General features: G+C 42.7%; 3 protein-coding genes across 10 annotated transcripts in view; 2 read left to right on the forward strand and 1 right to left on the reverse strand.

Annotated features, from left to right (window-relative positions):
* Nucleotides 1-35,192: 35,192 nt before the first annotated feature.
* galt (galactose-1-phosphate uridylyltransferase) lies at nt 35,193-110,388 on the reverse strand. Of its 2 annotated transcripts, XR_006758349.1 has the most exons (11): nt 109,902-110,388; nt 108,734-108,903; nt 89,978-90,102; nt 82,304-82,433; nt 77,002-77,058; nt 69,939-70,061; nt 59,160-59,292; nt 52,055-52,138; nt 45,599-45,705; nt 42,796-42,950; nt 35,700-35,737 (listed from the first exon to the last, which is right to left on the reverse strand). XR_006758349.1 is itself a non-coding variant. In NM_001140448.2 (10 exon segments), coding segments are annotated over 10 exon segments (1,116 nt in total). In that variant the 5' UTR covers nt 109,939-110,353; the 3' UTR covers nt 35,193-35,635.
* A 2,040-nt stretch (nt 110,389-112,428) lies between these two features.
* On the forward strand, nt 112,429-126,800 carry sigmar1 (sigma non-opioid intracellular receptor 1). The gene is made up of 4 exons (XM_014139042.2): nt 112,429-112,720; nt 115,502-115,702; nt 125,188-125,280; nt 126,488-126,800. Exons 1-4 carry the CDS (start codon nt 112,576-112,578, stop codon nt 126,715-126,717), a joined length of 669 nt encoding a protein of 222 aa, XP_013994517.1. The 5' UTR covers nt 112,429-112,575; the 3' UTR covers nt 126,718-126,800.
* A 16,633-nt stretch (nt 126,801-143,433) lies between these two features.
* The window catches only part of katnal2 (katanin p60 subunit A-like 2), an 18,955-nt gene continuing 18,209 nt past the window's right edge, over nt 143,434-144,179 (forward strand). For 2 of the 7 annotated variants that reach the window (XM_045692706.1, XM_045692711.1), the window contains exon 1: nt 143,498-144,179. This exon is cut by the window's right edge and continues 1,704 nt beyond it. The gene's annotated coding sequence lies outside the window, so the exon portion shown is untranslated. The other 5 variants (XM_045692709.1, XM_045692708.1, XM_045692712.1 and 2 more) reach the window with 4 other exon arrangements.

Below are 144,179 nucleotides of genomic sequence, written 5' to 3' on the forward strand. Positions count from 1 at the left end.
AGAAATTTCGGATTGTTCTTATTTTCCTCAATTAAGTTGGAAAAATAGGATGATCGAGCAGCAGTAAGGGCTCTTCGATACTGCACGGTACTGTCTTTCCAAGCTAGTCGGAAGACTTCCAGTTTGGTGTGGCGCCATTTCCGTTCCAATTTTCTGGAAGCTTGCTTCAGAGCTCGTGTATTTTCTGTATACCAGGGAGCTAGTTTCTTATGACAGATGTTTTTAGTTTTTAGGGGTGCAACTGCATCTAGGGTATTGCGCAAGGTTAAATTGAGTTCCTCGGTTAGGTGGTTAACTGATTTTTGTCCTCTGACGTCCTTGGGTAGGCAGAGGCAGTCTGGAAGGGCATCAAGGAATCTTTGGGTTGTCTGAGAATTTATAGCACGACTTTTAATGCTCCTTGGTTGGGGTCTGAGCAGATTATTTGTTGCAATTGCAAACGTAATAAAATGGTGGTCCGATAGTCCAGGATTATGAGGAAAAACATTTAGATCCACAACATTTATTCCATGGGACAAAACTAGGTCCAGAGTATGACTGTGGCAGTGAGTAGGTCCAGAGACATGTTGGACAAAACCCACTGAGTCGATGATGGCTCCGAAAGCCTTTTGGAGTGGGTCTGTGGACTTTTCCATGTGAATGTTAAAGTCACCAAAAATTAGAATATTATCTGCTATGACTACAAGATCCGATAGGAATTCAGGGAACTCAGTGAGGAACACTGCATATGGCCCAGGAGGCCTATAAACAGTAGCTATAAAAAGTGAGTGAGTAGGCTGCATAGATTTCATGACTAGAAGCTCAAAAGACGAAAACGTCATTGTTGGTTTTTTTTTGTAAATTGAAATTTGCTATCGTAAATGTTAGCAACACCTCCGCCTTTGCCGGATGCACGGGGGGTATGGTCACTAATGTAACCTGGGGGTGAGGCCTCATTTAACACAGTAAATTCATCAGGCTTAAGCCATGTTTCAGTCAGGCCAATCACATCAAGATTATTATCAGTGATTAGTTCATTGACTATAACTGCCTTGGAAGTGAGGGATCTAACATTAAGTAACCCAATTTTGAGATGTGAGGTATCACAATCTCTTTCAATAATGGCAGGAATGGAGGAGGTCTTTATACTAGTGAGATTGCTAAAGCGAACACCGCCATTTTTAATTTTGCCCAACCTAGATCGAGGCACAGACACGGTCTCAATGGGGAAAGCTGAGCTGACTACACTGACTGTGCTAGTGGCAGACTCCACTAAGCTGGCAGGCTGGCTAACAGCCTGCTGCCTGGCCTGCACCCTATTTCATTGTGGAGCTAGAGGAGTTAGAGCCCTGTCTATGTTCGTAGATAAGATGAGAGCACCCCTCCAGCTAGGATGGAGTCCGTCACTCCTCAACAGGCCAGGCTTGGTCCTGTTTGTGGGTGAGTCCCAGAAAGAGGGCCAATTATCTACAAATTCTATCTTTTGGGAGGGGCAGAAAACAGTTTTCAACCAGCGATTGAGTTGTGAGACTCTGCTGTAGAGCTCATCACTCCCCCTAACTGGGAGGGGGCCAGAGACAATTAATCGATGCCGACACATCTTTCTAGCTGATTTACACGCTGAAGCTATGTTGCGCTTGGTGACCTCTGACTGTTTCATCCTAACATCGTTGGTGCCGACGTGGATAACAATATCTCTATACTCTCTACACTCGCCAGTTTTAGCTTTAGCCAGCACCGTCTTTAGATTAGCCTTAACGTCGGTAGCCCTGCCCCCTGGTAAACAGTGTATGATCGCTGGATGATTAGTTTTAAGTCTAATACTGCGGGTAATGGAGTCGCCAATGACTAGGGTTTTCAATTTGTCAGAGCTAATGGTGGGAGCCGTCGGCGTCTCAGACCCCACAACGGGAGGAGTAGAGACCAGAGAAGTCTCGGCCTCCGACTCCGACTCGCTTAATGGGGAGAACCGGTTGAAAGTTTCTGTCGGCTGAATAAGCGACACCGGTTGAGCATTCCTACAGCGTTTCCCTCCAGAAGCCATGAGAAAGATGTCCGGCTGCGAGGACCGTGCGAGGGGGGTTTATACTAACGTTACTATCTGTACTTACTGGTGGCACAGACGCTGTTTCATCCTTTCCTACACTGAAATTACCCTTGCCTAACGATCGCGTCTGAAGCTGGGCTTGCAGCACAGCTATCCTTGCCGTAAGGCGATCGTTCTCCTGTATATTATAAGTACAACGACTGCAATTAGAAGGCATCATGTTAATGTTACTTAGCTTCGGCTGTTTGAAGTCCTGACGAACCATGTCCAGATAAAACCTCCGGGGTGAAAAAGTTGAATGAAAAAAGTTGAGTGAGGGAAAAAGTAAAAATATACGGTAATGAAAAAGTAAAAAACCGTCAGGTATCAAAGTAAGATCGGCAACAAAAACGCACAGCAGCGTAAACAAGTCTGCAAGTTGTGCCACTATACACTACCACTACACACCATCACTACCACCACACACTACCACTACACACTACCACCACACACTACCACCACACACTACCACTACACACTACCACTACACACTACCACTACACACCACCACTACACACTACCACTACACACTACCACTACACACTACCACCACACACTACCACCACACACTACCACCACACACTACCACTACACACTACCACTACACACTACCACTACACACTACCTCCACACACTACCACTATACACTACCACTACACACCATCACTACCACCACACACTACCACTACACACTACCACCACACACTACCACCACACACTACCACTACACACTACCACTACACACTACCACTACACACCACCACTACACACTACCACTACACACTACCACTACACACTACCACTACACACTACCACTACACACTACCACTACACACTACCTCCACACACTACCACTACACACTACCACTACACACCATCACTACCACCACACACTACCACTACACACTACCACCACACACTACCACCACACACTACCACTACACACTACCACTACACACTACCACTACACACTACCACTACACACTACCACCACACACTACCACCACACACTACCACTACACACTACCACTACACACTACCACTACACACTATCACTACACACCACACACTGCCACTACACACTACCACTACACACTACCACCACACACTACCACCACACACTACCACTACACACTACCACTACACACTACCACTACACACTATCACTACACACCACACACTGCCACTACACACTACCACTACACACCATCACTACACACCACCACTACCACTACCACTACACACTACCACCACACACTACCACCACAAACTACCACTACACACTACCACTACACACTACCACTACCACTACACACTACCACTACACACTACCACTACACACTACACACTCCCACTACACACTACCACTACACACGGAAAGAATGGTTCCCCATAAAACTCTCTAGTCAAATTATGCTGCCTTTTACAAAACTAATATTATTTCATGTCACTTTAATGTGTTTGTGTGAGAAGAGAATTCATTCTAATGGTGAAGTGAACATGGTCGCCTATCGTGTCCGCGGCTGGTGTTGACACGCTGGAGCCTTGGGGAGAAACAGAAATGAAATGCAAATGAGCCGAAAATAAGTAAAAAAAGAGAGTAGTTTGGTGTGGCTGTTATAAGAGCTGTACATCAGAAGGAGGGAGGGAGGGAGGGACAGAGAGAGAGGGACAGAGAGAGAGAGAGAGAGAGAGAGAGAGAGAGAGAGAGAGAGAGAGAGAGAGAGAGAGAGAGAGAGAGAGAGAGAGAGAGAGAGAGAGAGAGAGAGAGAGAGAGAGAGAGACGGGAGCTCCCACTGAAATGCAGATTTAAAGATCTATGTGAATCCTAACGATCCGCTAGCCACATTCATCATATATGTTCAGTTTATTAACTAAACTTGTCAACCTTTTGATTACCTATGTAATGTATGGGATCTCATACGCTGTTTTTACAGTAACGCAATCAAGGTCCAGCAGTATTTCCTGGAATTTAGGAAAATACTTCACTTGAATCATTTGATGAATTTTTTAGTCTTACCTAGAGCTGGCACATGCCATGCTCGAACGTTCCAAGTCCTCTTCATGCCAGGGGAGTCGTTTCCGGAGCATTGTCAGGCATTGCCAACAGGGAGGAAAGCTTGTTAAATAGGTTATAAATTCATAAAAATAACTAAATTACATTCACAGAATTTAAAAGCTACAACGAGAAAATGTAACCACTACAAAGCTGATGCTAGCTAGCTAGCTTCCTCCCTAGACTTCACTGGTTAGCTATCTAGCAATCTGAGATCTCATTGGTCCAATGTTTTGAAAACAGCTTGCTAACCTTGTCCAGCTAACACATGTATCTAATGGCTAATGTTATCCTATGTAATGTCATTTCTCTGCACTGTTTCTGTTGAAATTGATCGGCTCTATATTTACCTGCTTATTCCCTGGCATGGTCCATGTCTTTTAGGGATGTCTTCTGTTTTTACATCTCTCTGATCACTTATTGATCCTCCCTTACTCCAATGTATTCCATATTGCCCACTTCCTCATCTGACAGTAGCAAAATACTGTTAAAAACAGTGGACATTTCACTTTGAAAAGGGTAGTGGACATTTGTAGATCATAGTGTAAAGGGAAGTGGACATTTGTAGATCATAGTGTAAAGGGTAGTGGACATTTGTAGATTATAGTGTAAAGGGAAGTGGACATTTGTAGATTATAGTGTAAAGGGTAGTGGACATTTGTAGATTATAGTGTAAAGGGTAGTGGACATTTGTAGATTATAGTGTAAAGGGAAGTGGACATTTGTAGATTATAGTGTAAAGGGAAGTGGACATTTGTAGATTATAGTGTAAAGGGAAGTGGACATTTGTAGATTATAGTGTAAAGGGAAGTGGACATTTGTAGATTATAGTGTAATACGAATGAGACTGTATCAGCGTGTTAAAAGGCAACAAAATAATCCAAGTGACTTGTGACTGAATATATATTTAATAAACATTCCTAAACTATACTTTATAGATCCTATAAATTACTCTAGCATTAAAAAAGGTTAGAAAAGAATTGTGTATTTATTTCAGAAGATGTAACATTTGTTCGTGAAGAAAACATTGGATGACTTGGCGAAGGTGTGGTGGACAATTAAAATCAAATCAAATGTTATTGGTCACACACACATACACCCGTCGATGTGGATAGGGGGGTGCTCCCTCTGCTGTTTCCTGAAGTCCACGATCATCTCCTTTGTTTTGTTGACGTTGAATTCTGTTTCCTTCTGATCCTTCATCCGTGGTGCTCATTCCACACAGCATTAGGAGAGTCCTGTGAACATCAACAGTCATGAACATGACATTCTGGAAAGCACCATCTTCCTAATTGAGAACCTTGACATATTGGCACAATATGACATCTGATGGGCAACAGCATCACCCCCATAACCTCCATAAAGCCTAAAGACACGTTTAAAGATGTTCAGTCAATCACGTTGCCATGATCTGTAGAAGCTGTCATTTTTTAAATAGTAAATGTATCATAAATACATAGAAAACTTTGTTGATTCCTGTCCAACATACTAATTGAGGAGTGTTCATTATTTGGACCAGCAGCACAACCAGGGGCTCAGGTTGTCCAGAAGGGGAGAGACAGAGACACAGAGGGAGGGAGGGAGGGAGGGAGGGAGGGAGGGAGGGAGGGAGGGAGGGAGGGAGGGAGGGAGGGAGGGAGGGAGGGAGGGAGGGAGGGAGGGAGGGAGGGAAGAGAGGAGGGATCTCCCACTGCATAAAGATAAAAATATATATGTGAGGAGGGGGGTGATTAGTGGGAGAATGCTTAAGAACACACAGTACACCATATAAGTTAAGCTGACCCTAGCAAACGGAACATAAGTTATTGCAGCATAATTACTGAAAACTGAGACTGAGGGGTTGGGAGACAGTGTGGCGCTGTTCAACGGACAGGGCCAACCAGAAAGGAGATTACCTAACCACTCTGAGGCACAGTCCTCGTAGATCTGATATGGGAAAAACAATACTATGTGGTGCAATGAACAGCAGCAACAGCTAATGACAATAGTAAATTAGTTTAGCCATAGCAGCTAATGAAAAAAGTAAATTAGTTTAGCCGTAGCAGCTAATGACAATAAACAATAGTAAATGAGTTTAGCTATAGCAGCTAATGACCATAAAAAATAGTAAATGAGTTTAGCCATAGCAGCTAATGACAATAAACAATAGTAAATGAGTTTAGCTGTAGCAGCTAATGACAATAAACAATAGTAAATTAGTTTAGCCGTAGCAGCTAATGACAATAAACAATAGTAAATGAGTTTAAACGTAGCAGCTAATGACAATAAACAATAGTAAATTAGATTAGCTGTAGCAGCTAATGACAATAAACAACTGGGTAGGTTTCTAACATCATACGTTTTTGGACATATGCCACATGTAAAACAACTGGGAAGTCAGAAACTCTGGAAACTGGAACTGGAAACTCTGGAAACTGAAAATGCTGGAAACGGGAAACTCTGGGAATTGGAAACTCCCCAAAATAATTGCTCTAACTGGGAGAAATCGTTTTGAAAGGTTATCCAATTCGGAATTCCGAGTAGGAAACTCTGGCATCTTTCTTGAGCTCCGACTTTCCAACCTGAAGATCACTAACATCATGATTTAACCTCGTTTTCTCCTGAGTTCCCAGTTGTCCCAGTTGTCTTGAAAGCACTACTGTGTTCGCTGACAGGAAAAACTATTATTGGTAACATCAGCTAACAGAATAGCTTCTTTGCTCTGGGAGCTAGCTAGCTATCAATGTTAAAATGTTACCTAACCTAGCTAATTCTCTATCTAACGTAGCTAGCTAGGTGGCTAGCTAGTACCTATGTTCAACGTCTAGCGTTGTTAGACACAAACAGAACGATGTGCAGAATGATCTGCAGAAAAAGACACACAAGGAAACTGTGTGCTAAAGCTAACACCATCACTGCCCAGCGACAGTTTCAACAAAGAAACAGCTTTTACCTTAAATAATTCTAAACTTAACATAACATTTTGTTAGTTATTTCAGTTTGGACATACAACACTGGTACAATAATCCAGTCTGTTATGACAATGTCCCTATGCAAAGTCTCCTTCTATGTAATTATGGTGGTCTGCAAACAAGCATTAGATGTGCATTCCTCCATCTACTGTGTAGTCAATCACAGTTTACTTTTTTTGAAACATTTTTTTAAAACATTTTTTAGTCATTTAGCAGACATTCTTATCCAGAGCAACTTACAGTAGTGAATGCATACATTTCATAATTTTTTTTCCCCTGTACTAGTCCCCTGTGTGAATTGAACCCACAACCCTGGCATTGCAAACACCATGCTCTACCAACTGAGCCACACGGGAAATCAGTTTACAGACTAAATTAATAAACCACCTACTGTACTGGAGTGTGTAGTCAATCACAGTTTACAGACTAAATGAATTAACCACCTACTGTACTAGAGTGTGTAGTCAATCACAGTTTACAGGCTAAATGAATTAACCACCTACTGTCAACAGACCTTTCTTTGGAGGGTATAAACAGTCCACCTCTTCTGCCATACTTCTATCATAATGGCTCTAATCTTACCTCCCAGTCTTACTGTCTGAATGACACTACATGTTGTCAGCTGGTGATTGTCATGTAAATAACTGCTGGTCTCACGGTAATTGACAGTTCATTAACATAATACATTTAGCATCTCTTGGATTCCACACATCAAAAGGTCTAATAAATCAATTTAATATAGCCTACACTTTCACAATAAATACATTTTTGTAAACAGGTTTAAAGAAACATGATATGAAGAAAATGTAATCTATTTCAGAAGAACAGTATAGCAGTATAGCAGTATTCTGAATTGTCCTTATGTTAGGTCCTGGTCTGGCTAAGCCATATGGCTGTGTTCTGCACTAGTTCATTTAGCAGAATTACGTGGCATTATTTTATATTATTTTATAGTATGAAGAATACAACTGAACATAGAGAATATAAAATAGAAAGGATATTTTCTTCAAAAGATTTCTGAGGGAGTGTCACGGCTGTCGTAGGAATGAGCGGACCAAAGTGCAGCGTTAGAGACAACGATAACCAGCTGCCTCTAATTGGAGATCATCTCAAACAAAGCCCAACATAGAAATACAAAAACTAGAACAACCCAACGTAGAAATACAAAACTAGAACATAACAACATAGATAAACTAAACTAGAAAAAAAACTGTCACGCCCTGACCTACTCTACCATAGAAAATAACAACTTACCATGGTCAGCACATGACAGGCTAATCTGCGTTGAGCAGTTAACAAAGGAACAGGCCAACCTAAATGGTTTATTTACAGTTATTTATGCAACTTTAGCTGCAGTACAAACATTGGGTTATATGTTTAGATTTTCTTATACATTCTAAGGCTGCATGATGCAACTCTAATGATGATTAAAATAAAGTCTCATGAAAGGCATGAGCTCTGCTCTGTTTCTTGTGCAGGCTGCACACACTTCATCAGTCTCTCATTCACAATTTGACAAGCACTTGATAATATTCTCACCCATTAGACTATTCTTAATTTAATGTGGTCTATTTTTTATTTAGAATGGCCCACAAAAACAAAAACTTCATCTGTAGCTTGCACTTGAATAGCGAATGGAGGTTACATGTGGTTACGTTTTTAATACGCAACCATAAGTAGTGAGTCCATAAGGCTAGGGGAAGCTTTTCCTAAAGTTAATTAAATTACCCAAAATTAGACTATATAATCTAATTAGCCTACTCCTGTCTATACAGAAATAAATACAATCATTGAAAATAGGATACTAACACATGATTTAGCCACAGAGGATCATTAGCTTATTTTTTTTAAATTAAGTTGTGGATTGTTTTAAATCGTATTGCCTACAGTTAGAAGGAAAGGCAGCGTGTGCAATTTGGGAAGATTCTTTTTGAGTCTGTGTCTGTGAGAAGTGGAGATGCCAAGCAAGGCATATCATCATATTTCAAAATACAATCACAGGAAAACATAGTTTGGAAAGCAAATGGTTGTTGCTGAGAAGAGAAGACAATGAAAATACTGAAACTGTCTTTTAATTATCGACATTCTCAAGTTAATTGAGCTAACAACTTACAGCCTATCTTATTGGCACCAGCAGAGAGCATCGACCATATCCCCGGTGACTGCTCACTGCATATAGTGACTATTTATCATTGTTGGGTCAGTGCTATTTAAGTTTGTTTTTTTGCCAATCATTTCCTCCTCCAGTTTAGATGGACGTCAAATGATATTAGTGTCTCTCCTTCTCATTGGTCTATTATATGGACAACATCATATTATATTAGTGTCTCTCCTTCTCATTGGTATATTATATGGACAACATCAAATGATATTAGTGTCTCGCCTTCTCATTGGTCTATTATATGGACAACATCATATTATATTAGTGTCTCCCCTTCTCATTGGTTTATTATATGGACAACATCATAGTGTCGCCCCTTCTCATTGGTTTATTATATGGACAACATCATAGTGTCGCCCCTTCTCATTGGTTTATTATAGGGACAACATCATAGTGTCTCCCCTTCTCATTGGTCTATTATATGAACAACTTCATAGTGTCTCGCCTTCTCATTGGTCTATTATATGGACTACATCATATTATATTAGTGTCTCTCCTTCTCATAGGTCAATTATATGGACAACATGAGAATGCTATTCATTGGCTACAGCTCAGCGTTCAACACCAAAGTGCCCACAAAGCTCATCACTAAGCTAAGGACCCTGGGACTAAACACCTCCCTCTGCAACTGGATCCTGAACTTCCTGACGGGCCGCCCTCAGGTGGTGAGGGTAGGTAACAACACATGTGACACGCTGATCCTCAACACTGGAGCTACACAGGGGTGCGTGCTCAGTCCCCTTTTGTACTCCCTGTTCACCCACGACTGCATGGCCAGGCACGACTCCAACACCATCATTAAGTTTGCTGACAACACAACAGTGGTAGGCCTGATCACCGACAATGACGAGACAGCCTATAGGGAGGAGGTCAGAGACCTGGCCGGGTGGTGCCAGAATAACAACCTCTCCCTCAACGTAACCAAGACTAAGGACATTATTTTGGACTACAGGAAAAGGAGGACCGAGCACGTCCCCATTCTCATCGACGGGGCTGTAGTGGAGCAGGTTGACAGCTTCAAGTTCCTTGGTGTCCACGTCAACAACAAACTAGAATGGTCAAAACACACCAAGACGGTCGTGAAGAGGGCACGACAAAGCCTATTTCCCCTCAGGAAACTAAAAAGATTTGGCCTGGGTCCTCAGATCCTCAAAAGGTTCTACAGCTGCAACATCGGGAGCATCCTGACTGGTTGCATCACTGCCTGGTACGGCAACTGCTCGGCCTCTGACCGCAAAGCGCTACAGAGGGTAGTGCGTACGGCCCAGTACATCACTGGGAAGGCCCTAAAAATTGTCAAAGACCCCAGCCACCCCAGTCATAGACTGTTCTCTCTACTACTGCATGGCAAGCGGTACCAGAGTGCCAAGTCTAGGACAAAAAGGCTTCTCAAACAGTTTTTACCCCCAAGTCAAAAGACTCCTGAACAGGTAATCAAATGGCTACCCGGATTATTTCATTGTGTGACATCATATTATATTATAGTCTCTCCTTCTTATTGGTCTATTATATGGACAACATTATAATATATTAGTGTCTCTCCTTCTCATTGGTCTATTATATGGACAACATTATAATATATTAGTGTCTCTCCTTCTCATTGGTCTATTATATGGACAACATCATGTTATATTAGTGTCTCCCCTTCTCATTGGTCTATTATATGGACAACATCATATTAGTGTCTCTCCTTCTCATTGGTCTATCAACTGTGTAGGCTACACTGTAATTTGTCTTATTAAAACATCCTCTGCTAATGTCTCCAGTCATATAAAGTGTATTAGAAAAAATGTATTTGTAAAAGACCACATGCTGTGCCTGGTATATCCTAGGCTCTAACATGCTCAGCCATGCATTGAACGTTCTTTTTTTGTGAACAGTAATTATATTATGTTGATTAATATAATGAGCCTAAATCCTGACTATCCAATCTACTCATCACATTATTAACAGTAGCTTGTAAATGCACTGAAGCATGGAATGCTTTATTATAAAGGTGCATTTTAATGGTGAAAATTTGCTTCCCTAAACTTAAAACTCAAGTTCTGCCTACAGTGCCTTTGGAAAGTCTTCAGACCCCTTGACCTATTCCACATTTTGTTGTTAGGTTACAGACTTATTTTAAAAATGTTTTTTGTTTTTTTCACTGAGGAGTGGCTTCCGTCTGGCCACTCTACCATAAAGGACTGATTGGTGAAATGCTGCAGAGATGGTTCTCCCATCTCCAAATAGGAACTCCAGATCTCTGTCAGAGTGACCATCGGGTTCTTGGTCAGCTCCCTGACAAAGGCCCTTCTCCCACGGTTGCTCAGTTTGACTGGGCGGCCAGCTCTTGTAAGAGTCTCGGCAGTTCCAAACTTCTTTCATTTAAGAATGTGGAGGCCACAGTGTTCTTTAAAAATATATATATATATATATATATTGTGGCAGACCAGGGGGTTGGGTCAAGACGTTTACACAGATCAGACACGGACAAAGCATGATTAGCTCGGTTTCAAGGGTGTTTATTAAATAATAAATCAAAAGAAAATGATAGGTCTCCCCAATGAGACCCTCTCTGGGATGCCGTCTTCTGGGCTCCGTCTCCAACTACACGGAAGTCACCTTACTTTTACATTTTTTTTGTCATTTTGCAGATGCTCTTATCCAGAGCGACTGCATACATTTCATACATAAAAAAAAAAAAAAAAACTCCGTACTGGTTCCCCGTGGGAATCGAACCCACAACCCTGGCGTTGCAAACACCATGCTGTACCAACTGAGCCACACAGGAGTTGGTGAACAATCAGCCCTTGATTACTCACCAACTCCCCAATCAGCCCCAATTAGTCCTGGGTGGAGAGCCCGTCGAGACCTGGCACGCCCAGCGGATGGAGCCATTGCCTCGTAATGTATACTCCATCTGTCACCAGGCCTTGACGAGTCTCCCCCTGGTGGCTGACCTGCTGTACGCTACAATATATTTAACCTTTATTTAGCTAGGCAGGTCAGTTAAGAACAAATTCTTATTTAAAATGACAGCCTACCAAAAGGCAAAAGTCCTCCTGCGGGGACAGGGGCCTGGGATTAAAATAAAAATATAGGACAAAACACACATCACGACAAGAGAGACACCACAACACTACATAAAGAGAGACCTAGCCGACAACATAGCAAGGCAGCAACACATGACAACACAGCATGGCAGCATCACAACATGGCAGCAACACAACATGACAACACAGCATGGTAGCAACACATCATGACAACAACATGGTAGCAACACAACATGACAACAACATGGTAGCAACACAACATGACAACAACATGGTAGCAACACAACATGGCAGTAGCACAACATGGTAGCAGCACAACATGACAACAACATGGTAGCAACACAACAACAACATGGTAGCAACACAACATGACAACAACATGGTAGCAACACAACATGGCAGTAGCACAACATGGTAGCAGCACAAAACATGGTACAAACATTATTGGGCACAGACAACAGCACAAATGCAAGAAGGCAGAGATAACAATATGTCACGCGAAGCAGCCACAACTGTCAGTAAGAGTGTCCATGATTGAGTCTTTGAATGAAGAGATGGAGATAAAACTGTCTAGTTTGAGTGTTTGTTGCAGCTTGTTCCAGTCGCTGGCTGCAGCGAACTGAAAAGACGAGCGACCCAGGGATGCGTGTGCTTTGGGGACCTTTAACAGAATGTGACTGGCAGAACGGGTGTTGTATGTGGAGGATGAGGGCTGCAGTTGATATCTCAGATAGGGGAGAGTGAGGCCTAAGAGGGTTTATAAATAAGCATCTACCAGTGGGTCTTGCGACTGGTATACAGAGATTACCAGTTCTTGGGGACCTTCAATGCTGCAGACAATTTTTGGTACCCTTCCCCAGATCTGTGCCTCGACATAATCCTGTCTCAGAGTTCTACGGACAATTCTTTTGACCTCATGTCTTTGTTTTTGCTCTGACATTCACTGTCAACTATGGGACCTTGCATAGACAGGTGTGTGCCTTTCCAAATCATGTCCAATCAATTGAATTTACCACAGATGGACTCCAATCAAGTTGTAGAAACATCTCAAGGATGATCAATGGAAACAGGATGCACCTGAGCTCAATTTCTAGTTTCATAGCAAAGGGTCTGAATACTTATGTGTGAGGACAGACCCTGGGAGATGAGAAGCAAGTACAGGGAGTGAATATTTAGTAAATAATGGGCAGCGTCTGGACAAGGGGAACAAAACGACATTAGTGCTGACACGGGGATCAAACTGAGGAACAGACAGAAATAGAGGGTGCATTCAACAAAGTGAATGCAGGTGAGTCCAATGAAGCGCGTAATGATGGACAGCCTGGCGCCCTCGAGCCCCAGAGAGAGGGAGGGGAAGCGGGAGCAGGCGTGACACATATGTAAATAAGGTATTCATGTTTTTTATTTTTAATACATTTGCAAACATTACAAAAAAAATCTGTTTTCACTTTGTCATTATGGGTTATTGTGTGTAGATTGCTGAGGATTTTATTTATTTAATCCATATTAGAATAAGGCTGTAATGTAACAAAATGTGAAAAAAAAAGTCAAGGGGTCTGACTACTTTCAGAAGGCACTGTATGCATGCCCGTTTGTAAAGCAGATGAATGTGCTTCAATTTATGAATTGAACAATACATGTAGCAGCACGAGAAAGCTGGAATCCTCTTTTAAATAGTGGCCAGTCAAAATTCAGATTTCACATGCGATTGGTCAATGACATATTTCACTAGGCTCTGTAGGCTATGTGCTGTCTAACCGTGTTCCAGGGGTCCTATAGGCTATGTGCTGTCTAACCGTGTTCCAGGGGTCCTATAGGCTATGTGCTGTCTAACCGTGTTCCAGGGGTCCTATAGGCTATGTGCTGTCTAACCGTGTTCCAGGGTCCTGTAGGCTATGTGCTGTCTAACCGTGTTCCAGGGTCCTGTAGGCTATGTGCTGTCTAACCGTGTTCCAGGGTCCTATAGGCTATGTGCTGTCTAACCGTGTTCCAGGGGTCCTATAGGCTATGTGCTGTCTAACCGTGTTCCAGGGGTCCTGTAGGCTATGTGCTGTCTAACCGTGTTCCAGGGGTCCTATAGGCTATGTGCTGTCTAACCGTGTTCCAGGGGTCCTATAGGCTATGTGCTGTCTAACCGTGTTCCAGGGGTCCTATAGGCTATGTGCTGTCTAACCGTGTTCCAGGAGTCCTATAGGCTATGTGCTGTCTAACCGTGTTCCAGGGGTCCTATAGGCTATGTGCTGTCTAACCGTGTTCCAGGGTCCTATAGGCTATGTGCTGTCTAACCGTGTTCCAGGGTCCTATAGGCTATGTGCTGTCTAACCGTGTTCCAGGGGTCCTATAGGCTATGTGCTGTCTAACCGTGTTCCAGGGGTCCTATAGGCTATGTGCTGTCTAACCGTGTTCCAGGGGTCCTATAGGCTATGTGCTGTCTAACCGTGTTCCAGGGGTCCTATAGGCTATGTGCTGTCTAACCGTGTTCCAGGGGTCCTATAGGCTATGTGCTGTCTAACCGTGTTCCAGGGGTCCTATAGGCTATGTGCTGTCTAACCGTGTTCCAGGGGTCCTATAGGCTATGTGCTGTCTAACCGTGTTCCAGGGTCCTATAGGCTATGTGCTGTCTAACCGTGTTCCAGGGTCCTATAGGCTATGTGCTGTCTAACCGTGTTCCAGGGGTCCTATAGGCTATGTGCTGTCTAACCGTGTTCCAGGGTCCTATAGGCTATGTGCTGTCTAACCGTGTTCCAGGGGTCCTATAGGCTATGTGCTGTCTAACCGTGTTCCAGGGTCCTATAGGCTATGTGCTGTCTAACCGTGTTCCAGGGGTCCTATAGGCTATGTGCTGTCTAACCGTGTTCCAGGGTCCTATAGGCTATGTGCTGTCTAACCGTGTTCCAGGGTCCTATAGGCTATGTGCTGTCTAACCGTGTTCCAGGGGTCCTATAGGCTATGTGCTGTCTAACCGTGTTCCAGGGTCCTATAGGCTATGTGCTGTCTAACCGTGTTCCAGGGTCCTATAGGCTATGTGCTGTCTAACCGTGTTCCAGGGTCCTATAGGCTATGTGCTGTCTAACCGTGTTCCAGGGTCCTATAGGCTATGTGCTGTCTAACCGTGTTCCAGGGTCCTATAGGCTATGTGCTGTCTAACCGTGTTCCAGGGTCCTATAGGCTATGTGCTGTCTAACCGTGTTCCAGGGTCCTATAGGCTATGTGCTGTCTAACCGTGTTCCAGGGTCCTATAGGCTATGTGCTGTCTAACCGTGTTCCAGGGTCCTATAGGCTATGTGCTGTCTAACCGTGTTCCAGGGGTCCTATAGGCTATGTGCTGTCTAACCGTGTTCCAGGGGTCCTATAGGCTATGTGCTGTCTAACCGTGTTCCAGGGGTCCTATAGGCTATGTGCTGTCTAACCGTGTTCCAGGGGTCCTATAGGCTATGTGCTGTCTAACCGTGTTCCAGGGGTCCTATAGGCTATGTGCTGTCTAACCGTGTTCCAGGGTCCTATAGGCTATGTGCTGTCTAACCGTGTTCCAGGGTCCTATAGGCTATGTGCTGTCTAACCGTGTTCCAGGGGTCCTATAGGCTATGTGCTGTCTAACCGTGTTCCAGGGTCCTATAGGCTATGTGCTGTCTAACCGTGTTCCAGGGGTCCTATAGGCTATGTGCTGTCTAACCGTGTTCCAGGGGTCCTATAGGCTATGTGCTGTCTAACCGTGTTCCAGGGTCCTATAGGCTATGTGCTGTCTAACCGTGTTCCAGGGTCCTATAGGCTATGTGCTGTCTAACCGTGTTCCAGGGTCCTATAGGCTATGTGCTGTCTAACCGTGTTCCAGGGTCCTATAGGCTATGTGCTGTCTAACCGTGTTCCAGGGGTCCTATAGGCTATGTGCTGTCTAACCGTGTTCCAGGGTCCTATAGGCTATGTGCTGTCTAACCGTGTTCCAGGGGTCCTATAGGCTATGTGCTGTCTAACCGTGTTCCAGGGTCCTATAGGCTATGTGCTGTCTAACCGTGTTCCAGGGGTCCTATAGGCTATGTGCTGTCTAACCGTGTTCCAGGGTCCTATAGGCTATGTGCTGTCTAACCGTGTTCCAGGGGTCCTATAGGCTATGTGCTGTCTAACCGTGTTCCAGGGGTCCTATAGGCTATGTGCTGTCTAACCGTGTTCCAGGGTCCTATAGGCTATGTGCTGTCTAACCGTGTTCCAGGGGTCCTATAGGCTATGTGCTGTCTAACCGTGTTCCAGGGTCCTATAGGCTATGTGCTGTCTAACCGTGTTCCAGGGTCCTATAGGCTATGTGCTGTCTAACCGTGTTCCAGGGTCCTATAGGCTATGTGCTGTCTAACCGTGTTCCAGGGGTCCTATAGGCTATGTGCTGTCTAACCGTGTTCCAGGGTCCTATAGGCTATGTGCTGTCTAACCGTGTTCCAGGGTCCTATAGGCTATGTGCTGTCTAACCGTGTTCCAGGGTCCTATAGGCTATGTGCTGTCTAACCGTGTTCCAGGGGTCCTATAGGCTATGTGCTGTCTAACCGTGTTCCAGGGTCCTATAGGCTATGTGCTGTCTAACCGTGTTCCAGGGGTCCTATAGGCTATGTGCTGTCTAACCGTGTTCCAGGGGTCCTATAGGCTATGTGCTGTCTAACCGTGTTCCAGGGTCCTATAGGCTATGTGCTGTCTAACCGTGTTCCAGGGTCCTATAGGCTATGTGCTGTCTAACCGTGTTCCAGGGGTCCTATAGGCTATGTGCTGTCTAACCGTGTTCCAGGGTCCTATAGGCTATGTGCTGTCTAACCGTGTTCCAGGGTCCTATAGGCTATGTGCTGTCTAACCGTGTTCCAGGGGTCCTATAGGCTATGTGCTGTCTAACCGTGTTCCAGGGGTCCTATAGGCTATGTGCTGTCTAACCGTGTTCCAGGGTCCTATAGGCTATGTGCTGTCTAACCGTGTTCCAGGGGTCCTATAGGCTATGTGCTGTCTAACCGTGTTCCAGGGGTCCTATAGGCTATGTGCTGTCTAACCGTGTTCCAGGGTCCTATAGGCTATGTGCTGTCTAACCGTGTTCCAGGGGTCCTATAGGCTATGTGCTGTCTAACCGTGTTCCAGGGTCCTATAGGCTATGTGCTGTCTAACCGTGTTCCAGGGGTCCTATAGGCTATGTGCTGTCTAACCGTGTTCCAGGGTCCTATAGGCTATGTGCTGTCTAACCGTGTTCCAGGGTCCTATAGGCTATGTGCTGTCTAACCGTGTTCCAGGGTCCTATAGGCTATGTGCTGTCTAACCGTGTTCCAGGGTCCTATAGGCTATGTGCTGTCTAACCGTGTTCCAGGGGTCCTATAGGCTATGTGCTGTCTAACCGTGTTCCAGGGGTCCTATAGGCTATGTGCTGTCTAACCGTGTTCCAGGGGTCCTATAGGCTATGTGCTGTCTAACCGTGTTCCAGGGGTCCTATAGGCTATGTGCTGTCTAACCGTGTTCCAGGGGTCCTATAGGCTATGTGCTGTCTAACCGTGTTCCAGGGGTCCTATAGGCTATGTGCTGTCTAACCGTGTTCCAGGGTCCTATAGGCTATGTGCTGTCTAACCGTGTTCCAGGGGTCCTATAGGCTATGTGCTGTCTAACCGTGTTCCAGGGTCCTATAGGCTATGTGCTGTCTAACCGTGTTCCAGGGTCCTATAGGCTATGTGCTGTCTAACCGTGTTCCAGGGTCCTATAGGCTATGTGCTGTCTAACCGTGTTCCAGGGTCCTATAGGCTATGTGCTGTCTAACCGTGTTCCAGGGTCCTATAGGCTATGTGCTGTCTAACCGTGTTCCAGGGTCCTATAGGCTATGTGCTGTCTAACCGTGTTCCAGGGTCCTATAGGCTATGTGCTGTCTAACCGTGTTCCAGGGGTCCTATAGGCTATGTGCTGTCTAACCGTGTTCCAGGGTCCTATAGGCTATGTGCTGTCTAACCGTGTTCCAGGGTCCTATAGGCTATGTGCTGTCTAACCGTGTTCCAGGGTCCTATAGGCTATGTGCTGTCTAACCGTGTTCCAGGGGTCCTATAGGCTATGTGCTGTCTAACCGTGTTCCAGGGTCCTATAGGCTATGTGCTGTCTAACCGTGTTCCAGGGGTCCTATAGGCTATGTGCTGTCTAACCGTGTTCCAGGGTCCTATAGGCTATGTGCTGTCTAACCGTGTTCCAGGGGTCCTATAGGCTATGTGCTGTCTAACCGTGTTCCAGGGGTCCTATAGGCTATGTGCTGTCTAACCGTGTTCCAGGGTCCTATAGGCTATGTGCTGTCTAACCGTGTTCCAGGGTCCTATAGGCTATGTGCTGTCTAACCGTGTTCCAGGGTCCTATAGGCTATGTGCTGTCTAACCGTGTTCCAGGGGTCCTATAGGCTATGTGCTGTCTAACCGTGTTCCAGGGTCCTATAGGCTATGTGCTGTCTAACCGTGTTCCAGGGTCCTATAGGCTATGTGCTGTCTAACCGTGTTCCAGGGGTCCTATAGGCTATGTGCTGTCTAACCGTGTTCCAGGGGTCCTATAGGCTATGTGCTGTCTAACCGTGTTCCAGGGGTCCTATAGGCTATGTGCTGTCTAACCGTGTTCCAGGGGTCCTATAGGCTATGTGCTGTCTAACCGTGTTCCAGGGTCCTATAGGCTATGTGCTGTCTAACCGTGTTCCAGGGTCCTATAGGCTATGTGCAGTCTAACCGTGTTCCAGGGGTCCTATAGGCTATGTGCTGTCTAACCGTGTTCCAGGGATCCTAGGCCTATAGGCTATGTGCTGTCTAACCGTGTTCCAGGGTCCTATAGGCTATGTGCTGTCTAACCGTGTTCCAGGGTCCTATAGGCTATGTGCTGTCTAACCGTGTTCCAGGGTCCTATAGGCTATGTGCTGTCTAACCGTGTTCCAGGGTCCTATAGGCTATGTGCTGTCTAACCGTGTTCCAGGGGTCCTATAGGCTATGTGCTGTCTAACCGTCTTCCAGGGTCCTATAGGCTATGTGCTGTCTAACCGTGTTCCAGGGGTCCTATAGGCTATGTGCTGTCTAACCGTCTTCCAGGGTCCTATAGGCTATGTGCTGTCTAACCGTGTTCCAGGGGTCCTATAGGCTATGTGCTGTCTAACCGTGTTCCAGGGTCCTATAGGCTATGTGCTGTCTAACCGTGTTCCAGGGGTCCTATAGGCTATGTGCTGTCTAACCGTGTTCCAGGGGTCCTATAGGCTATGTGCTGTCTAACCGTGTTCCAGGGTCCTATAGGCTATGTGCTGTCTAACCGTGTTCCAGGGTCCTATAGGCTATGTGCTGTCTAACCGTGTTCCAGGGATCCTATAGGCTATGTGCTGTCTAACCGTGTTCCAGGGTCCTATAGGCTATGTGCTGTCTAACCGTGTTCCAGGGGTCCTATAGGCTATGTGCTGTCTAACCGTGTTCCAGGGGTCCTAGGCCTATAGGCCATGTTTGGAGTTACTTGGCCGCTTTAGTTGTGATACTAACCTTATTAAAACATATTAGGACTATGGGCTACTAACCTTATTAAACATATAGGACTTTGGGCTACTAACCTTATTAAACATATATGACTATGGGCTAGGCTCTTTGTGTACTACTATTCATATAGGACTATGGACTACTAACCTTATTAAAACATATAGGACTATGGGCTAGGCTACATTATGTGTGATACTAACCTTATTAAAACATATAGGACTATGGGCTAGGCTACATTATGTGTGATACTAACCTTATTAAAACATATAGGACTATGGGCTAGGCTACATGATGTGTGATACTATGATTTGAAGAAGTCGCAAAAAAAGGCATGTGCTGTTTCTTGCCTTATTACACACACTGGCTATCACTCACAAATGATTCAACATCACTCACAAATGATTCAACATCATCCACAAATGATTCAACATCACTCACAAATGATTCAACATCATCCACAAATGATTCAACATCATCCACAAATGGTTCAACATCACTCACAAGTGATTCAACATCACTCACAAATGATTCAACATCACCCACAAATGATTCAACATCACTCACAAGTGATTCTACATCACTCACAAGTGATTCTACATCACTCACAAGTGATTCTACAAGTGATTCTACATCATTCACAAGTGACAAGTTATAATACATCATTCACAAGTGACAAGTGATAATACATCATTCAGACTCCTTCCAGACTCACTTTAAACATCACCAATCCAAAATTAAATCTAGAATCGGCTTCCTATATCGCAACAAAGCATCCTTTACTCATGCTGCCAAACATACCCTCGTAAAACTGACCATCCTACCGATCCTCGACTTCGGTCATGGCATCTATAAAATAGCCTCTAACACTCTACTCAATAAACTGGATGCAGTCTATCACAGTGCCATCCGTTTTGTCACCAAAGCCCCATACACTACCCACCATTGCGACCTGTACGCTCTCGTTGGTTGGCCCTCGCTTCATACTCGTCGCCAAACCCACTGGCTACAGGTTATCTACAAGTCTCTGCTAGGTAAAGCCCCGCCTTATCTCAGCTCACTGGTCACCATAGCAGCACCCACTTGTAGCATGCGCTCCAGCAGGTATATCTCACTGGTCACCCCCAAAGCCAATTCCTCCTTTGGCCGCCTTTCCTTCCAGTTCTCTGCTGTCAATGACTGGAACGAACTGCAAAAATCTCTGAAGCTGGAGACTCATATCTCCCTCACTAGCTTTAAGCACCAGCTGTCAGAGCAGCTCACAGATCACTGCACCTGTACACAGCTCATCTGTATTTAGCCCATCTATCTACCTACCTCATCCCCATACTGTATTTATTTATTTATCTTGCTCCTTTGCACCCCAGTATCTCTACTTGCACATTCATCTTCTGCACATCTACCATTCCAGTGTTTAATTGCTATATTGTAATTACTTCGCCACCATGGCCTATTTATTGCCTTAACTTACCTCATTTGCACTCACTGTATATAGACTTTTTGTTTTCTTTTGTTCTACTGTATTATTGACTGTATGTTTTGTTTATTCCATGTGTAACTCTGTTGTTGTATGTGTCGAATTGCTACGCTTTATCTTGGCCAGGTCGCAGTTGCAAATGAGAACTTGTTCTCAACTGGCCTACCTGGATAAAGGTGAAATAAAATAAAAAATAAAAATTCACAAGTGATAATATTGTCACCCATCAGACCACTCTTGTCTTTACATATACTAAATAATATATGTGTGAAATTAGTTTTGATTTAGAATGGACCATTATCATGCACCTTTCGGGAACAGGGGAAGGTGGAAAAAATACATGCCATCTACGCACTTAAGTAGCAAATGGAGGACGCTTTTCCGTGTGTCATTTTCATGTCAGCCAGGTAGGATATACTCCTGTTGTAAAGAGAAGCAATGTGCTTAATATTAGGAAAGTTTAGAAATAAATATAGTAGGCCTAGCCTATAGAAAGCTGATGGGATCCTCCTCTTTTTAATAGAGGCCATCACATTGTTTTCTCACGCAATAGCATAGCCCAAAGAAATATTGCGCAACATGAGCTCACATGAAGTGTTTGATTTGATTTTTGATTACATTTGCATTGATGTCAGAGTGATTAGAGGGACAATAGAGATCTGAGTACCAGGCAGTTAGCAAGTTTGGCAGGCTACTAACGACCATCAGCAGCATCAGTGTACAGTCGTGGAGGAGCATAGTTACCATGACTAAATGGTCACGTGGAATTTGACCGGGTCACGAGTGCCGGTAATACGGTCACTGTGACAGCCGTAGTCTGAACTGATTTGACTGTGTATCAGGGTTCCCAACTGGCAGCTGAATTTGACTCGGGGTGGATTTATTTGCCCCTAAGTTTTCTGAGCAAAAATATCAACATTATATTTGTATTCCCCTGTAGCTCAGTTGGTAGAGCATGGCTGCTTGCAACGCCAGGCTTGTGGGTTCGATTCCCACGGGGGGCCAGTATTTAAAAACATAATAAAATGTATGCACTCTACTGTAAGTCGCTCTGGATAAGAGCGTCTGCTAAATGACTATAATGTAATGTAAATTTGGATCTTCATTGTTGGATATAAAAGACTGTAAAGGCCTATGTGATTGTTTCCCAAGGTGAGACATTATGTTTTTGTTTGGGCTGCTTATGGTCAATTTGCAGTGTACAAATGATTTAGAATTATAAAATGGGTTGTTAGGGCCCTCGATGCTGATTGGACTAGCAATGTTCGAAGCCATACTGTATTGTTCATCACAGACACCTATGCCTGCTAACAGTTCCATCTGAATCATCCCTGGTCCTCCATCAGAATATCATCATGCTGCTGTCTGAATCATCCCTGGTCCTCCATCAGAATATCATCATGCTGCTGTCTGAATCATCCCTGGTCCTCCTCCATCAGAATATCATCATGCTGCTGTCTGAATCATCCCTGGTCCTCCATCAGAATATCATCATGCTGCTGTCTGAATCATCCCTGGTCCTCCTCCATCAGAATATCATCATGCTGCTGTCTGAATCATCCCTGGTCCTCCTCCATCAGAATATCATCATGCTGCTGTCTGAATCATCCCTGGTCCTCCATCAGAATATCATCATGCTGCTGTCTGAATCATCCCTGGTCCTCCTCCATCAGAATATCATCATGCTGCTGTCTGAATCATCCCTGGTCCTCCATCAGAATATCATCATGCTGCTGTCTGAATCATCCCTGGTCCTCCATCAGAATATCATCATGCTGCTGTCTGAATCATCCCTGGTCCTCCTCCATCAGAATATCATCATGCTGCTGTCTGAATCATCCCTGGTCCTCCTCCATCAGAATATCATCATGCTGCTGTCTGAATCATCCCTGGTCCTCCATCAGAATATCATCATGCTGCTGTCTGAATCATCCCTGGTCCTCCTATCAGAATATCATCATGCTGCTGTCTGAATCATCCCTGGTCCTCCTCCATCAGAATATCATCATGCTGCTGTCTGAATCATCCCTGGTCCCTCCATCAGAATATCATCATGCTGCTGTCTGAATCATCCCTGGTCCTCCTCCATCAGAATATCATCATGCTGCTGTCTGAATCATCCCTGGTCCTCCTCCATCAGAATATCATCATGCTGCTGTCTGAATCATCCCTGGTCCTCCTCCATCAGAATATCATCATGCTGCTGTCTGAATCATCCCTGGTCCTCCTCCATCAGAATATCATCATGCTGCTGTCTGAATCATCCCTGGTCCTCCTCCATCAGAATATCATCATGCTGCTGTCTGAATCATCCCTGGTCCTCCTCCATCAGAATATCATCATGCTGCTGTCTGAATCATCCCTGGTCCTCCTCCATCAGAATATCATCATGCTGCTGTCTGAATCATCCCTGGTCCTCCTCCATCAGAATATCATCATGCTGCTGTCTGAATCATCCCTGGTCCTCCTCCATCAGAATATCATCATGCTGCTGTCTGAATCATCCCTGGTCCTCCTCCATCAGAATATCATCATGCTGCTGTCTGAATCATCCCTGGTCCTCCTCCATCAGAATATCATCATGCTGCTGTCTGAATCATCCCTGGTCCTCCTCCATCAGAATATCATCATGCTGCTGTCTGAATCATCCCTGGTCCTCCTCCATCAGAATATCATCATGCTGCTGTCTGAATCATCCCTGGTCCTCCTCCATCAGAATATCATCATGCTGCTGTCTGAATCATCCCTGGTCCTCCATCAGAATATCATCATGCTGCTGTCTGAATCATCCCTGGTCCTCCATCAGAATATCATCATGCTGCTGTCTGAATCATCCCTGGTCCTCCTCCATCAGAATATTATCATGCTGCTGTCTGAATCATCCCTGGTCCTCCATCAGAATATCATCATGCTGCTGTCTGAATCATCCCTGGTCCTCCTCCATCAGAATATCATCATGCTGCTGTCTGAATCATCCCTGGTCCTCCTCCATCAGAATATCATCATGCTGCTGTCTGAATCATCCCTGGTCCTCCTCCATCAGAATATCATCATGCTGCTGTCTGAAACATCCCTGGTCCTCCTCCATCAGAATATCATCATGCTGCTGTCTGAATCATCCCTGGTCCTCCTCCATCAGAATATCATCATGCTGCTGTCTGAATCATCCCTGGTCCTCCTCCATCAGAATATCATCATGCTGCTGTCTGAATCATCCCTGGTCCTCCTCCATCAGAATATCATCATGCTGCTGTCTGAATCATCCCTGGTCCTCCTCCATCAGAATATCATCATGCTGCTGTCTGAATCATCCCTGGTCCTCCTCCATCAGAATATCATCATGCTGCTGTCTGAATCATCCCTGGTCCTCCTCCATCAGAATATCATCATGCTGCTGTCTGAATCATCCCTGGTCCTCCTCCATCAGAATATCATCATGCTGCTGTCTGAATCATCCCTGGTCCTCCTCCATCAGAATATCATCATGCTGCTGTCTGAATCATCTCTTTTATTTATCTCAACTCACACATTATGTATCAGCTCGTTGTATCTTGTTATTGATACCATGTGAGAGACATCAGAGATTGTAACATTCTCTGTTTCACGGAAACATGGCTCTCTCGGGATATGTTGTCGGAATCGGTTCAGCCACCGGGCTTCTCCATGCATCGAGCCGACAGAGATAAACACCTCTCTGGGAAGAGGAAGGGTGGGGGGAGGGGGGGGTGTATGCTTCATGATTAACAACTCATGATGTAATCATAACAAACAAGAACTCAAGTCGTTCTGCTCAACCGACCAAGAATTCCTTACAATCAAATGTCAGCCATTTTACCTACTGTGGCAGACCTGGGGGTTTGGTCAAGACGTTTACACAGATCAGACACGGACAGAGTAGGATTAGCTCGGTTTCAAGTGTGTTTATTTAAATAATAAATAAAAAATAAAAGGATAAGTCTCCCCCATGAGACCCTCTCCGGGATACCATCTTCTGGGCTCCGGGTCTTGCAGTATCCTGTCGGAATCAAAACTGCACTCCCTCCTGTTACCTCTGTAACCGTCCCCAACTTTACGGGAGTTCTTTCTTCCCCCACTCTCTTCCTGTGTACTGCCCTTCTGGCAGCTTTATGGGCCTTGCACAGCTGGTGAGCAATCAGCCCTTGATTACTCACCAACTCCCAATCAGCCCCAATTAGTCCTGGCCGGAGAACCCGTCGAGACCTGGCATGTCCAGTAGATGGAGCCATCGCCTCGTGATGTATACACCGTCTGTCACCAGGCCTCGATGAGTCTCCCCCTGGTGGCTGACCTGCTATACGCCACACTACATAGAGAATTCTCGTCAGTTATAGTCGCAGCTCTGTACATTCCCCCTCAAGCAGACACCAAGATGGCCATCAAGGAACTTCACTGGACTATATGAAAACTGGAAATCATATATCCTGAGGCTGCATTTATTGAATAGTTATTAATAAACCAATTAGGCACATTTGGGCAGTCTTGATACAACAGTTAACAGAAATGCAATGGTTCATTGGATCAGTCTAAACCTTTGCACATACACTGCTGCCATCTAGTGGCCAAAATCTAAATTGCGCCTGGGCTGGAATAATACATTATGGCCTTTTTCTTGCAATTCAAAGATACTTTTTTTTACTATATTGTTTTTTTCTTTGTATTATATTTTACCAAATCTAATGTGTTATATTCTCCTACATTAATTTCACATTTCCATAAATTTCAAAGTGTTTCCTTTCAAATGGTATCAAGAATATGTATATCCTTGCTTCAGATCCTAAGCTACAGTCAATTAGATTTGGGTATTTCATTTTAGGCGAAAATTGAAAAAAAACTGTGATAAAACACAAATCTATCTTTGGACAAAGGAACTCAATGACATATTTAAGGAATCTGATCTACAGCTCATATTTAGAAACAAGTTATGATGCAATGTCAATATGATCAAACACAAGTTAACTCTTAGTTAAATGGTTAAAACTCAAAACTTCTAACCAGAGCAAAAACAGCTATGATCCAGAACCCTGTCACCTGTCACCGAACAAGAAATCAAAGATCCTAGTGTGACCATTAGAGAGCCGGGATGCTGCCTCTGGCTATTGAAGTAGGTAGGTTCAATGGCAGAGATGAAGAAAAGTGGCTATGTACAGTACAGTCTATGATTTAGGGGAGATAAAGAATGAACTGCACTTTTTATTTTACTGTACTTTATATGATGATTTAAGAGAAACCTTGTTTGAAAAAATACAAGACGAACTGGCAACAGATGGAGAACACAGGTATAAATGCACCAGGGACGTTGGGGAAGATGGATGACACCTGGAGGGGGTGGAGACAAAGACAGGTGAAACAGATCAGGGTGTGGCACCTGGAGGGGGTGGAGACAAAGACAGGTGAAACAGATCAGGGTGTGGCACCTGGAGGGGGTGGAGACAAAGACAGGTGAAACAGATCAGGGTGTGGCACCTGGAGGGGGTGGAGACAAAGACAGGTGAAACAGATCAGGGTGTGGCACCTGGAGGGGGTGGAGACAAAGACAGGTGAAACAGATCAGGGTGTGGCACCTGGAGGGGGTGGAGACAAAGACGACAGGTGAAACAGATCAGGGTGTGGCAGGTACAACTTTCTTTTTTTTTTTTTTTACAAATTCCTCTTTGATTCTCTAAAAATATGTTTCCTATTATTTAGTTACTAAGTCACGTAGATATCTAATTTTCAGTAGCTTTATATCCAGATGGTTTTAAAAATCTAACAGTGAAAAGACTTTTCAATATTGTACATATTTAATATAGTGGATATTAACGATCAATCAAGATAAAAGCCAGATGATGACCTTCAGAAAAAAGGATACAGTAAGAAGTATTGATTACTTTTCTTTTGGAGCAATGCCCCTAACCTACACTAGCTCATATAAATACCATGGTTTCCTTTTGATAAATATATGACCTTTGAGGAGGTTATAAAGTCCCTATCTGACTTTGCAGGGAGTGTTGTGGTCTGTTGGTAGTAAATAGAAAATCTTTAAAGACCTTGGCTATTGTACATATTCACAGCTTCATATGTTTGTCCTATACTAAACTATGCTGCTGGAATCTGGGGTTGTAAAGAAGCCAAAACAGGGCTAATTCTATTCAAAACAGAGCCATAAATTGTTTCCTTGGAGTGTATAAGCTTTACCCAAGCCTTGCTATTCAAGGAGATATGGGTTGGTGCCCAGTGAAATATGACAGAGAGGTGAAATGATTAGGTTATGGAACCGTGTTATCGATGTGCCAGGGGAAAGAATAACAAACAAGGTTTTAAAACACAAAGCAACCTTTGGACAAAGGAACTCAATGATCTACAGCTCATATTTAGAAACAAGTTATGATGCAATGTCAATATTATCAAACACAAGTTAACTCTTAGTTAAATAAAGGTTAAAAAAAAAAAGAATTTAAGAAAAAAAGAAACATGGGCACCTGATAAAATGGTTAAAACTCAAAACTTCTAACAAAAACAGCTATGATCCAGAACCCTGTCACCTGTCACCGAACAAGAAATCAAAGATCCTAGTGTGACCATTAGAGAGCCGGGATGCTGCCTCTGGCTATTGAAGTAGGTAGGTTCAATGGCAGAGATGAAGAAAAGTGGCTATGTACAGTACAGTCTATGATTTAGGGGAGATAAAGAATGAACTGCACTTTTTTATTTTACTGTACTTTATATGATGATTTAAGAGAAACCTTGTTTGAAAATATGCAACAACAAAAAACCAGAACTCTTCTGGTAAAAGTGCTGAAGATCAACTAGAATGGTTATTCAGAAAATAAAAGTGTTCCTGGTTGCATATTTTATTTCCAAAGCTTGGAAGACAAAACAAGTTGTATACTAAAATGTTTTTGTTTTGAGTTTCAATTGTTTCAATTTCAGTAGGAATGCAATTGATATGTGCGTATGTAGGTACAGTGCAATGGGAAAGTATTCAGACCCCTTAACTTTTTCCACATTTTGTTACATTACAGCCTTATTCTAAATGATATGAGCGTATGTAGGTACATGTGTGAAAATATAAGACACGATCCCGTCTCGACGCTCTACGGACAATTCCTTCATCCTCATGGCTTGGTTTTTACTCTGACATGCACATCCCACAGGTGACCTGTGGGACCTTATATAGACAGGTGTGTGCCTTTCCAAATCATGTCCAATCAATTGAATTTACCACAGGTGGACTCCAATCAAGTTGTAGAAACATCTCAAGGATGATCAATGGAAACAGGATGCACCTGAGCTCAATTTCGAGTCTCATAGCAAAGGGTCTGAATGCTTATATGTAAATAAGTTAAGTTTTAAAAAATGTCATACATTTGCAAAAAAATTCTAAAAGCCTGTTTTCTAAGGCACTGTAACTATGATCATTAGATACGGTGTCTGATAAGCCAATGTGGGCTGGTCATCATGAAGATGCTTAATAAAATCAATCAATTATATATTTCCTACCAAGGTCTTTATTGTACCAATTCTACCATAGCTTTTACATGTTTACTCTCTTGTGTAGTTGTAATATGCTTTAACTTCCAGTGATTTGCTTTAAAAAAGAAAATTGCCACTAAGTGGAGCCATTGACCACAGTACCTCTTACCCTCTTACCCTGTTGACCGATGTATTGACAGGCACACAGTACCTCTTACCCTGTTGACCGATGTATTGACAGGCATCACCTCGCTTTGCCAGCTGGAGTGTCCTTGCTAATTCACTTCCCTGACTACCGAAGTCAGCCTGCAGGCGCCCGGCCCCCACACGGAGTAGCTAGAGCGCAACGAGCCAAATAAAATCCCCCGGCCAACTCCTCGCCTAACGCAGACGACGCTGGGCCAGCCATATGGGAGAGCCGGTCACGGCTGTAACAATGCGATGCAGTGCCTTCGACTGTTGTGCCACTTGGGAGGTCCTGCATCATTGTTTTGAAGAAGGCCATTGATGAAGCCCGAAACGTAATTAAAAAAAAAAAAAAAATGTATTTTTTAATCGATGATCCAATTTTTTGTTGCAGCTTTTGTTTTTGAGACTTCCACTTCCTTTCCACATTTTAAAACAAACAATTAATAATTTAAGGTCAATATGGCCACTATGCAACATTGAATTCCTTCACCCCAAATAATGGCTTCCCTCTGCATGAAGTGAACTGACCCTATGTGGTAGGAATGTGGTATTACCCAACGGTCCTGGATGTAGCATATGATCCAGCGCTAGACCGTATGCCCAACGCACCTGTGGAGATCAGAGTGGATTCCACGGGTGTAAACAATACGGCAATAGCACTAACTACTTGCTCGAGTAGGTATAACAATTTAATTCAGTTACCTCTCCCCGTCTCCCTCGGGGATTGCACCCCACAATTTGGTAAACGATGACTCAACAGATAATGAGACAATTCAAAAGGTATGGAGACAAGGTGGTACAAAGTGTGCATATGTTTATTTCAACTTAAAAAGTACCAAATACACAATAACCTAACGATTTGGGAAATAAATAAATAAATATCAAATAATTGTGTCACACATTTGAAATTTAAAATCACCAAAAAATATCAATAATCGTACAAAAATGCCTTACAATGTCACATTAACAGTTGGGTGTAAGGCTAAGTCCTAATAAACATGTTACAAATTTAGCAATTGTAAAGAAAAAACCTATTAAACCTTTTACTGGGTTAAATCAGGTTCACAGAGTGTTTCTTGGTAGTCTTAAACTAATCTACTTGGAAACATGGTTATGGGTTTAAAATAAAGACACCTGGACCACGTCAGATATAGAGTTGACATGTATTACATTTTGAGTTTGCATCCCAATATTACACTTTATAAACATCACAGGCGACTGAAATAACAAAACTGTTTGACATAGAAACACCGGATTTTCTACGTCAAATAAATAAATAATTAAATATGAAATTGCACCCAAAAAATATTTTAATTCAGGAATATAGAATGCAAGGATGTTAATTACATATTGACGTTTAAATTACTTAAATTCACTAGGTAAGATTAATTTTGCTATACCATTGAAACTCACTCACTGTGAAATTGGAAAAACATGTTGATTGTAGTCTGTCATTTTCTAGCTCTCAATAAAAGTACAATTAATGGCTTTTCCATTGACAGTTCCAAAAAAAAGATATGACAGCGTTGGGGAAGCTACTTTGAAAATATAAATTCAGCAAAAAAAGAAACGTCCTCTCACAGTGCGTTTATTTTCAGCAAATCTAAGATGTTTAAATATTTGTATGAAAATAACAACATTCAACAACTGAGACATAAACTGAACAAGTTCCACAGACATGTGACTAACAGCAATGGAATCATGTGTCCCTGAACGAAGAGGGGGGTCAAAATCAAAAGTAACAGTCAGTATCTGGTGTGGCCACCAGCTGCATTAAATACTGCAGTGCATCTCCTCCTCATGGGCTGCACCAGATTTGCCAGTTCTGTCATCAAAGCAAAGAGTGGCTATTTTGAAGAATCTTACTACATGATTCCATATGTGTTATTTCATAGTTTTGATGACTTCACAATTATTCTACAATGTAGAAAATAGTAAAAATAAATAAAACTCTTTAATAGGTGTGTCCAAACTTTTGACTGGTACTGTGTATGGAATGTGGACGGGAAGCTACTGGAAAATTGATCTGTACATGAATTAATAACCACAGCTGTAATATATAAAATATTTTTACTAAATCAAAGTTGAGCAATTCAAAAATAATAAAAGGTGACAGATTAAAATCTAAAATGTCTGAAAAATGAAACATATATCTTGATGATAGCTTACAATACGTATTGTACCCCCTAAGACAATACATGTTAGTATCTTCTTTGGCAGTGATACTGAGAGTCTTTTTGGGTATGAGCTTTACACACCTGGATTGTAAAATATTTGCATTATTTGCATTATTCTTTAAAAAAATTCTTCAAGCTCTGTCAAATTGGTTTTTGATCGATGCAAGAAAGCCATTTTCAAGTCTTGCCATAGATTTTCAAGCTGATTTAAGTCAAAATTGTAACTAGGCCACTCAAGAATATTCAATGTTATCTTGGTAAGCAACTCCAGTGTGGATTTGGCTTTGTGTTTTAGGTTATAGTCCGGCTGAAAGGTGAATTCATCTCCCAGTGTCTGTTGGAAAGAAAATTTAACCAGATTTCCCTCTATAATTTTGCTTAGCTGTATTCCATTTCTTTGTATCCTAAAAAACTCCCTAGTCCTTGCTGATGACAAGCATACTCATAACATGACACAGTCACCACCATTCGGTTTTGCCCTTAAGACCCTCACAAACGTTTACAGATGCACAATTGAGAGCTGTATCACCACTTGGGTCAGCAACTGCACCGCAAGCAGCCGCAGGACTCTCCAGAGGGTGGTGAGGTCTACCCAACGCATCACCGGGGGCACACTACCTGCCCTCCAGGACACCTACACCACCCGATGTCACAGGAAGGCCAAAAAGATCCTCAAGGACATCAACCACCCGAGCCACTGCCTGTTCACCCCACTATCATCCAGAAGGCGAGGTCAGTACAGGTGCATCAAAGCTGGGACCGAGAGACTGAAAAACAGCTTCTATCTCAAGGCCATCAGACTGTTAAATAGCCATCACTAACCAGCTACCACCTGGTTACTCAACCCTGCACCTTAGAGGCTGCTGCCCTGTATACATAGACATGGAATCACTGGTCACTTTAATAATGTTTACATAATGCTTTAATAATCTCATAAGTATATACTGTATTCTATTCTACTTTATTTTAGTCAATGCCACTCCAACATTGCTCATCCTAATATTTACAGTTGAAGTCGGAAGTTTACATACACTTAGGTTGGAGTCATTAAAACTCGTTTTTCAACCACTCCACACGTCTTGTTAACAAACTATAGTTTTGGCAAGTCAGTTAGGACATCTACTTTGTGCATGACACAAGTCATTTTTCCAACAATTGATAACAGACAGTTATTTCACTTATAATTCACTGTTTCACAATTCCAGTGGGTCAGAAGTTTACATACACTAAGTTGACTGTGCCTTTAAACAGCTTGGAAAATTCCAGAAAATGATGTAATGTCTATTAGAAGCTTCTGATAGGCTCATTGACATAATTTGAGTCAATTGGAGGTGTACCTGTGGATGTATTTAAAGGCCTACCTTCAAACTCAGTGCCTCTTTGCTTGACATCATGGGAAAATCAAAAGAAATCAGCTAAGACCTCAGAAATAAAATTGTAGACCTCCACAAGTCTGGTTCATCCTTGGGAGCAATTTCCAAATGCCTGAAGGTACCACGTTCATCTGTACAAACAATAGTACGCAAGTATAAACACCATGGGACCACGCAGCCGTCATACCGCTCAGGAAGGAGAAGCGTTCTGTCTCCTAGAAATGAACGTACTTTGGTGCGAAAATTGAAAATCAATCCCAGAACAACAGCAAAAGACCTTGAAGATGCTGGAGGAAACAGGTACAAAAGTATCTATATCCACAGTAAAACGAGTCCTATATCGACATAACCTGAAAGGCCGCTCAGCAAGGAAGAAGCCACTGCTCCAAAACCGCCATTAAAAAGCCAGACTACGGTTTGCAACTGCACATGGGGACAAGGATCGTACTTTTTGGAGAAATGCCCTCTGGTCTGATGAAACAAAAATAGAACCGTTTGGCCATAATGACAATCGTTATGTTTGGAGGAAAAAGGGGGAGGCTTGCAAGTCGAAGAACACCATCTCAACCGTGAAGCACGGGGGTGGCAGCATCATGTTGTGGGGGTGCTTTGCTGCAGGAGGGACTGGTGCACTTCACAAAATAGATGGCATCATGAGGTGGGAAAATTACGTGGATATATTGAAGCAACATCTCAAGACATCAGTCAGGAAGTTCAAGCTTGGTCGCAAATGGGTCTTCCAAATGGACAATGACCCCAAGCATTCTTCCAAAGTTGTGGCACAATGGCTTAAGGACAACAAAGTCAAGGTATTGGAGAGGCCATCACAAAGCTCTGACCTCAATCCCATAGAAAATGTGTGGGCAGAACTGAAAAAAGCGAGTGCGAGCAAGGAGGCCTACAACCTGACTCAGTTACACCAGCTCTGTCAGGAGGAATGTGCCAAAACTCACCCAACTTATTGTGGGAAGCTTGTGGAAGGCTACCCGAAACGTTTGACCCAAGTTCAACAATTTAAAGGCAATGCTACCAAATACTAATTGAGTGTATTGACCCACTGGGAATGTGATGAAAGAAATAAAAGCTGAAATATATTATTCTTTCTACTATTATTCTGACATTTCACATTCTTAAAATATTTTGGTGATCCTAACTGACCTAAGACAGGGAATTTTTACTAGGATTAAATGTCAGGAATTGTGAAAAATTGAGTTTAAATGTATTTGGCTAAGGTGTATGTAAACTTCCGACTTCAACTGTATATATTTCTTAATTGCGTTCCTTTACTTTTAGATTTGTGTGTATTGTTAGATATTACTGCACTGTTGGAGCTAAGAACACAAGCATTTAGCTATACTGTAATAACATCTGCTAAACATGTGACCAATATGTTTTATTTATTTTATTTGACCATGCTTGAAAATATGAAGAGGGGTACTCAGTGATGTGTTGTGTTGGATTTGCCCCAAACATAACGCTTGGTATTCAGGACAAAAAGTTAATTTCTTTGCCACATTTTTTGCAGTTTTAATTTAGTGACTTGTTTCTATCACAGCTATTAATCTCTGTAACTGTTTTAAAGTCAACATTGGCCTCATAGTGAAATCCCTGAGCGGTTTTCTTCCTCTTCGGCAACTGAGTTAGGAAGGACACCTGTACCTGTCACGACTTTCACCGAAGTCGGCTCCTCTCCTTGTTCGGGCGGCATTCCGCGGTCGACGTCACCGACCTTCTAGCCATCGCCACTCCATTTGTTTTGTCTTGTTCCCTGCACACCTGGTTTACATTCCCCAATCACACATGTATTTATTCCTCTGTCCCCCCCCCATGTCTTTGTGTTAAATTGTTTTTGTTACGTGTTTCGTGTTACGCGCCAGGCTGGTTTTTCCCCTGTATTCCGTGGTATTTCACGAGGATGTTTAATTGTTAAACATTTGCTTATTTTTGTGACTGTTTCGCGCCTTGCACTTTTTACCTTTGGCTGGAGGTTTTGACGCAGTGGCGTCTGTCTGTTTTATTGCCTCTGCCTAAATAAAGTGTTCGCCTGTTCACAACTCTCTGCTCTCCTGCGCCTGACTCATCCTGCACCTGACTCATCCTGCACCTGACTCATCCTGCACCTGACTCATCCTGCACCTGACTCATCCTGCACCTGACTTCTCCTGCACCTGACTTAACCTGCACCTGACTTATCCTGCACCTGACTTCTCCTGCACCTGACTTAACCTGCACCTGACTTCTCCTGCACCTGACTTCTCCTGCACCTGACTTAACCTGCACCTGACTTAACCTGCACCTGACTTAACCTGCACCTGACTTCTCCTGCACCTGACTTAACCTGCACCTGACTTCTCCTGCACCTGACTCCTCCACCAGTAGCACACAACATGGACAGTATCTTTGTAGTGACTGGGTGTATTGATACACCATCCAAAGTGTAATTAATAACTTCACCATGCTCAAAGGGATATTCAATGTCTTTTTTTTACCCATCTACCAATAGGTGCCCTTCTTTGTTAGGCATTGAAAAACCTCCTTGGTATTTGTGGTTGAATCTGTGCTTGAAATGCACTACTCGATTGAGGGATCTTACAGATAATTGTATGTGTTGAGGTACAGAGATGAGGTAGTCATTCAAACATAATGTTAAACACTATTATTGCACACAGAGTGAGTACATGCAACTAATTATGTGACTTATTAAGCACATGTTTACTCCTGAACTTATTTAGGCCATAAATACTTACTGACTCAAGATATTTTAGCTTTTTATTTTTTATAAATTTACAAACAGTATTCCAATTTAACATTATGGGGTATTGTGTGTAGGACAGTGACACAAAATCTTAATTTAATAAATGTTTACTTCAGGCTGTAACACAAAGTGTGGAAAAACTCAAGGGGTGTGAAAACTCTATGAAGGCACTGTCAGCAATATTATATATTTCCCTTCTCGCCAAATCATCCCAAAAAGTGATCTAGTAGTATTTGTATCAAACTGTTTTGATTTCCTGTTATTCATACTTTAATATCTAATGTCAATGTGATAGACCAGGGTTCACCAACTGGTGGTATGCTGCTGAATCTAGTTGGTGATCCGGTGGTAGGCTCAGAGGTGTGGTAGGATCAGAGGTGTGGTAGGATCAGAGGTGTGGTAGGATCAGAGGTGTGGTAGGATCAGAGGTGTGGTAGGATCAGAGGTGTGGTAGAGTCATTGGTGTCTCTCCACCAATATCTCCTCCCATCTCAATGGTCTTGTAGTGTTCTTCTGGAAGGTTCCTCAGCCGTTCAGCAGCCTGAGGATGGAACACACACAGAGAGTAGAGTCACAGTAAAGTACAACAGAGACAGTTGAAACTGAACTAAGGTGATAATGTAATGTGGCAGACCAGGGGTTTGGTCAAGACGTTTACACAGATCAGACACGGACAGAGTAGGATTATCTTGGTTTCAAGGGTGTTTATTTAAATAGTAAATCAAAAAGAAAATGATAGGTCTCCCCCATGAGACCCTCTCCGGGATACCATCTTCTGGGCTCCGGGTCTTGCTGTATCCTGTCGGACACACAAACTCCCTCGTCTTAGCTCGGGCCCCGTCTCCAACTACACGGAAGTCACCTTACTTCCCCCAGTCCTCTCCTATGTGCTGCCCTTCTGGCAGCTTTATGGGTCTTGTACAGCTGGTGAGCAATCAGCCCTTGATTACTCACCAACTCCCCAATCAGCCACAATTAGTCCTGGGTGGAGAGCCTGTCGAGACCTGGCACGCCCAGCAGATGGAGCCATCGCCTCGTGATGTATACTCCGTCTGCCACCAGGCCTTGACGAGTCTCCCCCTGGTGGCTGACCTGCTGTACGCCACCCCCCCTTTAGCTCTGTCGGGGAGGGGACTGTCGTCAGTGCGACGAACGTCTCCCTTCTCGATAGGGCATCAGCGTTTCCATGCTTCGCCCCTGACCTGTGCACAACAGAAAAAGAGAAGCGTTGAGGGGACAAGAACCACCTGGTAACCCAATAGTTTGTGTCCTTCCCCCTGGCCATCCAGACCAGGGGAGCATGGTCCGTGACCAGGGTGAAGTGGGTACCCAGCAGGTAATACTTCGCCGCTAGACACTCTTTCTCAACAATAGAGTACTTTTTCTCTCAATGAACCAGCTTTCTGCTGATGTACATGATGAGATGCTCCTCCCCATCGTGTATCTGGGACAGAACGGCGCCTAGTCCCATATCACACGCATCCGTCTGGACCCCATCGGCACCTGGAAATCGGGCTTTACGGAATCGGATGGGAGCACAGCGCTTCCTTCAGACGTCTGAACACCGCTTCTGTCTCGTCCGTCCATTTCACTGTTTTCAGGAGGCGGGCCCTGGTTAGATCGGTGAGGGGGGAAGCTATAGCCGCAAAGTTGGGGATAAATCGGCTATAGTATCCTGCCAGTCCCAGGAAGGACTTGACCTGTGTCTTGGTGCGTGGAACGGGCCAGTCACGTACCGCGTGAACCTTCCTCTCCTGGGGCTTGACGTTCCCCCGTCCGATCAAATACCCCAGGTACTCCACCTCCTCGAACACTAGTTTGCACTTACTGGGGTTCGCGTTCAACCTGGCTAGTCTGAGCGCGTCCAGCACCGCCTGGAGGCGCGTCAAGTGCTTTTCCCAACCTTGGCTGTGGATGATGATGTCATCCAAATAGGCTGCTGCATACCGCTGGCAGGGTTGAAGTACTTTGTTCATCAGCCGTTGGAATGTGGGTGGGGCTCCGTGGAGACCGAACGGGAGCACCCGGTACTGATACAACCCGTCTGGTGTCGAAAACGCCGTCTTTTCCCGGGAGGACGCTGCCAACGGTACCTGCAAATATCCTTTGGTCAGGTCAAGGGTGCTGATGTACCGGGCCTTTCCCAATCGGTCGATGAGCTCGTCCACCCTCGGCATGGGATATGCATCAAACAAGCTGATGTCGTTCACCCCCCCGGAAATCGTTACAGAAGCGGAGGCTACCGTCCGGTTTGGGCACCACCACGATGGGGCTGCACCATGCACTGTGGGACTCTTCAACGACCCCCATCCTCAGCATAGCCTCCACTTCTTGTTTCCCGGCCTTCCTTCGGGCCTCCGGAATCCGATATGGCCTCTTTCTTACCATTTTGCCGGGCCGGGTACGGATGTGGTGTTCAATGAGGGTCGTGTGGCCCGGCTTCTTGGAGAACACCGCCGTGTTCCAATCGATAAGCTCCCTGAGCTCTTGCTTCTGGGCCGGGTCGAGGTCCTCATTGCTCGGGACCAGTTGGCGTCCTGGGTCCCGACCATAACAAAGCCAAGGATGTCCTCTCGTGCCACTTCTTCAACAGGTTCACGTGGTAAATCTGTTGAAGTTTCCCTCTCCCCGGTTGCCGTATGCGGTAATTGACAGGTCCCATCTTCTCGACCACCTCGTATGGTCCGTGCCATGTTGTCAGGAACTTACTTTCGGCCATGGGGATTAAGACCAGCACCCTGTCTCCCACCTGGAATTCTCGGGGCTGGGCTCCCCGATTGTAGACCTGGGCTTGGGCGCGTTGGGCCTTCTCCATATGTTCCCTCACGACTGGCCATATGGCTGTCATCCGCTCCCTCATCGTCTCCAAGTGCTCTACCACGCTGCGTAATGCGGTCGGTTGGACTTCCCACACCTCCTTTGCGAGGTCCAGTAGGCCGCGTGGCCTCCTCCTGTAGAGGAGTTTGAACAGGGAAAACCCAGTGGAGGATTGGGGTACTTCTCGGATTGAGAACATTAGGTGGGGTAGTAGCTGGTCCCAGTTCTTCCCGTCCTGCTCGATTACCTTCTGCAGAATCTGTTTGAGCGTTTTTTAAAGGGCTCGACGTGCCCATCCGTCTGCAGGTGAAAAAAAGAGGTCCGGATCTGCTTGATCTGCAGGAGGGCACACAACTCTTTCATGAGGCGGGACATAAACTCCGTACCTTGGTCTGTCAAGATCTCGTTCGGAATGCCCACCCGGCTAAAGAGGTGGAACAGCTCCCGGGCGATTCCCTTGGATACCTCCGCCCGTAGGGGAATGGCTTCGGGATACCGGGTGGCATAATCTACTATCACCAGGATGTACCGGTGTCCTCGTGCTGTTTATACCAGGGTCCCCACTATGTCCATGGCGATGCGTTCAAAGGGTACCCCGATTATTGGTAGGGGGACCAATGGGCTTCGGAAGTGGGCTTTCTGGGCCTTGAGTTGACACCCGGGCAGCTGCGACAGTAGTCTTCCACGGCCCTCCTCATCCCGGGCCAGTGGAACCGGGCAGCGATCCGTTCCCGGGTCTTCTCCATTCCCAGGTGCGCCCCCAACAGGTGGGTGTGGGCGAGCTGAAGAACGGTTCCCACGTACCGTCGGGGCAGCAACAATACCTCTCGAAGTTCCCCCTGTTGACGTGACACCTGATACAAAAGGTTATTCTACATTTGGAAATGGGGGCATCGCCAGTCACTCCCCCCCGGAAGTAGCTGTCCATCCACCGCTATCACTTGGGCTGCGGCAGCTTTCAAGTTCGGATCCTCCCACTGGGCAGTCCCGAATTGTCCCCTCAGTTGGCCCCCAGCGGGGGTCTCGACTGGCCCCTCGAAATCAAGGAGGGGGAGGATGGGCTCCTCCTCCAGGGATTCAGGGATCCGGCGCCCCCTCCGACTCCGGCGCCATAGACCAATGCTGGTTAACCGGTTGCTTCCGGGCCGCACAGGCTATTGGTCATCCCCGCTCTTTTTCTTGGTTTGTAATCGCTGTTCCTCCAGCGTTCGTTCCTGAACCGCCTGTTGTGCTTGTTGGGCCCGGACAAACTGAGCTATCAACTCGTCCATGCTGATGCTGTGTAAACGTCAACCCTGATCTGACCACGTTATCAGATTGCCCGCATTCTCCACCACTTGTGGCAGACCAGGGGATTGGGTCAAGATGTTTACACAGATCAGAGACGGACAAAGCATGATTAGCTCGGTTTCAAAGGTGTTTATTAAATAATGAATCAAAAGAAAATGATAGGTCTCCCCAATGAGACCCTCTCCGGGATACCATCTTCTGGGCTCCGGGTCTTCCTGTATCCTGTCGGACACACAAACTCCCTCGTCTTAGCTCGGGCCCCGTCTCCAACTACACGGAAGTCACCTTACTTCCCCCAGTCACCTCCTATGTGCTGCCCTTCTGGCAGCTTTATGGGTCTTGTACAGCTGGTGAGCAATCAGCCCTTGATTACTCACCAACTCCCCAATCAGCCACAATTAGTCCTGAGTGGAGAGCCCGTCAAGACCTGGCACGTCCAGCAGATGGAGCCATTGCCTCGTAATGTATACTCCGTCTGTAACCAGGCCTTGACGAGTCTCCCCCTGGTGGCTGACCTGCTGTACGCCACAGTACATTATGTCATCAGCGACGGTCATGTGGGAAACAACAAGGGAATCCCTCCAATGTTTCATGACAGATTGGGCCTCATTCTGACAACCCAGAAGAAACCTTTTACAGTGTGAATAGCGTATGTCTGCTGCATTCCAAGCTAACCCTGGGTTGTAGAGTAGTGAACTACATACTATATGTCTGTTGCATTCCAAGCTAACCCTGGGTTGTAGAGTTGTGAACTACATACTGTATGTCTGCGTCATCTGTGGATATTTTGGGGCGGTATGCGAATTGGAGTGGGTATAGGGTTTCTGGCAGGATGGTGTTGATGTTAGCCATGACCAACCTTTCAAAGCACTTCATGGCTACCAACGTGAGTGCTTCGTGGCGGTAATCAATTAGACAGGTTAACTTTGCTTTCTTGGGTACAAGGATGGTGGTCTGTTTGAAACATGTAGGAATTACAGACTTGGTCAGGGAGAGGTTGAAAATGTCAGTGAATACACTTGTCAGTTGGTCAGTGCACGCTCTGAGTACACGTCCTGGTAATCTGTCTGACCCCGTGGCTTTGTGAATGTTGACCTGTTTAAAAGGTCTTGCTCACATAGGCTACGGAGAGCGTTATCACACAGTCGTCCGGAACAGCTGGTGCTCTCATGCATGCTTTAGTGTTGCTTGCCTCGAAGTGAGTATAAAAGACATTTAGCTCGTCTGGTAGGCTCGCGTCACTGGGCAGCTAGAGGCTGGGTTTCCCCTTGTAGTCCGTAATAGTTTACAATTACGGACTACATTAGAGACACCTATTAGAGACACGTATTTCCCTCAGATTACACAGACCCACAAAGAATTTGAAAACAAATCCAATTTTGAAAAACTCCCATATCTTTTGGTTGAAATAACAGTGTGCGATGACAGCAGCAAAATTTGAGACCTGAAAAGGGACACCAGAGGATTGGAACAACGCTGTCCATGTTTAATGACCAGATAGGAAGGCTCATAATGCCGAAAGAGGAGTCTATCAGAGTTACAGCCTGAACCCTCCTTCAGAGTTACAGACTGGACCCTCCTTCAGAGTTACAGACTGGACCCTCCCTCAGAGTTACAGCCTGGACCCTCCTTCAGAGATACAGACTGGACCCTCCTTCAGAGTTACAGACTGGACCCTCCTTCAGAGTTACAGACTGGACCCTCCCTCAGTTACAGACTGGGCCCTCCCTCAGTTACAGACTGGGCCCTCCTTCAGAGTTACAGACTGGACCCTCCAGAGTTACAGACTGGACCCTCCTTCAGAGTTACAGACTGGACCCTCCTTCAGAGTTACAGACTGGACCCTCCCTCAGAGTTACAGACTGGACCCTCCCTCAGAGTTACAGACTGGACCCTCCCTCAGAGTTACAGCCTGGACCCTCCTTCAGAGTTACAGCCTGGACCCTCCCTCAGTTACAGACTGGACCCTCCCTCAGAGTTACAGACTGGACCCTCCCTCAGTTACAGACTGGACCCTCCTTCAGAGTTACAGCCTGGACCCTCCTTCAGAGTTACAGACTGGACCCTCCCTCAGAGTTACAGCCTGGACCCTCCTTCAGAGATACAGACTGGACCCTCCTTCAGAGTTACAGACTGGACCCTCCTTCAGAGTTACAGACTGGACCCTCCCTCAGTTACAGACTGGACCCTCCTTCAGAGTTACAGCCTGGACCCTCCTTCAGAGTTACAGACTGGACCCTCCCTCAGTTACAGACTGGGCCCTCCCTCAGTTACAGACTGGGCCCTCCTTCAGAGTTACAGACTGGACCCTCCTTCAGAGTTACAGACTGGACCCTCCTTCAGAGTTACAGACTGGACCCTCCTTCAGAGTTACAGACTGGACCCTCCTTCAGAGTTACAGACTGGACCATCCTTCAGAGTTACAGACTGGACCCTCCTTCAGAGTTACAGACTGGACCCTCCCTCAGAGTTACAGACTGGACCCTCCCTCAGAGTTACAGCCTGGACCCTCCTTCAGAGTTACAGCCTGGACCCTCCCTCAGTTACAGACTGGACCCTCCCTCAGAGTTACAGACTGGACCCTCCCTCAGTTACAGACTGGGCCCTCCTTCAGAGTTACAGACTGGACCCTCCTTCAGAGTTACAGACTGGACCCTCCTTCAGAGTTACAGACTGGACCCTCCTTCAGAGTTACAGACTGGACCCTCCCTCAGTTACAGACTGGACCCTCCTTCAGAGTTACAGACTGGACCCTCCCTCAGTTACAGACTGGGCCCTCCCTCAGTTACAGACTGGGCCCTCCTTCAGAGTTACAGACTGGACCCTCCAGAGTTACAGACTGGACCCTCCTTCAGAGTTACAGACTGGACCCTCCTTCAGAGTTACAGACTGGACCATCCTTCAGAGTTACAGACTGGACCCTCCCTCAGAGTTACAGACTGGACCCTCCCTCAGAGTTACAGACTGGACCCTCCCTCAGATTACAGCCTGGGCCCTCCTTCAGAGTTACAGACTGGACCCTCCCTCAGGTTACAGACTGGACCCTCCCTCAGAGTTACAGACTGGACCCTCCCTCAGAGTTACAGACTGGGCCCTCCTTCAGAGTTACAGACTGGACCCTCCTTCAGAGTTACAGACTGGACCCTCCCTCAGAGTTACAGACTGGACCCTCCTTCAGAGTTACAGACTGGACCCTCCTTCAGAGTTACAGACTGGACCCTCCCTCAGTTACAGACTGGACCCTCCTTCAGAGTTACAGACTGGACCCTCCTTCAGAGTTACAGACTGGACCCTCCTTCAGAGTTACAGCCTGGACCCTCCCTCAGAGTAATACAGTTGAGTTAGCCTGATAACTTTATTAGGAGCTGTGGTAAATAACATGGACACATAGGAATACTTTAGCTAATTACCAAATGTTTTAGACCAATGAAGATCTGTGCTTATATATACTGTAGCATATGTTGCAGTAATACTGTTTCCCAAATGTATTACCTGTTCAGGTGTAAGGTCTCTCTGCTCCTGCGCCAGCATTTCATATCCCACCATGAACTTGCGTACGCTGGCGGATCGGAGCAGGGGCGGGTAGTAGTGAGCATGGAGCTGCCAGTGGAACTGGTCCTCTTTAAGATAGGGGCCGGTAGGGGCGCCTGGGAGGAGGAGAGAGAGGAGGAGAGAGTGAGAGGACAGTCTCTACTGGCTTAGAGAAGACTAGCAGGTCTCTACTGTAGACTACAGGCTTAGTGAAGACTAGCAGGTCTAGGTCTCTACTGTAGACTACAGGCTTAGTGAAGACTAGCAGGTCTCTACTGTAGACTACAGGCTTAGTGAAGACTAGCAGGTCTAGGTCTCTACTGTAGACTACAGGCTTAGTGACCATGTTGACCATGTTCTGTTATAATATCCACCCTGCACAGCCAGAAGAGGACTGGCCACCCCTCATAGCCTGGTTCCTCTCTAGGTTTCTTCCTAGGTTTTTGAAGACTAGCAGTTCTAGGTCTCTACTGTAGACTACAGGCTTAGTGAAGACTAGCAGGTCTCTACTGTAGACTACAGGCTTAGTGAAGACTAGCAGGTCTCTACTGTAGACTACAGGCTTAGTGAAGACTAGCAGGTCTCTACTGTAGACTACAGGCTTAGTGAAGACTAGCAGGTCTCTACTATAGACTACAGGCTTAGTGAAAACTAGCAGGTCTCTACTGTAGACTACAGGCTTAGTGAAGACTAGCAGGTCTCTACTGTAGACTACAGGCTTAGTGAAGACTAGCAGGTCTCTACTGTAGACTACAGGCTTAGTGAAGACTAGCAGGTCTCTACTGTAGACTACAGGCTTAGTGAAGACTAGCAGGTCTCTACTGTAGACTACAGGCTTAGTGAAGACTAGCAGGTCTCTACTATAGACTACAGGCTTAGTGAAGACTAGCAGGTCTCTACTATAGACTACAGGCTTAGTGAAGACTAGCAGGTCTCTACTGTAGACTACTGGCTTAGTGAAGACTAGCAGGTCTCTACTGTAGACTACAGGCTTAGTGAAGACTAGCAGGTCTCTACTATAGACTACAGGCTTAGTGAAGACTAGCAGGTCTCTACTGTAGACTACAGGCTTAGTGAAGACTAGCAGGTCTCTACTGTAGACTACAGGCTTAGTGAAGACTAGCAGGTCTCTACTATAGACTACAGGCTTAGAGGAGACTAGCAGGTCTCTACTGTAGACTACAGGCTTAGTGAAGACTAGCAGGTCTCTACTGTAGACTACTGGCTTAGTGATGACTAGCAGGTCTCTACTGTAGACTACAGGCTTAGTGAAGACTAGCAGGTCTCTACTATAGACTACAGGCTTAGTGAAGACTAGCAGGTCTCTACTGTAGACTACAGGCTTAGTGAAGACTAGCAGGTCTCTACTATAGACTACAGGCTTAGTGAAGACTAGCAGGTCTCTACTGTAGACTACAGGCTTAGTGAAGACTAGCAGGTCTCTACTGTAGACTACAGGCTTAGTGAAGACTAGCAAGTCTCTACTGTAGACTACAGGCTTAGTGAAGACTAGCAGGTCTCTACTGTAGACTACAGGCTTAGTGAAGACTAGCAGGACGTGTAGTGTGGACGTATGGACCCGTTAGCCTCTCTCCCTCCATAAAAGCGCCTGCTGGAAGGAAGGTTTCGTCATGGTAAATATGAACATATTAAGTTCTAAAAGGCTGTGAGAACCAGAGGTTTGGCTACGCTCCCAATCCCTATAAGCTCCTCTCCTATCCCCATATAATGAATGAATGAACAGCGTATCATGCTAGTTAAATCACATTCATCCCGTCTCCTCCTCTCCTCTCCTCTCCTCTCCTCTCCTCTCCTCTCCTCTCCTCTCCTCCCTCCCTCCCTCCTCTCCCTCTCTCCTCCTCCTCTCCTCCTCTCCTCCTCCCTCCTCCCCTCCCCTCCTCCCCCTCCTCTCCTCCTCCCCTCCCCTCCCCCCTCCCCTCCCCCTCCCCTCCCTCCTCTCCTCTCCTCTCCTCTATTCTACACTGCTATTAATTTCCTCTGTTACATTCAGGACATTCATGCTAAACTCTATTAAGCTCTACTCTGGAAATGTCAACTCTCTAGATGTTTTAGGGTTTAAGACTATCTATACATGCTGTTGGTCCTGTTAGACTATGGGTTTGGGCCAGACATCCCCTTATCCTCGTCCTCAGAGTAGCTCAAGCGTCTCTTCCCATGTAACTCTCCCCTCTATCTCAGTGTAATAATGACAGCCCTGTCAAATAAAGGTAATGACAGCCCTGACAAATAAAGGTAATGACAGCCCTGGTAAATAAAGGTAATGACAGCCCTGGTAAATAAAGGTAATGACAGCCCTGGTAAATAAAGGTAATGACAGCCCTGGTAAATAAAGGTAATGACAGCCCTGGTAAATAAAGGTAATGACAGCCCTGGTAAATAAAGGTAATGACAGCCCTGGTAAATAGGTGACAGCCATGTGGAGGTGACAGCCATGTGAAGGTGACAGCCCTGTGGAGGTGACTTCACTATCTCTCCTTTAAACAAAACTAATTAAGGACTGGAGACCCCGCCCCTAACGAGCCGCCTGGCCGTAGCCACGGTAACGACACCCTGCTCGTTAAGCAGTTAAGCCACAGGCGAGAAATGAACCAACAACTCAATGCTGTTGACAACATCACCAATACACACACACACACACACACACACACACACACACACACACCACCATTACTGACTCACCTTACCAGTGAGGAAACAACGATACAATCTGAAATGTGTCCTCTGATGTGACCAGATCAATTACCATCTACATGAATATGAGCTGACCAGTTGACCTGTGGATAGGAGTTCTGACCTCCCGCCTTGTGGATTGGAGTTCTGACCTCCCGCCTTGTGGATTGGAGTTCTGACCTGTGGATTGGAGTTCTGAGATGTGGATAGGAGTTCTGACCTGTGGATAGGAGTTCTGACCTGTGGATAGGAGTTCTGACCTGTGGATAGGAGTTCTGACCTGTGGATAGGAGTTCTGGCAGGTTAGAGCCGTGGATACTGATACTCAGCTTAGATCAGAAACATCGTTCTCCATCACTCTGGTGAGGGATCTCTCATATCTTAGATCAGAAACATCGTTCTCCATCACTCTGGTGAGGGATCTCTCATATCTTAGATCAGAAACATCGTTCTCCATCACTCTGGCCTCTAAACTCTCATATGTGACCGACCGGCTCCAATCGGTCTTATGTCGCAAAATATTAAATTGTGTTTTTTTACCTTGGATAAAAGTAGAGACTCAGAGCCACAAAATGGTATATCACACACTGCATTTGAGGAACAATGGGAAAGTAATTCTGCTTTGAAAGTTGATCAACTTGTAAACTCACTTTTGAGAAAATCCCCTTTGAATGTTTTGGTATCTAGTGAAGAGCTCTTTGTCTACACCCATTCGGCATCGTTCACACTCTTTTAAGCTTTAGCCCCACCCATCTCGTTTCACTCTCGGAGTGCACACTTGACGCTCTGGCCGTTGATTTGTTTACCTCTGGATTACATGAAAACAGCCGAACCAGCTCTGCTGGCAACAATTACATGACTCTTTTTTGCAGACGTTTACTGACACCGGCCATATTAAACGGGTGTTGTACACACGTCACGTAACATTAGCTAACGAGCCAGCCAGCTAACGTTAGCTACTTAAAAAACAATGAACAGTGCCAACAATGCCACAGTGCTGGGAGCTAACCAATCAGGTTCAATGTTATCTAGCTAACATTAGGCTCTAACTAGAAAAGCAAACGGATCTGGGAAAAAAATAATGACGTCCGCTAGGGAGCCAGCCAGTTAACATTAGCTAGCTAGCTAACAGTACACTTTAGCTTAAGACATATAGCTAGCTAGCTAGGTAAATAATGAACCTAGCTAGGTAAACAACGTTTAAGATCACACACGTCACGTAACATTAGCTAACGAGCCAGCCAGCTAACGTTAGATAGTTAAACAACAATGAACAAAGTGCCAACAATGCCACAGTGCTGGGAGCTAACCAACCAGGTTAAATGTTAGCTAGCTAACATTAGGCTCTAACTAGAAAAGCAAATGGCTCTGGGAAACAAATAATAACGTCCGCTAGGGAGCCAGCCAGCTAATCGTAGCTAGCTAGCTAACAGTACACTTTAGCTTGAAATGAAACCCCTTTCTGTCAAAATTAGAAATGTGTAATATTTGAAAATGTAGCGAGCTAGACTATCTTACCTGTATACATCATCATGCATGATGGACGCATCTCCGTGTCAGGAATGCCATACCACGGTTGCCCTTAGTTTGAAGATGTAATCCAGGGACAGGTGTTTTCTCCATCTCTTTAGCTATTCCACTGATTTCAAAACTTGATCCTCCAGAAAGTAGAGAGCAACACTTATGCAGCTCCACTACACAATACATTTAAAAAAAAAAAACGTTTTTGACAGGATTACCAACATAGACTGACCGGCTCAAATAGACAGAAGCCTTCTATATGGCAGACCAATCCGAACTCCTCTCTCGGCATGTCCAGCCCACTCATTATCTCAGCCATTCATGGCTAGTGGGAAGGTTGCTGACTTTTTCTGTGGCTTAACCAACACGGCTCGTAATTTAACAATTTTTTTCATATTTACAGATGGCATACAACTTTGTTATTAAGGCACATGAAAAGTTCACATGTTCGAGAAGGCATTTCTGTTAAAAAAAAATGCATTTTGCTAAAAAACAAATGTACGTTCAAACGACTCGGAAGTCGTGACTTGCGCCATATGCCGAGTTTCCTGAATCGGGTCACAAATAGACAGCTAAGAAAAATATAGATGAAAACTCTCTTGGTAAATATTATGGTCTGCAGCTTATCTTGAGCTATTCTCTCAGGCGAAACTAGAGACTTCCTTAACATTAGAGATCACGCACCAGAAGTTGCTAACAAAGAGACACACCCCTCTTCCCTTCGTCTCACCCAAGTCTGCCATCCAGTGTTGATGATGCATAGAAAAACCCCAAGTCTGCCGTCCAGTGTTGATGATGCATAGAAAAACCAGCGAGATGTATATCCAACTGGATATCGCCTTGAACGGAGCTGATCCGGTTTGATCTGCAGTTATTGCACATTCTCCAATAGGACAGAGGACAATGGCAGTCTATTTGCTCACCAACATAGTCTCGTTAAGTTGCCTGCCTCTGTTTCGCCACCACTTCCTCTTTAGAGTCCCAGGGCTCAGGGCCTGGTCCGGAGTAAGCAGAATGTCCAGAGCTGCCGACTAGTTGTAGTAGAAATGTTCATCCAAATGGAAGTTAGTGATCGCCTGTTCTGATGTCCACAAGCTACGATTAGGGTAAAAAAAAGAGAGTGTCTGCTATCAACTGTAGCGCCCTCTTATATACTCATCAAACAGGCAAAGCATCAATACAGGATTAAGATAGAATCCTACTACACCGAATATGACGATCGTCGGATGTGGCAGGGCTCGCAAACTATCTCAGATTACAAAGGGAAACCCAGCTGCGAGCTGCCCAGTGACGCAAACCTACCAGACGAGCTAAATGCCTTCTATGCTCTCTTCGAGGCAGGCACCAGTGAACCATGCATGAGGGCACCAGCTGTTTCGGATGACTGTGTGAACTCGCTCTCCGTAGCCGATGTGAGTAAGACCTTTAAACAGGTTAAAATTTGCAACCGGAAAACTCAGACAAAGTACTCAGAGCATGGGCTGACCATCTGTCAAGTGTTGTCACTGACAATTAAAACTTGCTTCAAGCAGACCACCATAGTCCCTGTGCCCAAGAATGCCAAGGTAACCTGCCTAAAAGACTATCGCCTAACAGCACACATCTGTAGCCATGAAATGCTTTGAAAGGCTGGTGATGGCTCACATCAACACCATCATCCCAGACACCATGGACCACTCCAACTCGCATGCCGCGCCAACAGATCCACAGATGACGCAATCTCTATTGCACTCCACACTGCCCTCACCCTCCTGGACAAAAGGAATACCTATTTAAAAATTCTGTTAATTGACTACAGCTCAGCTGAAACGCATGCAGTGCTGTAGGAAAGAGTTACGCATCAAGTCTGCTCTGGCATACAGTACAAGAAGGTACCAACACACGTTGCCCAGGGTGGAAGAGTGGAGTAGGTCGGCGACGCCGGTCAGCGAACCGTTTCTGGGAGAGGGACGCTTGATGGAGGTGCCGATGTGTGACCTCCCAAACCTCCTCGCTCCATCAAATCCACTTATCGACGGCAGGCACAGTTCCTGGCTCGGTCTCCCATGGGAACATGGGGGTTGGTACCAGAGGACACACTGAAAAGGAGTGAGGAAATCACCAAGGAATTCTGTGCATATTTGGCCCAGGCTAGATAGCGACTCCACTCGTGTGGTTGGTGGGTGTAGTGTTGGCGAAGGTACTTCCCTATTTCCTGACTCAGATGTTCCGTCTGCCCATTGGTTTGGGGATGGTATCCGGAGGATAGGCTGATGGAGACTCGGCCATATCTATAAACCAGGCCAACACCAGTAAGGGTCTGAATACTTTCTGAATGGACTGTATATCTATGAACCAGGCCAACACCAGTAAGGGTCTGAATACTTTCTGAATGGACTGTATATCTATGAACCAGGCCAACACCAGTAAGGGTCTGAATACTTTCTGAATGGATGTTCCCTCTGTGGCTGTGGATGCCCCTCCAGCTACCTCTCCCTGTCCTAGTCAATCAACTGCCTGGGCACAGCCTGGACCACCGTGGGCCCTCTCCGCTGGGCTGTGCTCTCTTGATCAGAGCTCTGTCCCTTTGGTTGTTGTGTCCTGCACACAGCCGGTGTCTCAGTAGCCCTCTTCTCTGCTGTTCTGTGGCTCTGGCCTCGCAATCTGCTTCAAGACACGACAGAGGCCGGATCATTCTGGCTATTGTGACAGGGAGTTCAATGGTGAGGCATATATCTGTACCTGGGGCAAAGACTTTGTGTTTTCCTGGGGAAAAAGTTCACGATATCAGCAGGTTGCTTCCCGAGGCTGTGAGTCAGTCACCAGGGGCTGATACTGTCATGGTTCATGTGGGGTCAAAGTTCAGGATATCACCAGGTTGCTTCCTGAGGCTGTGAGTCAGTCACCTGGGGGGCTGATAGTGTCATGGTTCATGTGGGGTCGAAGGGCATTATGAAGGGCAGCTCAGAACAGCTGGAGATGGATTTTAAAGAACTGATTGGGTCTCTACTTGACACCAACAGACGCCCCATAATATCTGGCCCTCTGCCCTCCCTAAATCGTGACATTGAACGGTTCAGCAGACTTTTATCCCTCCATAACTGGCTACGAGACTACTGCAGCTCTGTGGGTGTAATATTTATTGACACATTTGATACCTTCTGGAAACAAAGCTTGTATTATAAGGATGGAATCCACACAAATCATGTGGGTTCCTGGATCCTTTCACAGCATTATATGTCTGCGTTGAGACAATGACTTATCAATGACCCAAGTCCAGCTCAGTTAATCCCTACCATTGCGTTGCTGAGTTGTCATAATGCTAATTGGCAAGATTAGTAAATTTAGGCATGATAGCATACAGTAGGATGATATTAGATAGATGGTCTACAGTAGGATGATAGTAGATATATATCCTACAGTAGGATGATAGTTTATATATAGCCTACAGTAGGATGATATTAGATAGATGGTCTACAGTAGGATGATAGTAGATATATATCCTACAGTAGGATGATAGTTTATATATAGCCTACAGTAGGATGATATTAGATAGATGGTCTACAGTAGGATGATAGTAGATATATATCCTACAGTAGGATGATATTAGATAGATGGTCTACAGTAGGATGATAGTAGATATATAGCCTTACAGTAGGATGATAGTTTATATATAGCCTTACAGTAGGATGATATTAGATAGATGGTCTACAGTAGGATGATAGTAGATATATATCCTACAGTAGGATGATAGCAGATATATATCCTACAGTAGGATTATATTAGATAGATGGTCTACAGTAGGATGATAGTTGATATATATCCTACAGTAAGATTATATTATATAGCTATCCAACAGTAGGATTATATTAGATAGATGGTCTACAGTAGGATGATAGTTGATATATAGCCTACAGTAAGATTATATTATATAGCTATCTAACAGTAGGATGACAGTATATAGATATCCTACAGTAGGATGATAGTATATATATATCCTACAGTAGGATGATAGTATATAGATATCTAACAGTAGGATGACAGTATATAGATATCCTACAGTAGGATGATAGTATATATATATCCTACAGTAGGATGATAGTATATAGGTATCCTACAGTAGGATGATAGTATATAGATATCCTACAGTAGGATGATAGTATATAGATATCCTACAGTAGGATGATAGTATATAGGTATCCTACAGTAGGATGATAGTATATAGGTATCCTACAGTAGGATGATAGTATATAGGTATCCTACAGTAGGATGATAGTATATAGGTATCCTACAGTAGGATGATAGTATATATGTATCCTACAGTAGGATGATAGTATATATATATCTAACAGTAGGATGATAGTATATATATATCCTACAGTAGGATGATAGTATATAGATATCTAACAGTAGGATGATAGTATATATATATATATCCTAAAGTAGGATGATAGTATATATATATATATATATCTAACAGTAGGATGATAGTATATATATATATCCTAAAGTAGGATGATAGTATATAGATATCTAACAGTAGGAAGACAGTATATAGATAGTATATAGATACTATCATCCTACTGTAGATATCTATATACTATCATCCTACTGTTAGATCAAAATAAATAACACATATGGAATCTAGTAGTAGCGAAACAAAGTGTTAAACAAATCAAAATATAGTTTATATTTGAGATTCTTCAAATAGCCACACTTTGCCTTGATGACAGCTTTGCACACTCTTGGCAAAAGCTGTATTTGTCAATACAAAATTGCTTTTTAATTCTGTCATGGAAATAAATGTATTTCCTGTTAACAAGCAATTTATGGTTTCTATGTCTTTAGTTTTCCATGCGGTCCAATTTATCGGTGAATTTTGAAAACACTTTTGATGAACACATTTTTCAAGAAGCAAGACAATTCCCTCCAAGCAATTTGACAGCTGTTATAATCTATAATAAATAATAGCTGTCTTTGGCAGTATAATCTTTTTTCATATTGTTTCTGAGAGTTGTTTCTCTCTTACCGTGCCAGCCCATGGAGTAGGGGAAGGAGATCTGAAACAGGTTATCATATTTAGTCAAGAGTCTCTTCATAATGGAGGCCAGTCCTGGAATAGAAAGAGTTAGAAAGAGAGAGTTCAGACTAATATACCTGGAGCAATCTAGAACACATTCATATACATATTAGCACTAACTACACTTCCTGGAGCATCTACATTACTTTCAGTACTACACTTCCTGGAGCTATCTAGAACACATTCATATACATATTAGCACTTACTACACTTCCTGGAGCTATCTAGAACACATTCATATACATATTAGCACTAACTACACTTCCTGGAGCAATCTAGAACATATACATATTAACACTTACTACACTTCCTGGAGCAATCTAGAACACATTCATATACATATTAGCACTTACTACACTTCCTGGAGCTATCTAGAACACATTCATATACATATTAGCACTAACTACACTTCCTGGAGCTATCTAGAACACATTCATATACATATTAGCACTAACTACACTTCCTGGAGCAATCTAGAACACATTCATATACATATTAGCACTAACTACACTTCCTGGAGCTATCTAGAACACATTCATATACATATTAGCACTAACTACACTTCCTGGAGCTATCTAGAACACATTCATATACATATTAGCACTTACTACACTTCCTGGAGCTATCTAGAACATATACATATTAGCACTAACTACACTTCCTGGAGCAATCTAGAACACATTCATATACATATTAGCACTTACTACACTTCCTGGAGCTATCTAGAACATATACATATTAGCACTAACTACACTTCCTGGAGCAATCTAGTACACATTCATATACATATTAGCACTTACTACACTTCCTGGAGCAATCTAGTACACATTCATATACATATTAGCACTTACTACACTTCCTGGAGCTATCTAGAACACATACATATTAGCACTTACTACACTTCCTGGAGCTATCTAGAACACATTCATATACATATTAGCCATTTCTACACTTCCTGGAGCTATCTAGTACACATTCATCTGCATATTAGCACTTACTACACTAGATATTAGCACTAACTACTTCCTGGAGCTATCTAGTACACATTCATATACATAGTAGCACTAACTACACTTCCTAGAGCTATCTAGAACACATTCATATACATATTAGCACTTACTACACTTCCTGGAGCTATCTAGTACACATTCATATTAGCACTTACTACACTCCCTGGAGCTATCTAGAACATATACATATTAGCACTTACTACACTTCCTGGAGCTATCTAGAACACATTCATATACATATTAGCACTTACTACACTTCCAGGAGCAATCTAGAACATATACATATTAACACTTACTACACTTCCTGGAGCAATCTAGAACACATTCATATACATATTAGCACTTACTACACTTCCTGGAGCTATCTAGAACACATTCATATACATATTAGCACTTACTACACTTCCTGGAGCTATCTAGAACACATTCATATACATATTAGCACTTACTACACTTCCTGGAGCTATCTAGAACACATTCATATACATATTAGCACTTACTACACTTCCTGGAGCTATCTAGAACATATACATATTAGCACTTACTACACATCCTGGAGCTATCTAGAACACATTCATATACATATTAGCACTTACTACACTTCCTGGAGCTATCTAGAACACATACATATTAGCACTTACTACACTTCCTGGAGCAATCTAGAACACATTCATATACATATTAGCACTAACTACACTTCCTGGAGCTATCTAGAACACATTCATATACATATTAGCACTAACTACACTTCCTGGAGCAATCTAGAACACATTCATATACATATTAGCATTACCTACACTTCCTGGAGCTATCTAGAACACATTCATATACATATTAGCACTAACTACACTTCCTGGCGCTCAATCTCTCTCTCTCTCTTAGACGGTGTCACAGCCGCACGTACACACACACACACACACACACACACACACACACACACACACACACACACACACACACACACACACACACACAGAGTCTGCTGGGGGAGGACGTCTCGTAGTTATGGTTGGAATGTTTGATACCATTCCCTTCACGCCAATCCAGTCATTATTATGAGTCCTCCTCTCCTCAGCAACCTCCACTGACACACATATACACACACACACAAACACTCCAAACAAACCACACTCCAGGCTGCATAGTTTATTATTTCCCAGAATTAACCTTCTGCTGATATTTGGATCAAATGAAATATGTCCTTCAAGGGCACCATACTGCTGGGAAAACAAACTAACCCACCAAGATAATTTTATGACAACACAACAGCTGCCTGTCATTTAAAAACAATGACAATAAAACAGGACAGAGGAATCTGTGTGAAAACACCTGATTTCTTTTCAAGCAACAGATTATAGAATGAGTCACATTCATGCTCCAATAATCCCCAGTCTGTCCATGATAACACCATTACTGATGCAAAGATTAAATTGTGTTTCTCGCTTTACAATACAGATAAGCGGATTATATTATTACGGACTACAAAGGGAAACACAGACGTGAGCTGCCCAGTGACACGAGCCTACCAGACGAGCTAAATGCTTTTTACGCTCGCTTCGAGTCAAGCAACACTGAAGCATGCACGTGAGCACCAGCTGTTCTGGACGACTGTGTGATAACGCTCTCGGTAGCCGATGTGAGCAAGACCTTTAAACAGGTCAACATTCACAAAGCCACGGGGCCAGACAGATTACCAGGACGTGTACTCAGAGCATGCACGGACCAACTGGCAAGTTTCTTCATTGACATTTTCAACCTCACCCTGTCTGAGTCTGTAATACCAACATGTTTCAAGCAGACCACCATAGTCCCTGTGCCCAAGAACACTAAGGTAACCTGCCTAAATGACTACTGACCCATAGCACTCACATCTGTAGCCATGAAGTGCTTTGAAAGGCTGGTCATGGCTCACAACACCATTATCCCAGAAACCCTACACCCACTCCAATTTACATACCTCCTTAACAGATCCACAGATGATGCAATCTCTATTGCACTCCACACTGCCCTTTCCCATCTGGACAAAAGGAACACCGACATGAGAATACTATTCATTGACTACAGCTCAGCGTTCAACACCATAGTACCCTCAAAGCTCATCACGAAGCTAAGGACCCTGGGACTAAACACCTCCCTCTGCAACTGGATCCTGGACTTCCTGACGAGCCGACCCCAGGTGGTAAGGGTAGGTAATAACACATCTGCCACGCTAATCCTCAACACCGGGGCCCCTCACAACAGTGGTAGGCCTGATCACCGACAATGATGAGACAGCCTATAAGGAGGAGGTCAGAGACCTGGCAGTGTGGTGCAAGGACAACAACCTCTCTCTCAACGTGATCAAGACAAAGGAGATGATTGTGGACTACAGGAAAAGGAGGACCGAGCACGTCCCCATTCTCATCGACGGGGCTGTAGTGGAGCAGGTTGAGAGCTTCATGTTCCTTAGTGTCCACATCACCAACAATCTATCATGATCCAAACACACCAAGACAGACGTGAAGAAGGCACGACAATGCCTATTCCCCCGCAGGAGACAAAGGATTTGGCATGGGTCCCCAGTGTCACGACGTGGCCCTTTTGGGTGTATATCGTGGCTCCACCCCTCTCTCATTCTCTCCCCACATCAGGTTTTACAACAGTCATAAATTCCTGGTTAGAACTGCCATGCCGTATTGAGGGAGAGAGTCTATGGATAACAAAGAGCTTCTCTTGTAAAAACTCCTAATCCCCAAAATGGGAGAATTAAACAATATTTCTATTTTTGAGAATGTGGACACTTAAGGGACAGTCACGTCGAGTATGTTTCATTTGGTGATCTCATGAAGGACAGGAAACCCACATAACTGTATCTGTTAAAGTGTACATTTCCCAGCTGTCAGGTTTACATCTGAATGTTGTATAAGATGGATGAATAAGTATAAGAATACTTTTGAAAAGATAACAATGTGATTTAGTCTTCTAAATGAGAATTGGTTGTTTTATGGTAACTTATGCACAGTCAGTGGCCACGCCCCTGTGAGTCAGACATTACGTCAGGCGTCATGGCACCGCCCTTTTCTACTCCAGAATAAAAGGACACATGACATAATGTACATTTAGTCAAGATAACGCAGGGACAGGGAGTTCCCATGCTGAAATGGCTGGAACTCTGAAACTTTCAAAAGAGAAGAAATACTACTCGATGCCAAAGAGACCCACGGTAAGCCGGACGTCTCAAATGGTTAAGAAGACCAGAAAATATGGAGCCGATGCTACATGTTGAAATGGTTAAGAACTGCAACTCTACCAATGGACAAGACCAGAGAACGTGGAGACCATTCCCATGTTGAAATTAGTTAAGAACTGCAACGCAACCAGAGACTTTTCTGTCGATTCGCTTTAGCAGATGGACCGGCGACCACAGAGAGAGACAACAGGACATACGCTCGTAAATATGTAAATTGCAATTTCTTTTCACATAAGCGGTTGTTCGTATTCAAAGTATTAGCATTTTCTATGAGTGTAGTTATCAGCTATGAGTGTCCTGCTCTTGAGCGGTCCCTACCCCATTTCCTTTGTCTACCAAGCCGTCATATCAGTTTCGTCTACTAGGCACTTTTTCTTTGTATCATGTAGCACCCAATGTATAACTAATTGTAGGAATTGCTCCAGCAAACTGTCCAATGCCCGGTCATGGCGTTCAGCCAACATTTGGACCCCTTCCATAAGGCCACGAAGCAGTTCCTCGTGCCTCCCGATGGTGACTCCTTGGGAGGAGATGACGTTGTGCAGCTGGCCCGGGTCTGCTGGGTCAGTCATTGGCAGTTCGTACAATCAGGATAAAGGTAAGACCCGGATGCAGACTGTGTCGAAGTAACAATGTTTATTACAGCAACTGGGGCAAAGGTACCGGACGGCAGGCAGGCTCAGGGTCAGAACAGGCAAGGGTCAAACCATGAGGATGAGAAAAGAGAGACTGGGGAAAAGCAAGAGCTGATACAAAAAAACACTGGTTGACTTGACAAACAAGACGACCTGGCAAAGGACAAACAGAGAACACAGGCATAAATACACAGGGGATAATGGGGAAGATGGGCGACACCGGAGGGAGGTGGAGACAATCAAAGATGGCCACCATTGCTCCTGTATACAAGAAGGCAAAGGTAACTGAACGACTATCAGTTACCTTTGCACTCACTTCTGTCATCATGAATCACTTTGAGAGACTAGTCAAGGATCATATCACCCCCATCCTACCTGTCACCCTAGACCCACTGCAAGTTGTATACCGCTCCAAAAGGTCCATAGACAATGAAATTGCCATCACACTGCACACTGCCCTATCCCATCTGGACAAGAGGAATACCTATGTAAGAATGCTGTTCATTGACTACAGCTCAGCATTCAACACCATAGTACCCTCCAAGCTCATCATTAAGCTTGAGGCCCTGGGTCTCAACTCCGCCCTGTGCGATTTGGTCCTGGACTTCCTGACGGGCTGACCCCAGGTGGTGAAGGTAGGAAACAACATCTCCACTTCGCTGATCCTCAACAATGGGGCCCCACAAGGGTGCGTGCTCAGCCCCCTCCTGTACTCCCTGTTCACCATGACTGCGTGGCCATGCACGCCTCCAACTCAATCATGAAGTTTGCAGACGACACTACAGTGGTAGGCTTGATTACCAACAACGACGACGAGACAGCCTGTAGGGAGGAGGTGAGGGCACTCGGAGTGTGGTGTCAGGAAAACAACCTCTCACTCAACGTGAACAATACAAAGGAGATGATCGTGGACTTCAGGAAACAGCAGAGGGAGCACCCCCCCATCCACATCGACGGGTCAGCAGTGGAGAAGGTGGAAAGTTTCAAGTTCCTCGGCGTACAAATCACGGACAATGGTCCACCCTATCTCTAACCCTAACCCTAACCTCAGGAGGCTGAAGAAATTTGGCTTGTCACCTAAAACCCTCACAAACGTCTAGAGATGCACAATTGAGAGCATCCTGTCGGGCTGTATCACCGCCTGGTACGGCAACTGCACCATCCACAACCGAAGGCTCTCCAGAGGGTGGAGCGGTTTGCACAACGCAACACCGGGGGCAAACTACCTGCCCTCCAGGACACCTACAGCACCTGATGTCACAGGAAGGCCAAAAAGATCATCAAGGACAACAACCACCTGAGCCACTGCCTGTTCACCCCACTATCATCCAGAAGGCGAGGTCAGTACAGGTGCATCAAAGCTAGGACCGAGAGACTGAAAAATAGCTTCTATCTCAAGGCCATCAAAACTGTTAAACAGCCATCACTAGCACCGAGAGACTGCTGCCTACATACAGACTTGAATTAATTGGCCACTTTAATAAATGGATCACTAGTCACTTTAATAATGATGTTTACATATTTTGCATTACTCATCCCAGATGTATATACTGTATCTTATACCATCTATTGTATCTATTCTATGCCGGTCGGTCATGGCCCATCCATATATTTATATGTATATATTGTTATTCCTTCCCTTTACTTAGATGTGTGTGTTAAAGGGAGTTGTTGTGGAATTGTTAGATTACTTGTTAGATATTATATATATTAGCTGCACTATTGGAACTAGAAAAACAAGCACTTCGCTACACAAAATTATTATATTTATATATTGACCATTGTTACAGTGTTAATATGTATAGATTTTATTTATATTATTTATTATGACATGTATCGTTTGTCCTACATTGTTGGAGCTCAGAGCTGCACTCTGTAATAATTACACCTGCAACCCTGTACATGTGATTATTCAGCTTCTCATCTAATAAAAACACTGTCCTGGTTACCCAGATTACATCACTACTACACAGCTAGGACATGCTGTTTCAGAGGAGGAGGTTTCACCAGGGATGGTAGAATGAGTGGTTTGTGTTAGTAGTGAGGTTAAAGGTCACGGTGACATAGTGAACTGTAAGAGAGTTGAGTTGTGAGGGTCAAGGGTTAAGGGTTTAATACAGTAGGTTACAGTGATGTCAGGGGTTAAAGGTAATGGGTTAGAGTGAGATCAGAGGTCGTACCCTCTCTCTCCTGGGCGGTGAGGTTAGTCAGTCTCTGGACATGTCTCCGTGGCAACAGCAACGTCTGGAACGGCCAGGTGGCCCAGTATGGAACCACAGCCAGCCAATCAGCATTCTGCACCACTACACGCTCCTAGAGAGAGAGACATAAGGAGGGGGAGATTGAGGGATAAAGATAGAAAAAGAGGGAGAGAGGGTGAGGAATAGAGAGAGACAGAGAAAAATAGAGAAAAGGAGAGAGAGGGAGAAAAATAGAGAAAAGGAGAGAGAGGGAGAGAGATCGAAGTAGAGAGGGAAAGAGAGAGAGAGAGAGAGAGAAAGGGAGTGTGAGAGAGAGAAAGGGAGTGTGAGAGAGAGAAAGGGAGTGAGAGAGAGAGAAAGGGGAGAGAGAAGGAGAGAAGGAGAGAGAAAGGGAGAGAGAAGGAGAGAGAGAGAGAGAGAGAGAGAGAGAGAGAGAGAGAGAGAGAGAGAGAGAGAGAGAGAGAGAGAGAGAGAGAGAGAGAGAGAGAGAGAGAGAGAGAGAGAGAGAGAGAGAGAGAGAGAGAGAGGGAGGGAGTGAGTGAGTGAGTGAGTGAGTGAGTGAGAGAGAGAGAGAGAGGGAGGGAGAGAGAGAGAGAAGACACAGTCAATCAGTATTCCAGCACTTCTGTGGTAAATAGAACAAACAGTGAGACTCAACAAGCAGCAACAGTCCAGAGGAGAAACACAACCACTCTGCAACATAACAATCTGCACTGTTGCTACTTCAGCATGGCTAACGGGTGAGTGCTTTTCAGAACAGTGTTACAATGACGAAAAGAAAGGAAACATTCATATTAACATATCTTCCTGAGGTCCACAATGCTTCCTCCGATCAACCAAGCAGCAAACACCTGATTAGAAACACCACAGCAACAACACAGGACAGAGAGTAAAGACAACAACAAAAAACACAATAAAAATATGCATTGTCACACACTGGGTACGTTGTTGTATGTTTAGTAGTATGATAGGTGCAGTGTAATGTGTTGTTTTACAGGGTCAGCCATACAGTAGTAGTACGATAGGTGAAAAGAACGGACTGCATAATACTACAATACACTATAATACTGTACTACTATTATACCACTATAATACTGAACTACTATTATACCACTATAATACTGTACTACTATTATACCACTATAATACTGTACTACTATTATACCACTATAATACTGTGCTACTATTATACCACTATAATACTGTACTACTATTATACCACTATAATACTGTACTACTATTATACCACTATAATACTGTACTACTATTATACCACTATAATACTGTACTACTATTATACCACTATAATACTGTACCACTATACTACCACTATAATACTGTACTACTATTATACCACTATAATACTGTACCACTATACTACCACTATAATACTGTACTACTATTATACCACTATAATACTGTACTACTATTATACCACTATAATACTGTACTACTATTATACCACTATAATACTGTACCACTATACTACCACTATAATACTGTACTACTATTAAACCACTATAATACTGTACTACTATTATACCACTATAATACTGTACTACTATTATACCACTATAATACTGTACTACTATTAAACCACTATAATACTGTACTACTATTATACCACTATAATACTGTACTACTATTATACCACTATAATACTGTACCACTATACTACCACTATAATACTGTACTACTATTAAACCACTATAATACTGAACCACTATACAACCACTATAATACTGTACCACTATACTACCACTATAATACTGTACCACTATTAAACCATTAAACCATAGTATTATAACACTACTATTATACCACTATAATAACATTTTTACATTTTACATTTTAGTCATTTAGCAGACGCTCTTATCCAAGGCGACTTACAGTAGAGTGCATACATTTTATTACATTTTAAATACCCGTCCCCCGTGGGAATCGAACCCATAACCCTGGCGTTGCAAGCGCCATGCTCAACCAACTGAGCTACAGTGTACTACTATTATACCACTATAATACTGTACTACCATTATACCACTATAATACTGAACTACTATTATACCACTATAATACTGTACTACTATTATACCACAATAATACTGCACTACTATTAAACCACAATAATACTGCACTACTATTAAACCACAATAATACTGCACTACTATTATACCACAATAATACTGCACTACTATTAAACCACTATAATACTGTACTACTATTAAACCACTATAATACTGTACTACTATTATACCACTATAATACTGTACTACTATTATACCACTATAATAATGTACTACTATTAAACCACTATAATACTGTACTACTATTAAACCACTATAATACTGTACTACTATTATACCACTATAATACTGAACCGCTATACAACCACTATAATACTGGACTACTATTATACATTTACATTTAAGTCATTTAGCAGACGCTCTTATCCAGAGCGACTTACAAATTGGTGCATTCACCTTATAATATCCAGTGGAACACCCACTTTACAATAGTGCATCTAAATCTTTTAAGGGGGGGGGGGGGGTTGGAAGGATTACTTTATCCTATCCTAGGTATTCCTTAAAGAGGTGGGGTTTCAGGTGTCTCCGGAAGGTGGTGATTGACTCCGCTGTCCTGGCGTCGTGAGGGAGCTTGTTCCACCATTGGGGTGCCAGAGCAGCGAACAGTTTTGACTGGGCTGAGCGGGAACTGTGCTTCCTCAGAGGTAGGGAGGCGAGCAGGCCAGAGGTGGATGAACGCAGTGCCCTTGTTTGGGTGTAGGGCCTGATCAGAGCCTGAAGGTACGGAGGTGCCGTTCCCCTCACAGCTCCGTAGGCAAGCACCATGGTCTTGTAGCGGATGCGAGCTTCAACTGGAAGCCAGTGGAGAGAGCGGAGGAGCGGGGTGACGTGAGAGAACTTGGGAAGGTTGAACACCAGACGGGCTGCGGCGTTCTGGATGAGTTGTAGGGGTTTAATGGCACAGGCAGGGAGCCCAGCCAACAGCGAGTTGCAGTAATCCAGACGGGAGATGACAAGTGCCTGGATTAGGACCTGCGCCGCTTCCTGTGTGAGGCAGGGTCGTACTCTGCGAATGTTGTAGAGCATGAACCTACAGGATCGGGTCACCGCCTTGATGTTAGTGGAGAACGACAGGGTGTTGTCCAGGGTCACGCCGAGGCTCTTAGCACTCTGGGAGGAGGACACAAGGGAGTTGTCAACCGTGATGGCGAGATCATGGAACGGGCAGTCCTTCCCCGGGAGGAAGAGCAGTTCCGTCTTGCCGAGGTTCAGCTTGAGGTGGTGATCCGTCATCCACACTGATATGTCTGCCAGACATGCAGAGATGCGATTCGCCACCTGGTTGTCAGAAGGGGGAAAGGAGAAGATTAATTGTGTGTCGTCTGCATAGCAATGATATGAGAGACCATGTGAGGATATGACAGAGCCAAGTGACTTGGTGTATAGCGAGAATAGGAGAGGGCCTAGAACAGAGCCCTGGGGGACACCAGTGGTGAGAGCACGTGGTGCGGAGACAGATTCTCGCCACGCCACCTGGTAGGAGCGACCTGTCAGGTAGGACGCAATCCAAGCGTGGGCCGCGCCGGAGATGCCCAGCTCGGAGAGGGTGGAGAGGAGGATCTGATGGTTCACAGTATCAAAGGCAGCAGATAGGTCTAGAAGGATGAGAGCAGAGGAGAGAGAGTTAGCTTTAGCAGTGCGGAGAGCCTCCGTGACACAGAGAAGAGCAGTCTCAGTTGAATGCCCAGTCTTGAAACCTGCCTGATTAGGATCAAGAAGGTCATTCTGAGAGAGATAGCAAGAGAGCTGGCCAAGGACGGCACGTTCAAGAGTTTTGGAGAGAAAAGAAAGAAGGGATACTGGTCTGTAGTTGTTGACATCGGAGGGATCGAGTGTAGGTTTTTTCAGAAGGGGTGCAACTCTCGCTCTCTTGAAGACGGAAGGGACGTAGCCAGCGGTCAAGGATGAGTCGATGAGCGAGGATGAGGTAGGGGAGAAGGTCTCCGGAAATGGTCTGGAGAAGAGAGGAGGGGATAGGGTCAAGTGGGCAGGTTGTCACAAGACGCGAGATTTCATCTGGAGAGAGAGGGGAGAAAGAGGTCAAAGCGCAGGGTAGGGCAGTGTGAGCAGGACCAGCGGTGTCGTTTGACTTAGCAAACGAGGATCGGATGTCGTCAACCTTCTTTTCAAAATGGTTGACGAAGTCATCCGCAGAGAGGGAGGAGGGGGAGGAGGATTCAGGAGGGAGGAGAAGGTAGCAAAGAGCTTCCTAGGGTTAGAGGCAGATGCTTGGAATTTAGAGCGGTAGAAAGTGGCTTTAGCAGCAGAGACAGAAGAGGAGAATGTAGAGAGGAGGGAGTGAAAGGATGCCAGGTCCGCAGGGAGGCGAGTTTTCCTCCATTTCCGCTCGGCTGCCCGGAGCCCTGTTCTGTGAGCTCGCAGTGAGTCGTCGAGCCACGGAGCAGGAGGGGAGGACCGAGCCGGCCTGGAGGATAGGGGACAGAGGAAATCAAAGGATGCAGAGAGGGAGGAGAGGAGGGTTGAGGAGGCAAAATCAGGAGATAGGTTGGAGAAGGTTTGAGCAGAGGGAAGAGATGATAGGATGGAAGAGGAGAGAGTAGCGGGAGAGAGAGAGCGAAGGTTGGGACGGCACAATACCATCCGAGTAGGGGCAGAGTGAGAAGTGTTGGATGAGAGCGAGAGGGAAAAGGATACAAGGTAGTGGTCGGAGACTTGGAGGGGAGTTGCAATGAGATTAGTGGAAGAACAGCATCTAGTAAAGATGAGGTCAAGCGTATTGCCTGCCTTGTGAGTAGGGGGGGAAGGTGAGAGGGTGAGGTCAAAAGAGGAGAGGAGTGGAAAGAAGGAGGCAGAGAGGAATGAGTCAAAGGTAGACGTGGGGAGGTTAAAGTCACCCAGAACTGTGAGAGGTGAGCCATCCTCAGGAAAGGAACTTATCAAGGCGTCAAGCTCATTGATGAACTCTCCAAGGGAACCTGGAGGGCGATAAATGATAAGGATGTTAAGCTTGAAAGGGCTGGTAACTGTGACAGCATGGAATTCAAATGAGGAGATAGACAGATGGGTCAGGGGAGAAAGAGAGAATGTCCACTTGGGAGAGATGAGGATTCCAGTGCCACCACCCTGCTGGCTCGATGCTCTAGGGGTATGCGAGAACACGTGGGCAGACGAGGAGAGAGCAGTAGGAGTAGCAGTGTTATCTGTGGTAACTCAGCCTTGTTGGCCGCAGACCGGCAGTTCCAGAGGCTGCCGGAGACCTGGAACTCCACGTGGGTCGTGCGCGCTGGGACCACCAGGTTAGAGTGGCAGCAGCCACGCGGTGTGGAGCGTTTGTATGGCCTGTGCAGAGGGGAGAGAACAGGGATAGACAGACACATAGTTGACAAGCTACAGAAGAGGCTACGCTAATGCAAAGGAGATTGGAATGACAAGTGGACTACACGTCTCGAATGTTCAGAAAGTTAAGGTTACGTTGCAAAAATCTTATTGACTAAAATGACGAAAATGACACAGTACTGCTGACTGGTGGAGTAGGCTAGCTAGCAGTGGCTGCGTTGTTGACTTTGAACGTGTAGCTGGCTAGGTAACCTCGATAGTTTCAGTACTACACCTTGTCATGATACAAAGCAACTTTGTAGCTAGCTAGCTAACATAACACTAATCAAGACGTTCCTTTGTAATGTATTTAGTTTCTACAATGCTGCTCGTCGGTAATAGTTGGCTAGGTTTGGAAAAATGGCGTCGCGGGGGACGGAAATAGCTGGCTAGCTAACCTCGATAATTACTAAACTACACAATTATCAAGCTATGACAAAGACAACTATGTAGCTAGCTAGCTAACACTGCACATGTTAAATCGTTCCGTTGTAAAGTATTAGTATCTACAGCGCTGCTAGTCGGTAACGGTTGGCTAGCTAGCAGTGGGTTAATGATGACTAGGTGTGTTGACTAAGTCTGGCATCGCGGCTGGCTAGCTCACCTCGATAATTACTCTAAACTACACAATTATCTTAGATACAGAGACAGCAAAGACAGCTATGTAGCTAGCTAACACTACACTAATCAAGTCGTTACGTTGTAATGTAATAGTTTCTACAGTGCTGCTAGTCGGTAGAAGTTGGCTAGCTAGCAGTGTTGACTAGCTAGCTAGCAGTGTTGACTACGTTAGGAGGACGAAGATAGCTAGCCTCGATAATTACTCTAATTACTCTAAACTACACAATTATCTTTGATACAAAGACGGCTATGTAGCTAGCTAAGAAGAATTGCTCAGATCAAACAAATCAAACCGTTGTAATGTAGTGAAGTGTAATATTACCTGTGGAGCGAAGCGTAGTGCGACTGCTCGCTCCAAACCGGAAGTACCACACTTGTACTATTATACCACTATAATACTGTACTACTGTTACACCACTATAATACTGTACTACTATTAAACCACTATAATACTGTACCACTATACAACCACTATAATACTGTACCACTATACAACCACTATAATACTGTACCACTATACAACCACTATAATACTGTACTACTATTAAACCACTATAACACTGTACTACTATTAAACCACTATAACACTGTACCACTATACTACCACTATAATACTGTACCACTATACTACCACTATAATACTGTACCACTATACTACCACTATAATACTGTACCACTATACTACCACTATAATACTGTACCACTATACTACCACTATAATACTGTACTACTATTAAACCACTATAATACTGTACTACTATTATACCACTATAATACTGTACTACTATTAAACCACTATAATACTGTACTACTATTATACCACTATAATAATGTACTACTATTATACAACTATTATACTGTACTACTATTACACCACTATAATACTGTACTACTATTATACCACTATAATAATGTACTACTATTATACAACTATTATACTGTACTACTATTACAAAACTATAATAATGTACTACTATTATACAACTATAATAATGTACTACTATTACACCACTATAATACTGTACTACTATTAAACCACTATAATACTGTACTACTATTACACCACTATAATACTGTACTACTATTAAACCACTATAATACTGTACTACTATTATACCACTATAATACTGTACTACTGTACTACTATTATACCACTATAATATTGTACCACTGTACTACTATTTTACCACTATAATACTCTACCACTGTACTACCATTATACCACTATAATACTGTACTACTATTATACCACTATAATACTGTACTACCAATTAACCACTATAATACTGTACTACTATTAAACCACTATAATACTGTACTACTATTATACCACTATAATACTGTACTACTATTATACCACTATAATACTGTACTACCATTATACCACTATAATACTGTACTACCATTATACCACTATAATACTGTACTACTATTATACCACTATAATACTGTACTACCATTATACCACTATAATACTGTACTACTATTATACCACTATAATACTGTACTACTATTATAACACTATAATACTGAACCACTATACAACCACTATAATACTGTACTACTATTATACCACTATAATACTGTACCACTGTACTATCATTATATTATCCCATAGTGAAGGCTCTAACCACTTGGCCTGGTCTAGTCCAGGCTGAAGGCTCTAACCCCGGCCTGGTCTAGTCCAGGCTGAAGGCTCTAACCCAGGCCTGGTCTAGTCCAGGGTGAAGGCTCTAACCCAGGCCTGGTCTAGTCCAGGCTGAAGGCTCCTAACCCAGGCCTGGTCTAGTCCAGGCTGAAGGCTCTAACCCAGGCCTGGTCTAGTCCAGGCTGAAGGCTCTAACCCAGGCCTGGTCTAGTCCAGGGTGAAGGCTCTAACCCAGGCCTGGTCTAGTCCAGGCTGAAGGCTCTAACCCAGGCCTGGTCTAGTCCAGGCTGAAGGCTCTAACCCAGGCCTGGTCTAGTCCAGGCTGAAGGCTCTAACCCAGGCCTGGTCTAGTCCAGGGTGAAGGCTCTAACCCAGGCCTGGTCTAGTCCAGGGTGAAGGCTCTAACCCAGGCCTGGTCTAGTCCAGGGTGAAGGCTCTAACCCAGGCCTGGTCTAGTCCAGGGTGAAGGCTCTAACCACTAGGCTACCTGCCTCCCTGTGTGTGTGAAACAGGTAGAGCTGAAGGATTTGTATTTATTTAATTATATGAACCTTTATTTAACTAGGCAAGTCAGTCAAGAACAAATTCTTATTTACCATGACGGCCTACCCCGGCCAAACCCGGACGCTGGGCCAATTGTGTGCCGCCCTATGGGGTCTCCCAATCAAGGCCGGCAAAAACCATCAAGCGCTAAGATGAAACTGGCTCTAATGAGGACCGCCACATGAAAGGAAGACCCAGAGTTACCTCTACTGCAGGACAAGTTCATTAGAGTTACCAGCCTCAGAAATTGCACCCCAAAAAAATGCTTCACAGAGTTCAAGTAACAGACACATCTCAACATCAACTGTTCAGAGGAGACTGCTTGAATCAGGCCTTCATGGTCAAATTGCTGCAAAGAAACCACTACTAAAGGACACCAATAATAAGAAGAGACCTGCTTAGGCCAATAAACACGAGCAGTGGACATTAGACTGGTGGAAATCTGTCCTTTGGTCTGAGGAGTACAAATGTGAGATCTTTGGATCCAACCGCCGTGTCTTTGTGAGACGCAGAGTAGGTGAATGGATGATCTCCGTATGTGTAGTTCCCACCGTGAAGCATGGAGGAGGAGGTGTGATGGTGCTTTGCTGGTGACACTGTCAGTGATTTATTTAGAATTCAAGGCACACTTAACCAGAATGGCTACCACAGCATTCTGCAGTGATACACCATCCCATCTGGTTTGCGCTTAGTGGGACTATCATTTGTTTTTCAACAGGACAATGACCCAACACACCTCCAGGCTGTGTAAGGGCTGTTTGACCAAGAAGGAGAGTGATGGAGTGCTGCATCAGATGACCAGGCCTCCACAATTACCCGACCTCACCCCAATTGAGATAGTTTTGGATGAGTTGGATCGCAGAGTGAAGGAAAAGCAGCCAACAAGTGCTCGGCATATGTGGGAACTCCTTCAAGACTTTTCGAAAAGCATTCCAGGTGAAGATCGTTTAGAGAATGCCAAGTGTGTGCACAGCTGTCATCAAGGCAACTTGATTGTTTACTAAATGATTCCATATGTGTTATTTAATAGTTTTGATGTCTTCACTATTATTCTACAATGTAGAAAACAGTAAAAATATTGAAAAACCCTTGAATGAGTAGGTGTGTCCAAACTGTTGACTGGTAGTTGACTGGTAGTACTGTAGTTGAACAGCTGGTTTATAACACGGCTTAATACTACCACAGTTCAGCAAACATTACTATTAGTATTAGTACTACCACAGTCCATCCTAATCTACTAGTAGTACTACCAAAGCTCAGTAGACATTACTATTACTATTAGTACAATCACAGATCAGTCTACTTTACTATTATAATTAGTACTTTCCACAGTTCAGCAAACATTACTATTAGTATTAGTACTACCACAGCTCAGCCTACTCTGCTATTAGTATTAGTACTACCACAGTCCATCCAACTCTACTATTAGTACTACCACATCACAGCCTACTTAACTATTAGTACTACCGCAGTTCAGCAGACAGTACTATTAGTACTACCACACACAGCCTACTTAACTATTAGTACTACCGCAGTTCAGCCTACATTATTATTAGTAGTAGTACTATCACAGTTCAGCAGACATTACTATTAGTAGTAGTACTACCACAGTTCAGCCTACATTACTATTAGTAGTAGTACTACCACAGTTCAGCCTACATTACTATTAGTAGTAATACTACCACAGCTCAGCCTACATTACTATTAGAACTACCACAGTTCAGCCTACATTACTATTAGTAGTAGTACTACCACAGTTCAGCCTACATTACTATTAGTAGTAGTACTACCACAGCTCAGCCTACATTACTATTAGTAGTAGTACTACCACAGCTCAGTCTACATTACTATTAGTAGTAGTACTACCGCAGCTCAGCCTACATTACTATTAGTACTACCACAGTTCAGCCTACATTACTATTAGTACTACCACAGCTCAGCCTACATTACTATTAGTAGTAGTACTACCACAGTTCAGCCTACATTACTATTAGTACTACCACAGTTCAGCCTACATTACTATTAGTAGTAGTACTACCACAGTTCAGCCTACATTACTATTAGTAGTAGTACTACCACAGCTCAACCTACATTACTATTAGTAGTAGTACTATTAGATCAACATGTATGACGGTGTACTTTGTACTTCAATCTGAGAATAATGTATTTTTGTTGTTATATCTTAACTCTGCATTGTTGGAAAAGGACCCGTAAGTCTACACTTGTTGTTTACGAAGCAGGTGGTTTGTGCGCGTCATAGACCTCTGGTGGATCACACATCTAACCCACTGGGGAAATGGTCATCAGGCTTAACACAGATGGACTGGAGATAAACACCAACAGAAGTCCTTCCTGTCTGGCATACAGCGGCATTAGAGGTTTATGGGTAGTGTAGTCCTACATGTCTCTCTACCTCCATCTTAGCATACTGCAGCAATAGATATATATTGGTAATGTAGTCTCACCTGTTTGCCTCCATCTTAGCGTACTGCAGCAGTAGAGGTATTATGGGTAGTGTAGTCCTACCTGTCTCTCTGCCTCCATCTTAGCGTACTGCAGCAGTAGAGGTTCTCCATGGGTCTTCAGGTATTCTCTCTGACAGCGGTCCGACAGGGTGGCTTCATTAGGCAGGAAGTTACTGGCCCACACCTATGACATCACAGGAAGAGGACAACACTGGGTGAGAGCACAGAAGTAAGGGCAGGGATCAGAGGAGACAGTGGAGAGGAGAGAGGGATTAGAAGGAGGGAGGAGAGAGGAGGAGCGGAGACAGCAGCACACACACTGGGAGAGAGAGTTTATCATGTCTGTCTGTCCCCTCTGGACAATAATAACACACTAACTCTAACCCAGCAGAATTGGCTCTTTAAATAACCCACCACAACGCAGGGCTGTACTCTCATATGTAAATACCAGGATATCATGGGTGATACTAGGCATTTAAACACGGTCCAGTTATTTATCCTCAGACCCATTGGATTTAAGAAGCACTTTGATCATCCCCATCATTCCACGTACCCGATAGCAACGGCCTCACTGGGGAGACTACAGGGACTATAGGAGAAAATGTTCTGTTTTTCCCCCAAACCACAGAAAGCAGCATGAGGCAACATGAAGATGGATGGACAGCAGCGCAGCAACAACATGGACCTCCCGAGTGGTGCAGCGGACTAAGGCACTGCAGACCCAAGCGTCACTACAGACCCAGGTTCGAGCCCAGGCTGTGTTACAGCCGGCCGTGACTGGGAGACCCATGAGGCGGCGCACAATTGCCCCAGTGTCATCCGGGTTAGGGGAGGGTTTGACTGACTGGGATTTCCTTGTCCCATCGTGCTAAGCGACTCCTTTTGGCGGGCCGGGCACCTGCAAGCTGGACGGTGTTTCTTCGACACATTGGTTCGGCTGGCTTACGGGTTAAGCGAGCAGTGCGGCTTGGCAGGGTGGTGTTTCGGAGGACAGATGGCTCTCGACCATCGCCTCACCCGAGTCCGTAGGGGAGTTTCAGCCAAAGGACAAGACAGTAACTACCAATTGAATATCACGAAATTGGGGAGAAAAATGGGTAAAAAGTACCAAAGCACTGTAATAATAGAGCAGCAGCAACAACATGAAGATGGATGGACAGCGGCGCAGCAACAACATGAGGCAGAGCGGCTCTTGGCTCGAGAGTCCTTGGCCACCAATCATTTAAACACACTGCCTTTAAAGGGAGAAGCAGAGTGGAGGGAGAGGCTGTCGACTTTGTGTTGGAGAGGTAGAGTGGAAGAGAGCGAGAGGAAGAGAGGAAGAGGAAGAGAGCGAGAGACACATCCCTCTGTCTTTTCATTCCCATCTCCAACTTCCCCATCAATCCATCTCTCCGTCCTTTCATCCCTCTTATCCTCCTGCCCTATCCATCCATCTTTCCCTCCATCCATCTCGCCTTTCATCCCCATCTATCCATCTCTCCCTCCCTCCTTCCAACCCTCCCTCCCTCACCGAGGGGTGGCTCGCAGGCTGCATCAAACCAATCTTACCTGCAGCACAGAGAGACAGAGAGGATTATATATTCCGTTTTTAAAGTTTTCAGATTTCATAACTATTTAATGGTTTACAATATCAGATGACTTGATACATTCAGGTATATTTATTCTAGATCGATCATATATACACTGAACAAAAATAGAAATGCAACATGCAACAATTTCAAGAATGTTACTGAGTTACAGTTCATATAAGAGAATCAGTCAATTGAAATAAATGAATCAGGCCTAATCTATGGATTTCACAGGGCAAGGACACAGCTATTGGTGGGCCTGGGTGGGCATAGGACCAACCACTGGGAGACAGGCCCCCGACAAAAGGGCATTATTACAGACAGAAATAGTCCTCAGCACTTCAATGTGCAAATAGTGAGGCTGGGGGGAGTAAAGGAAAGGTAGTAAAGGGGATGGGTGGGGCAAAAGCTTAAGAAGAAGAAGGGCTCTCCAGTAGTAGTACCAAAACATTCAAAGGCCATTATGTCAAAAGTGAATTTACATGCTTATCAACTTTCAAAGCAGAATTACTTTCCCCATTGTCCCTCACCTGTAGTGTATGATATACCATTTTGTAGCTCTGAGTCTCTACATTTATCCAATGTCAAAAAACACAATTTCGGACTGTGCCTCGACACAATCCTGTCTCGGAGCTCTACGGACAATTCCTTCGACCTCATAGCTTGGTTTTTGCTCTGACATGAACTGTCAACTGTGGGACCTTGTGTAGACAGTTGTGTGCCTTTCCAAATGATGTCAAATCAATTGAATTTACCACAGGTGGACTCCAATCAAGTTGTAGAAACATCTCAAGGATGATCAATTTCGAGTCTCAAAAACATTTTTGCCTTGTCACTATGGGGTATTGTGATGTCACTATGGGGTATTGTGATGTCACTATGGGGTAATGTGATGTCACTATGGGGTAATGTGATGTCACTATGGGGTAATGTGATGTCACTATGGGGTATTGTGATGTCACTATGGGGTATTGTGATGTCACTATGGGGTATTGTGATGTCACTATGGGGTATTGTGATGTCACTATGGGGTAATGTGATGTCATTATGGGGTATTGTGATGTCATTATGGGGTATTGTGATGTCACTATGGGGTAATGTGATGTCATTATGGGGTATTGTGATGTCATTATGTGATGAGGGGGAAAATGATTTAATCCATTTTAGAATAAAGCTGTAACGTAACAAAATGCAGAATAAGGGATGGGGCCTGAATACTTTCTGAATTCACTGTAAATGTCTTGATGTATCAGCTTTCAGATTTGAAAAATAATACGCTTAAATCAAAGGATTAGATAGAAAATAAATTCTCAGGTAGGGAGCTTCAGATGACTGCTCACTAGCACTGCATTCTGCCCACGGTCCCGTGTGGCTCAGTTGGTAGAGCATGGCGTTTGCAACGCCAGGGTTGTGGGTTCGATTCCCACGGGGGACCAGTACGGGGGGAAAAAAAATAATAAAATGAAATGTATATATTCACTACTGTAAGTCGCTCTGGATAAGAGCGTCTGCTAAATGACTAAAATGTAAATGTAAATTCTGGGACGTCAATGATTATAGTTTCTACACTTGGCCACTATACCAGTATGCAGCTACTTTATAGATGGGCCTCTTCTTTACAAGATGTTAAACATGTCTCCTGCCTCAACCATGGAACCAGTTTTATACTAAACACTGAAGTATACCGAAGTCTTGAAATGTCTGTGGTGTCCCTTCTTAACACATTGTAATAGACAGGCATTATTACTGAGACTATTGACAAAGCTTCAGAAGCAAAGGACGAAACTATCTCTATTTCTGTAGCTGTACGTATAGAATGGGAGGCAGTTGATATCATTCCATTATTGTACATTTTCCCTTTAGATATTTCAGATTCATACTGAGGAGATGATATCTCATTAAGAGCTGTTGACTCATCATATAATCTACCTGCTGAAATTTAAATTAAATGTCTGATGTCCTGACAACATCCTAGCTGTCAACAGAGTTTTCAACCTTTAAATTACATATTTGTCATGACATGAAAGCAATTTTATTATGAGTTGTGAAAACAACACATTGTGGATGTTGGTAGAGTAAATTTAAGTGACATTTGCTCTCAGAAGTCCCTAGTGGTGTCAGTCTGTCTATCAGCATGCAGAGGGGTGGAGACGGAAGTAAGAGTTGATGAGATTAGAATACTAATTACTGTTTAGGTCGTGTGTAATCAACTTTCAATCCCCATTGTTAATACAAAGAAAGGCATGCTGTGCAGTCATATAGAGGATATACAGCAATAGGTTGCTGTAACTGAGAAAATAAGTTGTGGATTATGTCTCAAAAGACGGTAAAACTCAAAACCTATAACTAGCCTAGTCAGGGTCCTCTGTTAAGGAGAGCTGGAACTAGCGGGAGATAGTTATTAACTACATAACTCTACTTTACAGCACCTCAAAGGTCTCTAACTCCCTAACCCCCGACAAGAAGAGCTGGAACTAGCCTTCTAGAGGGAGATAGTTACTAACTACATAACTGTGCTCTCTCTCCTTTCTCTTTGTCCATCTCGCTGTAATACTAGTGATAGATAGCATGCCAGTAAACTGCATAGTTTTCTGATGTCTTCATCAGAGGAATGTTCTTTAATGAGAGCTCCTTACACGACTTATAAAAACTATCTTCACTAGACGACGGACTAATCCATTCCTCTTTGTACTTTGGTACAGCCCAGTCTGCTCCGTTTCCATATTAAATGTCCCTGGCCACAGAGAAACTAGTAAAAACCCTGCGCTCATCCAGAGAGGCTGAACAGTTGAGTCCTTGATGCTATAAAACCATCACACACAGAGAAGGAGACAGGGGAGTTGAGGGGGACAGGGAGGGAGTGAGAGAGCGAGAGAGAGAGAGAGAGAGCGAGAGAGAGAGCGAGAGAGAGAGCGAGAGAGAGATGCTGGTTGGGTAACAGTTTTCAAAGTGCCTTTACAGTCCAGAGAGCCAACAATGATACAAAAAAAATGGTGTTTTAGAAAAACAAGACAAGGCGTATCATTTTACGTTTAAAACTGTCAGCTATGCAGCTCAATTTAGGACGCTCAATAAAGTGTTTTTACTGACCTGTTTTTACACACAATGAACATCTAATAACAGTTGGAATAATCAAGGACTTGTTTTACGAGCTGGAGACCAGAGTAAAGTGTCCAACGAACATCTGGAAGTGAGCACAGCTTTGCATTAGTGTGTATTCATGGATGCCAAGGGAAGCAAGGCAAAACATTTACCATGAAAAAATTTTAAAACATACAATTATTTATCCTTTGTCTCTCTGTGTTTCATAATTTTCCTTCAATTCACAAGGGATTGAATGTACACTACATATCCAAAAGTATGTGGACATCTGCTCGTTGAACATCTCATTCCAAAATCCTGGGCATTAATATGGAGTTGGTCCCCCCTTTGCTGCTATAAAAGCCTCCACTCTTCTGGGAAGGCTTTCCACTAGATGTTGGAACATTGCTGTGGGGACTGGCTTCCACTCAGCCACAGGAGCATTAGTGAGGTCGGGCACTGATGTTGAGAGATTATGCCCGGCTTGCAGTTTGGATTCTAATTCATCCCAAAGGTGTTCGATGGGGTTGAGGTTAGGGCTCTGTGCAGGCCAGTCAAGTTCTTCCACACTGATATCAACAAACCATTTCTGTATGGACCTCGCTTTGTGCACGGGGGCATTGTCATGCTGAAACAGGAAAGGGTCTTCCCAAAACTGTTGCCACAAAGTTGGAAGCTCAGAATCATCTAGAATGTTATTGTATAATGTAGCGTTAAGATTTCCCTTCACTGGAATTAAGGGGCCCGAAACATAAAAAATAGCCCAAAACCATCATTCCTCTTACACCAAACTTTACAGTTGGCACTATGCATTGGGGCAGGTAGCGTTCTCCTGGCATCCGCCAAACCCAGATTCGTCTGTCAGACTGCCAGATGGTGAAGCGTGATTCATCACTCCAGAGAACACATTTCCACTGCTCCAGAGTCCAATGGCGGTGAGCTTTACACAACTCTAGCCGACGCTTGGCATTGGGCATGGTGACCTTAGGCTTGTGTGCGGCTGCTCGGCCATGGAAACCAATTTCATGAAGCTCCCAACGAACAGTTCTTGTGCTGATGTTGCTTCCAGAGGCAGTTTGGAACCCGGTAGTGAGTGTTGCAACCGAGGACAGACAATTTTTACGTGCTTCAGCACTCGATGGTCCCGTTCTGTGAGCAACACATCCTGAGCAGCTCATGTTATTGGCTGAAGTATGCTGCATGGCAGACCAATCTGAACTCTCGGAATGTCCAGCCCAGCCATTATCTCAGCCAATTACGGCTAGTGGGAAGGTCCCTGGCTTTTTCTGTGGCTAGACCAACTATGCATGTAATTTAACCATTTTATTCGTATTTACAGATTGCATACAATTTTGTTATTAAGGCGAAGTTCACATGTTCCAGAAAGCACTACTGCCCCAAAAAAAAACATTTTGCAAAAAACCCCCCCCAAAAAAACATTCAAATGCCTTTCCTGTGAAGTAGTGACGCATATATCTAATTTCCTGAGACTAGTCACAGATGTAGTTCACCAGAGAAAGCATCCTAGTGAGCAAAACAGTGCCCCTCATCCTCTGTCTGTGGAGGCCATCTATCTGATGCTGTCTGGTCATAAAGAGTATGACATTGTTGCCGCCCATAGCATTGAATGCAAGGGAAGCCAGCGAGCATCTGGCCCCCCTTGATAAAAAAACACACACACAGTTACAAGCTAATGTAGCAGGCTGTATAACAGTAATGTATGGTCCAACAACATGAACATTATTACTGCTGGAGGGCAATGTACTGGACCGGTCTGCCTTGTTGTTCAACAGAGTCTAATGAAACCTCTCTTTCAGGAGTGGGGACCAGAAAAGAAAGAGGATAGAGGTTGGAACAGGCTGGCTTACCTGGCTGGCTTACCTGGCAGTGAGGATAGAGGATGGGAACAGGCTGGCTTACCTGGCAGTGAGGATGGGAACAGGCTGGCTTACCTGGCAGTGAGGATGGGGATTGGGACAGGCTGGCTTACCTGGCAGTGAGGATTGGGTTTGGGACAGGCTGGCTTACCTGGCAGTGAGGATGGGTTTGGGACAGGCTGGCTTACCTGGCAGTGAGGATGGGTTTGGGACAGGCTGGCTTACCTGGCAGTGAGGATGGGTTTGGGACAGGCTGGCTTACCTGGTAGTGAGGATGGGAACAGGCTGGCTTACCTGGCTGGCTTACCTGGCAGTGAGGATGGGAACAGGCTGGCTTACCTGGCAGTGAGGATGGGTTTGGGACAGGCTGCTTACCTGGCAGTGAGGATGGGTTTGGGACAGGCTGCTTACCTGGCAGTGAGGATGGGGATTGGGACAGGCTGCTTACCTGGCAGTGAGGATGGGTTTGGGACAGGCTGCTTACCTGGCAGTGAGGATGGGGATTGGGACAGGCTGCTTACCTGGCAGTGAGGATGGGTTTGGGACAGGCTGCTTACCTGGCAGTGAGGATGGGGATTGGGACAGGCTGGCTTACCTGGCAGTGAGGATGGGGGTTGGAACAGCCCATCATGGCTCCTTTATTCTCAAAGATCTGAAACACAGTTAAAGATAGGTCTTAGTCTAGTATGGTAGTCACGGATGGTTAAAGCCAGGTGGTGAACATACGATTGTGATTACATTTCAGAGTCCCTGAAAAGACACAAGGATTCCCCCACCACACACACCCTGACCCCACCAACTACACCCTGTGAGGAAGCATCCTGTTGGAGGGAGGTTAAAGACTTCCCCTGTCCGTCCCCAGAGGGTGACAGAAGACAGGAGGTTAAAGACTTCCCCTGTCCGTCCCCAGAGGGTGATAGAAGACAGGAGGTTAATCCCCTGTCCGTCCCCAGAGGGTGATAGAAGACAGGAGGTTAATCCCCTGTCCGTCCCCAGAGGGTGATAGAAGACAGGAGGTTAATCCCCTGTCCGTCCCCAGAGGGTGATAGAAGACAGGAGGTTAATCCCCTGTCCGTCCCCAGAGGGTGATAGAAGACAGGAGGTTAATCCCCTGTCCGTCCCCAGAGGGTGATAGAAGACAGGAGGTTAAAGACTTCCCCTGTCCTTCCCCAGAGGGTGATAGAAGACAGGAGGTTAAAGACTTCCCCTGTCCGTCCCCAGAGGGTAATAGTAGTAGTAAACTACGTGAATAAAGGTACCTTAACTAAAAATAATAGAGCCTCCATATCACTTATAAGCAGGCGAGTAGCATGCAGGTCAATTTGACCCGTCCCCCAATAACATCCAATGGTTTTTAGGAGCATATACCCACGTGGGTGACTGAAAGATGAACGAGGTTTACACTCCAGTTCAGTTGGTGGCGGAAGGTAGCCAAGCGGTTAAGACGAGGCCAAGCGGTTAAAAGTGTTGGGCCAGTAATTTAAAGGTCGCTGGTTCGAATCCCTGAGCTGACTAATAAAAAAATCTGTTGATGAGCCCTTGAGCCCTAATTGATTATTTAAGTCGCTCTGGATAAGAGAGTCTGCTAAATAACTAAAATGTAAAAATGTGAGGCCTTAAAGTTGGTTACCAACTGCCATATAAAATCCACAGAAGAAGATTTTGTATGACTCAAAATTATACAGATCCAGCTACAAAAAAGGACTATATGCAGTTCAGGTAAAATAACAACCCAGTGTTTACTTCCCAGGACAGGCATATGTTGCACGAAACTAAAGTTTTTTTTATTAGTACCAAAATGTGTTTTTTTGGCTGAAATGCCTTCTGGAACATGTGAACTTTCATGTGCCTTAATAACAAACTTGTACGGCATCTGTAAATAACAATACAATGGTTAAATTACCAGCCTAGTTGGTTTAGCCACAGAAAAAGGCAGGAACCTTCCCGCTAGCCATGATTGGCTGAGATATCTGATTGGTCTGCCATGTAGCATGTTTCTGTCTATAACATGAGCTGCTCAGTATGTGTAGATATGTCTTGCTACCGGGGTATGTAGCTTGTTGTTGTTCACAGGTCCAGGAATGGCTGAAGAATTGCAATATTTACCTGGAGCTAAACCCTGCAGATAGCACTACTGGGTGATCTGATAACCCTGCAGATAGCACTACTGGGTGATCTGATAACCCTGCAGATAGCACTACTGGGTGATCTGATAACCCTGCAGATAGCACTACTGGGTGATCTGATAACCCTGCAGATAGCACTACTGGGTGATCTGATAACCCTGCAGACAGCACTACTAGGTGATCTGATAACCCTGCAGACAGCACTACTAGGTGATCTGATAACCCTGCAGATAGCACTACTGGGTGATCTGATAACCCTGCAGATAGCACTACTGGGTGATCTGATAACCCTGCAGATAGCACTACTGGGGGATCTGATAACCCTGCAGATAGCACTACTGGCTGATCTGATAACCCTGCAGATAGCACTGCTGGGTGATCTGATAACCCTGCAGACTGGGTGATCTGATAACCCTGCAGACTGGGGGATCTGATAACCCTGCAGATAGCACTACTGGCTGATCTGATAACCCTGCAGATAGCACTACTAGGTGATCTGATAACCCTGCAGACTGGGGGATCTGATAACCCTGCAGATAGCACTACTGGGTGATCTGATAACCCTGCAGATAGCACTACTGGCTGATCTGATAACCCTGCAGATAGCACTGCTGGGTGATCTGATAACCCTGCAGACTGGGTGATCTGATAACCCTGCAGACTGGGGGATCTGATAACCCTGCAGACTGGGGGATCTGATAACCCTGCAGACTGGGGGATCTGATAACCCTGCAGATAGCACTACTGGGTGATCTGATAACCCTGCAGACAGCACTACTGGGGGATCTGATAACCCTGCAGACAGCACTACTGGGGGATCTGATAACCCTGCAGATAGCACTACTGGGTGATCTGATAACCCTGCAGATAGCACTACTGGGTGATCTGATAACCCTGCAGATAGCACTACTGGGGGATCTGATAACCCTGCAGACTGGGGGATCTGATAACCCTGCAGACAGCACCACTGGGGGATCTGATAACCCTGCAGACTGGGGGATCTGATAACCCTGCAGACAGCACCACTGGGGGATCTGATAACCCTGCAGACTGGGGGATCTGATAACCCTGCAGACAGCACCACTGGGGGATCTGATAACCCTGCAGACTGGGGGATCTGATAACCCTGCAGACTGGGGGATCTGATAACCCTGCAGACTGGGGGATCTGATAACCCTGCAGACTGGGGGATCTGATAACCCTGCAGACTGGGGGATCTGATAACCCTGCAGACTGGGGGATCTGATAACCCTGCAGACTGGGGGATCTGATAACCCTGCAGACTGGGGGATCTGATAACCCTGCAGACTGGGGGATCTGATAACCCTGCAGACTGGGGGATCTGATAACCCTGCAGACTGGGGGATCTGATAACCCTGCAGACTGGGGGATCTGATAACCCTGCAGATAGCACTACTGGAGGATCTAAAAAGTCATAGTCAATCGATCAATAATATAATAATACTTTTAGCAACACATTTTTTTTTATATATCTGTAGAAACAATGAGAATAGAAAGGTTGAGAGCTTTTGTGAAACATCACTTCACAGTTGAAAAATATATGGCAAATAGAAATCCAATATGGATGGTGTTAAGAGATAGATGGGAGGGGTTGAATGGAGCTGAAGGTTGGGAATAATAACCCTAATAAAACCCTAATAACAACGAAATAACTAGTGTAAAACTGTGGCCGTAAAACGTAATTACCGTAATTTCCGGACTATTAAGCGCACCTGAATATAAGCCGCACCCACTGAATTATTTTTTTATTTTATTTTGAACATAAATAAGCCGTACATGTCTATAAGCCGCAGGTGCCTACCGGTACATTGAAACAAATTAACTTTACACAGGCTTTAACGAAACACGGCTTGTAACAAAAAATAAAAAATTAGCAGTAAGCTTTAGTTGTCTTTTTGCACCGAGTCAATTCCTAACGCTGCTGTTTCCAACGTCTTATCATCGACTCATTAAGACCAAGCTCCCGTGCAGCAGCTCTATTTCCTTTTCCAACAGCCAGATCAATCGCCTTCAACTTGAAAGCTGCATCATATGCATTTCTCCATGTCTTTGCCATGATGAGGGTGACAAAATGGCTACCGTAATCAGAATGATGGGAAGTTTGAGAGCGCTCGATTTAATCTAAACAGTAAACAAAAAAGTTGTTTGACCTTAATAACCCGTTTGGCAATTTCATTGGTCTAATGAAAGCTTCATGCCGCCAAAAAACTGAGCACGTCACAGAATGTGTGTTTTTTTTTTTTTTTAATTGAAAGCGGGAAACATCCATATATTAGCCGCGTCATTGTTTAAGCCGCGAGGTTCAAAGCCTGGGAAAAAAAGTTGCGGCTTATAGTCCGGAATTTACGGTAGTTTCAGAACTTTTTTGAAAGAGCACAGTTTGAAAGATATGGCAAATAGAAATAAAACTGGATGGACATCAGAAATAGATGGGAGGGTAGAGGAAGGACAGGAGTAAAAACAAACAAAATAAAACTATTGTAAAAAAGACTGTGTCCACAAAATGTATAAGCTGGAAATACAGGCCTAAGCGTTGTTCACTAGTTTGCTTCAATTGGGAGAGGGGTGGTAGGGTTGGAGGGTAATAAAGGAAATATATATACATTTTTTAAGATCTGTAAATACAGTTGAAGTCGGAAGTTTACATACACTTCCTCCAGCATCTTCACAAGGTCCTTTGCTGTTGTTCTGGGATTGATTTGCACTTTTTGCACCAAAGTACGTTCATTTCTAAGAGAAATGTGGTACCTTCAGGTGTTTGGAAATTGCTCCCAAGGATGAACTAGACTTGTGGAGTCCTTGGCTGATTTCTTTACATTCTGCCATGATGTCAAGCAAAGAGGCACTGAGTTTGAAGGTAGGCCTTGAAATACATCCACAGGTACACCTCCAATTGACTCAAATGATGTCAATTAGCCTATCAGAAGCTTCTAAAGCCATGACATCATTTTCTGGAATTCTCCAAGCTGTTTAAAGGCACTGTCAACTTAGTGTATGTAAACTTCTGACCCACTGGAATTGTGATACAGGGAATTATAAGTGAAATAATCTGTCTGTAAACAATTGTTGGAAAAATTACTTGTGTCATGCACAAAGTAGATGTCCTAACCGACTTGCCAAAACTATAGTTTGTTAACAAGAAATTTGTGGAGTGGTTGAAAAACGAGTTTTAATGACTCCAACCTAAGTGTATGTAAACGACTTCACCTGTATATACTGTATTCTAGTCATGGTTAAACTTACATAACTACTGCTGTACAGACCTTTTCTATTCATACACTGTCTATACATACCATCCTATATAACTACTGTCTATAAATATGGTGCATGTACAGTATGTATGTATGTTATTCCGGAATCATTCTGATATTACTTCATTTTTATTTTGAGTATTTGTGTGTATTGTTTTGTATTGTTAGCTATCCTGCCCTCTTGGGGATAGAAACATACGCATTTCACCTGCGATAACATCTGCAAAATGTGTACGACTAATCAATTGGATATAACAGCCGATGGTCTGTGAATCTCCTGGCTGAAGGCCTTCTCTATGCATCAGTCCATGTTGACAGCAACCCTCCTCTGCCCTCGTGCTTCCCAGGGTGAGACAGCCATAAAGGGAATAACAGGATTAACACCAGAGTAGGAGTGCTGATCTCTGATCCGTTCTCCCTTTAAATCATAATGAATAAGATGATATGAACAGGGGGGACCTGATCCTAGACCAGCACTCCTGCTCAGACCGGACCTTACCTGGACCCAGGGGTAGGTGGAGCCTAGATCCACCATCAGGTCCGCCCACTTGTCAATCACTTTGATGATGTCAGGAAGCGTCATGAGAGGCAGTGTGACGTCAGACCAGGGGTGGAAACACATCACCTTGCTGACAAACAAACAACAACAATAAACATCACCTTGCTGACAAACAACGACACATCAACTTGTAAACAACAACAACAGTAATAAACAACACCACATCACCTCAGCCCCCAGGTACCTAACCAACTATTTTTTATTTGTTAGATATGTCCACCAGCATAACACCACAGGCAGATACAGTAATATTCACTGAACTACAATAGTCTATCTGGTAAGAAGACCTTGTCATATACCGGTGCTGTTGAGTGGAACAAACTACCACATCAGCTCAAAGCCATACCAACCATCACCACTTTTAAAATGATGTCAAAGCTGGTTGAAGAGTGAACAGTAAAACCAAAAAATATATGAGCCACAATGGAAATAAGCACCCCGACTTTATTGCGCAATCCCGGTTACATTTAAACAAATCTTGGTACAGTATATATATATATATATATATATATATATATATATATATATATATATATATATATATATATATATATATATATATATATATATATATACATATATATATACACATACATATATATATATATATATATATATATACACATACATATATATATATACACATACATATATACACATACACATACATATATACACATACATATATATATATATATATATATATATATATATATATATATATATATATATATATATATATATATATATATATATATATATATACACATATATATACACATATATATATACACATATATACATATATATATATACACATATATATATATACACATATATACACATACATATATATATATATATATACACATATATATATATATACATATATATATATATATACACATATATATATATATATATACATATATATGTATATATATACATATATATGTATATATATACATATATATATATATATACATATATATATATATATATATATATATATGTATATATATACATATATATATATATATATATATATATATATATATATATATATATATACACATATATACACATACATACATATATATATTTTTTAAAATAAAGTGGTGATCCTAACTGACTTAAGACAGGGAATTTTAATAGGATTAAATCTCAGGAATTGTATAAAACTGAGTTTAAATGTATTTAGCTAAGGTGTATGTAAACTTCCGACTTCAACTGTGTGTATATATATACATACATACATACATACATACATACATACATACATACATACATACATACATACATACATACATACATACATACATACATACATACATACATACATACATACATACATACATATATATATATATATACACACAGTTGAAGTCGGAAGTTTACATACACCTTAGCCAAATACATTTAAACTCAGTTTTATACAATTCCTGAGATTTAATCCTATTAAAATTCCCTGTCTTAAGTCAGTTAGGATCACCACTTTATTTTAAAAATGTGAAATGTCAGAATAATAGTAGAGAGAATCTTTTATTTCTTTCATCACATTCCCAGTGGGTCAGAGGTTTACATCCACTCAATTAGTATTTGGTAGCATTGCCTTTAAATTGTTTAACTTGGGTCAAACGTTTTGGGTAGCCTTCCACAAGCTTCCCACAATAAGTTGGGTGACTTTTGGCCCATTCCTCCTGACTGAGCTCGTGTAACAGGGTCAGGTTTGTAGGCCTCCTTGCTCGCACACGCTTTTTCAGTTCTGCCCACACATCGATCATAATCACAGACTAGTACATTCCCCCCCCCAAGCAGACACATCGACGGCCATGAAAGAACTTCACTGGACTCTATGTAAACTGGAAACCATATATCCTGAGGCTGCATTTATTGTAGCTGGGGATTTTAACAAAGCTAATCTGAAAACAAGGCTCGCCTATTCTATCAGCATATCGGTTGTGCTACCAGGGCTGGCAAAACCCTAGACCACTGTTATTCTAACTTCCGCGACGCATATAAGGCCTCCCCCCGCCCTCCTTTCGGAAAATCTGACCACGACTCCATTTTGTTACTTCCAGCCTATAGACAGAAACTAAAACAGGAAGCTCCCGCCCTCAGGTCTGTTCAACGCTGGTCCGACCAATCGGATTCCACGCTTCAAGATTGCTACGATCACGTGGACTGGGATATGTTCCGCATAACGTCGAACAACAACATTGACGAATACGCTGATTCGGTGAGCGAGTTCATTAGCAAGTGCATCAGTGATGTTGTACCCACAGCGTCTATTAAAACATTCCCCAACCAGAAACCGTGGATTGATGGCAGCATTCGCGCAAAACTGAAAGCACGAACCGCTGCTTTTAATCAGGGCAAGGTGACCGGAAACATGACCGAATACAAACAGTGTAGCTATTCCCTCCGCAAGGCAATCAAACATGCTAAGCATCAGTATAGAGACAAAGTGGAGTCGCAATTCAACGGCTCAGACACGAGAGGTATGTGGCAGGGTCTACAGACAATCACAGATTACAAAAAGAAAACCAGCCCCGTCGCGGACACCGACGTCTTGCTCCCAGACAGACTGAACAACTTCTTTGCTCGCCTTGAGGACAATACAGTGCCACTGACAAGGCCCGCTCCCAAAACCTGCAGGCTCTCCTTCACTGCAGCCAACGTGAGTAAAACATTTAAACGTGTTAACCCTCGCAGGCCCAGACGGCATCCCCGGCCGCGTCCTCAGAGCATGCGCAGACCAGCTGGCTGGTGTGTTTACAGACATATTCAATCAATCCTTATCCCAGTCTGCTGTTCAGACATGCTTCAAGAGGGCCACCATTGTTCCTGTTCCCAAGAAAGCTAAGGTAACTGAGCTAAATGACTACCGCCCTGTAGCACTCACTTCCGTCATCTGAAGTGCTTTGAGAGACTAGTCAAGGACCATATCACCTCCACCCTACCTGACACCCTAGACCCAATCCAATTTGCTTACCGCCCCAATAGGTCCACAGATGACGCAATCGCCATCACACTGCACACTGCCCTAACCCATCAGGACAAGAGGAATGCCTACGTAAGAATGCTGTTCATCGATTACAGCTCAGCATTTAACACCATAGTACCCTCCAAACTCGTCATTAAGCTCGAGACCCTGGGTCTCGACCCCACCCTGTGCAACTGGATCCTGGACTTCCTGACGGGCCGCCCCCAGGTGGTGAGGGTAGGTAACAACATCTCCACCCCGCTGATCCTCAACACTGGGGCCCCACAAGGGTGCGTTCTCAGCCCTCTCCTGTACTCTCTGTTCACCCACGACTAGGTGGCCATGCACGCCTCCAATTCACTCATCAAGTTTGCAGACGACACTACAGTGGTAGGCTTGATTACCAACAACGACGAGACAGCCTACAGGGAGGAGGTGAGGGCTCTCGGAGTGTGGTGTCTGCATCTTCAACCTCAGGGGGCTGAAGAAATTCAGCTTGTCACCAAAAACACTCAAACTTTTACAGACTTGAGAGCATCCAGTCGGGCTGTATCACCGCCTGGTACGGCAACTGCTCCGCCAACCGTAAGGCTCTCCAGAGGGTAGTGAGGTCAGACTGTTAAACAGCCATCACTAACATTGAGTGGCTGCTGCCAACAAACTGACTCAACTCCAGCCACTTTAATAATGGAAAGATTTATGTAATTATGTATAACTAGCCACTTTAAACAACGCCACTAATGTTTACATACCCTACATTACTCATCTCATATGTATATACTGTACTCTATACCATCTACTGCATCTTGATGTGTATAAGGTAGTTGTTGTGAAATTGTTAGGTTAAATTACTTGTTAGATATTACTGCATGATCGGAACTAGAAACACAAGCATTTCGCTACACTCGCATTAACATCTGCTAACCATGTGTATGTGACAAATACAATTTGATTTGATTTTCTATAGGATTGAGGTCAAGGCTTTGTGATGGCCACTCCAATACCTTGACTTTGTTGTCCTTTAGCCATTGTGCCACAACTTTGGAAGTATGCTTGGGGTCATTGTCCATTTGGAAGACCCATTTGCAACCAAGCTTTTAACTTCCTGACTGATGTCTTGAGATGTTGCTTCAATATATCCACATAATTTTCCTACCTCATGATGCCATCTATTTTGTGAAGTACACCAGTCCCTCCTGCAGCAAAGCACCCTCACAACATGATGCTGCCACCCCCATGCTTCACGGTTGGGATGGTGTTCTTCGGCTTGCAAGCATCCCCCTTTTTTCCTCCAAACATAACGATGGTCATTACGGCCAAACAGTTACATTTTTGTTTCGTCAGACCAGAGGACATTTCTCCAAAAAATGTACGATCTTTGTCCCCATGTGCAGTTGCAAACCGCAGTCTGGCTTTTTTATGGCTGTTTTAGAGCAGTGTCTTCTTCCTTGCTGAGCGGCCTTTCAGGTTATGTCGTTATAGGACTCGTTTTACTGTGGATATAGATACTTTTGTACCTGTTTCCTCCAGCATCTTCACAAGGTCCTTTGCTGTTGTTCTGGGATTGATTTGCACTTTTTGCACCAAAGCACGTTCATCTCTAGGAGACAGAACGCGTCTCCTTCCTGAGCGGTGTGACGGCTGCATGGTCCCATGGTGTTTATACTTGCGTACTATTGTTTGTACAGATGAACGTGGTACCTTCAGGCGTTTGGAAATTGCTCCCAAGGATGAACCAGACTTGTGGGGGTCTACACATTTTTTTCTGAGGTCTTAGCTTATTTCTTTTGATTTTCCCATGATGTCAAGCAAAGAGGCACTGAGTTTGAAGGTAGGCCTTGAAACACATCCACAGGTACACCTCCAATTGACTCAAATTATGTAAATTAGCCTATCAGAAGCTTCTAAAGCCACATCATTTTCTGGAATTTTCCAAGCTGTTTAAAGGCAGAGTCAACTTAGTGTATGTAAACTTCTGACCCACTGGAATTGTGATACAGTGAATTATAAGTGAAATAATCTGTCTGTAAACAATTGTTGGAAAAATGACCTGTCTCATTCACAAAGTAGATGTCCTAACCGTCCTAACCGAAACTATAGTGTGTTAACCAGAAATGTGTGAAGTGGTTGAAAAACAAGTTTTAATGACTCCAACCTAAGTGTATGTAAACTTCCGACTTCAACACGATAGATAGATAGATAGATAGATAGATAGATAGATAGATAGATAGATAGATAGATAGATAGATAGATAGATAGATAGATAGATAGATAGATAGATAGATAGATAGATATAAATTCTTCTCTCTATCTATATATATATATATAGAATATATATATATATATATATATTATATATATATAGAGATATAATATATATATTAGTGGATATACATATATATATATATATATATATATATATATATATATATAGATATCGATATACATATATATAGAGATATACATATATATATATATATTAGATATCGATATACATATATATAGAGATATATATATAGAGAGATATACACTACCATTGAAAAGTTTGGGGTCACTTAGAAATGTACTCGTTTTTGAAAGAAAAGCACATTGATCAGAAATTCAGTGTAGACATTGTTAATGTTCTAGATGACTATTGTAGCTGGAAATGGCTGATTTTTAATGGAACATCTACATAGGTGTACAGAGGCCCATTATCAGCAACCATCACTCCTGTGTTCCAATGGCACGTTGTGTTAGCTAATCCAAGTTTATCATTCTAAAAGGCTAATTGATCATTAGAAAACCCTTTTGCAATTATGTTAGCACAGCTGAAAACTGTTGTTCTGATTAAAGAAGCAATAAAACTGGGCTTCTTTAGTCTAGTTGAGTATCTGGAGCATCAGCATTTGTGGGTTTGATTACAGGCTCCAAATGGCCAGAAACAAATAACCTTCTTCTGAAACTCATCAGTTTATTCTTGTTCTGAGAAATGAAGGCTATTCCTTGCGAGAAATTGCCAAGAAACTGAAGATCTGGTACAACGCTGTGTACTACTCCCTTCACAGAACAGCGTAAACTGGCTCTAACCAGAATAGACAGAGGAGTGTGAGGCCCCGGTGCACAACTGATCAGGAGACAAGTACATTAGAGTGTCTAGTTTGAGAAACAGACGCCTCACAAGTCCTCAACTGGCAGCTTCATTAAATAGGACCCGCAAAACACCAGTCTCAACGTCAACAGTGAAGAGGCGACTCCGGGATGCTGGCCTTCTAGGCAGTCCTCAACTGGCAGCTTCCTACCCTACCCTAACATAAAATATCCTACTCTACCATAAAATATCCTACTCTTTCAACCCTACCCTAACATTAAATATCCTACCCCACCCTACCCTAACATAAAATATCCTACTCTACCATTAAATATCCTACTCTTTCAACCCTACCCTAACATAAAATATCCTACTCTACCATAAAATATCCTACCCTACCCTAACATAAAATATCCTACTCTACCAACCCTACCATAACATAAAATATCCTACTCTACCATAAAATATCCTACTCTACCATAAAATATCCTACCCCACCCTACCATAACATAAAATATCCTACTCTACCATAAAATATCCTACCCTACCGTAACATAAAATATCCTACTCTACCAACCCTACCATAACATAAAATATCCTACTCTACCATAAAATATCCTACCCTACCAAAACATAAAATATCCTACTCTACCAACCCTACCATAACATAAAATATTCTACCCTACCATAACATATACTACCCTACCAACCCTACCCTACCATAACATAAAATATCCTACCCTACCATACATACCATAATATAAAATATTCTACCCTACTATAACCTATACTACCCTACCAACCCTACCCTACCATAACATAAAATATCCTACCCTACCATACATACCATAATATAAAATATTCTACCCTGGGACCGGGAGACCCAAGGTGCGGAGCTCAATTGGCCCAGTGTCCGGGTTTGGCCGGCAGGGATGACCTTGTCACGCACTAGTAACTCTGTGGTGGGCCGGGCGCAGTGCACGCTGACACGATCGCCAGGTGCACGGTGTTTCCTCCGACACATCGGTGCGGCTGGCGTCCGGGTTAAGTGGGCATTGTGTCAAGAAGCAGTTCGGCTTGATTGGGTTGTGTTGCGGAGGACGCATGGCTCTCGACCTTCGCCTCTCCCGAGTCCGTAAGGGATTTGCAGCGATGAGACAAGACTGTAAATACCAATTGGATACCATGAAATTGGGGAGAAAACAGGGTAATAAAAAAAGTCCTGGGCTCAGAGAATGCAGTGTGAAAAAGCCTCGTTGTTTCTTTAATAATTCAGCATGTTAAACTGCTGTCAGTAGGCAGTAGGTCGGCACCTTGTGTCTGGGCTACATGTCAATATATCCTCAGCCTTGAGATCCTCAAGGTCTGGTCTTGGATTCTTTAGACAGCGTCGCCACCTAGTGGTCATAGCTGATTAGAAACTAAAGCAGGAATAATGCTGTCTTCAATTTGCCTCCCAAGAGCTGTTTAAAACAGCATCTAGTTATATTTGTCTTGTCTGAGTTGTTATTAATATCACACCAAGATGAATTGATTTATCTGGAGATGTTCTCCTCACCAGACGCCCCTGGCTGCTTTGGACTGGAACAGAGGATGTTGGTTAAGTCCTGGGTCAGGAGCATCAGGCTGCAGGGCTGGGAAGTCATTCTCAAACACAAATGTGTTGTTGTAGTCTGGGTTCACCTGGGAGGGACAAACAGACAGTTAGACACACAGACAGTTAGACAGACAGACAGACAGACAGTTAGACAGACAGACAGACAGACAGACAGACAGACAGACAGACAGACAGACAGACAGACAGACAGACAGACAGACAGACAGACAGACAGACAGACAGACAGACAGACAGACAGACAGAGTTCACCTGGAAGGGACAAACAGACAGGCAGACAGACAGACAGACAGACAGACAGACAGACAGACAGACAGACAGACAGACAGACAGACAGACAGAGTTCAACTGGGAGGGACAAACAGACAGACAGACAGACAGACAGACAGGGTTCACCTGGAAGGGACAGACAGACAGACAGACAGACAGACAGACAGACAGACAGACAGACAGACAGACAGACAGACAGACAGACAGACAGACAGACAGACAGACAGACAGACCAAGTTGATCATTCTTGGTTCATCTATTGAAGCACATTTCTAGAGATTATACTGAAACATCTGCAGCTATTCATACTATTTAGAATGACCTGCTGTAGAACAGGGGGTTTTCAGATGCCTGATAAAACCTGTGTGTGTGAATGAACTAAATAAGATTTTTCTGTCAAATCACCAGTTGGCAACCCATCTCTGACACAAACAGACATTACACTGATTCCCAGTGATGATTTATTTACCAGGTCAGTTGACTGAGAACACATTCTCATTTACAGCAACAACCTGCAGAATAGTTACAGGGGAGAGGAGGGGGATGAATGAGCCAGTTAGAAGCTGGGGATGATTAGGTGGCCGTGATGGTATGAGGGCCAGATTGGGAGTTTAGCCAGGACACCAGGGGTTAACACCCCTACTCTCACGATAAGTACCATGGGATCTTTAATGACCTCAGAGAGTCAGGACACCCGTTTAACATCCCATCTGAAAGACGGAACCCCACAAAGGGAAATAACCCCAATCACTGCCCGGGGTATTGGGATATTTCTTTAGACCAGAGAAAGAGTGCCTCCTACTGGCCCTCCAACACCACTTCCAGCATCTGGTCTCCCATCCAGGGACCAACCCTGCTTAGCTTCAGAAGAAAGGGTTATATGCTGCTGATAATTCCCAGTGATAGATCTGTGCCGGTAGAATAAAACATACATCAATACGTAAGAGTAGGTTATCGTATAGTATTATAGTTATATTATATCTTATATTATATTATTATTGTTATATTATATGATAATATGTTATAGTATTAATAACCCTAGAGCAGTCAAAAAAATACAGAAATAAATACAGAAAAATTTAACGGAAGGAGTTTGAACCTGGTCTAGCACAAAGAGAAGATTCAAGTGGGAGATATATTGGTCTACTCACAATCTATAGGATAAGTGTACCTATTAAGTTCACTTCCATCTTTAGATTTTTTAAAATGTATATATAATCTGCTGATAAATTTTTCAACTAATTAATCTGGTTGTTATATACATTGGGGCCCCACAAGGGTGCGTTCTCAGCCCTCTCCTGTACTCCCTGTTCACCCATGACTGCGTGGCCATGCACGCCTCCAACTCAATCATCAAGTTTGCAGACGACACTACAGTGGTAGGCTTGATAACCAACAACGACGAGACGGCCTACCGGGAGGAGGTGAGGGCCCACGGAGTGTGGTGTCTGGAAAATAACCTCACACTCAATGTCAACAAAACAAAGGAGATGATTGTGGACTTCAGGAAACAGCAGAGGGAGCAGCCCCCTATCCACATCGACGGGACAGTAGTGGACAAGGTGGAAAGTTTAAAGTTCCTCGGTATACAAATCACCGACAAACAGAAATGGTCCACGCACAAAGACAGTGTGGTGAAGAAGTCGCAACAGCGCCTCTTCAACCTCAGGAGGCTGAAAAAATGTGGCTTGTCACCCAAAACCCATACTAACTTTTACAGATGCACAATCGAGAGCATCCTGTTGGGCTGTATCACCACCTGGTACGGCAACTGCACCGCCCGCAGCTGCAGGGCTCTCCAGAGGGTAGTGAGGTCTGCCCAACGCATCACCGGGGGCAAACTACCTGCCCTCCAGGACACCTACACCACCCGATGTCACAGGAAGGCCAGAAACATCATCAAGGACATCAACCACCCGAGCCACTGCCTGTTCACCCCACTATCATCCAGAAGGCGAGGTCAGTACAGGTGCATCAAAGCTGGGACCGAGAGACTGAAAAACAGCTTCTATCTCAAGGCCATCAGATTGTTAAATAGCCATCACTAGCCGGCTTCCACCTGGTTACTCAACCCTGAACCTTACAGGCTGCTGCACTAAATACATAGAATCACTGGTCACTTTAATAATGGAACACTGGTCACTTTAATAATGTTTACATTCTGCTTTACTCATCTCATATGTTGTCAAAGGAATTTTCTATCCTAATGATAATAATTAACAATCAATAAGCCTTGACTAATCCCCTGGGTTTGTAAGACACTGGGTTAATAATTACGCAAGGACTCAGCTTTCTGCAAAAGGTCTTGTACAGTTTATTCAGAGAACGTTCTGAGGTCCAAATAACAAAGATGTTCATTTTATCCTCTCTCTCCGCTTACGCACACCCCTCCACACCAACAGTAGGTAACCTACGCACACACCTCCACACCAACAGTAGGTAACCTACGCACACACCTCCACACCAACAGCAGGTAACCTACGCACACACCTCCACACCAACAGTAGATAACCTACACACACACCTCCACACCAACAGTAGATAACCTACGCACACACCTCCACACCAACAGTAGATAACCTACGCACACACCTCCACACCAACAGTAGATAACCTACGCACACACCTCCACACCAACAGTAGATAACCTACGCACACACCTCCACACCAACAGTAGGTAACCTACGCACCTCCACACCAACAGTAGATAACCTACGCACACACCTCCACACCAACAGTAGATAACCTACGCACACACCTCCACACCAACAGTAGGTAACCTACGCACACACCTCCACACACAGACAGTAGGTAACCTACGCACACACCTCCACAACAACAGCAGGTAACCTACGCACACACCTCCACACCAACAGCAGGTGAACAGTATCTCCTCCTTGACCTCCCACCACTGTTCCAGCACTGCCTGTTCCTTTCCTCATAGATTAGGAGAACCTTGAAGGCTCCTCCCGGTATCTCACACACCCATGTCTAGACTTGATGGGACTAACGTTCAGTACATTGACTTACAGTTTATTATCCATGCTACATAACTACTAATTCATAATGGATTATTGATTCATTTACCATCATTAGATAATTCTCTTATCATATGTATATAGTGTATTCTAATGTATTTTAGTCATAGCCACTCCGACATTGCTTGTCCTAATATCTCTTAATTCCATTATTTTACTTTTAGATGTGTGTGTATTGTTGTGAATTGTTAGATACTACTGCACTGTTGAAGCTAGGAACACAAGCCTTTTGCTACACCCACAATAACATCTGCTAAATTTGTGAATGTGACCAATAAAATTTGACTTGATTTGACTAGTTAGGATTGAGGCAAAAATGAACGGAGCAAAGTACAGAGATCCATGATGAAAACCTGCTCCAGAGCACTCAGGACTTCAGTCTGGGGCGAAGGTTCGCCTTCCAACAGGACAACTAGTTCCTCTGTCCACTGTCTGTGTTCTTTTCCCCATCTTAATCTTGTCTTTTTATTGGCCAGTCTGAGATATGGCTTTTTCTTTGCAACTCTGAATAGAAGGCCAGCATCCCGGAGTCCCCTCTTCACTGTTGACGTTGAGACTGGTGTTTTGTGGGTACTATTTAATGAAGCTGCCAGTTGAGGACTTGTGAGGCGTCTGTTTCTCAAACTAGACACTCTAATGTACTTGTCCTCCTGATCAGTTGTGCACCGGGGCCTCCCACTCCTCTTTCTATTCTGGTTAGAGTCAGTTTGCACTGTTCTGTGAAGGGAGTAGTACACAGCATTGTACCAGATCTTCAGTTTCTTGGCAATTTTTCACATGGAATGGCCTTCATTTCTCAGAACAAGAATAGACTGATGAGTTACAGAAGAAAGTTATTTGTTTCTGGCCATTTGGAGCCTGTAATCAAACCCACAAATGCTGATGCTCCAGATACTCAACTAGTCTAAAGGCCAGGTTTATTGCTTCTTTAAATCAGCACATCAGTTTTCAGCTGTGCTAACATTATTGCAAAAGGGTTTTCTAATGATCAATTAGCCTTTTAAAATGATAAACTTGGATTAGCTAACACAACGTGCCATTGGAACACAGGAGTGATGGTTGCTGATAATGAGCCTCTGTACACCTATGTAGATATTCCATTAAAAATCAGCCATTTCCAGCTACAATAGTCATTTAGAACATTAACAATGTTTTCACTGAATTTCTGATCAATTTGATGTTGTTTTAATGAATACAAAAATGTGCTTTTCTTTCAAAAACAAGGACATTTTTAAGTGACCCCAAACGTTTGAACAGTAGTGAATATCTACTGTATCTACTTATATCTACTGTATCTACTGTATCTACCTGTATCTACCTATATCTACCTATATCTACCTATATCTACCTATATCTACCAATATCTACAGTATCTACATATATCTACTGTATCTACCTATATCTACCGTATCTACTGTATCTGCTGTATCTACATATATCTACTGTATCTACTTATATCTACCTATATGTACTTATATCTATCTATATCTACTGTATTTACTTAATCTACATCCATCTATCTATATCTACATCTATCTGTATTTACCTATATCTACCTACTTATATCTACTATATCTACCGTATCTACTATATCTACCTACTTATATCTACCTATATCTACAGTATCTATCTACTTATATCTACTATACCTACCTATATCTACCTGTAAAGACCTATATCTACTTATATCTACCTATATCTACAGTATCTATCTACCTATATCTACTATATCTACCTATATCTACCGTATCTATCAACTTATATCTATCTACTTATATCTACTGTATCTATCTACTTATATCTACTGTATCTATCTACTTATATCTACTGTATCTATCTACTTATATCTACTGTATCTATCAACTTATATCTACTGTATCTATCAACTTATATCTACTATATCTACCTATATCTACTGTATCTATCTACTTATATCTACTATATCTACCTATATCTATCTACTTATATCTACCTATATCTACCGTATCTATCTACTTATATCTACTATATCTACCTGTAAATACCTATATCTATCTATATCTACTTGTATCTACCTATATCTACTGTATCTATCTACCTATATCTACTGTATCTATCTACTTATATCTACCTGTAAATACCTATATCTATCTATATCTACTTGTATCTACCTATATCTAATGTATCTATCTACCGATATCTACCGTATCTATCTACCTATATCTACCTGTAAATACCTATATCTATATCTACATAATCTACCTATATCTACTGTATCTATCTATATCTACTGTATCTACTTATATCTAATATCTACTGTATCTACCTAATTACTACTGTATCTAACTATATCTACTGTGTCTAACTATATCTACTGTGTCTACCAATATCTACTGTATCTACCAATATCTACTGTATCTACTTATAATCTACTGTATCTACCTATATCTACTTATTCTACCTAAATCTACTGTATCTATCTACTTATATCTACTATATCTACCTGTAAATACCTATATCTATCTATATCTACTTGTATCTACCTATATCTAATGTATCTATCTACCTATATCTACCGTATCTATCTACCTATATCTACCTGTAAATACCTATACCTATAGCTACTGTATCTACTTATATCTACTTATATCTACTTAATCTACCGCATCTACTTATATCTACTATATCTACCTATATATCTATATCTACTGTAGCTACCTATATCTACTTATATCTACTTATATCAACATGTATCTACCTATATCTACATATTTCTACTGTATCAACTTATATTTACTGTATCTACATATATCTACAGTATCTACTTATATCTACTGTATCTACATGTATTTACCAATATCTACTTATATCTACCTATATTTACTGTATCTACCTATATCTACAGAATCAACATGTATCTACCTATATCTACTTAATCTGCCTATATCTACTGTATCTACTAATATCTACTTAATCTACCTATATATACTGTATCTACTGTATTTACCTATATATATCTATATCTACTGTATCTACTTAATCTACTTAATATCTACTTATATCTACCTATATCTACAGTATCTACTTATATCTATCTATATCTACCGTATCTATCTATTTATATCTACAGTATCTACCTATATCTACTGTAATTAATATATCTACCGTATCTACTGTATTTACCTATATCTATCTATATCTACTGTATCTACTTATATCTACTTAATCTACCAATAGCTACTGTATCTACTAATATCGACTTAATCTACCTATATCTACTTATATCTACTTATGTCTACTGTATTTACCTATATCTATCTATATCTACTTATATCTACTGTACCTAATATATCTACTGTATCTAATATATCTACCGGATCTACCTATATCTACACTATCTAATATATCTACTGTAATTAATATATCTACTGAATCTACTTATATCTACTGTATCTACTTAATCTACCTATATATCTACTTATCTACTGTGTCTAACTATATATACTTATATCTACTGTATCTACCTATATCTACTGTATCTACCTATATCTACTGTATCTACTAATATCTACTTAATCTACCTATATATACTGTATCTACTGTATTTACCTATATATATCTATATCTACTGTATCTACTTAATCTACTTAATATCTACTTATATCTACCTATATCTACAGTATCTACTTATATCTATCTATATCTACCGTATCTATCTATTTATATCTACAGTATCTACCTATATCTACTGTAATTAATATATCTACCGTATCTACTGTATTTACCTATATCTATCTATATCTACTGTATCTACTTATATCTACTTAATCTACCAATAGCTACTGTATCTACTAATATCGACTTAATCTACCTATATCTACTTATATCTACTTATGTCTACTGTATTTACCTATATCTATCTATATCTACTTATATCTACTGTACCTAATATATCTACTGTATCTAATATATCTACCGGATCTACCTATATCTACACTATCTAATATATCTACTGTAATTAATATATCTACTGAATCTACTTATATCTACTGTATCTACTTAATCTACCTATATATCTACTTATCTACTGTGTCTAACTATATATACTTATATCTACTGTATCTACCTATATCTACTGTATCTACCTATATCTACTTAATCTATTGCATCTATCTATATCTACTGCATCTACCTATATCTACTTAATCTACCTATATCTACTTAATCTACCTATATCTACTTAATCTACCTATATCTACTGTATATCTACCTATATGTACTTATATCTATCTATATCTACTGTATTTACTTAATCTACTGTATCTAATATATCTACCGGATCTACCTATATCTACCGTATCTAATATATCTACTGTATCTAATATATCTACTGTATCTAATATATCTACTGCATCTATCTATATCTACTGCATCTACCTATATCTACTTAATCTACCTATATCTACTTAATCTACCTATATCTACTATCTCTACCTCTCTACTTAATCTACCTATATCTACTTAATCTACCTATATCTACTTAATCTACCTATATCTACTTAATCTACTGTATATCTACCTATATGTACTTATATCTATCTATATCTACTGTATTTACTTAATCTACTGTATCTAATATATCTACCGGATCTACCTATATCTACCGTATCTAATATATCTACTGTATCTAATATATCTACCGGATCTACCTATATCTACTGTATCTAATATATCTACTGTATCTAATATATCTACCGGATCTACCTATATCTACAGTATCTAATATATCTACTGTAATTAATATATTGACCGTATCTACTGAATCTACTTATATCTACTGTATCTACCTATATCTACTTAATCTATCTATATCTACTATCTCTACCTATCTCTACTTAATCTACCTATATCTACTGTACCTACTTAATCTACCTATATCTACTGTATCTACCAATATCTACTGTATCTACTTATATCTACCTATATGTACTGTATTTACTTAATCTACATCTATATCTATTGAATCTACATCTATCTGTATTTACCTATATCTATCTACTTATATCTACTATATCTACCGTATCTACTATATCTATCTACTTATATCTACCTATATCTACCTATATCTATCTACTTATATCTACTATATCTACCTTTATCTACCTGTAAATACCTATATCTACCTATATCTAATGTATCTACCTATATCTATCTATATCTACTTGTATCTACCTATATCTACCATATCTATCTACTTATATCTACTATATCTACCTTTATCTACCTGTAAATACCTATATCTACCTATATCTAATGTATCTACCTATATCTATCTATATCTACTTGTATCTACCTATATCTAATTATATCTACTGTATCTACTTATATCTAGTTAGTTAATCTACCTATATCTACTGTATCTACTGTACCTACCTATATCTACAGTATCTATCAACTTATATCTACTATATCTACCTATATCTACCGTATCTATCAACTTATATCTACTATATCTACCTATATCTACTGTATCTATCTACTTATATCTACTATATCTACCTATATCTACTGTATCTATCTACGTATATCTACTATATCTACCGTATCTATCAACTTATATCTACTATATCTACCTATATCTACCGTATCTATCAACTTATATCTACTATATCTACTTATATCTACTATATCTACCATATCTATCAACTTATATCTACTATATCTACCTATATCTATCTACTGTATCTACTTATATCTACCTATATCTACTGTATCTATCTACTTATATCTACTATATCTACCTATATCTACTGTATCTATCTACTTATATCTACTATATCTACCGTATCTATCAACTTATATCTACTATATCTACCTATATCTACTGTATCTATCTACTTATATCTACTATATCTATCTATATCTACTGTATCTATCTACTGTATCTACTATATCTACCTATATCTACAGTATCTATCAACTTATATCTACTATATCTACCGTATCTATCAACTTATATCTACTATATCTATCTACTTATATCTACTATATCTACCATATCTATCAACTTATATCTACTATATCTACCTACTGTATCTACTTATATCTACCTATATCTACTGTATCTATCTACTTATATCTACCTATATCTACTGTATCTATCAACTTATATCTACTATATCTACCTATATCTACTGTATCTATCTACTTATATCTACCATATCTATCTACTTATATCTACTGTATCTACTTATATCTACTGTATCTATCTACTTATATCTACTATATCTACCTATATCTACTGTATCTATCTACTTATATCTACTGTATCTACTTATATCTACCTATATCTACCGTATCTATCTACTTATATCTACTATATCTACTGTATCTATCTACTTATATCTACTATATCTACTGTATCTATCTACTTATATCTACCTACATCTAACGTATCTACCTATATCTACAGTATCTATCTACTTATATCTACTATATCTACCGTATCTATCAACTTATATCTACTATATCTACCTATATCTACTGTATCTACTTAATCTACTTATATCTACCTATATCTACCGTATCTATCAACTTATATCTACTATATCTACCTATATCTACTGTATCTATCTACTTATATCTACTATATCTACCTATATCTACTGTATCTATCTACTTATATCTACTATATCTACCTATATCTATCTACTGTATCTACTTATATCTACCTATATCTACTGTATCTATCTACTTATATCTACCTATATCTATCTACTTATATCTACTGTATCTACTTATATCTACCTATATCTACCGTATCTATCAACTTATATCTACTATATCTACTGTATCTATCTACTTATATCTACTATATCTATCTACCTATATATACCGTATCTATCTACCTATATCTACCTGTAAATATCTATATCTACCTATATCTACTTGTATCTACCTATATCTACTTAATCTACCTATATCTACTGTATCTATCTATATCTACTGTATCTACCTATATCTACTATATCTACTTAATCTACTTAATATCTACTGTATCTACCTAATTATATATACTTATATCTACTGTATCTAACTATATCTACCTATATCTACTGTGTCTAACTATATCTACTGTATCTACCAATATCTACTGTATCTACTTATAATCTACTGTATCTACCTATATCTACTTAATCTACCTAAATCTACCTATAGCTACTGTATGAAGCTATATCAATCTATATCTACTTATATCTACTTCATCTACCTATATCAACTTAATCTACCTATAGCTACTGTATCTACTTATATCTACTTATATCTACTTTATATATACTTTATATCTACTTAATCTACCGCATCTACTTATATCTACTATATATATCAATATCTACCTATATCTACTTATATCTACTTATATCAACTGTATCTACATGTATCTACCTATATCTAAATATTTCTACTGTATCAACTTATATTTACTGTATCTACATATATCTACATGTATCTACAGTATCTACATGTATCTACTTATATCTACTGTATCTACATGTATTTACCAATATCTACTTATATCTACCTATATTTACTGTATCTACCTATATCTACAGAATCAACATGTCTCTACCTATATCTACTTAATCTGCCTATATCTACTGTATCTACTAATATCTACTTAATCTACCTAAATATACTGTATCTACTGTATTTACCTATATATATATACTATATCGACTGTATCTACTTAATCTACTTAATATCTACTTATATCTACAGTATCTACTTATATCTATCTATATCTATATATATTTATATCTACAGTATCTACCTATATCTACTGTAATTAATATATCTACCGTATCTACTGTATTTACCTATATCTATCTATATGTACTGTATCTACATATATCTACTTAATCTACCAATAGCTACTGTATCTACTAATATCGACTTAATCTACCTATATCTACTTATATCTACTCTATTTACCTATATTTATCTATATCTACTGTATCTACTTATATCTACTTAATCTACTGTATCTAATATATCTACTGTATCTAATATATCTACCGGATCTACCTATATCTACAGTATCTAATATATCTACTGTAATTAATATATCTACCGTATCTACTGAATCTACTTATATCTACTGTATCTACTTAATCTACCTATATATCTACTTATATCTACTGTGTCTAACTATATATACTTATATCTACTGTATCTACCTATATCTACCAATATCTACTGCATCTACCTATATCTACTGTATCTACCTATATCTACATCTACTGCATCTACCTATATCTACTTAATCTACCTATATCTACCTCTCTACTTAATCTACCTATATCTACTGTATATCTACCTATATGTACTTATATCTATCTATATCTACTGTATTTACTTAATCTACTGTATCTAATATATCTACCAGATCTACCTATATCTACAGTATCTAATATAGCTACTGTATCTAATATATCTACCGGATCTACCTATATCTACTGTATCTAATATATCTACTGTATCTAATATATCTACCGGATCTACCTATATCTACAGTATCTAATATATCTACTGTAATTAATATATCGACCGTATCTACTGAATCTACTTATATCTACTGTGTCTACCTATATCTACTGTATCTACCTATATCTACTATCTCTACCTATCTCTACTTAATCTACCTAATCTACTGTATCTACCTATATCTACTTAATCTACCTATATCTACCTATCTCTACTTAATCTACCTAATCTACTTAATCTACCGTATGTACTTATATCTACCTATATGTACTTATATCTACCTATATGTACTTATATCTATCTATATCTACTGTATTTACTTAATCTACATCTATATCTACTGAATCTACATCTATCTGTATTTACCTATATCTATCTACTTATATCTACTATATCTACCGTATCTACTATATCTATCTACTTATATCTACCTATATCTACCGTATCTATCTAGTTATATCTACTATATCTACCTTTATCTACCTGTAAATACCTATATCTACCTATATCTAATGTATCTACCTATATCTATCTATATCTACTTGTATCTACCTATATCTACTTATATCTACTGTATCTATCTATATCTATTTATATCTACTTAATATGTACTTATATCTACCTATATCTACTTATATTTACTATATCTACATATATCTAATGTATCTACCTATATCTACTGTATCTACTTAATCTACCTATATCTACTGTATCTACTTATATCTACCTATTTCTACTTACATCTACAGTATCTACCTACATCTACAGTATCTACCTACATCTACTGTACCTATCTATATCTACTGTACCTATCTATATCTACTGTACCTATCTATATCTACAGTACTTACTTATATCTACTGTACCTACCTATTTCTACAGTATCTACAGTACCTACCTATATCTACTCTACCTACCTATATCTACTCTACCTACTTCTACTGTATCTACCTATATCTACTGTATCTACTTAATCTACTTAATCTACCTATATCTACTGTATATATTTATATCTACTTAATATCTACTTATATCTACCTATTTCTACTTACATCTACAGTATCTACCTACATCTACTGTACCTATCTATATCTACTGTACCTATCTATATCTACTGTACCTATCTATATCTACAGTACTTACTTATATCTACTGTACCTACTTATATCTACTGTACCTACTTATATCTACTGTACCTACCTATTTCTACAGTATCTACAGTACCTACCTATATCTACTCTACCTACCTATATCTACTCTACCTACTTCTACTGTATCTACCTACATCTACAGTATCTACTGTACCTACTTATATCTACTGTATCTACAGTATCTACCTATATCTACAGTATCTACCTATATCTACTGTACCTACTTATATGTACTGTATCTACCTAAATCTAAAAGTATCTAACTATATCTACCTAACGTTGAAGTTGTAAGTTTACATACACTTAGGTTGGAGTCATTAAAACTTGTTTTTTAACAATTATAGTTTTGGCAAGACGATCAGGGCATCTACTTTGTGCATGACACAAGCAATTTTTCCAACAATTGTTTACAGACAGATTATTTCACTCATAATTCACTGTATCACAATTCCAGTGGGTCATAAGTTTACAGACACTAAGTTGACTGTGCCTTTAAACAGCTTGGAAAATTCCAGAAAATTATGTCATGGCTTTAGAAGCTTCTGATAGGCTAATTGACATCATTTGAGTCAATTGGAGGTGTACTTGTGGATGTTTTTCAAGGCCTACCTTCAAACTCAGTGCCTCTTTGCTTGACATCGTGGGAAAATCAAAAGAAATCAGCCAAGACCTCAGAAAAAAAAAAATTGTAGACCTCCACAAGTCTGGTTCATCCTTGGGAGCAATTTCCAAACGCCTGAAGATACCACGTTCATCTGTACAAACAATAGTACGCAAGTATAAACACCATGGGACCACGCAGCCGTCATACCGCTCAGGAAGGAGACGCGTTCTGTCTCCTAGAGATGAACGTACTTTGGTGCAAAAAGTGCAAATCAATTACAGAACAACAGCAAAGGACCTTGTGAAGATGCTGGAGGACACAGGCACAAACATTATCTATATCCACAGTAAAACAAGTCCTATATCGACATAACCTGAAAGGCCGCTCAGCAAGGAAGAAGCCACTGCTCCAAAACCGCCATAAAAAAGCCAGACTACGGTTTGCAACTGCACATGGGGACAAAGATCGTACATTTTGGAGAAATGTCCTCTGGTCTGATGAAACAAAAATAGAACTGTTTGGCCATAATGACGATCGTTATGTTTGGATAAAAGGGGGAGGCTTGCAAGCCGAAGAACACCATCCCAACCGTGAAGCACGGGGGTGGCAGCATCATGTTGTGGGGTGCTTTGCTGCAGGAGGGACTGGTGTACTTCACAAAATAGATGGCATCATGAGGTGGGAAAATTATGTGGATATATTGAAGCAACATCTCAAGACATCAGTCAGGAAGTTAAAAGCTTGGTCGCAAATGGGTCTTCCAAATGGACAATGACCCCAAGCATTCTTCCAAAGTTGTGACAAAATGGCTTAAGGACAACAAAGTCAAGGTATTGGAGAGGCCATCACAAAGCCCTGACCTCAATCCCATAGAAAATGTGTGGGCAGAACTGAAAAAGGGTGTGTGAGCAAAGAGGCCTTCAAACCTGACTCAGTTACACCAGCTCTGTCAGGAGGAATGGGACAAAATTCACCCAACTTATTGTGGGAAGCTTGTGGAAGGCTACCCGAAATGTCAGAAATTGTGAAAAACTGAGTTTAAATATATTTGGCTAAAGTGTATGTAAATATCCGACTTCAACTGTATCTACTGCATCTACCTAATATATCTACCTACTCTAATGTATCTACCTACTGTATCTACCTATCTAATGTATCTACCTACTGTATCTACCTAACTAATGTATATCTACTGTATCTACCTATCTAATGTATCTACCTACTGTATCTACCTATCTACTGTATCTACTTACTTGATCTACCTATCTAATCTACCTACCTACCGATCTAATATATCTACCTATCTAATGTATCTAATATATCTACCTACTGTATCTACCGATCTAATATATCTACCTACCTAATGTATCTACCTATCTAATATATCTACCTACTGTATCTACCTAACTAATGTATATCTACTGTATCTACCTATCTAATGTATCTACCTACTGTATCTACCTATCTACTGTATCTACTTACTTGATCTACCTATCTAATGTATCTACCTACTGTATCTACCTATCTACTGTATCTACTTACTTGATCTACCTAACTAATCGTACCTACCGATCTACTATATCTACCTATCTAATGTATCTACCTACTGTATCTACCTATCTACTGTATCTACTTACTTGATCTACCTATCTAATCTACCTACCTACCGATCTAATATATCTACCTAATGTATCTACCTACTGTATCTACCTATCTAATGTATATCTACTGTATCTACCTAGCTAATATATCTACCTACTGTATCTACCTACCTACTGTATCTACCTATCTAATATATCTACCTATCTAATGTATCTACCTACTGTATCTACCTATCTAATGTATCTACCTACTGTATCTACCTAACTAATGTATATCTACTGTATCTACCTATCTAATGTATCTACCTACTGTATCTACCTATCTACTGTATCTACTTACTTGATCTACCTATCTAATCTACCTACCTACCGATCTAATATATCTACCTATCTAATGTATCTAATATATCTACCTACTGTATCTACCGATCTAATATATCTACCTACCTAATGTATCTACCTATCTAATATATCTACCTAATGTATCTACCTACTGTATCTACCTATCTAATGTATATCTACTGTATCTACCTAGCTAATATATCTACCTACTGTATCTACCTACCTACTGTATCTACTGTATCTACCTACCTACTGTATCTACCTATCTAATATATCTACCTATCTACTGCATCTACCTACTTTATCTCTACTGTATCTACCTACTGTAAATTACCTACTGTATCTACCTACTGTATCTACCTACCTATCTAATGTATCTAATATATCTACCTACTGTATCTACCTATCTAATATATCTACCTACCTAATGTATCTACCTATCTAATGTATATCTACTGTATCTACCTAGCTAATATATCTACCTACTGTATCTACCTACCTACTGTATCTACTGTATCTACCTACCTACTGTATCTACCTATCTAATATATCTACCTATCTACTGCATCTACCTACTTTATCTCTACTGTATCTACCTACTGTAAATTACCTACTGTATCTACCTACTGTATCTACCTACCTATCTAATGTATCTAATATATCTACCTACTGTATCTACCTATCTAATATATCTACCTACCTAATGTATCTACCTATCTAATGTATCTACCTACTGTATCTACCTATCTAATGTATCTACCTACTGTATCTACCTACCTACTGTATCTACCTACCTAATGTATCTACCTATCTACTGTATCTACCTACTTTATCTCTACCTATCTAATCTACCTACCTACCTACCTATCTAATATATCTACCCATCTACTGTATCTACCTACTGTAAATTACCTACTGTATCTACCTATCTAATGTATCTACCAATCTAATATATCTACCTACTGTATCTACCTATCTAATGTATCTACCAATCTAATATATCTACCTACTGTATCTACCTATCTAATGTATCTACCTACTGTATCTACCTATCTAATATATCTACCTATCTAATATATATACCTACTGTATCTACCTATCTAATGTATCTACCTATCTAATATATCTACCTACTTTATATCTACCTATCTACCTATCTCTACTGTATCTACCTACTGTATCTACCTATTGTATCTTTGGGGCGGCATATAGCCTAGTGGTTAGAGCGTTGGGCCAGTAACCGAAAGGTTGCCAGATCAAATCCCCGAGCTGACAAGGTAAAAATCTGGCATTTTGCCCCTGAACAAGCCACAGTTCCTAGGCTGTCGTTGTAAATAATAATTCGTTCTTAACTGACTTGCCTAGTTAAATAAAGGTTAAATAAAAATACACATAATAAAATCTATCTACTGTATTTACTATATCTACAGTGGGGGAAAAAAAGTATTTGATCCCCTGCTGATTTTGTACATTTGCCCACTGATAAAGAAAGGATCAGTCTATAATTTTAATGGTAGGTTTATGTGAACAGTGAGAGACAATAACAACAAAAAAATCCAGAAAAACGCATGTCAAACATGATATAAATTGATTTGCATTTTAATGAGGGAAATAAGTATTTGACCCCCTCTCAATCAGAAAGATTTCTGGCTCCCAGGTGTCTTTTATACAGATAACAGGCTGAGATTAGGAGCACACTCTTAAAGGGAGTGCTCCTAACCACAGCTTGTTACCTGTAAAAAAGACACCTGTCCACAGAAGCAATCAATCAGATTCCAAACTCTCCACCATGGCCAAGACCAAAGAGCTCTCCAGGGATGTCAGGGACAAGATTGTAGACCTTCACAAGGCTGGAATGTGCTACAAGTCCATCGCCAAGCAGCTTGGTGAGAAGGTGACAACAGTTGGTGCGATTATTTGCAAATGGAAGAAACACAAAAGAACTGTCAATCTCCCTCGGCCTGGGGCTCCATGCAAAATCTCACCTCGTGGAGTTGCAATGATCATGAGAACGGTGAGGAATCAGCCCAGAACTACACGGGAGGATCTTGTCAATGATCTCAAGGCAGCTGGGACCATAGTTACCAAGAAAAGAATTGGTAACACACTACACCGTGAAGGACTGAAATCCTGCAGCGCCCGCAAGGTCCCCCTGCTCAAGAATACATATACATGCCCGTCTGAAGTTTGCCAATGAACATCTGAATGATTCAGAGGACAACTGGTGAAAGTGTTGTGGTCAGATGAGACCAAAATGGAGCTCTTTGGCATCAACTCAACCCGCCGTGTTTGGAGGAGGAGGAATGCTGCCTATGACCCCAAGAACACCATCTCCACCGTCAAACATGGAGGTGGAAACATTATGCTATGGGGGTGTTTTTCTGCTAAAGGGACAGGACAACTTCACCGCATCAAAGGGACGATGGACAGAGCCATGTACCGTCAAATCTTGGGTGAGAACCTCCTTCCCTCAGCCAGGGCATTGAAAATGGGTCGTGGATGGGTATTCCAGTATGACAATGACCCAAAACACACGGCCAAGGCAACAAAGGAGTGGCTCAAGAAGAAGCACATTAAGGTCCTGGAGTGGCCTAGCCAGTCTCCAGACCTTAATCCCATAGAAAATCTGTGGAGGGAGCTGAAGGTTCGAGTTGCCAAACGTCAGTCTCGAAACCTTAATGACTTGGAGAAGATCTGCAAAGAGGAGTGGGACAAAATCCCTCCTGAGATGTGTGCAAACCTGGTGGCCAACTACAAGAAACGTCTGACCTCTGTGATTGCCAACAAGGGTTTTGCCACCAAGTACTAAGTCATGTTTTGCAGAGGGGTCAAATACTTATTTCCCACATTAAAATGCAAATCATTTTATAACATTTTTGACATGCGTTTTTCTGGATTTTTTTGTTGTTATTCTGTCTCTCACTGTTCAAATAAACCTACCATTAAAATTATAGACTGATCATTTCTTTGTCAGTGGGCAAACGTACAAAATCAGCAGGGGATCAAATACTTTTTTCCCCCCACTGTACTATATACTGTATCTATCTATCTGCTGTACTTACTGTATCTACTATATACTGTACCTATCTCTGTGTGTGTGTCCTCTCTGTTGGTGTTCCCAGGACAGAGGGGGTTGTTAGGGTTATATGGTAAGAGGTCAAGGTTCTCACCTCTCCGTTGGCCCTGGTGTTCCCAGGACAGAGGGGGTTGTTTGGGTCATGTTGAGGTACACGGTCCTCCTCTTCCTTCTCCACCTGGCCACTCCAGGGTCTCTTCATCCTGTGGGCCGACACCAGAACCCACGTGTCCCGCAGGGGGTTGTAGCGCAGGTGCTGGTGCTCTGAGACAGACAGAGAGAGAGAGACACAGAGACAAACACAGACACAGAGAGACAGAGACAGAGACAGAGAGAGAGAGAGAGAGAGAGAGAGAGAGAGAGAGAGGGAGAGAGAGAGGGAGAGAGAGAGACAGAGACAAACACAGACACAGAGAGAGAGAGACAGAGACAGACACAGAGAGTGAGAGACAGAGACAAACACAGACACAGAGACACACACAGACAGAGAGAGAGAGACACACACACAGACAGAGAGAGAGAGACACACACACAGACAGAGAGAGAGAGACACACACAGACAGAGAGAGAGAGAGAGAAACACAGACAGAGAGAGAGAGAGAGAGAAACACAGACACACAGAGAGAGAGAGAGACAGACAGAGAGAGACAGAGAGAGAGAGAGAGACAGAGACAAACACAGAGAGAGAGAGACACAAACACAGAGAGAGAGAGAGAGACACAGAGACAAACACAAACACAGAGAGAGAGAGAACACAGAGACAAACACAGACACAGAGAGAGAGAGACAGAGACAAACACAGACAGAGAGTGAGAGAGAGACACAGAGACAAACACAGAGAGTGCGAGACACAGAGAGAGAGATACACACGCACACATACACACACACAGTTAGCTAATCAGGTCATCTCAAGAACTAACCCCAGATTCTATTGTAGTCCAGCCTCATGTTTTCTAATAGGTAGAGGTTCAGTCACAGGTGAAAGTTATACCAATTAAAGTGTATCTGGACTGTGCTCTATAACATGGCCTGCAGGTGGCACCAGAGATGTATCCATGTACTTTATTATGAATCTACCAAAACAGGAACTGAATCACGGGTTGTATTCTGTGGTAAGATAAACTCTTGCTGACTGAACATGTAAAGTCATTGGACTATAAAGAGTAACATTATGCTCCTTTAATCAATAACTCCTAAAATACCAAATGCACTAATAGTCTGTAGTCTCGTTTTAGTAGTGTGTTCCAGGAAAGAGATATTACCCTTTGGATCAAAGCGGAGTTCATTATTGCTGCTCATTGCGTTGGTCTATGTTGCTGTCACAACGTCGACGACGTGAAATCCACCTGTGTCCAGTACTACTTTACTAAACCTCTCTCTGTGTCAGTACCGCTGGTGGCTCGGACTGTCTTCAGTCTGACATCTATAAGATGAACCCTAACCCTGCTTTGAGTTAGTGCTGTTTGGAAACCGCTCTGCCGCTAACTACTCTCGGAATCGAACCAGCGGAGAGAATCGTAGCTGCGCAGATGAACGCAGGATTCCAGTTGTTGTCCGGATCGTAACCAAGGTTTACTAGGAGAACGATGCGGAACATTCAGATAGATATGTGTTGTTAAATATTTGTCTTGGTAGGACACAATCTTACATCTAGTGGTTTTCTGATAGCTAGAACAACACAAGTGACTTCATGTCGCCAAAAGCAAACTGAACTACAATATTGACCCTGCCACCATGCCTGCGTGACAGTTTTCACGATTCTGATTGGATAGCGTTTCAATACTCGACTCGTCAATTTCTTCCGCCCCCATTCGATCTAGGTTGGTCAGTTACTGAATGAGGATGGATATCTACTCTCATATGGGGAATTTCATGATAAGTTTAACATTCCATTAACCCTGAAATAATATGCAGATGTGTTTGATGCGATTCCAAGGGGGGTTATATCTCTTTTAAATTCCTCTGTGGTTGATGTAAGTAACATAGATTTACATGAAAATATATTCATTGGCAATATTAACATCAAAGATAAATGAAGTAATAAACAGTTTAGGAATATGTTTTGTGATACTACAATTCCCTCAGCAAGATTATTTTGGTCAAATATCTATGGTGATATACAATTGGGGAAAGCATGGAAAATTGCTAACAAATATTGTAGCAGTGTAACAGTCCCTCTCTTCGCCCCAACCCGGGCTCGAACCAGGGACCCTCTGCACACATCAACAACAGTCACCCCACGAAGCATCGTTACCCATCGCGCCACAAAAGCCGCGGCCCTTGCAACGCAAGGGGAACAACCACTTCAAGTCTCAGAGCGAGTGACGTCACTGATTGAAACGCTATTAGCGCGCACCACCGCTAACTAACTAGCCATTTCACATCGGTTACACCACCGCTAACTAACTAGCCATTTCACATCGGTTACACCACCGCTAACTAACTAGCCATTTCACATCGGTTACACCACCGCTAACTAACTAGCCATTTCACATCGGTTACACCACCGTTAACTAACTAGCCATTTCACATCGGTTACACAACCGCTAACTAACTAGCCGTTTCACATCGGTTACACCACCGCTAACTAACTAGCCATTTCACATCGGTTACACCACCGCTAACTAACTAGCCATTTCACATCGGTTACACCACCGCTAACTAACTAGCCATTTCACATCGGTTACACCACCGCTAACTAACTAGCCATTTCACATCGGTTACACCACCGTTAACTAACTAGCCATTTCACATCGGTTACACCACCGCTAACTAACTAGCCATTTCACATCGGTTACACCACCGCTAACTAACTAGCCATTTCATATCGGTTAGACCACCGTTAACTAACTAGCCATTTCACATTGGTTACAGCACCGCTAACTAACTAGCCGTTTCACATCGGTTACACCACCGCTAACTAACTAGCCATTTCACATCGGTTACACCACCGCTAACTCACCACCGCTAACTAACTAGCCATTTCACATCAGTTACACCAGTAACAAGGTAAAGGAAGTTTAATTTAAAATGTTACATAGAATTTATCCTGTGAAACATGTTCTGGAAAGATTCAAGCTGATTATTGACTATAAATGTGATTTCTGTGGAATGGAGGAGGAGACAGACCATTTTTCATGCGTTATCTGCCTGTATTTATAGTATAATGTTGGGATTGACATACATAATTTCATTACAAAAAAAATAGGACCAGTTGTACAATTTAATGGTTTTGATATAATGATTTATTTCAGAAATTCTGACATTGATAAAGATGTAGTATATTTAATTATTAGGTACATTTCATATTCACACATGCAAATAGTCTAATTCAAAACCTAACTTTTTTCACTTTATAAATGAATTTAAACAATATGTCACTACTTTAACTAACATGAAAAACAAAAAGCCAATTAAAAGTTGTTGTATTAATAATGAATATGATTTGTTTGTTTAGGATTCCTGGCCATGTAAATAGTTTGTATGTGACTATTCCTCTTCTGTTAGTTAATAAAAGTAAAGAAGAACCGTTCCAGGTTGGGGGAACAACAGAGCTGAACGTTAAGGCGCCTCCCCCATAGAGAATGATAGAGACCTGTAGTGGCTTCCGCCACAAGGCTTCCGCCAGGTCAATGGAGCCAACTGGGTGGGACTTCCAACTTCATTGGCTGGTCCCTCCTGGTGACCCGGTTGAAGTCATGTCCAATAGGGTCATCAGGAGGGATCAGCCAATCATTTAGGAGAAAATGGACTACTTCAAACTGGAGATAAACTCGTTGGCGCTGCCCATGCTGTCTCAGATGCGATAACGACATAGACACAGATGAGTCATGTATCTATCTCTATGGGTGCCTTCGCATAACTTCCGTCTCGTCTTCAGCGCAGCTCTTACTGTCTGTTTCTCTGGTCGTGGTGTTGTACCACTCAATCTCAGTCATGTATTGGACAACTAAAGTGTTAAAGTTAATCGTGCTGGCTGGAGTGTCTGTGTTGATGGTGATGTACCTGCGACAGTGGATGGCTAGTAAACAGTATGTCTTCACAAAGGAAGATGTTGCTGTCCTGGCCAAGCGATACGCAGGTAAATGGCTAGTTGTCTAGTCAGGGGAGCATTCATTACGGAATAACTACACGGAAGCAAACAGAGCAAACGATAGTTTCTATTGGACAAATTCAGATAGTTTCTCTCCGTTTAAGAAACGTTTTACAACATAATCTGCGTAATGAATACGCTCCAGATAATCATTAAATTGATATTTGTGATGGTTAGTTTAACATCATGAGCAAGACTAGTGAAATTAAGTAATAATGCCATGTAAGCCTTTTATACAACGGGTTACCAACATATTCAAATACATATTTTCATTCAACTTTAGTTTGATGCATTTATTCATACTATTTCATCCTTCTACAAGATATAGTCCCGACACAAAGCTCGGGTTAAAGCCGGCTGGTCGTTCGTTCAATCGGTTGGGTTGCCAGGGACTCGACCCAGTCGTTCAGTCTATTTGTTCTGTATCTATGGACGCGACCCAGTCGTTCAGTGTATTTGTTCTGTATCTATGGACCCAGTCGTTCAGTCTATTTGTTCTGTATCTATGGACTCGACCCAGTCGTTCAGTCTATTTGTTCTGTATCTATGGACTCGACCCAGTCGTTCAGTCTATTTGTTCTGTATCTATGGACGCGACCCAGTCCGTTTGTTTTGCGTGTTCAGTCTATTTGTTCTGTATCTATGGACGCGACCCAGTCGTTCAGTCTATTTGTTCTGTATCTATGGACGCGACCCAGTCGTTCAGTCTATTTGTTCTGTATCTATGGACGCGACCCAGTCGTTCAGTCTATTTGTTCTGTATCTATGGACGCGACCCAGTCGTTCAGTCTATTTGTTCTGTATCTATGGACGCGACCCAGTCGTTCTGTCTAAATGTTCCATTGCCGTACTGGCTGGCAACGTTCTTATCGCTAGCTAGCCAACTACGGCTAACTTAGTCACGTCAACAAGCCAGAATAACAGTGAAGTAGCTGCATTTGTTTAAGCTGTTTTCAAGTGACATGTATTTGGATACATCCATAACAATGAGCCAATAAGGCGATATTTCGCCTGGGATAGAAAATGTGCTCTCTCCTCAGGACACTGTTGTTCAGAGGAGCAGGCCAACCACACGGCTAAAACAATTACTTTAAACTGAAGCTGGAAAGACCGCAAACTAGCTGCACGTCGTTTCGTTTGACCTTTTTCAATTCAAATGTATTTGTATACATCCACATCCATACAAAAGCTCCCAGCTGATTCATGTTTCGGCTGCCTCTCTGTCTCGTCCACCACAGCCACATGAATTCATGGGAGATCAAATTTGGAGCTGGAGATCAAATTTGAATATTGAAACAAAGTTGCAAATGTCGGAGAGACAGACAGGTTTATACAAATCTCTGTGGTTGAAAGCTAAATGTGAGATAATGTCTAGATGCTTTTTATAGTGGAGATCAAGTTTATAAATTGCCTGGCTGGGCTGATGAGACAGTGGATTGCACAGTCAGATGGAACAGAGTAAATAGGCATTTTAACATCAGATTTAGCTGGTGGTAATTTGTGGAATAGACTCTGCATGTAACGTCGTTTTAACCAATCAGCATTCAGGATTAGACCCAACCCTTGTATAATTAAACAATAAGGCACCTCGGGTTTGTGGTATATGGCCAATATACCACGACTAATGGCTGTTCTTTTGCACGATGCAATGCGGAGTGCCTGGATACAGCCCTTAGCCATTTAAACATTATAAACGGGGTGGTTCGAGTCCTGAATGCTGATTGGCTGAAAGGTGTGGTATATCAGACCATATATCACAGGTATGACAAAACATGTATTTTTACTGCTCTAATTACATTGGTAACCAGTTTATAATAGCAATAAGGCACCTCGGGTTTGTGGTATATGGCCAATATAACACGGGTAAGGGCTGTATCTAGGCACGCCTCTTTGTGCGTAAGAACAGCCCTTAGCCGTGGTATATCGGCCATATACCACACCTCCTGGTGTCTTATTGCTTCAATAACCCACAAGTTAACTAGCTAGAATAGTTGATTGGCTATGCCAAGTCAGCAACTGGCTGTAGGGTTAGACCCAAGCATGTAGCTAGCTAGCTGTAATTGTATTATGCCAGCCTTCCAGATCTAGTTGCAGCCACATGACCCTACTAGCCAAATGGTTTTGACTAGAAGGAGGTGGATTAGCAGTTGAGAGAGGTGAGTGAGAGCTCTCGCAAGCTAACATCAGCATGCTATCTTTTTAAAATGGGAGGGTTCATCGATGATAAGAGAGGTCAGGGACATGCTAGACATGGGGTCTAGTTTACTGCTGTTGACAAGAAACCTCTACCATTCCATAGTTGTATTTTCTCATGTCTGGTAATACTGATTTATCACTGCTCTACATGTGATTTTGAGGCCAGGACCAAACAACTGTGTTGATGTTGTCTCCTCCAGGCAAGGACCACGACCAGGTGTTCTGTGTTGTTGTTGATGTTGTCTCCTCCAGGACCACGACCAGGTGTTCTGTGTTGTTGTTGATGTTGTCTCCTCCAGGACCACGACCAGGTGTTCTGTGTTGATGATGTTGTCTCCTCCAGGCCAGGACCAGGTGTTCTGTGTTGATGATGTTGTCTCCTCCAGGACCACGACCAGGTGTTCTGTGTTGTTGTTGATGTTGTCTCCTCCAGGACCACGACCAGGCGTTCTGTGTTGATGATGTTGTCTCCTCCAGGCCAGGACCACGACCAGGTGTTCTGTGTTGTTGATGTTGTCTCCTCCAGGACCACGACCAGGTGTTCTGTGTTGTTGATGATGTTGTCTCCTCCAGGCCAGGACCACGACCAGGCGTTCTCCAAGGTGGTGGTGGAGCTGCGGAGGAAGTACCCGGGTCACATCCTGCCGGACGAGGACCTGCAGTGGGTGTTTGTCAACGCAGGCGGCTGGATGGGGTCCATGTGTCTGCTCCACGCCTCCCTCACCGAGTACGTCCTGCTGTTCGGCACCGCTGTGGACACAGGAGGACACTCAGGTCAGGATCTCTCTGGGTTCACACACTGCCTCTATGGGCCCTGGTCATAAGTAAAACATGTATTGTCATATTTTTTTTAACCTTTATTTAACTAGGCAAGTCAGTTAAGAACAAGTTCTTAATTTCAATGACGGCCTGGGAACAGTGGGTTAACTGCCTTGTTCAGGGGCAGAACGACAGATTTTTAGCTTGTCAGCTCGGGGATTTGAACTTGCAACCTTTCAGTTATTTTTCTGTCGCACTGCTTTGCTTTATCTTGGCCAGGTCGCAGTTGTAAATGAGAACTTGTTCTCAACTAGCCTACCTGGTTAAATAAAGGACTTGTTCTCAACTAGCCTACCTGGTTAAATAAAGGACTTGTTCTCAACTAGCCTACCTGGTTAAATAAAGGACTTGTTCTCAACTAGCCTACCTGGTTAAATAAAGGACTTGTTCTCAACTAGCCTACCTGGTTAAATAAAGGACTTGTTCTCAACTAGCCTACCTGGTTAAATAAAGGACTTGTTCTCAACTAGCCTAACCTGGTTAAATAAAGGACTTGTTCTCAACTAGCCTACCTGGTTAAATAAAGGACTTGTTCTCAACTAGCCTACCTGGTTAAATAAAGGTTAAATGAAACAATAGGTGCAGTGTAATGTGTTGTTTTACAGGTTCAGCCATAGTAGTATGATAGGTCAAATCAAGCTTCATTTGTCACATGGGCCGAATACAACTTACAGTGAAATGCTTACTTACAAGCCTTAACCAACAATGCAGTTCAAGAAAGTGTTATGAAAATATTTACCAAATAAGCTAAAGTAAAAAATAATATAAATGTAACACAATAAAATAACAATAACGAGGCAAATACCGGTACCGAGTCAATGTAGGGGGGGTGCAGGTTAGTCAAGGTAACCTGTACATGTAGGTGGGGGTAAAGTGACTATGCATAGATAATAAACAGCAAGTAGCAGCAGTGTAAAAACAAATAGGGGGGTTGTGTGTCAATGTAAATAGTCTGGGTGGCCATTTGATTAATTGTTCAGCAGTCTTACAGCTTGGGGGTAGAAGCTGTTAAGGAGCCTTTTGGTCCTAGACTTGGCGCTCCGGTACCGATTGCTGTGCGGTAGTAAAGAGAGAACAGTCTATAATTTGGGTGACTGGAGTCTGACAATTGTTTGGGCCTTCCTCTGACATCGCCTAGTATAGAGGTCCTGGATGTCAGGAAGCTTGGCCCCAGTGATGTACTGGACCGTACGCACTACCCTCTGTAGTACCTTACGGTCAGATGCCGAGCAGTTACCATACCAGGCAGTGATGCAACTCTGTAACCACTAGGCTACCTGCTGGTTACTGGCCCAACGCTCTAACCACTAGGCTACCTGCTGGTTACTGGCCCAACTCTGTAACCACTAGGCTACCTGCTGGTTACTGGCCCAACGCTCTAACCACTAGGCTACCTGCCGGTTACTGGCCCAACGCTCTAACCACTAGGCTACCTGCTGGTTACTGGCCCAACTCTGTAACCACTAGGCTACCTGCTGGTTACTGGCCCAACGCTCTAACCACTAGGCTACCTGCCGGTTACTGGCCCAACGCTCTAACCACTAGGCTACCTGCCGATTACTGGCCCAACTCTGTAACCACTAGGCTAGCTGCTGGTTACTGGCCCAACGCTCAAACCACTAGACTACCTGCTGGTTACTGGCCCAACGCTCTAACCACTAGACTACCTGCTGGATACTGGCCCAACTCTCTAACCACTAGGCTACCTGCTGGTTACTGGCCCAACGCTCTAACCACTAGGCTACCTGCTGGTTACTGGCCCAACGCTCTAACCACTAGGCTACCTGCTGGTTACTGGCCCAACTATGTAACCACTAGGCTACCTGCTGGTTACTGGTCCAACGCTCTAACCACTAGGCTACCTGCTGTTTACTGGCCCAACTCTCTAACCACTAGGCTACCTGCTGGTTACTGGTCCAACGCTCTAACCACTAGGCTACCTGCTGGTTACTGGTCCAACGCTCTAACCACTAGGCTACCTGCTGGTTACTGGTCCAACGCTCTAACCACTAGGCTACCTGCTGGTTACTGACCCAACTCTGTAACCACTAGGCTACCTGCTGGTTACTGGCCCAACGCTCTAACCACTAGGCTACCTGCTGGTTACTGGCCCAACGCTCTAACCACTATGCTACCTGCTGGTTACTGGTCCAACGCTGTAACCACAAGGCTACCTGCTGGTTACTGGTCCAACGCTCTAACCACTAGGCTACCTGCTGGTTACTGGCCCAACTCTCTAACCACTAGGCTACCTGCTGGTTACTGGCCCAATGCTCTAACCACTAGGCTACCTGCTGGTTACTGGCCCAACTCTGTAACCACTAGGCTACCTGCTGGTTAGGTTACGGGTTCAACGCTCTAACCACTAGGCTACCTGCTGGTTACTGGCCCAACTCTCTAACCACTAGGCTACCTGCTGGTTACTGGCCCAACGCTCTAACCACTAGGCTACCTGCTGGTTACTGGCCCAACGCTCTAACCACTAGGCTACCTGCTGGTTACTGGCCCAACTCTGTAACCACTAGGCTACCTGCTGGTTACTGGTCCAACGCTCTAACCACTAGGCTACCTGCTGGTTACTGTCCCAACGCTCTAACCACTAGGCTACCTGCTGGTTACTGTCCCAACGCTCTAACGACTAGGCTACCTGCTGGTTACTGGCCCAACTCTGTAACCACTAGGCTACCTGCTGGTTACTGGCCCAACGCTCGAACCACTAGGCTACCTGCTGGTTACTGGCCCAACGCTCGAACCACTAGGCTACCTGCTGGTTACTGGCCCAACGCTCTAACCACTAGGCTACCTGCTGGTTACTGTCCCAACGCTCTAACCACGAGGCGACCTGCTGGTTACTGGCCCAACTCTGTAACCACAAGGCTACCTGCTGGTTACTGGTCCAACGCTCTAACCACTAGGCTACCTGCTGGTTACTGGCCCAATGCTCTAACCACTAGGCTACCTGCTGGTTACTGGCCCAACTCTGTAACCACTAGGCTACCTGCTGGTTAGGTTACGGGTTCAACGCTCTAACCACTAGGCTACCTGCTGGTTACTGGCCCAACTCTCTAACCACTAGGCTACCTGCTGGTTACTGGCCCAACGCTCTAACCACTAGGCTACCTGCTGGTTACTGGCCCAACGCTCTAACCACTAGGCTACCTGCTGGTTACTGGCCCAACGCTCTAACGACTAGGCTACCTGCTGGTTACTGGCCCAACGCTCTAACCACTAGGCTACCTGCTGGTTACTGGCCCAACTCTGTAACCACTAGGCTACCTGCTGGTTACTGGTCCAACGCTCTAACCACTAGGCTACCTGCTGGTTACTGGCCCAACTCTCTAACCACTAGGCTACCTGCTGGTTACTGGTCCAACGCTCTAACCACTAGGCTACCTGCTGGTTACTGGTCCAACGCTCTAACCACTAGGCTACCTGCTGGTTACTGGTCCAACGCTCTAACCACTAGGCTACCTGCTGGTTACTGGTCCAACGCTCTAACCACTAGGCTACCTGCTGGTTACTGACCCAACTCTGTAACCACTAGGCTACCTGCTGGTTACTGGCCCAACGCTCTAACCACTAGGCTACCTGCTGGTTACTGGCCCAACGCTCTAACCACTAGGCTACCTGCTGGTTACTGGTCCAACGCTGTAACCACAAGGCTACCTGCTGGTTACTGGTCCAACGCTCTAACCACTAGGCTACCTGCTGGTTACTGGCCCAACTCTCTAACCACTAGGCTACCTGCTGGTTACTGGCCCAATGCTCTAACCACTAGGCTACCTGCTGGTTACTGGCCCAACTCTGTAACCACTAGGCTACCTGCTGGTTAGGTTACGGGTTCAACGCTCTAACCACTAGGCTACCTGCTGGTTACTGGCCCAACTCTCTAACCACTAGGCTACCTGCTGGTTACTGGCCCAACGCTCTAACCACTAGGCTACCTGCTGGTTACTGGCCCAACGCTCTAACCACTAGGCTACCTGCTGGTTACTGGCCCAACTCTGTAACCACTAGGCTACCTGCTGGTTACTGGTCCAACGCTCTAACCACTAGGCTACCTGCTGGTTACTGTCCCAACGCTCTAACCACTAGGCTACCTGCTGGTTACTGTCCCAACGCTCTAACGACTAGGCTACCTGCTGGTTACTGGCCCAACTCTGTAACCACTAGGCTACCTGCTGGTTACTGGCCCAACGCTCGAACCACTAGGCTACCTGCTGGTTACTGGCCCAACGCTCGAACCACTAGGCTACCTGCTGGTTACTGGCCCAACGCTCTAACCACTAGGCTACCTGCTGGTTACTGTCCCAACGCTCTAACCACGAGGCTACCTGCTGGTTACTGGCCCAACTCTGTAACCACAAGGCTACCTGCTGGTTACTGGTCCAACGCTCTAACCACTAGGCTACCTGCTGGTTACTGGCCCAATGCTCTAACCACTAGGCTACCTGCTGGTTACTGGCCCAACTCTGTAACCACTAGGCTACCTGCTGGTTAGGTTACGGGTTCAACGCTCTAACCACTAGGCTACCTGCTGGTTACTGGCCCAACGCTCTAACCACTAGGCTACCTGCTGGTTACTGGCCCAACGCTCTAACGACTAGGCTACCTGCTGGTTACTGGCCCAATGCTCTAACCACTAGGCTACCTGCTGGTTACTGGCCCAACTCTGTAACCACTAGGCTACCTGCTGGTTACTGGTCCAACGCTCTAACCACTAGGCTACCTGCTGGTTACTGGCCCAACTCTCTAACCACTAGGCTACCTGCTGGTTACTGGTCCAACGCTCTAACCACTAGGCTACCTGCTGGTTACTGGTCCAACGCTCTAACCACTAGGCTACCTGCTGGTTACTGGTCCAACGCTCTAACCACTAGGCTACCTGCTGGTTACTGGTCCAACGCTCTAACCACTAGGCTACCTGCTGGTTACTGACCCAACTCTGTAACCACTAGGCTACCTGCTGGTTACTGGCCCAACGCTCTAACCACTAGGCTACCTGCTGGTTACTGGCCCAACGCTCTAACCACTAGGCTACCTGCTGGTTACTGGTCCAACGCTGTAACCACAAGGCTACCTGCTGGTTACTGGTCCAACGCTCTAACCACTAGGCTACCTGCTGGTTACTGGCCCAACTCTCTAACCACTAGGCTACCTGCTGGTTACTGGCCCAATGCTCTAACCACTAGGCTACCTGCTGGTTACTGGCCCAACTCTGTAACCACTAGGCTACCTGCTGGTTAGGTTACGGGTTCAACGCTCTAACCACTAGGCTACCTGCTGGTTACTGGCCCAACTCTCTAACCACTAGGCTACCTGCTGGTTACTGGCCCAACGCTCTAACCACTAGGCTACCTGCTGGTTACTGGCCCAACGCTCTAACCACTAGGCTACCTGCTGGTTACTGGCCCAACTCTGTAACCACTAGGCTACCTGCTGGTTACTGGTCCAACGCTCTAACCACTAGGCTACCTGCTGGTTACTGTCCCAACGCTCTAACCACTAGGCTACCTGCTGGTTACTGTCCCAACGCTCTAACGACTAGGCTACCTGCTGGTTACTGGCCCAACTCTGTAACCACTAGGCTACCTGCTGGTTACTGGCCCAACGCTCTAACCACTAGGCTACCTGCTGGTTACTGGCCCAACGCTCTAACCACTAGGCTACCTGCTGGTTACTGTCCCAACGCTCTAACCACGAGGCTACCTGCTGGTTACTGGCCCAACTCTGTAACCACAAGGCTACCTGCTGGTTACTGGTCCAACGCTCTAACCACTAGGCTACCTGCTGGTTACTGGCCCAATGCTCTAACCACTAGGCTACCTGCTGGTTACTGGCCCAACTCTGTAACCACTAGGCTACCTGCTGGTTAGGTTACGGGTTCAACGCTCTAACCACTAGGCTACCTGCTGGTTACTGGCCCAACTCTCTAACCACTAGGCTACCTGCTGGTTACTGGCCCAACGCTCTAACCACTAGGCTACCTGCTGGTTACTGGCCCAACGCTCTAACCACTAGGCTACCTGCTGGTTACTGGCCCAACGCTCTAACGACTAGGCTACCTGCTGGTTACTGGCCCAATGCTCTAACCACTAGGCTACCTGCTGGTTACTGGCCCAACTCTGTAACCACTAGGCTACCTGCTGGTTACTGGTCCAACGCTCTAACCACTAGGCTACCTGCTGGTTACTGGCCCAACGCTCTAACCACTAGGCTACCTGCTGGTTACTGGCCCAATCTCTAACCACTAGGCTACCTGCTGTTACTGGCCCAACGCTCTAACCACTAGGCTACCTGCTGGTTACTGGCCCAACGCTCTAACCACTAGGCTACCTGCTGGTTACTGGCCCAACTCTCTAACTACTAGGCTACCTGCTGGTTACTGGCCCAACGCTCTAACCACTAGGCTACCTGCTGGTTACTGGCCCAACTCTCTAACCACTAGGCTACCTGCTGGTTACTGGCCCAACTCTGTAACCACTAGGCTACCTGCTGGTTACTGGCCCAACGCTCTAACCACTAGGCTACCTGCTGGTTACTGGCCCAACTCTGTAACCACTAGGCTACCTGCTGGTTACTGGCCCAACTCTGTAACCACTAGGCTACCTGCTGGTTACTGGCCCAACGCTCTAACCACTAGGCTACCTGCTGGTTACTGGCCCAACTCTGTAACCACTAGGCTACCTGCTGGTTACTGGCCCAACTCTGTAACCACTAGGCTACCTGCTGGTTACTGGCCCAACTCTGTAACCACTAGGCTACCTGCCACCCTATAGGTAGTGCCCTATGATCAACTGGTGTTGGTTAATGCCGGTGTCTGATGATTTAAAAATGTTTTGTAATTCTATGAATCTTACCCAGTTGATTAACTCACCCACTCGCCCAAATCTAAAATGCCCAGATAAATCTACCCTGATTGATTTGATATTGACAAATATTCTGCGGTTGGTGTTTTTTGTAATGATTTAAGTGACCATTGTGCTGTTGTTGCTATTAGAAATACTAAGATTTCTAACCCGCGTTTTATTCGTGAGAGAAATCTGAAGTGTTTCATTGAGCAGGCTTTCTTTCATGATTGGTTTTATTTTGACTGGAGCAAGATTGAGCTTATCCCTGATGTGGAAACTGCCTGGAAATTCTTTCATGATGGTTTTCTCCAAATAGTAAACAGACATGCTCCATTCCGCAGGTTCAGGGTTAAAGGGAGGGTTAATCCATGGTTTTCGTCTGAGCTTTCTTGCATTGTTCACGACCGTAATCTAGCCTGGGCTAAAGCAAGGAAACCGTGTTCTGATGCTGATTGGCTTGTTTTTAGGCAGTTACGAAACAAGTGTTCTTCTCAGGAAGGCCAAGTCTGAATATTTTATGTCTGTTACCACTGATAACCTGAATGACCCTAGAAAGTTTTGGAAGGCTATTAAGTCTATGTCTGGTAACAGTAATGTTAATGAATTACCGTCATGTGTATTGAAGGACTCTGTTGCTATATATGACACAACTGAAATGCTGAATTGTTTCAATGAGCACTTTGTATCATCTGGTAGACTGTTTGATTCAGTGTCCTCTGTCTCTGTACAACCTTGTGTGGATGAACCAGTGAGAGCTGGTCAAACTTTTAGCTTTTTGCCATTCTCAGTGCAGGTGGTACATAAGGCCCTGAAATCCTTAGATCAGAGAAAGCCTGCAGGTCCTGATCTTTTGGATCCCTGCTTTTTAAATCTGGCAGCTGATTTCATAGCTGAACCACTTGCATATCTGTTTAATCTAACCCTGGAATGTAATGAAATTCCAAAGATCTGGAAATCAGCATTTGTCCTGCCACTTTTAAAAGGGGGAGATCCAACTCTTTTAAATAATTATAGGCCAATCTCAAAGCTGTCACCCCTGGTGAAAATACTTGAAACCCTTGTGAGTGACCAGCTAAAATAGTTTTTATATACTAACTGTATTTTATCAATGTACCAATCGGGTTTCAGGAAGAAGCACAGCACAATTACAGCAGCCATGAAGGTTTTAAATGATATCGCTGAAGCTCTTGACAAAAAACAGCATTGTGTCTCACTTTTTATTGATCTCTCTAAGGCTTTTGATACAGTTGATCATGCTATACTAAGGCAGAGATTGTCGAGAGTAGGTCAGAGCATGCAGTTGCATGGTTTGTTAACTATCTGTCTGATAGAACTCAGTGCACTCAATTTGATGGGCTTAGGTCTGTTAAATTGTCTGTCTTAAATGGTGTGCCCCAAGGCTCTGTACTTGGTCCTCTCTTATTCACTATTTGTATAAATAATTTAGACAAAAATGTCCAAAATGCGCAACTTCATTTTTATGCTGATGATACTGTTATTTATTGTTGTGCCTCGTCTCTTACAAAAGCTTTCCAGAACTTGCAAACGGCTTTTTATACTGTTCAACATACCTTGTCTCAATTGAAGCTTATCCTCAATACTGACAAAACTAAACTACTGGTCTTTTCTAAAGCAAGAAATAGACCTCTGAACCTTTCACCTATTACTACCTGTCAGGGCAATGAGATTGAGTTTGTAACCTCATATAAATATCTTGGAATTTTGATTGATGATGGCCTCTCTTTTGTTTTTCTTTTGAAGCCAGAAGGAGGCTAGTATCAGCTACATTTATGCCTTTACTAGACTATGGGGATATTTTATATATAAATGCTTCCGCTCAGTGTTTGAGATCAATTGACACCCTTTACCATGGCGCTCTGAGATTTATTTTAAATTGCAAAACCCTTACGCACCACTGCACTTTGTATACCAGGGTTGGCTGGCCTTCTCTAGTCACTCGTAGGCTCAGTCACTGGTATACTTTTATTTACAAAGCCATTTTGGGTTTACTACCTTTTTATTTGGGCATTTTTATTGTTCAGTAATGTGGTGGGTCGTCTCTTCGTTCGCGGGACTTTATCCTGCTAACTGTTCCAAATGTCCGAACTGAATTTGGTAAAAGGGCTTTTATGTACTCTGCGCCTTCGTCTTGGAAACGTCTTACAAAATACTGTTAAACTGGAAGAACTTGGTCCCGATTGGTGTTTTCAAATCACTGATGAAGGATTTGACTGATGCCCTGACATGTCAATGTTTTTCATTTGCCTTTTTATGATTTTGTTATATTCTTTCTTAATTCTATTGGTTTTTACTAGATTACTTGTAGTTTTGTATGTTGTCTGTCTGTAATTGTGTAATGACTTGGTGTGTAATGACTTGGTGCTGCCTATCTTGGCCAGGACGCTCTTGAAAAAGAGATTTTAAATCTCAATGAGCCCTTCCTGGTTAAATAAAGGTTAAATAAATAAAAGGATGGGAATAGGGTGCCATTTGGGTCACATCATCATTCTTAACGTCTTCTTTCCTCCATCGTATCACTCTGTGCCTCCTGTTTGGTTTTTGTTATTAACTTGTTGAAATTCTCTTAAGGTCGTTACTGGGCTGAAATATCAGACACCATCATCTCTGGGACCTTCAGGCAGTGGAAGGAGGGATCAACTAAGAGTGAAATGTACTATCCAGGTAAGACCACAGAGATCCTATTAAATTCTATATTTAAATGTATAAATTTAGACACTACAGCTGTTCTACCCAGGTAAAACACGGGTCAATGAGGTGAGGCAGGTAGCCTAGTGGTTAAGAGTGTATGGTCAGTAACTAAAGGTCTCTGAGCCGACTAGGTGAAAAATCTGTCGTTGTTCCCTTGAGCAAGGCACTTAATCCTACCGTAATTTCCGGACTATTAAGCGCACCTGAATATAAGCCGCACCCACTGAATTTAAAAAATATATACATTATTTTGAACATAAATAAGCCGCACATGTCTATAAGCCACAGGTGCCTACCGGTACATTGAAACAAATTAACTTTACACAGGCTTTAACGAAACACGGCTTGTAACAAAAAATTTAAAATTAGCAGTAAGCTTTAGTTGTCTTTTTGCACTGAGTCAATTCCTAACGCTGCTGTTTCCAACGTCTTATCATCGACTCATTAAGACCAAGCTCCCGTGCAGCAGCTCTATTTCCTTTTCCAACAGCCAGATCAATCGCCTTCAACTTGAAAGCTGCATCATATGCATTTCTCCATGTCTTTGCCATGATGAGGGTGACAAAATGGCTACCGTAATCAGAATGATGGGAAGTTTGAGAGCGCTCGATTTAATCTAAACAGTAAACAAAAAAGTTGTTTGACCTTAATAACCCGTTTGGCAATTTCATTGGTCTAATGAAAGCTTCATGCCGCAAAAAAACTGAGCACGTCACAGAATGTGTTTTTTTTGGAGAAAAAAAAAATTGAGAGGGAAACATCCATATATTAGCCACGTCATTGTTTAAGCCGCGAGGTTCAAAGCCTGGGGAAAAAGTTGCGGCTTATAGTCCGGAATTTACGGTAATTGCTCTTGTAAGTGGCTCTGGATCAGAGAGTCTGCTAAATGACTCACTATTGTAGTGGCTCTGGATCAGAGAGTCTGCTAAATGACTCACTACTGTAGTGGCTCTGGATCAGAGAGTCTGCTAAATGACTCACTACTGTAAGTGGCTCTGGATAAGAGAGTCTGCTAAATGACTCACTACTGTAAGTGGCTCTAAATTACTAACATGTCAAAGTAAACTAGCCTACCTACTAGTAAGGTGGAGTGGGCCTACGTTGTAGCATCTTCTGTATCAGGTGTGTGTGTGTGTGTGTGTGTGTGTGTGTGTTTGTTTGTTTGTGTGTGTGTTGACAGGTGATACGATAGTCCACACGGTAGGCGAGGCGACGTCGGTCCAGTGGAGCGCTGGGACGTGGATGGTGGAGTACGGCAGAGGATTCATCCCCTCCACCCTGGGCTTCGCCCTGGCAGACACTCTGTTCAGCACACAGGACTTCCTCACTATGTTCTACACCGTACGGGTCTACGCCAAGGGAATGCTGCTGGAGGCCAATACACTACTCACTGAGGCTGGCGTCTTCTGAGGAACCTGATCCCTACCCCTTTCGGAGGCAGGCATCTTCTGAGGAACCTGATCCCTAAACCTTGAAACTTATTGAGTTAAATATACAGCACCAGTCAAAAGTTTGGACACCTGCTCATTCAAGGGTTTTTCTTTATTTTTACTATTTTCTACATTGTAGAATAATAGTGAAGACAAACTATGAAATAACACATATGGAATCATGTTGTAACCAAAAAAGTGTTAAACAAATCAAAATATATTTTATATTTTAGATTCTTCAAAGTAGCAACCCTTTGCCTTGATGACAGCTTTGCGCACTCTTGGCATTCTCTTTCTCTCAACCAGCTTCACCTGGAATGCTTTTCCAACAGTCTTGAAGGAGTTCCCACATATGCTGAGCACTTGTTGACTGCTTTTCCTTCACTCTGCGGTTCAAGTCATCCCAAACCATCTCAATTGGGTTGAGGTTGGGTGATTTGTGGAGGCCAGGTCATCTGATGCAGCACTCCATCACTCTCCTTCTTGGACAAATAGCCCTTACACAGCCTGGAGGTGTGTTGAGTCATTGTCCTGTTGAAAACAAATGATAGTCCCACTAAGCGCAAACCAGATGGGATGGTGTATCACTGCAGAATGCTGTGGTAGCCATTCTGGTTAACTGTGCCTTGAATTCTAAATAAATCACTGACAGTGTCACCAGCAAAGCACCATCACACCACCACCTCCATGCTTCATGGTGGGAACCACACATACGGAGATCATCCATTCACCTACTCTGCGTCTCACAAAGACACGGCGGTTGGATCCAAAGATCTCACATTTGTACTCCTCAGACCAAAGGACAGATTTCCACCAGTCTAATGTCCACTGCTCGTGTTTCTTGGCCCAAGCAAGTCTCTTATTATTATTGGTGTCCTTTAGTAGTGGTTTCTTTGCAGAAATTTGACCATGAAGGCCTGATTCCCGCAGTCTCCTCTGAACAGTTGATGTTGAGATGTGTCTGTTACTTGAACTCTGTGAAGCATTTATTTGGGCTGCAATTTCTGAGGCTGGTAACTTATCCTCTGCAGCAGAGGTAACTCTGGGTCTTCCTTTCCTGTGGTGGTCCTCATGAGAACCAGTTTCATCATAGCGCTTGATGGTTTTTGCGACTGCACTTGAAGAAACATTCAAAGTTCTTGACATTTTCTGGATTGACTGACCTTCATGTCTTAAAGTAATGATGGACTGTGGCTTCTCTTTGTTTATTTGAGATGTTCTTGCCGTAATATGGACTTGGTCTTTTACCAAATAGGGCTATCTTCTGTACACCACCCCTACCTTGTCACAACACAACTGATTGGCTCAAACGCATTAAGAAGGAAAGTAATTCCACAAATGAACTTTTAACAAGGCACACCTGTTAATAGAAATGCATTCCAGGTGACTACCTCATAAAGTTGGTTGAGAGAATGCCAAGAGTGTGCAAAGCTGTCATCAAGGCAAATGGTGGCTACTTTGAAGAATCTGAAATATTTTGGGGGGTTACTGCATGATTCCATGTGTGTTATTTTATAGTTGTTGCTGTTTTCACTAGTAGAAAAGAGTAAAAATAAAGAAACCTTTGAATGAATACGTGTGTTCAAACTGTTGACTGGTACTGTACGTGGTGATTGCGTCCTGGTACTGTACGTGGTGATTGCGTCCTGGTACTGTACGTGGTGATTGCGTCCTGGTACTGTACGTGGTGATTGCGTCCTGGTACTGTACGTGGTGATTGCGTCCTGGTACTGTACGTGGTGATTGCGTCCTGGTACTGTACGTGGTGATTGCGTCCTGGTACTGTACGTGGTGATTGCGTCCTGGTACTGTACGTGGTGATTGCGTCCTGGTACTGTACGTGGTGATTGCGTCCTGGTACTGTACGTGGTGATTGCGTCCTGGTACTGTACGTGGTGATTGCGTCCTGGTACTGTACGTGGTGATTGCGTCCTATCGACCAATAGCTACAGTTCCTTGCTCTGTTAGCTAGCAGGCTAATAAGGTAGCTAGCAAGTTGTGTGGTCATTTAGCTAGATGGCTGCAGTGCAACAAAAGCAATGTCCAACCTTCTCTAAACACATCAATGGCTATACATGTATGGCAAGTACTGTAGCAAATTGTATTTATTTGTCAACATTTTAAGGAATGAGTAGATGGACATAACCTACTGCAGTCATTCTGGTCGAACACATTAAAATACTTTTTTGGGTAGTGTGTGTGTGTGTGTGTGTGTGTGTGTGTGTGTGTGAGTGTGACACTTTTGGCCTTTACAGCCTTTTAGTTTGTCCTTGGTGAGAGTCTTTACAAATACTGCCGGTTGTCATTTCAGGAGATAGAAAGCCCGCCCACACCCAGGTGAGGGTAGTTCCTTACTAATTAGTGAGCTTAATTCATCAATCGGGGACTAGCGGAAAAGCCGCAGACACTGGGCCCTCCATGGAATGAGTTTCACACACGTGGTGTAAGCATTGGAAGGAGGGAGTTTCCATTGCGAAATCCATGTTAAATATTATAAAGTGCACACCTTGGGCGGAGGGAAGAGAATCGGGACTCCCCAATGACTCGCACTGTCCCCTTTTCTCCCAGCCAGCTCGGCCCTCCCCTCCTGCTCCTTGGCTGAGTGACTCATTGTGATCTTACAGAACAGGCCTCTGGGCAGCTGAGCAGAAATGAAGGAAAACTACACTTCTGGAGGACCTATCATCCTTCCACTCCCTCCTCTCTACCTTCTCTTCCTCTGTATCTGCTACTAAAGCCACTTTCTACCACTCTAAATTACAAGCTTCTGCCTCTAACCCTAGGAAACACTTGCACCTTCTCCTCCCTCCTTAATCCTCCACACCTGCCCCCTCCTCCCTCTTCCTCCTCTGCGGACGACCTTGTCAACGACTTTGAAAAGAAGGTTGATGACATCCACTCCTTATTCACAAACAAAGGTCTTTGTTTCTGGACATTTTGAGCCTGTAATCAAACCCACAAATGCTGATGCTCCAGATACTCAACTAGTCTAAAGGCCAGTTTTATTGCTTCTTTAAATCAGGACAACAGTTTTCAGCTGTGCTAACATAATTGCAGAAGGGTTTTCTAATGATCAATTAGCCTTTTAAAATGATAAACTTGGATTAGCTAACACAACGTGCCATTGGAACACAGGAGTGATGGTTGCTGATAATGGGCCTCTGTACACCTATGTAGATATTCCATTAAAAATCAGCCATTTCCAGCTGCAATAGTCATTTACAACATTAACAATGTCTACCCTGTATTTCTGATCAATTTGATGTTATTTTAATGGACAAAAAATTCGCTTTTTCAAAAATAAGGAAATGGCTATGTGACCCAAAACTTTTGAATGGTAGTGTACAGCATCCTTTTTCCCCGGTCTGTTTACAGGTCTAGATACAGTTAAATACAGTATAGCCTGTTTACAGGTCTAAATACAGTTAAATACAGTATAGCCTGTTTACAGGTCTAGATACAGTTAAATACAGTATAGCCTGTTTACAGGTCTAGATACAGTTAAATACAGTATAGCCTGTTTACAGGTCTAAATACAGTTAAATACAGTATAGCCTGTTTACAGGTCTAAATACAGTTAAATACAGTATAGCCTGTTTACAGGTCTAGATACAGTTAAATACAGTATAGCCTGTTTACAGGTCTAGATACAGTTAAATACAGTATAGCCTGTTTACAGGTCTAGATACAGTTAAATACAGTATAGCCTGTTTACAGGTCTAGATACAGTTAAATACAGTATCGTCTGTTTACAGGTCTAGATACAGTTAAATACAGTATAGCCTGTTTACAGGTCTAGATACAGTTAAATACAGTATAGCCTGTTTACAGGTCTAGATACAGTTAAATACAGTATAGCCTGTTTACAGGTCTAGATACAGTTAAATACAGTATAGCCTGTTTACAGGTCTAGATACAGTTAAATACAGTATAGCCTGTTTACAGGTCTAGATACAGTTAAATACAGTATAGCCTGTTTGTTAGGTCTAAATACAGTTAAATACAGTATCGTCTGTTTACAGGTCTAGATACAGTTAAATACAGTATAGCCTGTTTGTTAGGTCTAGATACAGTTAAATACAGTATAGCCTGTTTACAGGTCTAGATACAGTTAAATACAGTATAGCCTGTTTGTTCCGTTTACAGGTCTAGATACAGTTAAATACAGTATAGCCTGTTTACAGGTCTAGATACAGTTAAATACAGTATAGCCTGTTTGTTAGGTCTAGATACAGTTAAATACAGTATAGCCTGTTTACAGGTCTAGATACAGTTAAATACAGTATAGCCTGTTTACAGGTCTAGATACAGTTAAATACAGTATAGCCTGTTTACAGGTCTAGATACAGTTAAATACAGTATAGCCTGTTTGTTAGGTCTAGATACAGTTAAATACAGTATAGCCTGTTTACAGGTCTAGATACAGTTAAATACAGTATAGCCTGTTTACAGGTCTAGATACAGTTAAATACAGTATAGCCTGTTTGTTAGGTCTAGATACAGTTAAATACAGTATAGCCTGTTTACAGGTCTAGATACAGTTAAATACAGTATAGCCTGTTTACAGGTCTAGATACAGTTAAATACAGTATAGTCTGTTTACAGGTCTAGATGCAGTTAAATACAGTATAGCCTGTTTGTTAGGTCTAGATACAGTTAAATACAGTATAGCCTGTTTACAGGTCTAGATAGTTAAATACAGTATAGCCTGTTTACAGGTCTAGATACAGTTAAATACAGTATAGCCTGTTTACAGGTCTAGATACAGTTAAATACAGTATAGCCTGTTTACAGGTCTAGATACAGTTAAATACAGTATAGCCTGTTTACAGGTCTAGATACAGTTAAATACAGTATAGCCTGTTTACAGGTCTAGATACAGTTAAATACAGTATAGCCTGTTAGGTCTAGATACAGTTAAATACAGTATAGCCTGTTTACAGGTCTAAATACAGTTAAATACAGTATAGCCTGTTTACAGGTCTAAATACAGTTAAATACAGTATAGCCTGTTTACAGGTCTAAATACAGTTAAATACAGTTAAATACAGTATAGTCTGTTTACAGGTCTAGATACAGTATAGTCAAATTCAAATCAATCAAATTTATTTTTATATAGCCCTTCGTACATCAGCTGATATTCTCAAAGTGCTGTACAGAAACCCAGCCTAAAACCCCAAACAGCAAGCAAAGCATGTGAAAGAAGCACGGTGGCTAGGAAAAACTCCCTAGGAAAAACTCCCTAGAAAGGCCAAAAACCTAGGAAGAAACCTAGAGAGGAACCAGGCTATGAGGGGTGGCCAGTCCTCTTCTGGCTGTGCAGGGTGGATATTATAACAGAACATGGTCAAAATGTTAAAATGTTCATAAATGACCAGCATGGTCAAATAATAATAATCATAGTAGTTGTCGAGGGTGCAACAAGCACGTCCGGTGAACAGGTCAGGGTTCCATAGCCGCAGGCAGAACAGTTGAAACTGGAGCAGCAGCACGGCCAGGTGGACTGGGGACAGCAAGGAGTCATCATACCAGGTAGTCCTGGTAGTCTGTTTACAGGTCCAGGTACAGGTAGATACAGTATATTTGTATTTCTAATTATTATGGATAACCGTTAGCTGCTGCCAACGCAACTAATGGGGTTCAGGAAAATTAAGGCAGTTTTATATAACTTTTTAAACATTACAATACATTCACAGATTTCCAGTTGTGGAAAAAGTACTCAATTGTCATAATTGAGTAAAAGTAAAATTACCTTAATAGAAAATGACTAAAGTAAAAGTGAAAGTCACCCAGTAAAATACTACTTGGGTAAAAGTCTGAAAGTATTTGGTTTTAAATACACTGAAGTAAATGGAATTAATCAAATGTACTTAAATATCAAAAGTAAAAGTTAAATCATTTCAATTTCCTTATATTAAGCAAACCAGATGGCACCATTTTTTTAACACTTTTTATTGACAGACAGCCAGCAGAACACTCCAACACTCAGACATCATTTACAAACAAAGCATTTGTGTTTAGTGAGTCCACCAGATCAGAGGCAGTAGGAATGACCAGGGATGTTCTCTGTTTAGTGAGTCCTCCAGATCAGAGGCAGTAGGGATGACCAGGGATGTTCTCTGTTTAGTGAGTCCTCCAGATCAGAAGCAGTAGGGACGACCAGGGATGTTCTCTGTTTAGTGAGTCCTCCAGATCAGAGGCAGTAGGGATGACCAGGGATGTTCTCTGTTTAGTGAGTCCTCCAGATCAGAGGCAGTAGGGATGACCAGGGATGTTCTCTGTTTAGTGAGTCCTCCAGATCAGAAGCAGTAGGGACGACCAGGGATGTTCTCTGTTTAGTGAGTCCTCCAGATCAGAGGCAGTAGGGATGACCAGGGATGTTCTCTGTTTAGTGAGTCCTCCAGATCAGAGGCAGTAGGGATGACCAGGGATGTTCTCTGTTTAGTGAGTCCTCCAGATCAGAGGTAGTAGGGATGACCAGGGATGTTCTCTTGATAAGTGTGTTCTGTTGAAAAATGTGACAATTTTCCTGTCAAAATGTAACAAGTACTTTTGGACGTCAGGGAAAATGTATGTAAAAAGTACATTATTTTCCTTAGGAATGTAGTGAAGTGAAAGTTAACAAAAAATACATAGTAAAGTACAGATACCCCAAAAAACTACTTAAGTAGTACTTATAAAGTATTTTTACTTAAATACTTTACACCACTGCAGATTTCACAACACACTGTGTACCCTCAGGCCCCTACTCCACCACATATCACATAATCAATGTGTGTGTGTATAGTGCGTATGTTATCGTGTTTTTGTATACATGTGTCTATGTTTGTGTTGCTTCACAGTCCCCACTGTTCCATAAGGTGTGTTTTTACCTGTTTTTTAAATCAGATTTTACTGCTGCATCAGTTACCTGATGTGGAACAGAGTTCCATGTAGTCATGGCTCTATGTAGTACTGTGCGCCTCCCATAGTCTGTTCTGGACTTGGGGACTCTGAAGAGACCTCTGGTGGCATGTCTTGTGGGGTATGGATGGGTGTCCGAGCTGTGTGCCAGTAGTTTAAACAGACAGCTCGGTGCATTTAACATGTCAATACCTCTCATAAATACAAGTAGTGATGAAGTCAATCTCTCCTCCAATTTCAGCCAGGAGAGATTGACCTGCATATTATTAATATTAGCTCTCGGTGTACATCCAAGGGCCAGTCGTGCTGCCCTGTTCTGAGCCAATTGTAAATGTTTTTAAGTCCCTCTGTGGCAGCTGACCACATGACTGAACATTAGTCAAGGTGTGACAAAACTAGGGCCTGTAGGACCTGCCTTGTTGATAGTGTTGTTAAGAAGGTAGAAACTAGGGCCTGTAGGACCTGCCTTGTTGATAGTGTTGTTAAGAAGGTAGAAACTAGGGCCTGTAGGACCTGCCTTGTTGATAGTGTTGTTAAGAAGGTAGAAACTAGGGCCTCTAGGACCTGCCTTGTTGATAGTGCTGTTAAGAAGGTAGAAACTAGGGCCTGTAGGACCTGCCTTGTTGATAGTGCTGTTGAGAAGGTAGAGCAGTGCTTTATTATAGACAGTCTTCTCCCCATCTTAGCTACTGTTGTATCAATATGTTTTTACCATTACAGTTTAAAATCCAGGGTTTAGTCACCTCAACTTGCTCAATTTCCACATCATTTTTTACAAGATGTATTTGAGGTTTAGGGTTTAGTGAATGATTTGTCCCAAATACAATACTTTTAGTTTTACAAATATTTAGGACTAACATTCCTTGCCACCCACTCTGAAACTAACTGCAGCTCTTTGTTGAGTGTTGCAGTCATTTCAGTCGCTGTAGTGGCTGACGTGTATAGTGTTGAGTCATCTGCTACATAGAAACTCTGGCTTTACTCAAAGGGGGAATTCCTGATTCTACCTGGATTATGTTGGAGAGGCTTCCATTAAAGAACCCCCTCTGTGTTCTGTTAGACAGGTAACTCTTTATCCACATTATAGCAGGGGGTGTAAAGCCATTATAGCAGGGGGTGTAAAGCCATAACACATGTTTTTCCAGCAGCAGACTATGATCAATAATGTCAAAAGCTGCACTGAAGTCTAACAAGACAGCCCCAACAATAATTTTATCATCAGTTTCTCTCAGCCAATCGTCAGTCATTTGTGTAAGTGCTGTGCTTGTTGAATTTCCTTCCATATAAGCGTGCTGAAAGTTGGTCAGTTTGTTTACTGTAAAAATGCATTGTATCTGGTCAAACACCATTTTCTTTTCCAATAGTGTACTAAGGGTTGGTAACAGGCTGATTGGTCGGCTGTTTGAGCCAGTAAAGGGGGCTTTACTATTCTTGGGTAGTGGAATGACTTTAGCTTCCCTCCAGGCCTGAGGCCACACGCTCTCTAGTAGGCTTAGATTGAAGATGTGGTAATATCATCCACTATTATCCTCAGTCATTTTCCATCCAAGTTGTCAGACCCCGGTGGCTTGTCATTGTTGATGGACAACAATTTCCACAGTCACTTTACAGAATTCAAAATTACAATTCTTGTCTTTCCTAATTTGGTCAGATATATTTGGATGTGTAGTGTCAGTGTTTGTTGCTGGCATGTCATCCCTAAGTTTGCTAATCTTACCAATGAAAAAATCATTAAAGTAGTTGGTAATATCAGTGGGTTTAGTGATGAATGAGCATCTGATTATCAGGGGGTTTAGTGATGAATGAACCATCTGATTATCAGGGGGTTTAGTGATGAATGAACCATCTGATTATCAGTGGGTTTAGTGATGAATGATCCATCTGATTATCAGGGGGTTTAGTGATGAATGATCCATCTGATTATCAGGGGGTTTAGTGATGAATGAACCATCTGATTATCAGGGGGTTTAGTGATGAATGAACCATCTGATTATCAGGGGGTTTAGTGATGAATGAGCATCTGATTATCAGGGGGTTTAGTGATGAATGATCCATCTGATTATCAGGGGGTTTAGTGATGAATGAACATCTGATTCAATGAATGAAGGAGCTGAGTTTGCTTTTTTTCCCAAAATTTCATTTAAGGTGCTCCAAAGCTTTTTACTATCATTCTTTACGTCATTTATCTTCATTTCATAAATGTACAATTCACGAGGTGACCAGCCTCATTAGCAATGAAAGTACAAGGCGAACATTAGCTTTCCTTTGGCAAATTTTGTAACACTATCATATAACATGTCAATATCGATAATGATTATAAAACAATACGGTTTTCAGCGTAACATGCATTAGATATCATTTTAAAAGTAAAAACACCACATGAATCACGTTTCATACAATTGAAGTCGGAAGTTTACATACGCCTTAGCCAAATACATTTAAACTCAGTTTTATACAATTCCTGAGATTTAATCCTATTAAAATTCCCTGTCTTAAGTCAGTTAGGATCACCACTTTATTTTAAAAATGTGAAATGTCAGAATAATGAGAGAATCTTTTATTTCTTTCATCACATTCCCAGTGGGTCAGAAGTTTACATACACACAATGAGTACTTGGTAGCATTGCCTTTAAATTGTTTAACTTGGGTCAAACGTTTCAGGTAGCCTTCCACAAGCTTCCCACAATAAGTTGGGTGACTTTTGGTCCATTCCTCCTGACAGAGCTGGTGTAACTGAGTCAGGTTTGAAGGCCTCCTTGCTCGCACACGCTTCTTCAGTTCTTCCCACAAATTTTCTATAGGATTGAGGTCAGGGCTTTGTGATGGCCTCTCCAATACCTTGACTTTGTTGTCCTTAAGCAATTTTGCTACAACTTTGGAAGTATGCTTGGGGTCATTGTCCATTTGGAAGACCCATTTGCGACCAAGCTTTAACTTCCTGACTGATGTCTTGAGATGTTGCTTCAAATATCCACATCATTTTCCTCCTCATGATGCCATCTATTTTGTGAAGTGCACCAGTCCCTCCTGCAGCAAAGCACCCCCACAACATGATGCTGCCACCCCCGTGCTTCACGGTTGGGATGGTGTTCTTCGGCTTGCAAGCATTCCCCTTTTTTCCTCCAAACATAACGATGGTCATTATGGCCAAACAGTTCTATTTTTGTTTCATCAGACCAGAGGACATTTCTCCTAAAAGTACGATCTTTGTCCCCATGTGCAGTTGCAAACCGTAGTCTGGCTTTTTTATGGCAGTTTTGGAGCAGTGGCTTCTTCCTTGCTGAGCTGCCTTTCAGGTTATGTTGATATAGGTCTCGTTTTACTTTGGATATAGATACTTTGTACCCGTTTCCTCCAGCATCTTCACCAGGTCCTTTGTGGTGTTCTGGGATTGATTTGCACTTTTCACACCAAAGTACGTTCATCTCTAGGAGACAGAACGCGTTTCCTTCCTGAGCGGTATGACGGCTGCGTGGTCCCATGGTGTTTATACTTGCGTACTATTGTTTGTACAGATGAACGTGGTGCCTTCAGGCATTTGGAAATTGCTCCTAAGGATGAACCAGACTTGTGGAGGTCTATCATTTTTTTTCTGAGGTCTTGGCTGATTTCTTTAGATTTTCCCATGATGTCAAGCAAAGAGACACTGAGTATGAAGGTAGGCCTTGAAATACATCCACAGGTACACCTCCAATTGACTCAAATTATGTCAATTAGCCTATCAGAAGCTTCTAAAGCCATGACATCCTTTTCTGGAATTTTCCAAGCTGTTTAAAGGCAGAGTCAACTTAGTGTATGTACATTTCTGAACCACTGGAATTGTGATACAGTGAAATAATCTGTCTGTAAACAATTGTTGGAAAAATGACCTGTGTCATGCAGAAAGTAGATGTCCTAAGCAACTTGCCAAAACTGTAGTTTGTTAACAAGAAATTTCTGGAGTGGTTGAAAAACGAGTTTTAATCACTCCAACCTAAGTGTATGTAAACTTCTGACTCCAACTGTATATACCTTTGACCAGATGCTGTGGTGATTATGTGCACACACATCAATAATAGTACCAGTCAAACATTTGGACACACCTGCTCATTCAAGGCTTTTTCTTTATTTTTACTATTTTCTACATTGTAGAATAATAGTGAAGACATCAAAACTATGAAATAACACATATGGAATCATGTAGTAACCAAAAAAGTGTTAAATCAAAATATATTTTATATTTCAGATTCTTCAAAGTAGCCACCCTTTGCCTTGACATCTTTGAACACTCTTGGCATTCTCTCAAACAACTTCACCTGGAATTATTTTCCAACAGTCTTGAAGGAGTTCCCACATATGCGGAGCACTTGTTGGCTGCTTTTCCTTCACTCTTTGTTCCAACTCATCCCAAACCATCTTAAGTGGGAGGCCAGGTCATCCGATACTATCAAGACACAAGCAGACACTGGAGGCAGATGGTTGGAGTATTGCAATGTTTATTAATCCAAAAGGAGTAGGCAAGAGAATGGTCGTGGACAGGCAAAAAGATTAAAACCAGATCAGAGTCCAGGAGGTAGAGTGGCAGACAGGCTCGTGGTCAAGGCAGGCAGAATGGTACAGAGTCCAGAACAGGCAAGGGTCAAAACCAGGAGGACTAGAAGAAGGAGAATAGCAAAAAGCAGGAAAATGAGAAAAACGCTGTTTGACTTGGAAACACAAAACGAACTGGCACAGAGAGATAGGAAACAGGGATAAATAAACCAGGGAAAATAAGCGACACCTGGGTGAAGATGGAGATTATGTTAGTGTATTAACATAATAATCTGATTTTGCTTTTTTAATTAGTTTTACACAGATTTCTCAATCAACTGAAAGACTGCCAGTCTGGGCCAGAGTCTGTGAATCTAACTTTGGTCCAGGCAGCATCTCTATTGTGTATGACTTCAGATAGCTCTGGACTAAACCAAGGGAAAGACCCATTTTTAATTCTCCGTTTTTTAAAGGGAGCATGTTCATCAAAGCATCCGTATATTCTTGACACATACAATGGGTCAGTGGTCACTAATATTCAAAGCAAATACCCCACTCCCAGCATATTTCTCTGGAGTATTTGTAAATATGAGGTCAATCAAAGTCGATTTCGAAGGGTCCGTTAAGTTCGGACAAGTAGGCTATGTAATCAGCTAGGACAAATTTAGATTAGTACAAAAATCCTTTAAACAGTCAGCATCCTGCATTCCTCGTGTAAAATTGAAATCTCCAGCGATTAAATCAATGAGTTCGTTTAGTACACAGATTCCTATAACTTATTTTTTTGTTTGAACCCAACTGAAGACTTAAAGCGAACAATTCAAATAGTTTAGGACTGAAGGTGGCCTTAGACAGAGACACAGAAAGAAGATTCTTTGTGTAAATAGCACCTTTGCCTTTCCTATCAGCCCTAAACACATTGTAACCATCTATAGCAACCTCAGAGTACAGGGTTTTGGGCTCCCAAGTTGCACAGTGATCTAAGGCACTGCATCTCAGTGCAAGAGATGTAATTATAGTACCTGGTTCAAATCCAGGCTGTATCACATCCGGCCGTGATTGGGAGTCCCATAGGGCGGTGCACAATTGGCCCAGCGTTGTCCGGGTTTGGCCGGTGTAGGCCGTCATTGTAAATAAGAATTTGTTTTTAACTTACTTGCTTAGTTAAAAAAGGTTAAATTAAAAAATAAAAAAAAGGAAAAAATCTTGACATGATCCATTTTGGGTAATAAACTACAAATGTTAAGATGTAAAAATGTCAAAACATTTCTGCATTTAAAACCACACGGAGTTTAAATACAAGTCAGATTACTTTGAGATTTCAGAACAACAGGAGACTCAAAGATCGGATTATAACTATTAGGAAAAGAAACCAAAGTAGGAATAGCAATGACAGTTCTACGATTAGCACCATTAGTCATGTCAATCAATCAATCAAATGTATTTATAAAGCCCTTTTTACATCAGCCGATTTCACAATGTGCTGTACAGAAACCCAGCTTAAAACCCCAAACAGCAAGCAATGCAGATGTAGAAGCACGATGGCTATGAAAAACTCCCTAGAAAGGCCAAAACCTAGAGAGGAACCAGGCTATGAGGGGTGGCCAGTCCTCTTCTGGCTGTGCCGGGTGGAGATTATAACAGCACATGGCCTAGATGTTAAAATGTTCATAGATGACCAGCAGGGTCAGACAATAATAATCACAGTGGTTGTAGAGGGTGTAACAGGTCAGCACCTCAGGAGTAAATGTCAGTTGGCTTTTCATAGCCAATCATTCAGAATTAGAGACAGCAGGAGCGGTAGAGAGAGGATCCAAAACAGCAGGTCTGGGACAGGTAGCACGTCCAGTGAACAGGTCAGGGTTCCATAGCCGCAGGCAGAACAGTTGAAACTGGAGCAGCAGCATGATCAGGTGGACTGGGGACAGCAAGGAGTCATCAGGCCAGGTAGTCCTGGGGCTCAGGTCCTCTGAGAGAAGAGAGAGACAAAGAGAGAGAGAGAGAATTAGAGGGAGCATACTTAAATTCACATAGGACACAGACAGGAGATATGCTCCAGACATAACAGACTGACCCTAGCACCCCAGAACATAAACTATTGCAGCATAAATAGTGGAGGCTAAGACAGGAGGGGTCGGGAGACACTGTGGCCCCATCCAATGAAACCCCCGGACAGGGCCAACCAGGCAGGATATAACCCCACCCACTTTGCCTAAGCACAGCCCCCACACCACTAGAGGGATATCTTCAGCCACCAACCTACTACCCTGAGACAAGGCCGAGTATAGCCCTCGAAGATCTCCCCCACGGCACGAACCCGAGGGGGGCGCCAAACCCAGACAGGAAGATCACGTCAGTGACTCAACCCAATCAAGTGACGCACCCCTCCTAGGGACGGAATGGAAGAACACCAGTAAGCCAGTGACTCAGCCCCTGTAATAGGGTTAGAGGCAGAGAATCCCAGTGGAGAGAGGGGAACCGTCCAGGCAGTGACAGCAAGGGCGGTTCGTCGCTCCAGTGTCTTTCCGTTCACCTTCACACCCCTGGGCCAGACTACACTCAATCATATGACCTACTGAAGAGATGAGTCTTCAATAAAGACTTGAAGGTTGAGACCGAGTCTGCGTCTCTCACATGGATAGGCAGACCATTCCATAAAAATTGAGCTCTATAGGAGAAAGCCCTGCCTCCAGCTGTTTTTCTTAGAAATTCTAGGGACAGTAAGAGGCCTGCATCTTGTGACCGTAGCGTACGTGTAAGTATGTACGGCAGGACCAAATCGGAAAGATAGGTAGGAGCAAGGGAATATAATGCTTTGTAGGTTAGCAGTAAAACCTTGAAATCAGCCCTAGCCTTAACAGGAAGCCAGTGTAGGGAGGCTAGCACTGGAGTAATATGATCAACTTTTTGGGTTCTAGTCAAGATTCGCCTGTGTTTAGCACTAACTGAAGTTTATTTAGTGCTTTATCCGGGTAGATGAAAAGTAGAGCATTGCAGTAGTCTAATCTAGAAGTGACAAAAGCATGGATACATTTTTCTGCATAATTTTTTAACAGAAAGTTTCTGATTTTTGCAATGTTACGCAGATGGAAAAAAGTTGTCCTTGAAACAGTTTTGATATGTTCATCAAAAGAGAGATCAGGGTCTAGAGTAACGCCGAGGTCCTTCAGTTTTATTTGAGACAACTGTACAACCATCAAGATTAATTGTCAGATCCAACAGAAGATCTCTTTGTTTCTTGGGACCTAGAACTAGCATCTCTGTTTTGTCCGAGTTTAAAAGTAAAACATTTGCCGCCATCCACTTCCTTATGTCTGAAACACAGACTTCCAGGGAGGGCAATTTTGGGGCTTCACCATGTTTCATCGAAATGTACAGCTGTGTATCGTCCCCATAGCAGTGAAAGTTAACATTATGTTTCTGAATGACATCACCAATATATAGTGAAAACAATAGTGGTCCTAAAACATAACCTTGAGGAACACCGAAGTGTACAGTTGATTTGTCAGAAGACAAACCATCCACAGGGACAAACTGATATATTTCTGACAGATAAGATCTAAACCAGGCCAGAAATTGTCCATGTAGACCAATTTGGGTTTCCAGTCTCTCCAAAGAATGTTGTGATCGATGGTATCAAAAACAGCACTAAGGTCTAGGAGCACGAGGACTTGGTCTGATGCCATTAAAAGGTAATTTACCACCTTCACGAGTGCAGTCTCAGTGCTATGATGGGGTCTAAAACCAGACTGAAGCATTTCGTATGTCACCACTTTCAGATACAACATGTGGAACTCTCATAGAGACTAAAGAGGAAATGGTAAAAACTGACTTACATGTAATGATAATATTGTCCTCGTATCAATTTAACTGACCAACAATCTTTCCAATGTTTGATGACAACAGCAGGGAGCCATTTTCACCCAGGTGAATTCCGTCTTCCACAAAGTAGCCAGGCCTATTCCAGAAGGAGTCAAAATTGTTGACAAAGGACTTTCCCAAGTCCTTGGTCAGACTCATTAACCACTGGCGAAGAGACCAAAGATGGCTAAAACACTCAGTCCCACAAGGCGAGGAGATGTAATTGGGCCAGAGACAACTATACGTTATGCTAATTTCTGAGAATTCTCCAAGAGCTGTAATAAATTGTCTCTTGGCTTTACAGATTTCACATAATATCATTAGACCCAATATGCAACACAACTGTTTTCAGGGCAGGAATCTGTTTCTTGATGGTGGGCATGACTTCTGATAAATCCAATGCCTTAGCTCCAGGAAAACAAAGTGTATGGGTATTTCTGACTTCTAACAATGGAGCTTCCCACAATAATGGTTGATGGCTGTTGTCCATTTCGAGCCGGAGCCCTCAGCCCAACCCATCAGGGGCTCCTCTAACTCGCCCCCCACAAATGACAGGAATAGGAGAACCCACCTTAGACCCCGGCGATGCCATCACAATGTTGGCCGATACGGAAGGAACCTCCTACGCTGTATGACAAGATGGCGCCAGGACATCATGCTCCAGAGCAGCGAAGCTATTTCGATGTTGTCAGCCCATTCATGAATCACGTCACCGCAGAGTGCTCAGAAAGTGGAGGATGCCGCCCTCGACTTCCGCAATGAACGGTGACGTGTCTCCCTGTCCGGCCAGCCAGGTCCAGGAGAGGATCATCCCGCCGACTCCATTCTCCGTTGGTGAGTGACCAATTCCTAGCAGCGGCCAGTCCACCAAAGATAGCCTGCCCGAAGGCGAGACTCCCATCAGCCCAGCGCAATACACGGCCCTTGGAGTGGAGAAAAACGAGAAAATCGCAGGTCTTGGCTTTCCCAGAAGCCTGTGCAAATTAGCTATTTGTATGCCCAGCGTAGCAACTTCTTCTCTGTAGCCCTCCATGAGCAGGCAATTATCGCACTGAAAGTGAGAGTGTTCGACTTCCTCCAGGAACAGGGCGAAGTATATGCAACTCCTACAGAGTTGATAGTGCAACAAGTCCTCCATTTGATCAATACAACGGCTCTGAGATATGAATAATATTACTACAAAGATCATGCACGCAATGTTAGCTAGCGAGCCAGCCAGCTAACGTTAGCTGGCAAGCTAACAGTACAGTTTAACTTGAAATAAAAATGACTTTCTGTCAAAATTAGAAACGAGTAATATCTGAAAATGTAGTTAGCTACACTATCTTACCCGTATACATGGAATGGATGCTTCTCCCTGTCACGGATGCCATGGTTGCCCTTAGTTTGATCTCCTCCTCCTTAGCTATCATACTCTAATTCCACTGATTTCAAAACTCGGTCCTCCAGAAAGTGGAGAGCAACACTTATGCAGTTCTATTACGTGATATATATATATTTTTAAAGCCGTGTTAGACAGGATTACCTACACATACTGACCAGTTCAAATAGACAGAAGCGTGCTACATGGCGGACCAATCCAAACTTGTCTCTCGGCATGTCCAGCCCACTCATTATCTCAGCCAATCATCTTTATCTGTTGCTAAAACAACTAGGCTGGTAATTTAAGAATTGTATTCGTATGTACATATGGCATATATGTTTGTTATTAAGGCACATGAAAGTTCACATTCCAGAAGGCATTTCTGCCTAAAAACACATTTTGATCAAAATAAAAGTTTACGTTAAAATGGTTCTCCTGTGAAGTAGTGAAACCTAGATAAGTTCAGGAGTAAAAGTTTGACTTGTTTCAGGAAACTAGGCGTATGTTGCGATAACAAAGGGTTTGAATACTTATTGACTCAAGACATTTCATATTTTCATTTTTATTTAATTTGTAAACATTTCTGAAAACTCCACTTTAACATTAGGGCATTGTGTGTGTGTGTATGCCACTAAAACAAAATCTCAATATAATCAATTTTAAATTCAGGCTGTAACACAACAAAATGTGGAAAAAGTCAAGAGGTGCCAATACTTTCTGAAATGTACCAGCCATCGTATTAGCTGCTAGCTTGCAGCACCTTGCCCGATTTGAATCATATTTGGTACATAGCCAGAGTGAATTTA

Source organism: Salmo salar, chromosome ssa13 (assembly GCF_905237065.1).
Source record: "Salmo salar chromosome ssa13, Ssal_v3.1, whole genome shotgun sequence".
Classification (NCBI taxonomy): domain Eukaryota; kingdom Metazoa; phylum Chordata; class Actinopteri; order Salmoniformes; family Salmonidae; genus Salmo; species Salmo salar.

What these genes read in the sequence shown, in the direction of transcription:
- sigmar1 (XM_014139042.2), top strand. Translation starts at nt 112,576, where the DNA reads ATGTATTGGACAACTAAAGTGTTAAAGTTAATCGTGCTGGCTGGAGTG. An exon ending in CCTGGCCAAGCGATACGCAG is followed by an intron (nt 112,721 to 115,501) that starts GTAAATGGCTAG and finishes TGTCTCCTCCAG; the next exon opens with GCCAGGACCACGACCAGGCG. An exon ending in GGACACAGGAGGACACTCAG is followed by an intron (nt 115,703 to 125,187) that starts GTCAGGATCTCT and finishes AATTCTCTTAAG; the next exon opens with GTCGTTACTGGGCTGAAATA.